At 38.0% G+C, this 144,179-nt stretch overlaps 6 protein-coding genes and 1 long non-coding RNA gene across 13 annotated transcripts in view; 1 reads left to right on the top strand and 6 right to left on the bottom strand.

The window, feature by feature from the left end:
• Nucleotides 1-19,207, bottom strand: part of LOC106169195 (uncharacterized) — a 23,464-nt gene extending 4,257 nt beyond the window's left edge. The window contains exons 1-14 of one of the 2 annotated variants that reach the window (XM_013548582.2): nt 19,017-19,207; nt 17,135-17,197; nt 16,774-16,870; nt 16,156-16,352; nt 15,835-15,885; nt 15,354-15,423; nt 14,846-14,930; nt 6,280-6,475; nt 5,362-5,441; nt 4,805-4,970; nt 2,391-2,676; nt 1,955-2,103; nt 1,405-1,527; nt 448-852 (exon numbers count right to left, since the gene is read on the bottom strand). In XM_013548582.2, the coding sequence (XP_013404036.2) occupies nt 448-852; nt 1,405-1,527; nt 1,955-2,103; nt 2,391-2,676; nt 4,805-4,970; nt 5,362-5,441; nt 6,280-6,475; nt 14,846-14,930; nt 15,354-15,423; nt 15,835-15,885; nt 16,156-16,352; nt 16,774-16,870; nt 17,135-17,197; nt 19,017-19,154 (2,106 nt within the window). In that variant the 5' untranslated portion in view covers nt 19,155-19,207. Of the gene's footprint in view, nt 1-447; nt 853-1,404; nt 1,528-1,954; nt 2,104-2,390; nt 2,677-4,804; nt 4,971-5,361; nt 5,442-6,279; nt 6,476-14,845; nt 14,931-15,353; nt 15,424-15,834; nt 15,886-16,155; nt 16,353-16,773; nt 16,871-17,134; nt 17,198-17,478; nt 17,776-19,016 lie in introns of those variants that run through there. The other variant, XM_013548581.2, reaches the window with a different exon arrangement.
• A 187-nt stretch (nt 19,208-19,394) lies between these two features.
• On the top strand, nt 19,395-30,528 carry LOC106169199 (VPS9 domain-containing protein 1). The gene is made up of 14 exons (XM_013548589.3): nt 19,395-19,591; nt 20,287-20,353; nt 20,688-20,783; nt 21,173-21,389; nt 21,952-22,069; nt 22,305-22,367; nt 24,322-24,374; nt 24,719-24,785; nt 25,091-25,176; nt 25,380-26,147; nt 26,426-26,616; nt 26,891-26,972; nt 27,348-27,452; nt 27,984-30,528. The coding sequence occupies exons 1-14, from the start codon at nt 19,499-19,501 to the stop codon at nt 28,072-28,074; spliced, it is 2,097 nt and encodes a 698-aa protein (XP_013404043.2). The 5' UTR covers nt 19,395-19,498; the 3' UTR covers nt 28,075-30,528.
• LOC106158699 (phosphoenolpyruvate carboxykinase, cytosolic [GTP]) lies at nt 30,065-43,498 on the bottom strand. Of its 2 annotated transcripts, none has more exons than XM_013534773.2 (9): nt 43,312-43,498; nt 35,005-35,289; nt 34,554-34,738; nt 34,148-34,351; nt 33,584-33,771; nt 33,028-33,241; nt 32,381-32,585; nt 31,853-32,052; nt 30,065-31,504 (listed from the first exon to the last, which is right to left on the bottom strand). In XM_013534773.2, exons 1-9 carry the CDS (start codon nt 43,338-43,340, stop codon nt 31,023-31,025), a joined length of 1,992 nt encoding a protein of 663 aa, XP_013390227.2. In that variant the 5' UTR covers nt 43,341-43,498; the 3' UTR covers nt 30,065-31,022. The 2 variants fall into 2 exon arrangements, with proteins under 2 accessions (XP_013390227.2, XP_013390228.2); XM_013534774.2 differs by lacking the exon at nt 43,312-43,498 and adding an exon at nt 36,959-37,150.
• A 3,419-nt stretch (nt 43,499-46,917) lies between these two features.
• LOC106158698 (PH domain leucine-rich repeat-containing protein phosphatase 2) lies at nt 46,918-72,152 on the bottom strand. Of its 2 annotated transcripts, none has more exons than XM_087011017.1 (18): nt 71,904-72,152; nt 63,436-64,101; nt 61,808-61,942; nt 61,434-61,615; nt 61,008-61,183; nt 60,568-60,714; nt 59,054-59,508; nt 58,571-58,631; nt 58,086-58,181; nt 56,020-56,178; nt 53,263-53,460; nt 52,756-52,918; nt 52,301-52,431; nt 51,759-51,902; nt 51,335-51,526; nt 50,785-51,013; nt 50,244-50,514; nt 46,918-49,869 (listed from the first exon to the last, which is right to left on the bottom strand). In XM_087011017.1, the coding sequence occupies exons 2-18, from the start codon at nt 64,097-64,099 to the stop codon at nt 48,143-48,145; spliced, it is 5,130 nt and encodes a 1,709-aa protein (XP_086867143.1). In that variant the 5' UTR covers nt 64,100-64,101; nt 71,904-72,152; the 3' UTR covers nt 46,918-48,142. The 2 variants fall into 2 exon arrangements, with proteins under 2 accessions (XP_086867143.1, XP_086867142.1); XM_087011016.1 differs by lacking the exon at nt 71,904-72,152 and adding an exon at nt 68,823-70,046.
• Nucleotides 72,153-73,566: 1,414 nt separating this feature from the next.
• Nucleotides 73,567-112,901, bottom strand: LOC106176978 (chitin synthase chs-2). Of its 3 annotated transcripts, none has more exons than XM_087010493.1 (30): nt 112,723-112,901; nt 101,571-102,025; nt 98,429-98,494; nt 97,739-97,978; nt 97,347-97,461; nt 97,038-97,185; nt 96,777-96,894; nt 96,033-96,150; nt 95,661-95,732; nt 94,919-95,057; nt 94,402-94,627; nt 90,934-91,098; nt 90,509-90,651; nt 89,978-90,170; nt 89,481-89,536; nt 89,030-89,179; nt 88,526-88,637; nt 85,607-85,732; nt 83,459-84,051; nt 82,363-82,582; nt 81,934-82,080; nt 80,093-81,210; nt 79,266-79,559; nt 78,984-79,063; nt 78,662-78,764; nt 78,169-78,322; nt 77,653-77,850; nt 77,214-77,349; nt 76,801-77,001; nt 73,567-76,382 (listed from the first exon to the last, which is right to left on the bottom strand). In XM_087010493.1, the coding sequence occupies exons 2-30, from the start codon at nt 101,748-101,750 to the stop codon at nt 74,209-74,211; spliced, it is 7,785 nt and encodes a 2,594-aa protein (XP_086866619.1). In that variant the 5' UTR covers nt 101,751-102,025; nt 112,723-112,901; the 3' UTR covers nt 73,567-74,208. The 3 variants fall into 3 exon arrangements, with proteins under 3 accessions (XP_086866619.1, XP_013415033.2, XP_013415035.2); XM_013559579.2 differs by lacking the exon at nt 112,723-112,901 and adding an exon at nt 102,716-102,913; XM_013559581.2 differs by lacking the exon at nt 112,723-112,901 and adding an exon at nt 102,199-102,306.
• A 1,018-nt stretch (nt 112,902-113,919) lies between these two features.
• On the bottom strand, nt 113,920-122,040 carry LOC106176968 (myrosinase 1). The gene is made up of 8 exons (XM_087011824.1): nt 121,625-122,040; nt 121,190-121,320; nt 120,330-120,590; nt 119,695-119,878; nt 115,981-116,220; nt 115,696-115,819; nt 115,247-115,443; nt 113,920-114,628 (listed from the first exon to the last, which is right to left on the bottom strand). Exons 1-8 carry the CDS (start codon nt 121,791-121,793, stop codon nt 114,396-114,398), a joined length of 1,539 nt encoding a protein of 512 aa, XP_086867950.1. The 5' UTR covers nt 121,794-122,040; the 3' UTR covers nt 113,920-114,395.
• Nucleotides 122,041-129,644: 7,604 nt separating this feature from the next.
• LOC106154230 (uncharacterized) lies at nt 129,645-134,291 on the bottom strand. Of its 2 annotated transcripts, XR_015334152.1 has the most exons (5): nt 132,689-134,291; nt 132,027-132,076; nt 130,588-130,669; nt 130,077-130,254; nt 129,645-129,749 (listed from the first exon to the last, which is right to left on the bottom strand). It is a non-coding gene; the product is annotated as an uncharacterized LOC106154230 (long non-coding RNA). The 2 variants fall into 2 exon arrangements; XR_015334151.1 differs by lacking the exon at nt 132,689-134,291 and having other exon boundaries at nt 132,027-132,418.
• Between the last annotated feature and the right edge of the window lie 9,888 nt (nt 134,292-144,179).

The raw sequence follows: 144,179 nt of genomic DNA, 5'->3' as shown, positions 1-144,179 counted from the left end.
GGTGGAGCCAATCACTGGTAAAGGCATCCTGTTATGCGTCTCATTATGTATGCTGTGTTATTGTGAGGTTGTGTCAAATTTTCAAACCCACACATTGTGGATTACTAGATTTATCTTAACGAACTTGACACAGGATGTCAGATTCGTGCTGCAATCAACTATTCTTTCAAATTGCTCCAAGTCATGCACTTGCCTAATAAGGGAGAATTGCTGAGCTAATTGTCTTTGACAGCTACCAGCCTTATTAATCAGCGGATGTCGAATTCTTGATAATACCTTAATAAGCCAATTAAATGCGCTATTTCCGCAGTCACACAAAGGAGGCACTTCTTCAGAAAAAAAAAAAATTAGTGGCACTTCTAACCTAAGTTTTCTTGTCATCTTAAAACAAACATGATGCTGCCAATTTGACAAGAAAACTCCAATTGTTTCTTTCTGAACACTTACAGTGGCAAAGCAGTGGGACTTGATGTTATCTATCCAGAACCCATCCTCCACCAGTGTTCCAGTCTGGCCCAGTAACGTCTTTAACTGTCCCAGCGTATATGGCCGCACCAGGCCTGTCACATGGACGATCTTACTGACAGGGTGGCGCGGCGGTGACGGTGTCCTTCTCGCTGCCTCCGGGGCGTCTGGCGCTGGAGTGGTGACTGAGGTTTGCCGGCTAGCTCGACGGATGACAATTTTTGTGTCTTCCTTGGTTTCCTGTGGCTGGCTATCCCTGCTGTCCTCGCCTTGCTGAGGTTGGGGTTTTCTGTCTTCCTCGGACTCCTCTCCCTTGTTGTCTCTATTACTATCATCTTCCATTTCCACATCACTTTTGTTGTTGTTGTCTCCATCTTCACCAACAACCTGTGAACAGATCACAGCACACAAAGCAATTAATAACTGCATTTTTTTCTGCTGACTTATAAATTGCTGATGATATATAACATACATATTTTCTCCTACTTTTTTAAGGTAACATGCATCCACATAAAAATTTACCTCCAGTAGATATGATTTTGTATTAAGGGAAAAATTAATTTCAGGACACCATATTCAACTGATGAAACACCTTTTCAATTGCCAGTGTATGGTAAATATACCTGAACCATGCCCATGGTTCTCAGTTAGATGAATGATTGCTTTAGTTGTGCTTTAAACAACTCCTCTTTGAGTGAATATCATGCAGGTACAGATTCTATTTAGAATCATTAACACTGGGCAAGGTGGGTGATTTTAGCAATATGGTACTGAAAATGACATACCAGTTAATGCTAAGAGACTTTGGAAAGATAAAAAGATTGTATATTTTCTTTTACTTGACATTCTGAATACCTGACTTCATCTGAAAACTCACTTGCACAACACTTTTATCCGAAAACTCATCTATGTAATAGTTCTCTTAATCTGAACACTCACCTGTGTAATAGTTCTCTTAATCTGGACATCTCTCTTGTCGTCGTCCTGGTCAGAGATCTGTCCAGCGTCCACATCCAGGACATTGTCCACAGGGATGGACTTCACCTCAGCAGGGATTAGGTTCTGGAAGGAAAAGGGGAGGTGCTGGTAAAACAGGACTAAACCAGAAATGAATGACATCAGAAGTGTTATGCATTTAGAATAAAGTAGTAATTTTTTTATCACTAAGAAGTAGAAATGATATTGTTAACCTTGATGAAGCAACTTAGACATGGGAGTCTTGGAGGTAATATATACAATATGAGCCTTATTTAGATAAAGACCAGAGATCCATGTTATTATATTTATTCTATATTATACTAATAATTTATTGTAGTCATTTGGTTAGATTATTTATCAATAACTGAAGCACCTGAAAAGAAACAAAAATTTAAGACAACGAAAAATGATGACGAGACATAATTGTTAATATGTATGCAGATTAGAGTGATGGTAGTAAAATCCATAGTCCATTGAGGTGGAACATTTTAACCCCAGTCGGCAGACTCACCTTTAGGGACTCTGTGGTGAGACTGATGCTCCTCCCAGCTCCCTTCTTGTTGGCCTTAGCAGTGGTCCCCCATCTACGCTTCTTCACTGGTTTTTCCTCTGCCGCTCCCGGCGACTTCTCTGAGCTGTCATGGTTCTCCTTGTTTTTAGCTATGAAGTATTTATTAAATGTTCAACTAAATGCACACATTAAAAATACCTAACTGTACTTAAAGAAATCTGTTGATCTTTTGATTTATTTTTAAGTCCTGAAGTGGTTTAAAACATTGATGATATTAAGACAAAGTGTCACCACAGAAAACTTTTGCCAAAAAACTTTTTTTTAATTTCTCAACAATGCTATTTAATCATCAGTCAATTTATCCAATCATTTCATTCATTATTGCTGTACATCCCAATTTCATTTTTCACTAACTATTTCCCCAAAACTAACTTACAGGTTAAAGATATCTTTCTGGTTTGAATCTTTGCAGGGGGTTGCTTTGCCTCGGCAGGGGTCCCTTCTTTCTCGGCAGGGGTTGCTTCCTTCTCTGCTGGGGGTACTTCCTTCTTCGCAGGGGGTTCTTCCTTTTCACCAGGAGGTACTCCCTTCTCTGCCGGAGGTTCATCCTCCTTGGGGGTCTCTGCTTTTTTAGATTTGGTAGGGGCCGTCTGTTTTTCTGGTGTTTCCTGGGACTTTCTGGTTTGTATTTTTCTAGGTGAGGACCTCTTCACTGGAGCCTCCTAAAACACATGCTCAATGTTGTGAAAGGGTCATATATTGGAAGGTACTGGCCCCTTTGAGTCAACAAGACATCTTTATCTATATCTATCTGTATCTGGTGCTCACTTATTATGAAATGTGTTGGATAAGGAGTTGAATTATTGCAGAGGTCCAAAAATATCAGTACAATCTATGTGTATATTTCTTTTGCAGTATCAAGTTAGCCACAACTGTTTGAAACATTATTTAGTGTGTGCTTTGTTGATTTTTACAGGTCAAAATTAAGACCAATGCATCCTTTTTTACAATAACTTTATCCTATTACTTTCAAAAACAATTTCCAGTCAGTTCTTTACTTTCCCATTTAATAAAACTTTTTTTCATAAAGCTTTTGTGATTATTTGAAAATGTCACTGAAGTGCTGTGGCAACATGTGCAAATTATGATTTCCTCATCAACGTCATATCTACATCTCTGGAATTCTTGGTCAACTGTTCAACTATCTTCGTCACCTAGAAATCAATTCAGTTTTCAGTGAATTATGAGCATGTGAAAGCACAAGGCAGCTCAAACCCAGGAAGCAGCCACCAACCTTGCTCTTTGTTTGCTGATCTGAAAGCTGAAGGAAAATAAAACAACGTTAATCAAAAGCATTGGTACCGGAACTTTCTTCTCAGTGACATCATCATCATCATCATCATCATCATCATCATCGTCTCAACTCCTGCCTCTGCTCTGGTACAGCCCAAATTTATTGTCCATGTGAGTCAGAAAGGGTTGGGGGGAGGGGCAGGAAACATCAGCTCTCTATCGACTTTGTTCTTTCTTTCTTTCGATCTGTAAATTTCGTGTCAGCATTCGATGCTCTTTTTCTGGTAGAATTTTCTCCAAGTCGGTTTTGACTGACAGTCTTGTTACACCCATGTTTGTGTCATGGGTAAGTGAAGATAACAATGTTCACTATATTCCACAGCGGCATGATTGTATGAATGAGTGTTCATGGTCTTCACTTCCTTTAAAAGGAAGACTTGAGTCTTAAGCTTTGTCATGGTTTACCAAAACTCAAAGTAAAACCAGACACATGTATTTAGTCTTTTCTTTTCTTTTCTTCACTTATTTATAAGCAAGACTTTAATATTAGGTTTAACTGTCGTTTCTTCACTCACTTATAAATAAGACTTTCAAAGATGACATAATCTCAATGATATGTGCATCTTAAGTGTCTGCTTAGACATAGTGATTCATGTCCAGCAATATTATGTCAAATCAACAGAGTTCACACTTAAACAGGACTGTCTGTTAGCACTGTCCTATCAGTTCAATAAGTAGCATATTACTGGCTGCTGGCATTCAAGACATGAATAAGAGTCTGTAGCTATCAAAGCTGGCATCCCTAATGTGGACTCTTTCCTCTTATTTGAGACTCTCAGCAGTTTTTTCATCTTCAATATAAAACTTGCAGCATTTCTGTTTGTGGTAGAACTTCAGGTAATTAGCGCAAAGAACTTGATGAATACATCCATAACCAGAAAGTTTTCCAATGTCTGTTTCATTTTTCTCGTACGATACCGTTCCCATTTTTTTTCTCGTTGCAGCATAGATGACGAATAGTTCTCAAGAAAGGAATCCAATGTTCTTGCATTTGGTGGAATAGTCAAAATAGAGCAAACAAAGTCCATTCCATGTCTTCTTAGGTCATATCAAACAGTCTTATTGATGAAGTCTTGACATCTTAAAGATATTAAGAAAGTCTGTTCAGTTTTCTATGATATCAGAGCTGCATTCTTCTCTCAGGTTTTGCTGTTGTTTTCACTGGGCGGGGCACTTTTTGGGGCATGGGATTGGCTAGAGTTAGCCAGAGGGTGGCTCCACCTATTCTTCTGTGATGTCTCCAGGGATCTTCAAGGCAGGGAGGAAGGATCAACTCTTATCTCTATCACAATATTTTAAGATGTAATTTCTTTTTTTCCTTAAAATAACTACCAGAGTAATTTTTACAAATATTCACTGCTGCCTGGGTGACTTTTTAACACTTAATGACTGGAAATTATATACATAATAATATAAATGCAGAGCTGATAAAACCTTTACGAAAAAATCCCAGACATGCACATTGATTGGTGAACAACCATCTCTCTGTAACACTACCTTTTCACTAGTTTCAGTTTCCATGGCAACTTCCTCAGTATTAGTGTCAGTTTTCACTGGTTTGTCACCTTCACTTGGTGTTATCTTGATTTCCTGGTTGCCATGCTTGGCTTCTGTTTCCTTGGTAACAGTTTCTACTTCCTTGGCAACTGCTGCTGGCGGAGGTCTGATAATATAACACAGATTATCAATACTGACTAACTAATGAAGCCGTGACTGAAATAGTAGACTCAGATATTTTTATAGGATAATACTCATAAGTGACAAATTGAATATGGTCTCAGTAGAATTATATTTGAAAGAAAAATAAAATGAAATAAGGTGAGGATCTGATGAACATTCTTAAGTGTTTCCAAGTTAGGAAAGATCAATATATATTCAACACAAAAGACAACTGGAGAAATTGTGAATTTATTTTCTACACTGTGTATTCAGATAAGGTTTAGAGATACCAAAGACTACTGCAAAAATAATACATTTATTTTCTATGGCATGTATTTAAGACTACTAGTAGTTTAAGAGAGATCAATGGCATGTTATTTCAATATAGAACTCACTCTTCCTTATCCTTTGTGTCTTGCACATCCTCAGGGGCTGTGTGGTAGCTCTCGTCAAGACTCTTGGTCTGGACAGCTTCCTGGAGGGAGGAAAACATATAGCAGTCACATATTAAAAGTTCTTATTAAGAACCTCAGTCTGGGCAGTTTCCTCGGGGGTTTAAAAAGGAAATAACAGTATTTCTGTTGAAGGTTAAAGTGACATCAAGTGAGCGGCTGGCTCAATTTGCCATGCTGAAGGGTTGGATCTTATGACACTTTGAGAAACTCCTTTTTTTTTATCGACCAAATGTACTGAGAAGCTTGAAGGTAAAAGGCCGGAAATATCTTCCTTTACCCTTCTGTTCACATTTCAAAGCAAGAACTAGCAGCAACAGCAAATCCCTACCATATAATATCTCTTGTACTAGCAGCAACAGCAAATCCCTGCCATATAATATCTCTTGTACTCACTTGTAATAGTAAGTTTATTTAGCACAAGCTAGAATTTTCTCACAGTCACCTTCAGCCAACCAGGTTGGAGGCCTTCATCAGATTAATTTGAGTAGATGTTGTTATTCACAGACTGCTAGGTGGTATAGTGGCCATAATCCTATTATTAATGTTTGGTCGGTAGATCAAACCCCCCCCCTTCAACATCTAATCATATCAGTCATGACAAAGTCCTCCAACCAGGCTGCTGAACATAAGCTTGCAATGAGATAAATTCCTGTATGTGCTACACACTTTACCATTATAAGATCCAAGTTATAAGCTAATAAGCATTTACTCATTTACTCACTTACTGTATATATATTTCATCATTCCTATTGTACTAATCCACTGATATAATCAACCGTACTCAAAGCATAGGAACTCATTCATACTCATTCTCAATAACATAATATCATATTAAATAGCATTTAGAAGACAACACACCTTTTTCTTTAATTGTGTTGTCCTACTCTGTACTTTACCCCTCCTCTTGGGTTCTGGAGAGCTAGATGAGGAACTGGAGGAGCTTGACCTAGATCTTGATGACCTTGACCCAGATGACGACCTTGACCCAGATGAAGAACTAGACCGTGACCTTACTGGAGCCTTGACTTGTGACCTGGTCTTCCTTTTTCCTCCACTATGAAAGTGAAAAAAACAACAGGTAAAATATGTTGTAGCGGGGTTGACTTTCGGGTTATCTATTTTTAACATCATTTTCATAAGTCTACAAAGAGTAGACTTTTTGAAGACCCCCCCCAATATGAAAGGTAAAAATGATAAATTTTATCCGCACTACCCTGTGGGTGAAGATCATCATTTTTATTATTTTTCCAAATGTGTCCAGAGGGCATTAACCCCCTCCCATCCCTCAGCATACTGTTTGTAGACTTGTGAAAATGATGATAAAAATGGATGACCCCTTATATGATTAGCAAATAATTTTGCGTAACAGAACATTATATGGGAGACGTATGTGCTTTTCTAAGGAAAATATAAAAAAAATTCTGGAATAGAAAGCAATTACTAGTACTGACACATCTATTTTCAGAAATAAATAAACTTTGCTTTCCTGCAATCCCCGTAATATACAATTCTCTCGGTCTCACCCATGCTTTATTTAACAAACCTGACAAAGTATGTCCCCTTCCACTCTCTATACACCCCCTTCTTCTCCACATCACACCTGTGTGCCTTTACCTTATATTACATCCTTCAGAGATACAGCTAATACTTGCATATTTATAGATTACACTCAATACAGAAGAGGTGTCTCTATATATGCTACATAAAACAGAAGCAGCAGGCTGGTGATTGTTTTATAACACTATCAACCACTCCACTTGAGCTGATATTCTATATCTATTAATATGTACCCCCAGTTTCATTCCAGCTGAAGGTAATCTTGTTTTCCTAGATACCCCTATAACCTAAAGCTAAAAAGGCAGACAGCCAAGCAAGAAACGGATAAATAGATGGTTGCCCTAGACAACTAGAAACCATGGTACTATTATCGTAAACTTATTAATTATCTGACTATTGCAACATGATGGAAATCCACTGTATAAGTAAAATGCAAAAGAAAATGTTTGCTGGAGGCATGTTGTTCACACACTTCTCAAGACTGCTACTGAATCGGTCCAAATCCAGGGTCTGACTCAGCACTGAAAGAAAACAATCCTGAAGCTAAACCCAAACTGGTCTAGACCTAAGTGTCATCAGTAGTAAGTCTATTTCTTTCACCAGAAATTTGTGAGTCAAAACCCCCAGTTACATCTCCCTTCGACACTCCCTTAATTAATAAACACCTCTTTATGAAATTAATCCTAGATTGGTACATGGTGAGGATGGTCTAGAGGATGGGCTGAAGCTGCCAAAACACTAGCAAGATACTCTGTCTGATGATGTCATTTAGGCCTAAACCAGTTATGGTTTAACTCTGCTTCTTATCCCTGCACTGCCTTGAAGCATAACATATATCTAGCCAATGCAAAGTGGGTGCTATAACAAGGCTGCCTTATATATGAACACATGTATTTATAGATATTAATATATTTTTATGTATGCTGCTTTGCACAGTTATCAGTTGTCTATATTGATTTAGTATACACTCAGTCAACATGTAACTATATAATATGTACTGTCGTGTTTACAAGGGGTCCAACTTAGACTGGGAATAGCTCTGTTCATACAAGGTCTAACTTAGACTGGGAATAATTCTGATCAAAACAGACAGACCAGTAAGTACTCAGATAATCCATTCTGAATGAAGCCTAACTATGAGAAAAGACCCATTTTAAATATGATCAAAACCTTACCTCCTCCAACTAATCTCATCACCTTTATTTTCTTAAAAAATTATGAGAGATTTTATATGCGTTTCAAACCAAGCAAAGTCAAACAAAATTGGTCCAGTGAAATGTGATGGTTAAATCCTCTTTCTGAGCAGGAAGCTTAGGTTGTGAGAAATAAGAACAGAAACCAAGAAGATCAGGTTCACTTCAGGTTGGTTACTATCAATGTAGACTTTTAAAACCATGCGTAGGAACAGATCTAAGAGGATTGTGTTCATATTGATATTCATCAGCTTATCTAACAACCTGAATATGTTTCATTTTGGTTATTCTACAGTATTTGACCTCCATGATAATTGGTGTATTTCCCAGTGACATCCTTGAGTTAGCATTTTTGTTAAATCAAAATATAAACCCATACAACATCTGAATTGGCCAGGGCCCCGTAACTCGAAAGCATCGTGCATTGGGACCGAGCGCAAGCGTCTCAATTCCATAACTTGCCCATACTCGCCCCATAATATATATAATACACTGTAACCTCTATGTGATATCGCTATTCGCAATACGTGACGCTTTCGAGTCACAGAACCCAAGTTACATGACATCATGCTTTGAGTGCAACATGCCACCTTTTTAATCAGGTACATTTTATCTATTATTGTAAAAAAGCTTTTATATTAAGAATATTTTGGAATGTCATTTGTCACATTCCCTAGCTAAATCATATCAGTAGGAAATATTAAAAGATTTCTGATAATTTTCCACAATAGCAGCACTCAATTAGAAAACTAATCAATATATATACAGGAGCACTGGTCATGTGACAATGACAGCCTTCAGACACAATCAGACCAAATTTGCTCGGATATTGAATTATGTAAGATAAAAAACTAGTCCTTATTGCCTCCTCTGTTACATTTTATTGGTAAGAATTTATTTCTACATAAACAATGTTGTCAAAGACATGATGTAGCAAACACGGCATGCCTTGAGCCAGACACACAGGAACAACACCAACACAAACTTGGAAGTGGACAGACACATAATACTACCACACAGTCAAACTTTTTTAAAATAATTAAAATATATATTATATCACCACCATAGCATATCCTCTTTTTTCCTGCATACAAGTCGATATATATCCATTCCATCACTAATTCTAGACCCCATTATATATAACAGCATAATAAATGGCATGATAAAATCCACTACATGCAACAATCACTGATATGCATGCCCTAAAATACCCAAGATAATACACATGAACATCCATACACATACACAGTGGGAAATATAACAGGGACATAAGTATACCCAAGAAATTACACATAAACATGTACATACATACACAGTGGGGAATATAACAGGTACATAAGTACTAAATTCAGAGGGTAATTATATCAATATGGCCAAGCTACTTCCTTCTCGGGACTTGAAATAATTCACTCAACCATTCATAATTGATGTAGTGTAATATATTTTCCTTGACTGTTGCTTCAGTACTACAGACAATGAGGACATATGAGGTATAGTCTACACAGGGGAGACCACGTGCTCTAGCAGGTCAAACTCAAGGCTGACTGCTTTACTTACAGCTGTCTAGCTACTCTGGCCTTACTTTCTCCGTTGGTGTGAATGTCTGTGTGCTGAGGTTTTCTCTTTTGTAAAGTCTTGGCCTCCATCTTAGATTCACTACCACCACCACACTGAACAAACCCACATGGAAAGAGAGGAAGGGGAGGCTTCACAAGTGGGGGTGACATGTGCTCTGCATTCTATTTGAGGCCTCAGGCAAGGGGATTACGTGCATTCAACCAGAAATTACTGGTAACAATAAAATCTGGAGCATCAGAAAGAGAGATAGAAAAAAAGATAATATAGATATTCTGTTATCTGTGGGTTTGCATGCAGGTCAACAGGTGTTCACTCTATTATCAGTGCAGCTTATTAAAAAAAATCATGTGCTCCACGTGGAAGCTGAGGCCTCAAAAGAGGGAATAACACATAGTCATAATGAGGCACCAAAGGAAGGGGCATCACTGAATGAAACATGAACCTTCAACAGCAAGGATACCACATGAGCATTGTACCCAGTATATAATTTCTGTCAGATAAGATTACAACAGTCATAAAATGGAAAACTGTAACATTTACTGCCTGAGAATAAATTCATGACATGTGAGGCCTCCTAAGGGAGGTGACAACAAATTGCTTTTTTTGCAAAGTGAGGTTAAACAAGCAGGGTGAACATGTACTCAAAGTACAGTTGTCCACATATACTGAACACATGAAGTGAGGCCTCACAGGAAGAGCTATCATTTCATCAATGTACAAACTCTCCATCAGCACTGTGTGGGACACCTGACCTAGTTTAAGGTCAATGCCACTGTGGACATGTGCCTAGGTGATGACTTGAGGTCTCCAGTGCACAAAATACGTAGGGGCTCTCAAGAAGGGGAGGGTGGAGTGAGAATAATTTTAAACAATTTTTCACAGAAGGTTATATCACAGGCTGGCTTGAGGCTACCAAATTTAACTTTTTTTTAAATACTGGACCCCCCCACCCCAAAGTTAACCCAACCTGAGAAATGACATAGAAATTAGAGCCAGTTTATATTCAAAGGAGAGAGAGAGAGAGAGAGAGAGAGAGAGAGAGAGAATGAGAGAGAGATATGCTGAAGACAAAACAAATCCTTGGGATTTCACATCGGACACTATTATCCAGAATCTATACATTTCTGAATGAGACTGAATGTCGGCTATAATTCACTGGATTTATGTACACTAACTGACAATTTTTACCTTGTTCAATACTTATTTTAGACAAACCCATGTGTTGTTTATTCTGTCTTTCAATGTTTGCAAGGGCAAAACCACACAAATGTCAGATATCGAGGCATATTTTGTGTGGGAAAGGCTTCTCTTTGTTGTAGTGGATATTTTTGCTAATGAAAGTTTACCTACTATACTCAGCTACGGGTTTTATTTTTCATTTTTTTATCTGTTTATTCATATTTTTGGTTTTTCTGAAAAAAGTCCAGATATTTTACTAGCTTGTTTCTCTTATGAAAAGAACGACATCAACTTTAACTCATTCAAAATCACACCTTAACATGTGTCAGTTTAAAAATAATGTTATTGTAGACAAATTTTAAGAAAAATACTCAATGGAGACCAAGTTGTTATAGTTAGTCAGTTGTTAATGTGGTCTAAGTTGCACCTGCTGTAAACATGTGTTAAGTCAAGTTGTTAATGTAGTCCAAGTTGGACCTGCTATGAACACGCTATTACAGTTAGTCAGTTGTTAATGAGAATACCACTTATGCCCATGAACTCTGCCTGCTAACATCCACCACATGGCTGTTAATGAAGTAATAGGAGGAGGCTTCTCTTACAGTAATTACAAAACCATTGTTCTCAGATGACTTTGGTCTCAAACAAAGTCCACATTTAATAAGGCTCTCTCATTGCCATAACACACAATGTCAACTATTTCACTGTACGAACCTTAGCATATCAAAGATATGTGGCAATAAAATATCAAATTCAAGTATAAGAGTTTAAAAAACGATTTTATTGATTTCCTCACTTGTCTATTCTTTGCTAGGATATAAGCATCTCTTTCAACTTGGCTATACATAATTACGAGCTAAGGTAATGGAGGGGGCTCTAGGCAGTGCTTATCTAATATAACTTTTCATGGTAATCTCAGGCAAAGAAATATTAAAACTTCTATGATTTTAATCAAATAATGTTACTTTAAACATGAACCAAAAATTGTTGGATGAGACAGTTCTCCCTATCTATGCAATAAAATTTAAAAACCCAAGTATTGCCAAATGGTTACCCCACTGAGAGCACCTCTGTAGCAAGGTTATCAGTTAACTATATCAGCTGATGGGGCCACCACACTGGGGAGATTACACATGACTTATCACATTAGTGATCTGTTTGGTTGTGGTGGGGCAGGGGGAGAGAGGAAGAGGAACTTTTTATCCAAATTTACTCAAAATATCTACACAAGAGAAAAAGGAGTACAAAAAAAGAGGGAGCAGGGTATGTGTGTGTGTTTACCTCGACAATTTTATTTAAAAAATGTAATTTTTTTAATAATAAAAATAAAACAAGGACAATATCTCCAGTTTAGTCCCAGTTCCTACTGACAAAGAATCACATTTTCATGCAGTAAAAGTAAAACAATTAATTCCATGGCATGTTACCACTTCAACAACATTCATATTTCTATTACAGAAGGGACATGTAATATAAGGTAACATAAGATACAAGATTTTCTCATTTGGATGAGAGATAAGTGATCATTTTCTATGTGCAATGATTGCATGACAGGAAATACGAGAAAATGATTGTATCTATTTGCAGGATCTCATTGCTGAGTGTTTCCAAGAAAATGTGGTTAAGAAAGATCGTGTTCAGGTCAAAAGCATTTGGATAATGAAACGTTAGAGAGATATGATCTGTTTTATTGATCCAAAAGAAAATGCTTCCTACCAAACACAGAACATTGCTACGTGACTGTTTTTTTTTTTTTTTTTTTCATTTTTAATATCCAATTATTTTGTAAACATATTCATTTTTGTGTACAGCTGTGTATAAAATTTCCTGTGTGAATGTGAGCAAAAATTTTAACACCCAACTGATATATTGTTTTGCTCAGTGGAAACAATTGCAGTGATAATTATGGTTATTTAAGGACATACTCACCAGTTTATTTACCCATTAAAATCTCTTATTTAAACTGTTGATTATGAACCAACACAATGTTAATTTTGTTCTTCTTTTAAACTTTATCTTTAATTGTATATATGATCTCTTCACCTACCTCATACCGGCCACCATCATGCAAAAATCATCTGTTTTAAATCATTGACAATTTTGCTTTTCAATCTCAATAAGTGTAATCTGTGTCTTATTAATACAGTACTGACCTCATCATCCAACTGGCACAATTGTGTCTACGTATCTCAACCAACACAATGTTAAGCTTGTCTCAACTACTGCAATTAATTACAATTTTCTTATGAAATTGAAAAATACAGAAATGTATGCATGTTCAGCCAAATCTTTATTTTTATGATGCTGTGTATTGGCACAATATGTTGGTAGGCTTGGCATGGCATGACATCTGATTTTGATCCAGAAAACGATCCTGACGCAGTCACGTTTTTCAAGGTCAATCTCTCAGGTAATGACAAATTCAGATGTCCCATTTACGAGTTCAGGAAGTTTCCATTTACATCTGTGCAAAACTGGCAATGTGCCAAAACAACTTCTTTCTGATGACACACAATGAGAATAACACAGTCGTCAAATCCTGTATTTCTAGTTGCTTTAAACGAGGGGTTAAACTTGCTGGGCTGTCATCTAAAAATACTTCATCAGTTCTGAAGGCAACTTCACATTTCTGACATGTTCAAATCACTGCACACAAACACATTTTCTGCCTCAGTTTTAGAATATTAACTTTTTTTTTTCATTAAAATCCATCATGCATTATGATAATTTTATATATTTCAGTGATACAGGCTATATGTTTCAAACAAGGCATTTGTAAATTACCAAGAATTTATTTAATAAAAAATAACTTGCTGTATTTTATCACAAAAAATGCTTACTCTACTACTGTGTTTAATGTGTAAACAGATATATTTGTTATCTGTCAGTTGACAGACTTGGGGTGTTTGACATGTATAGATTACACTGACAAAACTGAAATGAAACACTGGTGTTGCAGGTCCTTCAGTAGTGTGCTGTGCTTTCTCCAAACACTGAAAGTTATCAATTCATTATGGCAAAAAAATCACTTCCCAATATTTAGTGATGAGGAGAGAAAAACACAGCAGGGAAAGGGGAAAAGAAAAGAAAATAGCCTCTACCACCACATACAAGATATAGCTCAAGCATGTCATTCAGAAAGTTCAAAATATGCAAATCACAGCCAGGAAAGACACTTGGTATCACCTAGTTAAATGATATAATCAGTTTAGCCAATCAGCAACCAAATGACATGCATGTCTATAGAACGAGCTTGACTGCTGCTCACCCAAGTTTCTGCCACTCAGTGCAAACCAGCTGCAGCACAATGCTGAAGGACCGTCAATGACTAGCCAATGACAACAGAGCCCAGCAGTAATGTGTAAAAACAGCTTTATTCACGCTTTTTTTTTGCTTTCTTTCAGTTCAATTATCTTTGAGGGATAAACTATTAAATTATTATAAGAATGAATGAATGAATACATCCAACAAAACATCATTTAAGATTTAATATTTAAAAATTTCCAACAGGAATTCATATCACTAATTATCTTAACTTATAAAAATAGTCAATATTTTAATTTTTTTTTCTTTCGTTGTATTTTACAACACCTGGCAGTAGCAGAACTTGCTTGAACAGCAGTCCCAGCTGTCGTTATTCATTAAGAATAAAATGCAACCTTTAACACTAAAAACAAACTAGTAGAGATCTAAGAGCAAAAACAACAAAACATGTCACTGTACAGAATCCACCATAAAAATCCAGCACCTGTTAGAAAGATCTTCAGTGAAATTGACACCGTGTAGGTGGGTCAAAGTTCAACTTCAGGCCACCTAGTGGTGACCTAATTTTGCTGGGTCAAAGTTCAGGTCACACAGAAGTGCCGTGACCTAGTATTTTGGTTCCAGGAAGCACAGTGTATGATAGTGTTGTTTACCTGGGAGCTGCAACCTCTGGCGTCCTCTGTGGAGACGGAGATCTGGACCGAGGTTTCTTAGTGGGAGGCTCGCCTTCTTTGTCTTCTGCAATGACAAAAATATGTTAAGTTAATATAGCTGGTAAATTTACAGACACTGTGATTGGAATAAACATGCAGTGTATATAAAAATGCTGGATAGTCTCTGTTGCTACTGCAGCAGAATTTTAGTTGCGGAATCAGACAAAAATCATTTTATTTTAAAATTCTTTTCAGAAAAAAAAAACAAGGGCAATCAAATGTTTGTGATGACAGAACTATAAAATATCTGAAAGCATATGCAAATGCAAACCAAACTAATTAAACCTAAAAGTACAAAATTAAACTAAACCAAGACGAGCAATGACAGAAGTGAAAAATGCATTATATGACTGAATTGATCATTTTAGCCATTTTATCGTTTTCATTATTTTTCATTCATTCATTGAACATGTGGACTTCAGAACAAAGTCACTGCTGTATGTTTTACCTTTCTTCTCTTCCTGTGGCAGTGGGTGGTCTCCTGATGCTTTCTCCTGGGCTGGTGATATTTCTTTCTCCTAGAACCACACATAACATACTATTAACAAGATCAATATAAATTTGAGACATTATTAATAAATTAATGTATTTAATATCACACTAGTACCTCCAAATCTTGACAACCATGAACAAATATATATGATAATAATCTTTATTAACCTTCTACAAATGAAAATAAATCTCAAAGTACTCAGAGAGTTCTGTCAGGACAGCTCCATTCTTTTTATCTTTATTAATTTATCATTTATGGATAACCACGTAAATATAATTGGTCTTACATTACTGTTTTTCTGGCTGATCCAAACAATTTCTTCAAAACCCATTCAAAATTTTCTGAGTGAGGCTGTTTACCCACAGAGGCACACTATGGCCTCTTAGGTGGTGGTAATTACCCTTTTATTTTCTATACAATTAAAGTAAGCACCTACCTTTGATTGTTCTTGAGAGGGCTTGGCTTCCTCTGCAGCTTTTTCATCTACCTATGAAATTATAGGAAAAAAATTGTAATTAATTTGAAGTACATTTTTTTTTCTTAAATTATGAATCTTGATGGTATAAACACAGGTTATTTACAAATAAATAAATAGAATTGAAAAAAGATCAGGGATGTGATAAGGGAATGCTTAAAAAGAAAGATCCCCCCCCCCCCAATATTTGAATAATTTGCCACTGGACCCTTTTTTACCTAGAAAGACAAAAGGAGGGCATATACTAATAGGAGAAAGAAACTCTTCCTCTTAAACACTAACCTGTTTTTTTGCCTCCCCAGCCGATTCCTGAGCTGGCTTCTCTAGTTTCTCTTCTTCTTTTTTCTCAGATTTCTCGGTTGGTGCTGGGGTTTCTTTTTGTGGAGTCGGTGCCTGTTTCTCCTCTGATGCTGACTGCGATTCCTCTCCTGATGTCACATGACTATCGTCTGCACCTGAACTTGTTAACGCTTGCTCTTCTGGAAGTTGGTTACAGTACAAATGTATTTCTTCATCTTTTTGACAATAAGACCTACGCTCAATAGCCTTTTTAAAGCCATGTTATGGTAAATTTGAGCCAATTTAATAAAATTCTATCTCCAAGATGAATATTTTGGATAATTACTAACAGCTCAGTGCTTTTAATCATGCAGTTATTGAATCATCTGTTGGTGAGGTTTTATATAAGCTGGACTGAGAACTACTGTTGCTTTTTACCTGGCTGGTGGTAACATTTGCTGTATGCCAAATTAGTATTTAGATTTCTATTGAAAATATATCATCTAAAATCATTTGCCTTTTTTTTTTACCAGTAAGTGATAAATAAGCACTTGGACAATAAATCTGCAGGTGTGACCCTGAGAGATCGACATGAATTTTGTAGACAAATCCTATCTTTACCTTCCAGTTTTTTCCTGGCTTCCTTCTGTAAAGAATATGCCTTCTGCTGTTGTTCTAGATACTGTTTTATCAAGTCATTTGGAGCTTCATTTTGTAGCTGGTGAAAAAATTCAAAAGTATCCCTGTGTTAATCTTTGTCTATATAATGACCTATTTAGATGATTAAAAAAATTATATACATATTTCACACTTTACATGTCATTACTTAAAATTCCAAACACTTTGCCTTTTTTCGTAAAAAAAAAAAAAAAAATATGTATTTGGATAACACATAAGGAAAATATAGTCAAACATATAGTGAGTAACTCTGGTAAAAAGACCAGTTCAGTAATCATGAAAAACATAATAATAATCAACTCACATCAAGGTTTGGCACGTGTCCTTCTTCCACTGGCTTATTCCTAGCATTCTCAAGCAACAATTGCTGGAATTAAAAAACGTAATAAGTATATCTAGTATTATTATTATCAATTGAACCGGAAACAAAACCTATCAATTAATAGCTCTGTAAGACAGTAAAACCCTGTTTACACCTACATGTACATCATTTTTGGAATCACTATAGACAATATTTCGAAATACGAGCATCATTACCTAACACACTGACACATAACCTGTAGGCTGGGGTTTAAAATAAAAAGTTTAAAATCAAAATCTGTCAAAATGATGATCCATTCTGTATCACTTGGTCCCTGGTTACTTTACCCTGGGCACACTGGACAAAGTCCCCTGGGGGGTCACTCCCCCTTTTCCAACCATGTGAGCAGGCACATTTTTGGGAGCGGGTCCACCTTTTCCCGCTGTGCTCACACCAGCTGCCATGGCAGGGTTGTGAGGGGGGTTCTGTGGGGGGTACTGGTACACCCCTCTCCTGGCCATGTTCACATTGACTGCAGCTGCACGGACATTCTGTACAGGAATGCCCCTTCCTCCAGGCACTGGCTGCTGCTGCTGACGAATATCTTTTACTTTCTTTCTGGGGTCCATAACATCATATTAGTAGTGTTCATTTCCCTTTATAACTCTTATACAGAAAACCAAGCCCCCCTGCCTCCGGGACAAAGAGTTCCGTTTCACATCTGTTTATCATCACTAATTGCAATCATTGGAAAGATGCGCAGTTGGCACATAGATCAATTCCCCTATGTGTCATGTGAACAAACACTAGGAAAAAAACATATGTAAGGTGTAATGGCTAATTCTACCTCACAATGTTTGGCAATGAAAGCAACATGACCATGTCTATTAGAATACCATGAAAAAAAGACAGCTTTTTTGGGAGGGCTACTGACTTAATAGTTTTACAGCATGGGTAAATTTCACTTAGCACTTTACACTGAACGTAGAATTTTACTGCCTTACATACTGCTTTTACACCACCTTATTTTCTGTAGAATCTTTTAAAATATAAATTTTGAGAGTTTCAATTAAGCTCAACTGCTTATTTCTATCAATTTGTCAATTTTCACAAGCAAATAAACAAGTGGCACAGAATAAACCCAATTCAATATACAACACACCTAACACAATGCCTTGATAAACATGAAGAAATCATTCACAGAGAGCTTATCTCACCTACTGCAATCACGTTCCCAGAGCATAATGCCTTTGTACAAAGACAATCACACACTTAATAACTACTATATCTTTATGTCTAATACTGGACACCAGCACTGTAAATTTAAGGAGTAATTAAATTAATTTTTTTTCATAATATTTGCTTTTTTTAACACTAACATTTCATCATTTTAAATTTCAATGGTTGCAGCAAGCATAAAGTCGACTGATGAATGAAAGGACCCAAACAAAAAGAACAAGGAAGTTATACTTTGAATTCTTGTAAGGAAATAGCAAGCTTGGTATGCTTTGGGTGACATAAATATAAATTCATTTATTTTTCATGCAGTTCCGATATAAAATAACCCCCAGTTTAATTGTGACATCGGGGTTAGCTATGGTCGACCAATCATGCTAAATTGCTAGGCTGACCTGCCCCTAGGCGTTTGGCTAATCTTAATAAATTTACGTCAATATATAGCGTCTATGGGAGTTGATCTGTGACTTTGTAGGAAATCGGAGTTGTCAGATAGTAAAGATCCAAATGGCTTTGCGTGTGGGTTCAGTGGTTGATGTTTAATGGACATTCCCGCCTTTTGAATTTGGGGTTCGTAAATTAGGTCAAGAATCGTCTGAACAGCGTACAGGACCTCGAGACTTAGCAACATACCAGACAGCATACTCACCGCCTTCAACCGTTCTCCTAGCTGATTTTTGCTTCCAGCTTTTGAAAGCCCTCTCTTTTCAAGCTCTTTTTTGAGATCAACCACGCGAAGTTCCTTTAAAAGTTTTCCGCCGACAGTAAGTTCTCCGTCGTCCGCCATGATGCTGTGTACGCTTAATTCGGTTACTTCCGTGTCGATTCGGTAAACTTCGGTTTGTAGGTGGCACTACTATACTGGTACTGGCAAGAATGAATTGGCGTTGCTATTTGTTAATTGTATATTTTTCATTCTATTTCCTGGCATATGATATAAATATATATGTTGTTATGATAATGTTGCAATGGATTAATTGTATACAGTTGCAAGTTTAGAAAACCAAAAAAGAACGTCATACAAAACGCACCATCTAGTGTCGGGGACAGTAACTACTACAGCAACCCTTACGTTTCCAACTACTGAGAGAAAAAGTGTTCCTAATCCTATGTTTTTCCACCGGTAACACAATGGATGGAGGTACTGATTTAGGACGTAATTTACACAGTGCTCTAAGGGCTGTGGCAAATGCCGTCAAACTGGACCAAGATCACCACAATCAGGTGAGGGGAGACCGGAAGAGGCTGTCTCTGCTTTTCCCATCTCGCCCTCCTTCCCCTCTCCCCCCTCACCCCTCCTCCAACATAAAAAACACACCCGGGGTTCATACAGCATTGGGAAGTGCTTGAATTTAGCCCTGTACCATGAATTTTGTTTGTGGCTTTGAAAAATACTCAGAATGGCTATTAGCCTAGAAAAGGACTTGTATTCCACAATTTTGGTCATTGAAAGCACTTGAAATTGATCACTAATAAAGCAATGTGTCAAAAATCATTTCAAACATTGTACCATTGTTTCTCACCTGAGTTAAAACAATGATTCACAGAAGGAGATAATACCTTTTAAAAAATTATTCTCTTCATGTTTTATCATCACTGTTTTAAAAATAAAAAGATTAAAAAAACAAATATATATATATATATATATATATATATATATATATATATATATATATATATATATATATATATATATATATATATATTTTTTTTTTTTCCTTTGGTATATGAACACTTATAAATGACTGCATGTAAATGGTTATCATTGGGTTAAAAATTCTTGAAAAGTACTTCAATTAGAACATTGAAAGTCCTTGAAAGTTATTGAATTTGTTCTGAATGTTGCTATTTGAATTAACACTGACAGCTATTATAGGAGTGACATACGGCTCATTTACTGTCTCTCATTACTTTTGTAGGATGCATATGTGTATTATGTACAGTGTATCATGTATATAGCACAGAACTTACTAGATGAAATCAAAGGTGAGACTTGTAATGTGTGTACGAGTGAAGACATCTCCACTTACTTCCTCTTTATTGTTTCCAACATTCTTGTATAATCCCCAATTTCTCTGTATATTTTACTCAATGCCAGTAGGTGTGTTAATCTGCTTATCTGCTTGTATTCAGTGAGAGTCCCTGCAGAGTTGAATTGATGTACATACAACAATACTTATAGTTTCAATTTGGGAATGAGCTGTAAGTTGAGAATAAATAATTACTACTTACTATAGATTGATGATTGAATTATTTAATATGGGAATGCAAAGGAATTGTTATTGTAAGTTTTTTTAATCATGCTTCACTATCACTTTAGCACCGTCGCAGGAGATGACCCATGTGAGAAAGAAGTTTGTGCAGCTGGGACAGAAATGTATGGAACGTCTGGGAGCACTAGCAGATGATGTTGGAAGTAAGATTTTAAAGACTTCTTCTGTTTCTGAGTGTGTGAACTATGACACATACTTATTTCTAGCATATCTATGCATAATGGTCAAGGTGGCTCTTACTTGGCACAAAATACTTAACTCAAAGATTTTGATTGTGATTTTAATTGATTTTCTCCAGTGATTTTTTTCCTTTTTCATTCTTGAGCAATGATGCATCTTTTTGTGTATCCAGGTTATTTATAATGTGGGTTTGGTTGTAAAGGAACACTTTGTCATCCAATGCTGTAACAAGCCTTTTATATGCATACCAGCATGCATGCATTTTTTATTTTTTATTTTTTTTTTATATCACAGGATATCATCTTTTAAGACTACAGTATTGTTGATAACTGTTTAATTTTTTATCCAACAGAACCTTCTGCAACACAAGGAAGCCATTCGATGGTCCAGTCACCCCAGCCACCCCCAGGTGTTTACCCCCAGCCACCCCCAGGTGTTTACCCCCAGACACCCCCAGGGGTGTCCTCCCAGAGTGGAGTGGGTCCTGTATCCCGCAATGTCATCAACCCTCCACCATCATCAGCTGTAGTCTCTCAGCCCTCAGCTGGACAACAACCAGGGATAGCTAGGTGAGGCATTGTGTTAGGTGAGACATTGTGTTAGGTTTGACATTGTGTTGGGTACTGTGATAGTGTGTTAGATTTGACATTGTGTTAGGTGTGATAAAGTGTTAAGTGTGACAGTGTGTTAGGTTTGACATTGTGTTAGGTGTGACAGTGTGTTGGATAAGATTTTGTGATGTTCTATTGCTATCGGTGAGATATGATTTTATGGCGGCAGTGTGGAAGATATGTGAAGATGTGTGCTGGACAAGACACTGTGTTCTAATTTACCGTACAATCTTTTAAGATTTGATAGTTTTCTTATTGTCCAAGTATTGATAGCTCATTAAGAAGCTGAAGATAATAATATGCAATATGTTTCTAAATACGGTCGGAGTTTTGAATATTTTGTCATGCTCAGGAGTCGGGGAAATGTAATTTTGAAAAATTTATTGGATTTACGCAATTTAAAATATTAATTAATTTTTACGCAATGAAATTTTCAAGTTTTCACCATATGTTGGGATTAATGTGACAGCAGTGCTCAGTTTACCTTGAAGACTTAACATTTAGGCATGCCTTATTACAGCAAGGAGAAAGTGTTAACACCCCTTGAGCAGGCGTACCTGGAGAACCAACAGCTGATGACGGCATACAAGGCAAGGATGGCTAAGATGAAAGTTGATAACAAGAGAGCTGCTCTGATGGTAAGATGGTGAATGAAAACTGGTGCAAAGAAAAAGAATAAAATTTAACATTCTGTATAGTTTCATGTGCTATGTATTCATTATCAATTATTAGATTCTTTTATCAGTAACAATGTGAAATATGTGATAAAAGGACTTAATACTAGTATATTTACCTACTCAAATATTCATTTGTATATCTACCTTAAATTACTATTAATATATTTATCATATTTTTGTATTTCTTTTCTTTCAGAGCATGAACCTTCAAAGAAGACTTGCAGAAAACTTGGCCCTGGCAAAGGCAAGGGAGGCAGCTGTATCCTTACTGGTTCTGTGATAACCTTGTAGTGTTAGGCGTGAATTTTTCTAGTAATGTTCTAGTCTCTCTTTAATTGACAAAGAGAGAACATCATCTGTAGGTACAATGTGTTAGAAACGACAGTTTGAAATGTTACTGAAATGTGCTAGTTTGGCAGTGACCAGGTGTCTAAGAAGTCATAAGTATATAGAAAGCATGATCCTCTAACCTATTTACAACAATTTTATAAAGAGTGAGATGATGGAAGCTCATTTAATATTAAAAATGATGTTGTATTACTGGTGATAACCAAGTATATGTGAAGAAGAGATGCATGGAGAAAGGGGATTTTATGTAAATATGTATTGTGACATATTTATCACCATGTACTGGTGAAAGTGCCCTGTTGGACGAGTACAGTATATACCAGCATATATATATACAATAAGTTGAAACTAAAGTACCATGCAATAACACTAGACCACAATATAACAATACAAGTAATTATATGAAGGAAAATATACTTCCATGTTTGCATAAGATAACTGTATTTGCATACTATTTGCCTTGCAGTGTAGACACCCTGTACATGCATAGCATGGCAATTTATGCTCTAAATATTACTGTTATTAGCATGATTACCCCCTTCCTCTACATCAGCCTCTTCTAGGACAGGTATAGATAAGAAGGCATATCACAGGTAGATAGGAGATGTAGGAGGTTCTGGGGAGTGATAAAGTACTGCATCAAAGAGAACCTCAATCTTAATTACAGTGTGTGAAAGCAAAATTAACCACTGAGGGATAAAGTTGTTAAGATGAGGTTGTATAGTTATTATACACAACATTTTAATGGTAGGTACACTGTACTGTGTGCATAATTTTATATAGGCAGAATGGATTAATTTACATGCACTTGTTGTTGTTTTAAACTCACATTTAATGTGCATACTTATGTAGTAGATAAGTATGTTTGCCAGGGTTCAGAAACCTGTCATTTAATGAGATTACATCACTCAGTATAATTTAACGCCACATACAAGGGCAGTCAAGTGTCTGTTTACTTTTGATTTTCCCTGGGATACTAAGGAGGACCAGTTCACTCTCCTCAGCAACTGTTCTTCATGTATTTAGGCAAAGACGAGATGTGCCAAAAGAACAACTTGAACTAGTACTTTATACCAGTGCTCTGAACATTACCGTATTAATTTTGTTGGAGCATAGTTTTATGGTAGAAGTTAAAGATGACACAGATGGTAGGATGCTATTACAATGTTGACCAGTGAAGGGAAGTGCTAAAGAGAGATCTGAAAACATGTATAGATTAGGTAAGTCTGATTTGTACAAAATGTGAAATCATTTTAAAGTGAAAGCAACAGAAATATGACATCTGAAGTCTTATGCATTGTTATTATTATTTTTTTTACACAGTTAGCAAGTTTAAATTTGTGATAGTGTAACAGCTAAATTTTATGACTTACTGACACACATACACATGCGCGCGCATACAAAATGTGCAGGTTATTCAAAATTCACATTTTAGTTATGAATGAATATGAGTATTAATTTTAATGAAAAAAATGGGTAATGATATTAGAAATACCCTGCAGGTTGACTATGGCTGCTGATTGGGGAGCAGATGGAAACTTGGTGAACATTGAGAGGAATATATCTTACTTTTGGATGTACAATCTATCCGTTCAACCAATTTGTGGTTAGCTTATTAAATGATATATAAACATAATTATGAAATTATTATTATCTGCTATATAATATTTAATACTATGCTTCAGGTTTATGGGTATATGGCTTTAGGAATAGAACATCATTTTTTGGTCTTTAGTGTTAACAGAAGGGAAGTGCTGTTTGATACAAGCGAGAGGTTGTGTTTTGATCCTTGCTTTATTTTTACCGAATTTATCAAAAAATGTCTTGTTTTCCAAGATGGAAAAATTCTCCTTGACTTGAAGCAGCTTGAGAGGAAGATCAGGGAGAGGCAGCAGAGACATCAAGACATTGCTGCAAGGTAGTACCAATTAATGTTCTCAGGATACGGGTTATGTAATATTTTTTATTGTGGATGCTTATTCATGTGATTTTACATGTTTTTCTCTGTCAGATTTACAATCACAAGGACAAGTTATTTTTTACCACAAGATAGATTTGATAACAAAGTCAGAGGACTGTAAAAGGTATTGTCATCATATTTAAGACTTGTGATCTACCAGCAGGAAAATTATGTTGATTTTATATTCTTTTACCCTAGCTCTAATCCATTTCAAAAATGCATTTTTCCTCATGAGATATTCGGGGGGGATATTTTGTAAAATAATGTCTTTAGCTATTGGTTTTGATATAAATGTTTTGTAGGCGCTTTGCTGGAGAAGAAGAAAAACAAGCATTCTTCACTCAAGTGTTGAATTATGAAGAACAAAATGTAAGAATTCTCCCATTTAGGTGGTGGTGGGTTGGGGGGGGGGGGGTTAAGACACCATAGAATATTAGCAAAAAAAAAAATGGAATTTATATATTTTGGGAATCATATTTTTAAAATTATTAATTTTTAAAAAATTTTTGTACTCTCTTACCAACATGTATTCTAGTTCAAAAGTAAATTAATATTACATTCATTTGTTATCAGTAGTCTTCTTTTTAAATGAAATATGAAAAAAAACTGTTTGTGTGCCACAGGAGGTTTCACAGTTTATTTATGTGATTAAGGTCATCATATACAAATTTCAGAAGTGGACTTTGTCATGGAGAGAGAAACTGAAAGAATCTCCTCAAGATGCCACACTTATTCACAGTCTAGTGAGACAAATTCTCAGGTACATGCATCTACTAATATGATGCTGGAAAACTATTTTAATGGGGTTGCCCAAGCTGAATGTAGTTTTTCCACAGTTGTTAACAGAAAAAAGTAAATACTGAATTTTTGCTTTGCGAGTGCATGTGATTGTGTGTGTGTGTGTGTGTGTGTGTGTGTGTGTGTGTGTGTGTTCCAACACTTACACAATTTTTGATGTTTCAGTTCCACAGATCATCCAATCACAGTATTGCTTATAAAATACCAAGGCCAAATAAAACTCAAGATCGAGCCACTGGTTCTAAGACATGGCCAAAGTATGGTGCCTGTTACTGTTCCTTGGCCCCTAGATGATGATGAGGAGGAGGAGGAGGAAGAAGAAGCCCAAACCAGTGACTACGACAGTCTTGCAACCAATGCTTCTGACACTAATACTGAACTGGAGAAATCTGGTGCCTCAGAGAGCACATCCGCTAACCAATCAGAAAACAGCTGTGATAAAGACTTGGGAGGTATTTCCGGTGATGTGAAAGAGAATTTAGAAAGTGCAATAAGGAAAGGTGAAAGGCTTTCCTCAAAGCTCAAAAGCCAATCACTTGAGAACACAAACGTTCCAAAAGTGGTTAAAAAGTGTGAAGACGCTGCGAAGGACAACTTAGATCCGAGTCGAGAAAAATATGATGTGAACGACATGGACGATCTTTTTGAAGATTCAGATGATGGTGATGATGAGATGCCCCCTGGCACAGACACCACAGCAAGCCAAGACCAGGCCACTCCAGTGATGGACAGTCCAGAGCAACTGACCGCTGCTCTAGAGAGGCACCTGCATAACATCACCAAGGATGTCCATGTGTGTCTAGACCAGTTGATGTCTCTGTTCATTGTAGCCTATGAGGAGTTGGACTCTCCTGCTGGAAGAGATCAGTGCAGGGCCTCCATGGAGGAACCCTTCTTCCAGCCTCTCTGGCCACTCTTGCTCTCTTTGTTCAGGTAGGAATGATATCATTCTGTTTTCAGACAAAAGTTCCCAGTCATAGAAATGCATAAACAGGGTTTTCACCATAAATTGAACTCATTAAACTCATAAATTGAACTCATTTTGGACCTCACCTGAGGAACTGAATTCAGAAATATTTTTTGATTATTCATCAGAAAGTTATGAAGAAACTGAACTCTTTAGCTTTCAAAATGATACTAAGTTGTTCAATCTCTTTTATTTATAAAATTTCACATAAGTATTACCACATATTTATCTATCTATCTTACAGGATTGTGCACAGGAAGAAAGAGGTGAAGGTTGCCAAGGCAATGACCCGGTACATCAATGTCAGCCCAGGTCAATTGGGTGTGGCCTCTAGGCTCCAGCTCCCAGAGGAGGAGGTGCCATATGAGGCTGCTATACTGGAAATGAGGGCTTTATTCCAACATGTCTGCCCTCTCAATAAGTTAGAGAGTCTAGGTAGGTTAATCCCAACTTGTATTTCCAGTTTAGATGGGTCAACCGACCTCTCAGTCTGCTTTTTATTGTCGCAACTTCTGATGTAAAATAAAAGTTGATATTCTAAAAATTGCTGTCAAAGCACAAATGTTATCATAAAGATGTACAATTTTCTTAATTTTACTGTACCAGTAGTCACCTGTTGTTCATTGGTTTTGTAGTCCCTTATTTTTGTAACATATTTTGGGGAAATATATAAAAATCCATATTGAATATTGTACATCTTGTCTTATAGTGAAAGTGTCAAAATTGATCTGTCAGTGTGTTGAGGAGTCGTATGCCAAAAAGAATGACCAGGCTTCTCCAGTGCCAAACTTGTGAGTGAATTTCCCTTCTTTAAATGTGGACAAGAGTTTGCTTTTTTTTTTATGAAAGTTTTGGTGCATTTACTAGTACAGCCAAGGTCCTGAAAAGATTAGATTCTCTTATTGTTTAAGTATAAACCTGTTAAACCTGACATTAGGGCTTTGGAAGAATTTCATTACAAACAATAAGGGATATGGGGTAAGGGGGGTTATCTTTCAGTACATAACTTTTCTTGGCATACGTATGCCAGAATGCTGGAAAAACCCGAGGCTGGATTAAGCAGTGTTATTAAACAATGTATTGTGTTATACTTTGAATGAAGTGCATTATTCCGTGATGTTTTAAAGACTATTTAATATTTATGATTATAAACATCATTGTTACAGAGGAGCAGACGATCTGCTGCCAATCTTGAGCTATGTAGTATTGCATGCTGGGATACCCCAGATAGTGTCAGAGGGGTACGCTATGGAGGAATTTATCCATGAAAGGTGAGGTATTGTAGTGAATTTATAGTACAAAGTGTCGTGTAATATGTTTACTAACAGCTGTTCAGAACTAATGCTTGCCAAATATAATTCATTCATTGCCACAGAAAAATATATATCATTCATAAGCAGTGACAGGCCCATAGCCAGGGGGGTTCAGGGGGTTCAAAAGAACCACCATTATGGTCAGGAAAAGGTCCATTCTGGGTATTATTTGATTTAGGTACTTAAAGGTTTCATTGTAAAAGGTTAACTTTAAAAAAAAAAAAAAAAAAAAAGAAAGAAAAAAAAATCTTGAAATTGCTGGCTATGGGTCCGAGTGAGATATTAGAGTGAATTAACAGAAACATCCCCAGGCATCCCTTGGTTGGTTGTGAAAGTCCATTCACAAGAGATGAGGCATTGCATTGGATTGATAGTAATATGTTCAATAGCTGCAACAGAATTGTTGCTTGCCATGGACATCTTATTTGTGAAGGGTAAGATGAGAAATTTCTTGATTGTCGATTTATGAACGTATTTTTTATTTTCCAGCTATTTAATGGGTGAGGAAGGGTACTGTCTGACATCACTTCAGACAGCTCTGGGGTATGTGGCCTCTCTGTCCATGACACCACTGGAATAGACTGTGACCTTCAAGGTCACTTCTGCTCTCTGTCTTGGTACATGGATTGTATCAGAACTGTGCCAACTTAACAATTACAAATGATGTAATTCATGAACAATGGGATGGATTTTACCGAAACTTGTACCAGAAGAATTAGTCTTCATGTTTGGTTTCGAGTAGAGTGCAATAAAAAAGTCTACTTAATGGTATGTACTTTTACAGCTGACATTTAGATTGGTTTCTTTGTTGTTGTGGTATCTCATACTGATAAATGTACAGTAGTCCAGTATGTTCTCGAGTTGGTCAGCATCTCATTTTTGTTTTGTATTCATATGGTACTTCACACTCAAGAGATGTTGCACATAGCATAATGGGAGGAAAGTGCAGTATTTTTAATTTAACTTAATTTATTGATTAGATAGATTGTTAACCTTCTTTCATTTTACTTTATTACTTTTGTAGATATATAATATATGTGTTAGTTGTACATTTTACAAAGTAAAAAATTTGCCAAATGGAATTAAACTTTCATATATATATATATATATATATATATATATATATATATATATATATATATATATATATATTAAAAATGAAAACGTTTTTCCTGTACGAGTAATATTTTATATAATAAAAGAAAAAGAAGAACAGCAACTTTCTTGCCCCGACCGGTTTCTTTCTTTCTTCAGGGGGTTTTGTTTATTTGTTACTAGGTGATGTCATAAAGGCTTAAATGTGACGTCTTTAACAATGAGTGTTTAATTGTTACTTTTACCAATGCTTTTATCTATTCAATGTAGGTTTATACTTATTAATGAATAGATTTTCTTTTATTTCCCTTTCTGTTTGGGTTGTTTCCCTGGTGAATTTATAAAATGGGAATACCGTAAAATCCTTGTTTTTGTTCATAGAGCATTCCCTAATGTGCCCACTCACAGACGTGCACTGATATTTAGGTTGTCTTATTTGTTGTCTGTGAACGGTCATTCTATGTCGGAGAGTGTCTCCAGTTTGTCCTATATAGTTCTCACTGCATCCACTGCAAGTTAATACATAGATTAAATTTGAGCTGGTGCAGGTGAATGGGTGTTTGATTCTGAATGTAAGTCCATTTTTAAATGTTATATGGCTCCCCTCTTTAATTAGTGGACAGGTGCCACACCTGGGTACCTCACATTTCTGTACTCGTATTGTTGAGGTTTCCACATATGTCCTGGAATTGTTTTCAAATTTTGCTTTTGTTTAATGAAACCACATTAAAACAAAGGCTCAAAGAGCTGGAAGGATTCCTATTAAGGAGACAATACCCAAGACAACTGATACAAACTGGGATTAAAAAGGCAAAACAGATACCGAAGAACGACCTGAGGACCACCAAAGACAAAATTAAAATTAAAAAGGAAGCCATACCGTACATATCAACATATAATCCAAAAAATCCGGAAATACATAAGGTCATAACTGGAAACTTACCTTTGGTAAAACAAGATGACAAAATGAATGAGATACTAACCGAAATGCAGATTATAAAGAGTAAGAGACAAAGTCCATCACTAAAGCAAATTTTAACAAAAGCAAAATTTGAAAACAATTCCAGGACATATGTGGAAACCTCAACAATACGAGTACAGAAATTATTATATAAAATATTACTCGTACAGGAAAAACGTTTTCATTTTTAATATATATATATATATATATATATATATATATATATATATATATATATATATATATATATATATATATATGTCATAGGACATCAATTGGAAAATATGCTTTATGTTGCTGGCATCTTTAATTGCAGAATGGTGCAGTTTGATTCTACCAGCAAATCCAAAATTTATATGTATATTTTGATCAATTATAATTGTAGCCATACAAAAAAGGTGCTTTGTAAATAAGAGTTGCAGACTTCGATTGTGAGGTTCCCCATCGAAATGAAAACTGCTAAAATGACACAGTATGATTCTACCAGCTTTGCAGTAAGCCACAACAAATAAAATATTTATGTAAAATATGATTTATTCCTCAGAAACAAACTTTCCCTTGGTGCATGATACTAAACTGAGAAGTAGAAATAAAAAGCTTCAAGGTTACTTTTCCCAGTACCTTCTGAGTCTTAAAGTTGACTTTTACATGATAATATTTGATGTAAGTATCTGCATTGAAATGTTACTGTACACATATATTTATTTAAAAATTATTCAAGCTGCCCTAATTCACTCTCCATCCCCGTATACATATATGCTATATTTTGAAATTTCCAACTTGTAACAAGCAGCTCAAATTGCAATCAATATTCAACGATGTAATGGAGTATTTACAAATATATATATAATGTATCATATAAATTAATATTCATATGTATAAAATGTAAGAATTTATGTGTGAAGTCTATGTGTGTCTATATTCAGAGATATATAAATTTGGAATCTTAATAAAATATTATTGCTCTCAAAACATGAACCCAGTCTGTGTTGAAGATTTCATGATTTGGGGTTAAAATCTAAAAATTTGTTATTATAAGACCACAACTGGATCTGTTTAAAACTGAAAAACAAAATGTTCTGGTGCACAAAATCTTAAACACACACTTTTCTTAAAAGTTAAAACACTTTCAAAATACTAGTATCACATAAAAAGAATCCCAAGTGTCTTTCCACTCTGCTGCAAACTGACTTTTCATGGAAAATTGTAATATATAGCCCTGAAATTTGGTATCCAAAGGATCGACACAAAGAACCTTTCAATCTCCACATACAGTGAAGGGTTTCATCTCTGTGTTCTCTGTGTCAAGTTCTATATTGTGCAATATATAAATCCTCAAAATAAGGACATTAACTCCTTCCATAAAAAATATGCCATGCTCATTTATCTTTATAATGCAAATCCAAGCTGAAATGAGAATGCAAAATAAAATGTCACTTTCCTCTCTATTAGTCTAACCAGATCACTTATGTCTATAGCTGAGAAGCGCTTGCTTCACGCATGGCTGAAACACGATCATGCAGAGCATTCAGCTCTTCTGCAATCTCATCAGGAAGATCATCATTGACTTGCTCATAGTAGTATTTACGAATGGCCTCCACTTCATCTAGCCAAAACTCTCGTGGGATGTTAAACAGGGCATCCAAATCGACTTTATCTTTCAAGCCTTCAAGGTTTAGAGAGTTATCTTTTGGCACCAGACCAATAGGCGTTTCCATGGCGCAGTCCTCTCCATCCAGACGACGGAAGATCCAGTCCAAAACACGGGTATTTTCACCAAATCCTGGCCAGAGGAACTTGCCGTCCTGTCCCTTACGGAACCAGTTAACGTGGTAGATCTTTGGGATATGTACACCAGGTTTCTGCTCCATACTGAGCCAGTGTTTCAGATAATGGCCGAAGTTGTAGCCAAAGAATGGACGCATGGCAAAAGGATCATGCATCAGGACCTTGGCTGGAAGCAAAAATTAAAATTATTAGTTTTAGTATTTTAATAATTTTTTTTTTACTTGAAATATTTAATATGATGTTCAGTTCAATCTGGATGTGCAATCAGGAAAATCAATGCATTTTTTATCTTAACTGTGACTGGAATTCTATTTTATTGGCTGAAAATAATTTTCTCTCTTGCATTCCTAAAACTTAGTTGAATGTTCTACACTACTCTTTAATAGAAAACAAACTTCCACAAAAAACTCAAATGCATCTAATGCTTCCCTACTTGTTTATGGCATATTCAGCTCCACATACAATTAAACCATGACATCCAAAGATGACAAAATTTAATTTAATTTAAATTCACCTTTGTGTTCAGCGGCAGCTGTGGCCTCTGATCTCATGGCGCTGCCCACAAATACTCCATGGCGCCAGCTGAAGGTCTCGTACACAAGGGGAACTCCTTCTGGTCTCCTGCCACCAAAGATTATTGCTTCGATTGGTACGCCTTCTGAAGACTCCCAGTTGGGGTCTATGATGGGACATTGGGAGGCAGGGGTGCAGAACCTGAAAGATATTTTATTGGAATATGTCAGTTTAACAGAAAGATATAAAATTGGAAATATTTGAATTGGAACTGGTTGAATTTCTTCAATATGTTGGAGTTTTACTTGTGTTTGTATTCCTGTAAATCTCAACAACTGTTATTAGTTGATTTAAACTGAACTTATTTAAGATTATCAGTTCCGATACATTTTTTTCATAACTGTCACAAAGAGAGTTGGGTTCCCCGTTTGTTGCAATAAACTGTAAATGGGAAAAATGAAGGTTGTGTTATGTGTGTCAATGAACAATCTCAGCATTGTGTTAGGTGTGCCCATGAACACAATCTTACCTGGAGTTGGGGTGTGCTGCAGGTTTCCCACTGTCCTTTGTCCAGTTCTCCTGGCCTAGCCAGGAGGTGATGGTGACTCCCTCTGCTGGATCCTCGTTGATGTCCTCCCACCAGACACCACCATCACTGGTCTCTGCGACGTTGGTGAAGATTGTGTTCTTCCTGATGGTTGCCATAGCATTGGGGTTGGTTTTATTGGATGTTCCTGAAACAGCCATCCAAAGATTTTTGTCATTAATTTATTACTTCTTAATATAAAAGTTCAAAAAGATGAAAATCAAAACAGAAATGCTACTAAATAACATAAATACTCAAGGTATTTTGATGACAAAATTGAATTGGTAAACCCATTAAGATGAAAAGAAAAGCTCTTTTTCCTTTTTTTTTTTTTTTGGAAAAACTGCATTAATTCCTTCTTGTTTTAAAATATAAAATTAGTGTATGAAACCGTATACAAAAAAAAAAAAAAAAAAAAAAAAAAAAAAGCCCATTTCTACATGGACTACTTGCATAGACATATGATTTTAAACAATTATAGGCTTATAAATCACTATCTTGCAATCACGCCTACCTATACCTTGGATGACACATATCATTTAGGCTTGAAAGACAACTTTACAAAAATAAATCAATCAGCAATATCTTACCGGGCGCCACACCAAAGAAGCCTGCTTCTGGGTTGATAGCACGCAGCTGCCCCTGGTCATCAAATCTCATCCAGGCAATGTCGTCACCCACGCACTCGATCTTGTACCCCGGGAGCGTAGGGTTCATCATGGCCAGGTTGGTTTTACCACATGCACTGGGGAATGCTGCTGCAATGTATTTCTTCTTCCCAGCGGGGTTGGTGATGCCAAGAATCTGATTGGTGATAAAAATGTTGAATGAATGAAATATCATTTAAAATAATCACACACCTTTATGTTATATTGAAATATAAACAAATGATGCTCATAACAAAAAATATTAAGGGAACGTTTTTAATTCCTAACATGTGCATAAGAAAGTGCATTGCTTAGAAAAAACACAAATATGATGGAATACCTGCTAATAAAGCTTCTTTATCAATCGAATACGTTTTGTGTTCACATGTGCTCAAATCTTATACAAAATCTTCTGAATACCCAATGGCATTAAAAAACTTTTGCTTTGTTACATACAAAAACATAGTAAATAAATAAATAGATAAATCTCGCCACTAACCAGCATGTGTTCTGCCAGCCAGCCCTCATCCCGAGCTATAATGCTGCCCAATCTCAAGGCGAAACATTTCTTCCCCAGGAGAGAGTTGCCGCCATAGCCGCTGCCGTAGGAGATGATCTCGTTATTATCTGGGAGATGAGAGACCAGTACCTTCTCAGGGTGGCATGGCCAGTTGTTCTTCAGAGGTCCTGAATATGACAATATGCCAGTTATAGTAATGTATGCACTCTATACAATTTCAAAATGAAATATCAGACAAGGAATGTTCCAATTAGACATAAACTTGAAAGAGTTTATTAATTTGAAATGCGTATGTATTTTTGAATCCAAAAGATCAATTATGAACTATCATTAATCTTTCCACGTACATTTATGTCTGACTTAATAAGTACTTTGCGATGAAATTATTATTGATCACATAACCAACTGGAAGCATTTACACTAAATGGCTTTTGTGATGTTAGAAAATAATTGATATTAAAACAGAAATGATAATCTACTGAAATAGTTACCAAAGTAATATAGAGTTTAATCTAAGAAAATGAGTAAAAATGTTTTCCTTACTGGTAAGAGGCAAAGGAGCACCAATGGAGTGTAAACATTTGACGAAGTCTGCGTTGCCAAGGGTGTCTATCACAGCTGTGCCTATGCGTGTCATGATGCGCATGCTCGCAACAACATACGGTGAGTCTGTCAACTGTATGCCGATCTTAGACAAGGGAGACCCAACTGGGCCCATACTGAATGGAATCACATACATTGTGCGGCCTGAAATATCAAATAAATATATTTATGTATTCATAACTAAGTAACAAAATTAACAAGCTTAATGACAACTGTAAATTTGCATGATGAAAAACATTAATGAAGAGGATAAACTCAAAACACACACACACACACACACACACACACAAAAAAAAAAAAAAAAAAAAATAATAATAATAATTAATGAATAATACACATGTAGTACCTTTCATACAGCCTGGAAATCTCTCCCCTAGCGCCCTCTGTAGGTCATCCGGTGACATCCACTGACCTAGCTGACCCTTGACGCCCTCAGCTGTCGTGGGAATGGTGTCTCTGCGGTTGGTGGTTGAGATCACAGTCTTGCTCTCCACCCTCGCCACATCTGCTGGATCTGTGCACGCCAACCAGCTGGAGAGAAATAACGCTTAATGTCCATATATTTAGGAATGGATTTCAGTAATCATGCATACAAGTTTATAAGTTATATAACTTATGCAACAGAAAGTAAGAAAAAAATAGTATCATTAGTAAAGCTGTCATAACAGAACTGAAAAACTGGTCAACTTTTGCAATTGCTTAACTGAAATGAATTTATTTGATTACGCTGGGATCATTTAAAGAATCTATGCAACACACATTTTGGATGGGGTATAAAACCTTCCATTTCCACTCACCAGTTTTCATATTTCTTCAGGGGTTTGATCATCCCATCTTTTTGTAAAATGTCTAAAAGTTTTTTATTCTCTTCTTCACTTCCATCACAGATATGAATATTTGATGGCTGACAAATCTTTGACTTTTCTGTGATATACTCTGTTACATGCTGGGGCAGTCTACTGAGATCTCCCTGAACAACTGACAAAGTTCTCACTGATTTTAAATTTGTCGTTGCTGTGAAGCCATTGAGAGGTTTTTGTCCAATTCCTGAAGAAATCTGTTTCAAGATCCCTACAGAGGATCTGAAAAAAAGAAATAAGGACACCTTGAATAAAAAATCATTCAAATATAAATGAATTGTAATAAGTTAAACTTTGGTAATTTTTTATCCATTTAACGAAAACAGGTTTTATATTCTGGATCAGTACAAAAGGTTTAAGCGAAATCTGTTTATGCACATGGTGTTGTAGTACAACCAGGGCATCATGCTAAAAAGATCTTAAATATCACCAGTTATTTAACGTACAAATGAGAAATTGGTCAAAATAATTTTATTCACCAAAAGAAATTCTGAAATAAAAATGTAATCTATCAACATCTTAATCCAATATTCCATTATTTTTCTAAGCAGCTATTCACTGTCAAGGCTCTCGATGTCAAAAAGATTAACACCAAATAATAAAAATAAAGTTTTGTTTTTTCATCGCCACTTAGTATTCTTGAATAATAATAACAGTAATAATTTTAAAAAAATCCCAGTAACTAACTCGTTATCTGCACAATCGTCACACATGCTATGTCAACTCCATTTGGACACCGCACAACCGCAGCTGTCTGGAGGTGTTGCGGCCTACAAACGATCTAATTGGCTGAGAGCAGACAATCGTGACAATGACGCCTCTCAAACATGTGACCTTTTCACCTATGACGTCACGCATTGTTTACGCGCATATGCGGTCAGAAGTATACTTAAAATATCGATTTCCTTTGTAAGGTAGAAGTGGCCCTTTCGTCCAGAATTAATATGTTTACAGGTTACTAATATACACAGACCACACGAGTTAACATTTTCCAGTTCAACATGTACTCAATTACCGCCGGATCGTAGGTGCATTTGATTATGATCAGCTGTTTTCAGGATTCGCGTCCGCCGACAACTCACTGTGCAAATCTGCAGGCCAATATATTAAGAAGATCGGTCTCGTCATAGCAAAAACCAAACGCATACATTATAAATAAGTGCTGCGCGTTCATAAAATATTAATTTAATACACATTCATACACGCCAGGCGTTATTGTATAACTCTATTTAGCTCTTACGATTCTAATTAACACAGATGCACGCGGAAGTCAATATTGTCATCTCACTGAAGGTATTTTTTCGCTCGTTGCCTCTCTTCGTGAGGACACTGATAATTGACTGCTACAGAGCATGACAAATAGCTTGTAGAGATGAATGAAAATTAGTACCTGAGGCCCGATGTTTCTATCTCCTGACTTGTATTGTGAATTTATGATAAGGATTTTACGCTATGGATAAAGGCGCTTTTAAAACGCACCGCACCCTTGAGTCGCATATGAAAAGTCGGCGTTTATAGCTTTAAGTCACAGTAATATATAGTCACAACAACAATATATTGAAAGAGTATGGAACATTTCAGCGAGGACTCAATCTCCAAACGGATTTGTGATTGTTCCAGCCTTAAGAAGATCAACTTTCTAATGAAACCGGATTTGAATTCCCCATGTAATTATTCGGTAATTTTAAATTTCTCTATATTTGAGCCGACCTCTGATATTTAAGCTTTGTGCTCGTAAAAGTTAATATGTCAGCTCGACAGATTTGTTCGTTACAAAACGGATCTTTGGCCACATTGTGCCACGCCCTTGATACGACGAGCCGCGCAATATCTGTGCCGGTGACCGAATGAATGAACGTACGAACCAAGAGAATCACTGCAGTTTACTTACATCTTCTCCGGTGGTGCTGGCGGCATTTTGGTCCGGTTGTGTGATTCAAAACGATATCACAACACTCTAAAGGAATAAACGTAAGATTTTTACTGTCTTGATGGTCCCTCCAGGTTTTTTCTCAAGGTTACACAGCGAACGAAGAATATTTGTCGCTGATGCAAGTTCAACAATTTATACAGCCGCGCATGGGCTGTTGGAGGTGTGACGCAAATGGAGGAATTTGATTGGTTTGGGCGGTGGAGGTGTGTGGGTAAGAAGCAATTCTATTGGTCAAGGAGTGACCTTGATGAATAATGTAGCGACCCTCAAGGAGAAACGAATGACACTGCACAACAACAATCCTTGACGTAAAATCTTCAACATACTCAATTCTGGCCCAAATAAACCGGTTAATGCGTAAATCATTTATAGCAACTGGATTTGATAAACATGCACGGAATTCACGTTTCTGGAACAGCTAGCTGAAAATAAACTGTAAACAAACCAAACATCGTCCCCAGCTTACCGGGGTGATTTCATTTTAGCTGGCCAGGTTGGATACCAACAAAACATACAGATCGGTGAAACTGACCTTTGAACCACAGCAATAAACCTGGCCATTGGCAGTGTGTGTCTTTCCCCTAAATGACAAGGTTTATTGTTACACTGTTATGTAACTGGCCTTTGAGCGCACCTGAACTCCAGGGTGAACAATTCATGCTTGGTAATTAACGCGGAACTGGAGGGAGGGGGGGGGGGTTAAGATTAGGATTACAGGTACTTATGTATGGCGAAAGTTAAAACGGTGTTTGCTATAACCTCTACCAGGCTGCAGAGGTATTTAAAATTGTTTACTAGAAATTCACAGGTATTTCCCTGGATTCTTCTGTACACATTTTTGTACTGTCCAGCAAGAAATTTTGAAAATTAATAAGCAAAATTGATGTAATTATCTCCCAAATGGCTCCTGGTAGAAAGTATATGGCATCGATGAAGAGAGAGAGAGAGAGAGAGAGAGAGAGAGAGAGAGAGAGAGAGAGAGAAGGGGGTGAAAGATATTTTATTCAGCATTTGAAGATGATTAGCCTATCAAGCATGCATTGTCCTTATGCAGTTCTAAGTGTTGGTACAAGACAAAACCTGTAAATTTAGCCACCTGTTTATAACAACAGGTTATAACCAAGTACTGTGATACATTTCATTATTTAATATCCTCATTCAAGCCAAAATTCAACTATAATTATAGATTTTATTCATTCTCCTCCCCCTAGCTGCCTCCTTGTAATAATTTTTCATATCTATTTTGATAGAAAGGATACATGATTATATGACTTAATGTCAGCTTCAGCTTGTACTTTCAGTGGACCTCATCGCCACTGTTAATGCCTGTTCACCTAGCAACCTTTACTAACCACGCTGATAACATAAACCATGGCATCCCAAACTGCTGTTGATACTATAGTTAACTTGCATGTTCAAATATCAGAGTACACAGTGTTTTTAAAATAATTGATATGCCTCATGTATTAAAAAATCTGCCAGGTCTAGGCTATTTATTCTTTTTGCATTGTAAATCAAAGCCCTGCCCAAAATTTGTGCATGTACCAACTGACCCCCGTCTCCTAACTCCCCCCCCCCCCTCCGACAAACACCTTTTCAAGTACCCACCAGTAAAATTTACCATTGCAATTTAACCTGAAAACTCTTATATTTTGAAAGTACACAGTGGATAAGTGTTGAAACCATGTTTTTAGTAAATAGATTGATTTTGTAAGGTCAAATTAGCGGCTTTGTAGGACAAGGTTGTCTCTAGGACGTGGACTTTGGACTCTGGAAGAAGAGCAAACAGCTAGTGCATGCATGCTGGTCCAGGTGAATATCATCTGCATAATATAGCCCTGCAGATGATATACATGGGTAGTTTTAACAGGGCTGGGTATTTTTTCGTCTGATTTATATATCATAAAATATATGATATTATTTTAATACATTTTTTATTTATCTATTTTTGTTTCATTTGTATTAATTTCTCATTTTATCAATTATATGACAATTGTTTACATAGTCTCATGTAGAAACATTAGTGTTCAAAATGACATTTAACAGTTTAAACTGGTTATTTAGTGGTAGACAAAAATTGTGAAAAAATATATTAGGACAATATATATTAACAGGCAGGGTAAGCTTTAAGTTTTTGTCTCCAGTTTTTTCACATTTTTCCCCACGTCTGTGACAAGTGCATGAATCTGTGTGTGTGTGTGTGTGTGTGCAATATGCATGTATGTCCACATATGTGAGTGTGTATATGTGTGTGTGTGCAAGCTTGTATGTATGAACATATGTGTATAAATCCCAAAATTTTGCTACAGATCTCAGCTAGAGCCTGAGGCCAGTAATACAGGTGCATGCAAAACACCCACATTAGATTGTATAACACACCAGCAAGAATGAGAATTATTCACTGGAAGTCTTTAATTATATTCAACAGATCCCAGGCAATCGTGTAATATTTCATAATATTACATCTTACATGTTTATTACATATGCCACTATCATCTACCACTGTACTATATATCATAGGCCCTAGGTTATATTTCACATGCCATTTCAGACCCATAGTCCCTTACTTATAATTCACAGGTCGTTAATTAGATCCTGATATCCTATATGTAGATCATATTTCACAAGCCCAGAGAATTTTGAATGTAGCCTTTATGTCAGTTTGGCCTCTTAATCAGTGTCTTAATTATAGTTTCTTCAATATGCCCTTAAGTAAGACAGTATGGGGTTATAATAAATTAAAATGATACATCTTACAAGTTTTATGAATCCCCCACCCACCCACCAAATAATAATGATAAATAAAGAAAAAGATGGAATTTTAATGAAATCATACCTTAACACAATGGGAATTTAAATAGAATTTTACCAGGTGCACAGTTTATTTCAGTTTGGATAAAGTTTGCAAACTTTTACATGTATGCAGAGGTTCTCCACTTTTCTCTCTATTGAGCCTTCGTTCATAAAAATAAATAAACAAAATAAGTGGAGTGCAGCATTTTAGCAATATCAAAAGCTGCATCATAAAAAGAAACTTTTACATTGTAATAATAAATTCCAATCACACTGTCCCATTGGGTCACTGTGTTAAATGACCAGTAACAGCAGGTATATTGTTCCTCAAATGGTATAAAAAAAGGTAAAAATAAAATCAGGAAATGACACATGTTCAGGCAAATTAAGCTATTATAAATTAAAAGTAGTCTACTGATTAAAATACCTTGTGAATTAGTTCAGGAAATGATTTGTTAAGGGCAATTAAGCTGTTAGATTACAAGCAGTCCCCTGTGCATTTGCAAAGACATATTTCATCATCCATTATATCTGCAGGGTGGGTGGTAGGGGAACACAGCATTAACAGCTGTCTGTCTGTCTGGATGGCGGGGGGGGGGGGTTAAAAGCCTGCAAAATTTATCCCAACTGAAATGAACTGTGCACCTGGTAAAATTCTATTATATCTCTGTACATTTTTACCAGCTCAGTCTGGTGCAGAAAGTACGAATAAAGCATATATATCTTTCTATCTGTCCGTCTGTCAATCTGCTCCAAAGAAAATTAGGAAAAATAGCAAAGAAAAAATGTGACTCAATATTTTAAGCTTTAAAATGGTAGTGTATATATATATATATATCACAGACTAACCACATACATGTTTACAAGTGTCGACACCATGAATAATTCAAACTGATATAAATCTCCGTCCCTCTGCTGATCATTGCATCAGACTTTTGCATCAATGTAGGATTCAGAATTATGGCATCAATTGTCCCCTTTCTTTTTAATGGTGTGTTTAAAAAAACAAAACTAAAATGCTGCATACAGAAATTGATGAATGGATGGATCGATAAACAAAAAGAAAAGGAAGAATTAACCAAGAAATTCATATAAATGGATGGGATAAATAAATGGATTGATGGATAAATGAATTACACATCAACCTTACTAGTGAGTGCATGTTCAAAGCAATAAAATCTCTTTTCCTTTCCTGGACATTGCATCAGATTTTTGGGGTTCTTACAATAATAAGCTTCAAACATTTAAAATGTTAATCACTGTTAACATCTTGCACTAAATCTGGGATATATTTTGGTTGCACTCACATCAGTTCTTACTTATGTCTGTGCTGGGTCTACTGAAATGGCAGATGTAGACAGATAAACATTGATAAGGCACTGAGGGTTGTCTTAGGACATTCCACCAACAGTACAAACAAGAGAAAATGATTTCAGAATGTAGCTGTGAGGGTTGGGGGAAGGGGGGGCTGTGAAATATATTAATTGTTGGACTATGCCTACAACAACCTTTGAAAGATTATGCTGCAAAGCTAATATTAAAACTTCAACTTAAATTGTTTGCCATTTGTATTGTATTGTATTGTATTGTATTGTATTGTATTGTATTGTATTGTTCATATAACTAACATTAATTTGCTAATTAATGATCATATCTAAACCCACACTTGATCTAAGTTCAAACTGATGTGATAATTGCTCTTTTAGACAGCATCCCAGTAAATGGCTGATTTTTAGCTATGTTACATTTCTCAATGTACATGTATGTACAGGTAATTTTATATATACCTGGTCCAAGTGAAATCTTATGTGAACTGGATGCTCTTTTTGCCTGCCCTCCAGTATATGCCTGATTTATAGCCAGGTAGCAAAACATGAAGTCTGTGTAAAGGTTGCATTACTTAACAGTGATTACCTGTGGTAACTGAAACATATAGTTCCCAGCCTAGGAAAATTGACATAAGGCATTTTTAAAATACAAAATACTGTCAGTGAAGTTGCATTAAAAAAAAAAACAAACAAACAAACTTGAACCTTTGTGCATACAATGAATACACAATATTTGCCACTCAAAATGTTTACATGTGTTTTCTGTAACATCATTTTGGATGTTGAGTTTAAATTTCACAGTGAGCTATATATAAAGTGCAAATAGCACAGGTTTGCTACATCTATCAACATTTCTGAAAATGGGGTTCTTTACTGGAATAGAAAAAAATATTTAGAAAAATCTGAAAATAGGTTGATATTTAAAAAAAGGCCTATTGAACATAAGTAGTGGTATATCTGAAGGTTAATTGCATCATACTACATTGTACAAATGTGGCCTGAGAAGATAATGAGTTAAAGGTCAGGGAAACTAATGCATGCACTCAACTGTCTGAGTATGCAGCCGAGTATGGCAGGTAGGTCTGAACCATTCTATATCCCGACGTCTCTCCTCCCACCCCCACCCCCCCAACCCCTCACAAGCCTTCCACAGTAGCTATAATAAACTAAATGATTTCAACTGGGTACATGTCCCATTGTCTGCATTCCTTATTTTTTCAACTTTTGATTATTTCAGTTTAAGCCTATTCTACTACTTCCTATCCGCCCCCCCCCCCCCAAATCAGTGCACGTATAGGCCTACTGTACAAAGAATAGCTTCGTGCCCTTGTAAAATAAGTCGTGATCATTTAGTAAAGCCGTTTACCTATATCATGTTATTCTGATCAGTGAATATATCGACCTTACAGAAACGTGGGAAGTATCTCAAGGTTATCTTTTTGGGCCAAGGACTTCCCTTCTTCAGTCGATCACATCGATATCGTCCTCTCCCGCCGCCCACGGAATCTCTAGCTCCCTACCCAACCAACAACTCTCCGCCAAAGGCAATCTGTGAGAATACACAACCAATGACACGAGTACAGTGAAAAATTCTATCTGTGACTGTCCCTACAACTTTCATTCACTTCATATGGAAGCAGAGAGTTGATTGCACATATAACACCAAGTTTTGGTTTATTTCCCCCCCTAATATCAGCCGCTATATCTGAAAGAATTGTTTTGCTTTAATCTACCCCACGCGCACACGACTTCTTAAAAATCATATATGGTTAAAAATACTACAACAGTTTTGGTCGTGCTTTTTGCATTGCTGCGGTCAAGTGCAAGCTATTTAAGAGTTGTATTTTGTGGTTTTTTAGAGTCAGTCGATAATGGTGACAGCCGAATGTAGGTAAACAGCGTACCGGCCGGTGTACGGCATGAATTTTCAACCGGTTAAAAAAGAACCTAAAGTACCAAAATCTGTCGTTCTTATAACAAGTCACTTTTCACAAGAACGTTTGACCGATTCTAATTGTTCTCAAAGTCGTGGCCTTGACATTAAGTTTGGTCTTTTAACAATAGCCAGCACAGCGCTACGGATGCTGGATACAGAATGAAAGCGACCTGCGTTAACAGCATCACGTTTTCCCCCCTGCTGAAATTTAAAGCGTGAAGGTCACAGCACAACAGGTACAGTGTCTACATTACCTTAAGAGGCGAGTACAATTGAACAACATGACGATCACCTGTCTCTATCCGCCGGTACAATACAATGAGACTCGGCGTCTGAGTTTGCTGTCTGGCTCAGGTGTGTTGTGACCCTACCAGTCGTGAATTGACCTCTAGCCAAACCGATCACTCCGCGCAGACGTTCAAATTATCATTTTGCACTCAACTGAAGGCAAGTGTGACTATTAAAGTGCCATAAATTACCCCATGGCAATGCACAGTAACTCAGGGTGATGTGAACGCAGGAATAAATCGCATGACTTAAAGAGAACTTTTCTTGATCGGCGGGTAAAAACACGGGTGAATAGGCCCGATTGGAGGTGTGCCTCGATTGAGCTTTTTGATTGGTTGATCGCGTTTTACACATAAACAACCGTCAGCTGATGGAGATAAACAATAACTTGGTACGACACAGAATTCCTCAGGTGGCGGCACACGCTGTGTGCTTAAGTATACACAAGTGTGTGAAAACGTCTAATGACACCTCTATCTTGTGTGAAGACGAACTTAAATTTACCCCGACGATAATTTTGGTTAATGGACGCGATAATGATCGAAGAACAATTGGCCGTCTTAATGTACTATTATGTCGCTGATTTGTTGTTTATATGTGAATGGTTATGAAACGCGGACCGGTTTTAAAATTGGGGCTTTTGTGAAAGGGCTCTTTACACCTTTAGTCGCCGAAATGGTGAAGCATATAATCAATGTATAATATGCCTTAACCAAAGGTTTTGAGACTCAGTACGTCTATTATTCTCACGCAATAGCTCAACTTGGGGTGTTTATTGCATTAAATACGGTTATCACTTCTATCAGTAAGAGATATCCAACAAGCAGGGCTTCAGCTACGCGAGCCACTGCAGATAGATGTAAATTCGAAATTGAACATAAGCCAAAATAATATCGTTCTATCTAGGCTAGATAAGAATTTATAAGGTACCTGTGTAATTTATACCAATTTTTGCATTTAAACTCGTAGGCCAGTCTCTATATACTCCGATCTTGAATGATATCCTGTTGTTTTTTGCTTTTAACCCCCCCCCCCCCCGAAAAGTGTTTATGTGTGTGAGTGTTTGGTGCGTGACGTGCGTGTGTGCTTTCAGAGATGTGCAGGGGAAACAGGGGCCTAACCTACATCACCTGTTTACATTGTGTCGCGGTCTTTCCCTTATTCCAGTGTACAACAGTCTTCCTAGAAAAGTTCAACTGAATAAATTTTACTGCTGTATTTGTTTGATTATACGGTGTGTTTGATACATGTTCGTTGACTTTCCAGCTTAATCTGGTGGCACGATGGACACTGGCCCCAGCGACTTCCAACCGTTTTATCATTATTTCCACAGGACTACAAAGTGTAGACTTTCTCCATAACCTCTCCCTTCAGAGAGTACTAAACCTCTGACAGAAATATTTAGTTTTCAAAAGCTTACAGATGATTTTAACCCCCAACCGCCGACGTACGGGTTGAAGCTTTATAAAAGTGATGATGAACGTGGATGGCCCTTAAGGACGATGATGAGGATGATGATGATGATGAGCTAACACTGGCTGTTGAGGGCTGGTTAGGGCACCAAGAAGTTGAGATTGATCGGGTATCAATGACTAGCAAACTTGGAAAGCAAATATGTTGCGGAATGAATACGGATAAATCCATTTATCTTTTTTTTTTCTTTGGGAGGCTCTCAACTTTTAGCAGACCTGTCACTCGATCCCGATCTCGACCGGAGTCCCCCGATTTGGGGACAAATCTTCTTATCTCTCGACTCAGACTAAAAATCTCCCAATCTGTCAGATTTTTCTCTTTCCTTTCCTTTCACGTGCGGTGACTTCATTCAAATTTTGATTCAGAGTGGGCCCTTTTCCGTCTCAAAGGGCACTTCGACTCCCTCCCCCCTCCCCCCCCCCCCCCCTCCTCGACATATAGTCAATTTTTAAGACTAATGGCAATTTTATTTTAGTAGAATACAACAAGTTTCACCTGGTTCGACTTTAAAATCAGTTTGTAAAGCTGGACCCTGAGCTTGTAGTTTTTGGTTGGCCTTGACATTGGAGTCTACTTGCCGGGTAGTTGCAGATTATTTAGTTCATAAGCTTTATCTGTTCTGCTTTATTGTCGTATCTCCCAGTCGTGTAGTGATACTGTGTTTTTATCGCAAACATATGTTCTGATAAAAACCTGATCTGCCCTGTCTGGCTGAGATAATGGTTCTATGGGATGATGATAATATTTCCCAGTGCATTCAATCTTTTGAAATTTCTCTAAATAATATCATTTTCTTTCTGGAACAAGTACATTGTAAGACACCAAGGGCATCACTCTTGCCAAATATATCTGATGAGTCATGGGTGACTTTGTATAGATACAATAATACTTCAGTGTGGGATGCAGGCTGATGCGTTCACCACACAACAACATGTTCACCAGAAAAAAAACCCCCAGATCTTCCTATATGTAAAAGTGATGTTGTAGCAGAACCCCCCCCCCCAACACACACACACACAATTCAACTTTTTAAGGCTCGTCATTTTTAACTCCTGAAAATGTTTTATTGTCCTGATGCTGTCGATTTTATTGAATATTATAGGCAGAATTCATCCAAACAGATTGCTTAAATAGACTATGTAAGTTCATAAAATAGTTTTATCACCGTCTCTGCCAAGCGTGCATTGATAAGATGTTTTTATCATGAACAAATAGACTGATAGGAACCCGAGCTACCCTTTTTGGGTGACATAATGCTACTCGTGCCCAACCGGTATTATCAGATTATTTCTTGATAACTAACATGCTCCCGGCACGCGTAACGTTTTTTTTTTTTTTTTTTTTTTTTTTGTCATCACCAAAACCAGAAAGCAGAATAAGCACTGCACTAATTCAACTACTGCAGCGTCAGGATATTATCCTAGTCCGCCTGCTTAGGGTAAGGTTTTATATATATATAGTCGTTCACGCCGAAATACAGTTTGTATGTCTGATGACGTCATTCACATCTGCACCAGTCCAGATATATTTTCGTGTCTGATCACACGGTATCGTGCACAAGCGCTCAACATATTCTTGGAAACGCATTATTCCCGCTTTTTTGCGATTTTGCCCCACAACTGGACCGAGGCTGACAGAAATGGACCATTTCGTACCCTGATTACGGGGCAATGTTATTGCAAGATCACATCCAAGGTGACCGCGTTTCCCGCTTGAGTGACCTTGTACCAAATAACGTTCGTGTTTGTTTACCAAATCTGGAGTGACTTTTGCCGTTTAGGAATTAATATTACTGCGGCATTTATTTCACCGAAATCTGTCAGCAATTTCATAATACCAATGCACGTACATTTCTCATTTTCTGCTTTTCTCGTTCCACCTTCTTTCTCTCTTCCTCAACTCCCATCCTCTCTCATTCGCGCGCGCACACACACAAACACACGCACTGGTGCTCCTTGCTACTACTACACCGATCGAAGAAAAAGCTGTTTTAATTCTAGTTCCCCCTCCCCTCCCCCCACCCCATAAAACTCTGGGTCCTCTGCTCTCAAATACAGGGGACCTTTCTCAAACAAACGCACACACAAAGAGAGAAAGAAAAACGATAAAACGATTTTTTCATAATTTATTATAGTTTATATTATATCGTTTTAATGCGTCTCTCAGAAAATAGGGGCAATGTAGCAATGGTTATCACGTTAAAGCAAGGGAATTATCTGTATAATAATAATAATAATAATAATAATAATAATAATAATAATAATAATAATATTTACAGTGGGTGGCAAAAACGTTTGAACACTACACATTATTAGTTAGTTGTGCACTCTGTGTGAGAAGAAGGAACACTATTTGAACCAACGCTTCAAATAACGCTGTACATCATCTTAGCAGTTATTATAAGTCATACTCTGTAGGCGCGTGGAGTTCGGTACTAACTGTGCTAATACATCTTGTATTTACGACATCCAGATTGCAGCGTCCGAACTTATGTCCTCTTCTCAGCACACTGTTGAAGACTGAGCATTCGAACGCTAACAGCAGGTATGCTGAGTACATGCTGGTACGTACTTCACCTTCAGTGAACCAAGGCTGCGTTCTTACCGAGACTCACTTTAAGTTAATTAAGGCTATAAGTCATCAGGCCACCATCAACTCCATGACACAAGCTAGAAAAAATGACCTTCTATATAGAAATATTATATGTAATGACACAACACAACATTTTGGTTATTTTGGTTGTGGAATAGTAAAGTTTTAACATGGTTTGATCTTGATCTACATGGAAGAGTAACAACAAATATCTCTGTATAGAGCGTGGACAGCAGTACGAATACAGTTAACATCGTACGGTCACGACTAGTTACAAATTAGAAACTGCTTATCAATGATTTTGCTGATAACATGTTACATTTCACTGAAACTTCACTTTGGGTTTACGCTGTTAATATGGGCAGATTAAAAAGGGTTTATATGAAAATCTAATGGCTACACATTTCAGTGCTTCCTTTAACACTAAGAAGCACATTAGCAACTTCTAGACAATATTCATTCCACCAGGGCGCAGCTGTACGTATTGAGCTTTAGCTGAAATGGCAACCGAAATATCATCTGGTTTTGGTACGGTTTAACGGATAAACACGTATTAACCATTTAACTGTGAAAATCCCTACTCTGACTTTATAGGTTAACAGTTTTACTGCAAACTTTACACATAGAATGAATTTTACTAATGTTCTACAATACCGTTTCTTTGTGAATAATATAAATGATAAATCTACTGTAGATGAAACCAGTGATTGAGGGGCATCTCTGCTGTTGATGCTATAGATGAGTGATAATGATACTCTCTATGCTCTCGGAATCTCTTAGAGTGTCGTCCAGGTAAATGGCCGATACCCTGTCGCTGGGGTCTTCCCAGCCCTCTAAGGCCGGCGTCTTGCTCCCCTTGCGCACTTTCGCGTACAACGAATCAATATCCGTCTCCTTTGCCGAGTCACTTAAATTCGATATTGTCACTGTCTCGCTGGAGTACGAGTCGGTCTGGGAATGCTGGTCCACGCTCGAGTAGATGGCTTCAAAACTTCCCGCAGTTGTCATTGACTGAACATCGTCAGAGCCGTCGCTGATTGGTCGATCGTTTGAACCATTTGTTCTCATGCGTGCACGTGCTGCAGCCGCGCGACCGAAACTGCCCATGGGAATATTCCTCCGTCTCAGCCTCACTCTGGGAACTTCTAGTGACTCTGGGTCATCATTATGGACCTCGACTACCACCACCTGAGTCGCAGGGTGGTCCACGACTGATGACGTGTCTACCGGCGACTGAGAGGGCGGTGCGAAGGACGACTCGGAGTCTGACCTTGCGTTCATATCATGGGTCCGATCCAAGTGAATCTCCTCGTACACGAACCTTGAATCGCTTACTCTTCGGTCCCTGTCCGAGGTAGACGCATCTGTGCTGTACACCTCGTTGTCATAACCACTTCCAAGTGTCTCGTTCCACGTGTCGGATTGAGCTCCTTTAAGTTTTGCATCTGAACTTTCGGGGAGTTGAGAATCAGTCTCTGAATGAAAAATTGTTTGGACGTTATCATGAAGTTTGTTCTGCGTTTTGCCACTGTCTCTGGTTTCTTCTGTACTTACACCTTGCGTCTGTTTATCAGGATGGTCTGTCTTCACAAGCTCGCTTAAGATGCTGGCGATTTCCTGACCCTGTCGACGTTTAATGCAGGTGGTGAGGTAAGACGCAGCCTCCGTCTTGTACTTCCCGCCCCGTAAACCGTGGATAGTCTTGGCCTTGTGCTTCCGGGGCGTGGCCTTGATCATCCCCGACAGCTTACTGGAGTGGTCGCTGAGGGCATTGTCATCATTGACCATTCCTTTGCTTCGGGACACAGGCAGCGTGTTGTACTGCCGCCTGCTATCTTTCAACCTGGTCGATTTCTTAATCTGAGATGGTCTCAGCAGTGTGGACTCCGTATCGGTGATACTCTCAGCTTTTTTTTTCTGCTCTCGCCTCACGACTTCCGAAGGCATGACAAGTTGTTGGGAATCTGATCTCTCCCATGGTACAGGTTCTCTTGACGTCAGCCAGTTCTCTACGTCACGAAGAGAGGGTTTCTTCGTCTCCTTTCTCGGCAGTTGCGTTTCCACTTCCTCGATGGCGATTGCGATATCCGCCACCGAATATTTAAGCTCCTTATCCTTGACCTCCTCGGAGAGACGCTGTTGGATTATGCTGGCCCACTCTTCTGCGTCATCCCGCCTGCGGTATCGGTGCCCCGGTAGAGGGCGCACCTGAACATCGGATGCTGCTGGTCGGTTCCGTCTTGGACTTCGCACTCGCCGCCGCCTGTTGTCGACTATTTCGACGTCTTCCGGTTCCGTCTCGGGACCAGTGCACCTTGCGCTGTCCTGACTGCTGACGTCAGACTGGCGATCACTTTCGTTATCGACGTCAATACCCTCCCGGAGGTTCTGAAGCTCCAGGCGGAGTGGGCTGAGGATGTCTCTCTGCAATTCCAGCTCTGGTATGAACAGCTTCAACACTAGAATATATTAAATAAATTAATAATGATATATGATATTTTTTACTAATTCTTTCGAAAGACTGACTTATTCATTGGTTGACTTAAACTGTGCGTTATGCCCAACAGTATTAATAAAAACTGAATAAATAAATCACACAGAAATATTTGTAAGTTAAAATTACTACAAGGCGAAAAGAGCTACAATTTACGTCAAGTATAGGGCTGTCGATATAAATTAAATTTTATAGACAAGTGTTATGCAAGGGTTATTCACGGTTATTCACAGTTTTACTTTTAAGTTTTAAACGTTTCAAAATTCAGTGAAGTGTTTAGATTTTTAAACATTTGTTTTAATTTCATTATTGTCATAAATGTAGAAATGACTTTCTCACCAAGTATACAAATGTTTTCTCTCGACCCATAACTCTGGGCAAGATCCTGCAGCCGTTTTGCCGCCATGACAGGATTGGAAAGGCTCTCCACCTCCCATACCGCCTCTTGGTAAGACACGTACTGCCAGAGCCCTCTATTGGCGATGATGAGGCACTGGTCTTCTGGCTTTAGGGTAATCCTCTCGGTGTGGGGGTCGGGGATTATGTGGGGGAATAGGTAACTGCAGCCCAGCTGTTTCGTACAGTTGCAGACGCCGTTGACTTTGTTGTCCTGAAACGGGGCATTTTCCAAATATGTTATTTATTGGAAAGTCTGAGAATAGAATAGAATAGAATAGAAATATTCAGATCTTGTTGTAATCTGGATATCAAAGAAACAAACATGGCTGGAGAAAACACTGATAAAGTGTGGCTGAAGAGAGTTGTGTACTGTATAATGAAACTCCGGTAAAGTGCATTTGATATTTGTTTGAAATGCGTGTTTAATGTACTGAACATATCAAAATAGATATAGAAGAGGAGGAAAAATGTTAGTTACTACCTCGGTGATGATTCCATCGGATTTACAAATTCTCTGGCACTCATCTGGGCTATCCTCAATGGTGTGCAACTTAGTCAGACACACCGCCTCTCCGCCACGTGACATCACTATGCTGACGTCACCAGCGTTTGCCACCTCCAGTTTGTAGCGGTCCCTGTTCTCAAACAGTCTTCTTATGTGACAAACAGCACCGGAAGCGCCCAGTCTCTGGCCTTTGTGTCTTAACTCTCTGAAAAGTAATAGGCCTATATAAATGGGGGAAAAGATACTGAACGAATAGTTGTCTATTACGTTGAATTTAAAAGGGGTTGAACTTGTTGCTTCTCAATGTACTTGATGCATAATAAATCTATTATTACATACAGTAAATTCTTTTTAAACAAGATTTAGCTAATAAGGCTTCAAATTTCATTCTCAGCGGAATCTGTTACATTAGCTAAATTACCAAAAATCTCGTATGTATTAAATGAGAACGATCTTAAAAAATTCGTGCGCATCTTGCACACATTCATTACGGAATTTGCACCCATCTTGGTAGTTCAGTCTTTACCTGTGGGCGGTTAGGAAGGTGTATTTCATGTACTCATCCCTGTTTTCTTTCTCGTATCGTTCTCTTCTAATTAGATCTGGGATCCGATCTGCCAAGATTTTCGGCACTTCGTTATTCAGTCCGCCATCAAACACCCCGAGCAACGCCTGTCCTTCGTCATACTTTGCCATCTTAATTGACGCCACACACAGCCTAAAATTTTGCATGCATATATTTAAACTACTTTTCCACAGGAACAGAAAGGCACAATTACCTGCGGTATTTCAATATGTTGCTTTTTTACAATTTCTTTTACGTTTAAATAAAATAAATTAAAATTCTAAATATAAAAAGTTCATGGTTTAAGCTTTACTGCGTATTATGCCAACAAACACCAACAAACAACGGTTTCGATTTAAGAAGACGTGATATGTAATAATCTTACTTATTTCGTATCCCAGATGTTTCTGAGAATCCAAGATTCCAAGGACATGGATCGTCTCCACCACTAGTGCGCCCTCTATTGTCCAAACCGGGTAAAGTTCGGTTCTGGCCTGTCATGTCTATCATGTTGATGTCTTTGTATCGCCTGGAGAAGAATTTACGAAAATGTTCTATTAAGACATCTTGGAAGAAATTCTATCCCAATATTAAATGAGATGCTTAAACAAACAAACAAACAAACAAACAAACGCGTATGAAACTGAGGTCACTTTACATTACCAAATCAATCCAAAAAGTCGATTATATATACTACATTTACATTCCAATATGTAAAAAGCAAAATGTTTTATTTGGTATAAAAAGTGATACCTTGTGACATGGTTTGTGCAATAATCATGGTGAAAAACACAAATGTCTCAAGCGCGACTCTATTCCCTCGTGACAGGAACGGTTCTCCTCGTTTGAATATCATATCTTTTACTGCTGATGTACCAGTGATTAATAATTATTATTATGACAATGTGAAACCATGACGACGTGTACCTGACAGACTGTAGTTCCTTCATGTCCACCCTCATCTGAGTGTTACAGGACATGTCCAGCAGGTCAATCTGGGAGGACATGAGATCAGTGACAGAGGTGTCCAGAAGGCGGTTCAAGCCCACGTCCAGCACCTGTGACATACCATACAAAATATGAACTATTTTTTACGTGTCACCCTGCACTTGAAATACCATATAAACTATATAAGCCTATACTGCACGATTTGGTATTCTTCGTTTTGTCAGGGTCTTGTCTTCAAATTTTATTTAATATTTATTGTGTAATTGAGTAGGAACAATTTCTGTAGGATTTCTTATTTCTGAAACCACACTGTTAAAGTCCAGAAAGCATATCTTACTTCCATCACATTAAAAAAATTCTGATTAGCTTTGGAAAATTTACTTTTCTTGTTAACTTCAAACACCATGTCGCATACAGTCGCCCAGGTGGCTCACCTTGAGGTTTGAAGAGCGTCCAAAGTCTGGCAGGTAACGCAGCATGTTGGAGTGAGCTCTCAGGACGCGCAGGTCGGGAAGACGTGTGATGGCGTCCGGTAGAAACTTGAGCTTATTCTCGGAGATGTTCAACTCTTGCAAAGCTTGCAGGCGACTCACATCTCTGGAACCAGATCATAAGGTCGACATTACCTTCTGCTCGGACAAATAAAGACTCTTTCCAACGGATTTTATCTGGTATATGTATTTGACGAAGCTGAAATATTTCAACTTGCAAATGTTTCATAACTTGTCATACGAATCAAACTTATCTTACGAAAATGTTCCGTCCAAAACATTAACATTCAAATGTCTGCAAATATTATGTTTGTTAATGTATTTTTCTTTTACGTTTAAATTTTTTTTCAAAATTGTAATGATGTGCTTTATGGATATGCCTTTTCTTTAAAGAACCACATTCTTAAAAAATTAAATGCCAAGTAGATATTGTTCCTTAAACCATTTTACCGTTCAAAGATCTCGTAGATATCGTTATGCGCTATGTGCAGACACTTCAGTCTCTGGTATCCACACAGGGTGGTGAACGACTCGTCCTGCAGGAAGTTTCCACTCAGATACAGTTCCTGGATCTTGTTCAGGTCCTGGACTGGGCTCAGGTCAGGGAGACTGGTCAACTTGTTGCTGGTCGCATTGAAGACTCGTAATCTAGGGAGATTTACACGTTTTGAGAATTGATTGAGAGAAATGCATCTGTGAAAAACACGAAAAATATCCTCCAATACATCTGCACAAGAAGTTATAATGAGAAGGAGTAGAAACAAGGGGTTTCCTTTCATCCTATCCTCGTAACGGGCTTAATCCTAATAATTACCCAGCTTGTGGTCTTAGGGAGAGCTTGTGCCTAATACATATTCAAAAGACCATTCACGTGGGTTGCTTCAGCCAATTGGGATAAAGCCTCGCGAAGTCTCTAATAATCTCACAGAGAAAACATGGTGGGATTACAGAAAGGTGTAGAGAGAGATTTCAAGCCTGGACGCAACCATTTCGGGAAAAAAAACTCAAATTATGCAAGATACACCTTCATTTGATCTAGAGCCGATCAGTTATACAAAATTTAGTTTCACATCAAGAATGTATGAGAACAATTTCACAAACCCACCTTCAACGCTAAAATTTGCACGTGTAGAAGTCTCATATTTATTTTAAATTATTTTTGTCGTGTAAAGGCGTGTAAAGGAAATTTACCTTCATCTAGGAATGACACATTCAATTCACAGCCGTGTACACAAAACAGTAGTACTTGCAATTTCCGTATGCCAGCCTCGTTTTTCTTTCTTTTTTGGCACATTATTGCTTATATACCAGGTAGAGCTTAAACAGGAAAATTGGGGAAATGTAAATAAGTTATTGCACTTAGTATGATTCTAAATGAAATTTCATCAATACATATTTTTGTTTATATCTTTGTCTATTACATGAGGCCAACTAATAGTAGACTGATAGTTTAAATTCATTAGAAGAAAAAAACAAAGAAATATTTTTATTGATTAATATTGCTTTATTTCAACATTCGAGCAACTTGTATATTATCTAAAACAAAGTACCAGCAATGAAAATATATCAATATTGTTACACCCAACAGTGATTAAAGCAATACAAAAATGGTTAGTTTTTATTTTGATGTGGTGATTATTTTATTTTATACTTTAGACAATTAGCCAGTGAACACTAAATTCCCTTTTAAAACTTGGACCACTAAATTCCCTTTTAAAACTTGCACCTCTTGTGCACTATAGTTTAATATTAGTGGTGGTAAGAAAACAGAGCCTTGTGCCTCATCAAGTTGCTGCTGGAAACAATCATTTTGACTGTTCAATTATGGCTACATGTACATCTGCCAGCAAAACTAAAGATCTTTCACCTGCATTCTCTTCAACCTGAAATGAGTAAGTGCGGAATTCATTACAAAATATAACTCTATATCCTAAACGAAACTCTGCAAACATCATATTGCAATGAAAAATTGAAAAAAATTCCGAGAGTTCCCTGTCATCAAATTTTGGACCCACCATTTTGAAAAAGTCCCATGAAAAGTTGTTTATTTGAAATGATGTTTTTCATCTAAAGGATTGATTCATTTAATATCACAATGTTATATTGTAATGGTGCACGTGCTTAACTAACCAGAAAAACATAAATTATGTGCTTACACCACGTTAAAATTAGCAAAAATTGTCCCAAACTGTCACCCAACTGTCTCTAACCAATTTAGGGACCCGCCATTTTGAAAAAGTCGGATGAAAAGTTGTCTATTTGAAACGATGTTTTTCATCTAAAGGATTGACTCATTTAATATCACTATGATGTATTGTAATGGTGCACGTGCTTAACTAACCAGAAAAACATAAATTATCTGCATACACCACGTTAAAATTACCAAAAATTGTCCCAAACTGTCACCCAACTGTCTCTAACCAATTTAGGGACCCGCCATTTTGAAAAAATAGGATGAAAAGTTGTCTATTTGAAACGATGTTTTTCATCTAAAGGATTGACTCATTTAATACTAAAGGGATGTATTGTAATGATGCACGTGCTTTACTAACCAGAAAAACATAAATTATGTGCATACATCACGCACTTAAGAAGAAAAAAGTCCTAAACATGGAGGTCCCGCTGAATCGGCCTCAGATCTTCGAACTAACGCTGCTCTCTGCACTGACAAATTTGACTGACAGCCACCGTATGAACATAAAACAATGCTCAAAGCAGATTATCAACTCTCACTCACCTTTATATCGCTCGACTTGGCGTTTTTCTAAGTATTACTTCCAAATATTCGCATTAAACATGAATAAATCAAGACGTATACGCACTGGTTCAGCTTCTCCGTCTTGAGTCACGCGGAGGCGAGCGGAGGATTAGACCAGTTACGAGGATCGAATTTCAAAGGACGCCGCTTTGAAAAGAATGCTGCGATCTGATTGGACGAGAGAGATAATTGATGTCCCGTTTCTACTCCTTCTCATTATAACTTCTTGATCTGCAGCTGCCGAGCACTTTCATAATTAATAGGAAGATTTTTCATGTTTTACTTTACTGAATACAGAGCTTATAAATTTAATTACGGGTTTCTCGTTTCCCAAAAGTAATTGAGGCCGAAAATTGGTATTGATATTTTTACCAAAAAGTTATGGATACTCTGAACTATGGAAAATTTCAGTAGACTACAAGAAGGGGTGACTTCGTTTGACAGCTTACTTGTTAGCGTTCCTTAGGAAGTCCGCCGGCAGCAGCCTGATCTTGTTGTTCTCAACGTGAAGTTCCTCCACGTAGAAGGCGTCCACGTCCTGGGGAAGCTGCTCCAGCTCGTTATGGTCCACCCACAAAAACTTGAGCTTCTTGGAGTCTAGGAATATCCTGCAAGAAGACACCCATTAGGATATGACAATAGAGTATTATTCTTATTTAGTTAAGGGAGGTTCAATAACCCCGAACGTGTAAATTGAATGCAGTAGTGCCATTGTGATTGATGCGACGTTCTACAACTGTTCTCAAAGTATAATTAATATACTGTATATACAGACTTGACATTTAATATGGAATATTTCAGTTTTAAAGGTATACCTAGGTAAAAATGCCTTCTTTTTCAAAAAATTCAGATCTTATATAAGACATCTGACTGGAGAAATGTGAAGTCAGGTGTGTCGCTGCCAATTAACTGACTACCAAGTCTGTTGCTCTGTGGCCTTGTGTAATATGCATTAATTTAATTGGGGAGTGCTCCTTTGGCTGGTCAAAGCTTGGCTTTGGCGAAGCATGGTTCTGTCAAAAAAGTATCCATATATTGGCAATTACTGCATAGAAGAAATTGAAATTTTGTATGCAAGCGGTCGGTTTTGCAGTGCGTAAAATGAAATAAGCAGTGTTTTACAAAATTGTTAAGCTGTGCCAGAATGGCGCGAAAAGCACAGACATTGCCAGACAGATTATTGTGTCAAACAGAATGGTCTATACAGTTTTATAGAGTAATGCCCAGACTAATGTAGCTACACAGAGACCACGCCCAATGCATTGACGTCTTACCACCAGGGTACAGGACTCACTGTCCTTCAGGATATGCTGCTGCAATTAAACCAAAACCACCCAGTCCGTTTTGAATGAGGGGTAAATTGTCACCAAAACGCGTTTTTCAAGGCTCTTAGCTAACACCAAACTGGTTTCATCAGGTTAAGATACCAGATGACCTCTGAGGAAGCCACTGTAAACAGCAAAGCAGCGTAGTCTGTTTCTCTAATGAATTGGGGACCATGACCGTTTCTGGGTAGAACACAGAAACCGCGTGGATTTCTTTATTGGGGTCAAACTTCACCTGTACCGCTAAACTGGTCAAAACAGAGTTTACAGACATCCTGAAGAGGCCTACGACGAAACGTGTGCCACTTCCTACGTGACCAGGGTCATTGGCAGTGTCAGTATTTGGAGTGGATACCACATTGGTGCCAAAACACCAATGGTAGTCATCGATGAAAACCTGAACCAGATCAAATAAATGAATAATCTGGGAACCACTTGACTATCATTTGATAGGGGGCAACTTAGGAACAATTTTAGGTTGCACGATGAGATTGCCGGTTCACACAGAGCACTTTTGATAGCAGATAACTTACAGAACCAAGGGAATGAGTAGTTACCTTGGTCATCAAAATCACCATAATTGAACCACATAGACAATATGTCCATAGGTCATTACTCGCCGTATCAACGGCCTGTATGTCCTACAACAAAACTGAACCAAATTGGACAAGTTTTAACCGTTGCCTGGAATTTTATTTCAGATTAAACTCTAAAAACCTATCATAAGGAATACCTTGCGGCTTGAAACCTCTGGTAGCAGCAAGATGAGGTCAAGCGTAACAGCGACTGTTGCTGTGACTAGACACTGACATGGGGGGCCTTTGTGGGACGTGTAACTCTTTTAAAGACAATAATTTGGAAAATATGGAGATCCAAAATATCGCTTTCAATGGTTGTCGTATGACTTAAAATAGGCAATGTATTTTTGTATGCTTCACTGGCGAATTCAGTTAATGAACTGATGTCACACTGACATCGAATAGATTATCAAAAGTTATTAAAACACGATTTTAATCCTTATTTTCATTTATCAGTCAGCAAAATAGGAAAAAAAACTGATGAATTATGATTTGGAAAAAATATTCCATATTAAATGTCAAGTCTGTATATATATATATATATATATATATATATATATATATATATATATATATATATATCGGCTCATGTATTAACCACTCAGTACTAACCTTGGTGGCAGCGTTGTGATCCTGTTGTAGCTGGCCTGCAGCTTTTGAAGGAAGAAACAATCCGGAAGCCACTCTGGAAGAGCTTTTAGTTTGTTGCTGAAGTAATTAGGAGGCACGGTATTACTTTCAAATTTTTTTGGAGATATTTTGGACTAAAATTTCTAAATGTCTTCAAGTGATAATTATTTGGAAACTAGTGCTATAAAACTTCAACATAAAATCAAGTTAGTTTCTTTAAAAAATTCAAAAGTTCAATTCAAAAATTCAATTAAAAAATTCAAAATGTTTTAACAAGCGTTTCCCGATTTAATTCTAAACGTGTCATTTCTTTATCTTTAGACTCAGTTTTATACCATGCACCTGTTTTTATCTATTTCAAATCTCAATATAGTGAAAAATTCCAATTTCATTCTTTTTATTTATGTATCTCAATTGGCTGAATAAAAACTTATTATTATTATTATTATTTTAAAGACTCCACTCACTGTGAGACATCCAAAGTCACCAGCCACTCTGGTTTAGGTGTTATGTACAGGTAGTGGATGTCTGGAGAGGAAAATAGCTGGTTCATTTGATTCTCTCTCTCTCTCTCTCTCTCTCTCTCTCTCTCACACACACACACACACACACACACACACACATTCGAATCTTTTTGTAGTTATGATAAATTGCAGCACGATGTTTTTAAATGCTTAAGTAAATGACCATACTTAAAAGTTGATACAATATTTCTTTGTGGCAGTTGTTGCTTACAAAGAAAAGTATTGTTTCACCGACGTAAAAATAAATTTGTGTGGCATTTAATATAAATTGGCTAACGCTGATTGTTTATATAGTCTATTTAAAAGATGTTTTTTAAAAAAGAAATTCCATTACATTACCAAATAAGGCTTTCAACATTCAATCAGATGTAAAACAATAACTTCAATAAGACGTTTACTCTACTGAATCTAACCATAAAATCTTACCGTTGTGCGCTGCAAAGAGATTCTTCAGTGACGCGCCGTTGACTTGTAGCGTTGTCATCTTGTTTCGTTCACAATTCAGGTACTCCAACGTTCTCACGCTCCGGATATCCAAGTCCGCCACTTTGTTGTCCCTGATATCTAAATGAGTCAATTGCTCCAGGAGATGAAACTTTGTCGTTTCACTCGGAGGAAGAGTCAAACGGTTCATGCGAAGATCCACTTTCTTCACATATTTCAACTTATCTAGTAGTTCGCCCGAAAGTCTCTCTACGTAATTTCCCGCCATAATAAGGTTTTCTACTTCCGTCATGCGCACATTAGTCATCATGGCGACCGTGTTGGGGATGACTGGGAACTTGTTGAAGGCCAGCACCAGAATGAACAGTTTCTTCAGTGTCACCATCTCCTCTGGGAGGCTGGTGAGGTGGTTGTTGTGGATGTGAAGAGCCTGCAAGCTGTTTTCAAATAGAAGAGTTTGATTAATTTGGTTATATGATGTACAATGTAGAACCATTTTTCTACAAGATCCATCGGAATTGACTTAAAGGGACAACAACTGTTCGTATGATATCCATATTTCTCAACAAATGCATTGTAAACAATTCATAGAATTATAATAAACTTTATTTTACCACTAAAACGGCGGTTAACGCAATTATTCTGGAATTTCACATCACATCACGTGACCCCCATAGCTTACTATAGGCCTACTCTATAATAGTCTCTTAAAAAATATTAAACACACACACACAAAAAAAAAAACTTTTTAGAAAAAAAAAACAGGGACTAATTTTGAATGTTGGAATGGATTCATTAACCTTTAGTAAGTATGGGAAAATTGTCGTTTACCCCAGAAAAATTCATTTTTGGCCAAAATGAACAGTTGTAATCCCTTTAAATACTTTATGCTTGGAATCACCACATAAGTTAACATGGTACCTGCAAATTTTGATTTCTTTGGATTGTGATAGGTGATCTGAGGCCAACTTTAATTTGTGAGAAACTAAGTGAAATGTAGGTATTTTTTTCAGTTTTCCAATATATGGAGCTGGCACCCAAAGCAGCCTCTTAAAAAAAGCTTAAAACACCCCAAAAGGGGTATCAGGTATCGCTGGGCTCGAAAAAGGTCTCAATCTCGACAGGGCGAAGGACTTTAAGGGAAACAAATTTTGTGATTTGAATGCGAAAAGGGGTCGAATCCTCGATATGAAGAACGCACTTCGGGACAAATTTCTCGAAACTGAAGACCTCCTTTAAAGTTGTGCACCCGACTTTCCAAAGAAGGTTACCAAAACTGACTTCCCTCCCCGAGATCAGGTCACCATCGCCACATTTGGAATACGCTGAATTCGGTGGTTGACAGCACGAAAAAAAAAACAAATAAAGGGAAAGCTAGGTACTTTATCTCCAGCGTTACGATTGAGCCACGCCCTTAACTACATCTACATTCACAGCAAAGAAAACATCACATTTTTATTATTTCATTATGATGAAAATTGTTGGAGAAAACTTACTTGCATAAATTCGATATTTGCGATGGGATGTCTTCTAGCTTGTTGCTGGCCACGTTGAGCTCCACCAGTGTCTTGATAAGGTAGATAGACGTAGGGATAACACCGAGGTTGTTGTCAGCTAGATTGAGACTCCGCAAATGGCGAAATCTGGAAAATACGACAGCAGAAATAATTCGTACAGACGCTTGTGATAACACCGTTTGCTAATGTGTTAAAATGGCACTGGTTTGCTAAGTCTGTACAAAACTTTCCAAACTTATTTTAAAACTGGTCCAGAAAAGATTGGACAGACAGACAGGCAATAGAAAGGTAATTGGTCATTTAGCCAGGCAGACAGGACAGACAAACAGACAGACAGGCAGACAGACAGACAGAGCAGCATGTCCAGACAGAACTGGCAGTAAAATTTTCAGGCACCCAAACCAGGCCTCAAGTTGTACCTGGGAAGGTCATCGAGCCAACCTATGGTGTAGATGTCGTCCTCTATCGGCCTCTCCTTCAGGACGTTATGGCGCAGGTTCAACATGGTCAGCTCTTCGTTGATGAACAGGTTCTCCGGGAGGAATTCAAGGTGGTTGTTGGAGAGATCGGCGCTTGTTGGAAGCTTTGACGTTGCCTGTTTTTACAATATGTGAATATAGAAATAATATGCAGTATATCACTGTGAAAACATATTTAGAATAAGAATTTCAAGAAATCATAACTAGGGATAAGATAAAAAGGTTATGAGAAAACGAATTGTGAAAATTACCACGGCTGACATTGTTTATCTACAGGTGAGCAAATCGGTCCTACACTTACATATTTCACCAGTTTATTGGTGGCAGCATATTACAAGGAAACTATGGAAAGTCACGTTAGCGTACCTTCTTACACTTCTTCCTCCACTTAGCGTACTGAGACTCACTGCTGAAGGACAGGAACACCGACTTCTCACCCTGTATGGTGGAGGTCAGCTTGAGGCAGCGTTCGTGACCTTTAATACTGACCTCCTCTACAGACCCCTTGGCCAGCTGAACCACCGTGGGAGTATTCCGGCGTTCCTTGTCTGACAAATTATCGAGAAAAAATCAATATGACATTGGATAAATTATGCCTGTAAAAGCAAAAGTCATCACGAATGAAGATCACATCCCTTTTATTACAAAGAATTTCAGAAAATTAATGTTGTATGAATGCAAAACCTGATATACGTAAGTCTTGAAGTAGATATACCAAATGCAAAGTGAAGTGTCTATACCTCTGTATATGTATAACCTGGTGCCTGATATGATACACAGGCGCCGGGCCCACTGGTGTAACACCTTCCCCTTACGGACCTCCACCCAGGCCTGCAGCTGGTTCCTGGAGTACGTGCCGTCATGGAAGGGTTTGCCTGAAACAGGAGAATTCCTTTATTTCAGTTGATATTTTAAATAAAAACGATCATGGTATATGAGAATTTGTTAAATACTCAAACGTAAATAAAAAGCGTTTTCATCACCGAAATAATCCATACAATAGGTGTGTGTGTGTGTGACTGGGATCCGAGGTGTAGGCCTAACCTTTAGAAATAATAAAAATAAATCAAATAAACATGATACTAAATTACTAATAATGAATACAATTGCGTTTCTTCTTTCGTTTTCTATAAACAAAAAGACAACTGTACATTATATGTACTTTAACACACATTCTTCAGTCCACACTCCCCACGTATAACCTGACTATATTAATAAACATATTCTTAACGTTCTTCTGAGAGTGCAAATTAAACATATTTGATGTTCAGGTTCTTTGTCATTCTATCCATCTCACATTAGTTTTACCTTATTGTTTTTTTATTTATTCTACTTAGAATGAGTTTCAGAAAACCTGGGAACTTGCATATCATCCGCTTAATGAGTAAAAAATACATATAAATACAAATAATATTTTAATGCACTTTGTGAAATAATATCACGTGGACACCTTTGTTTAGCTAAAAGACATACCGTTACGGGTCAATTATCCATTATAGTGTAAACCGCAAACATCTTGGGGCGGTTCAGACAGTTCTGTACTGTCTTAACAATGGGAATTCTGTTATTTCTTGTTCTTTCTCGAGTGTCCTTAACTGGGGCATTACTGACTGTAGAAAAACAGCTCTGAATATTGTGTGGTGTCGTGTTTTGCTGACTTAACGGGGAGGTGCTGGGATAAATGTGTTTGCATTAACTGGAGGGTATTACACATAATAAACAGCAAGTGTATGTCATAGGGTTCAGTATGCCTGTTGTCCACATTTTTATAGCTCTGATGTTTGGTATCCACTTTTTAAATGCCTCAGTAAAATCCTTTCAATGCCACTTTTTGTGCAATGTTTTATTGTGAAATGCTTAAGTCGAATACGTACGTGTATGGTATCAAAAGGGAGCAACAGATAAAATGAAATTTAATGTATAATCAATTTAGGATCATTCGAAGTTTGATTTTTTTTTTTGTATTTCAAAGTAAGCCCCCAAATACTTCTAGGAAAAATAATGCCGCATTTTTTTAATGACTTGTTTCGATTTTTACTATTATGATATCTAACAGAATAGCTCCAAATTAATGGGGGTGCTTTCACGAAGGACAACAAAATAGAGACGTATTTAACATTTTAAATATTTCCAAACACCAAATCATTTTTAGATTTAACATGACAGTTTTCCCAAAATTAACAAAAATCACTTCCAAGTAAATTCTTGTAATAATACATTTCAAACGACTGGAAATGCCATGGATATTTAGTCAATTAACGTACCATAACAATGTAGTCTAATTTTTGGCAAATGCTGGGCAACTTTATTTAAATCGTTACATAATATATCAGTGGTATTGTTTGAGTATAGGAATAGATACGCTCACCTGTGTAAAATCTAATCTGGAACCCAATTTCCGGGTTATGCCCCTCCTCCTGGATACGCGTCACATCAGTGTAGCCAATGGTAGCGAGGTACTCGTTCTGAATAACCAATGGGTTTTCGTATGGCTCCAGTCGCTGAATGATGTCACCATTCAACTGCACGTGGAGCGAATTCGGTGGTATTCCTAATATTTGACACACTCTTCCCGCCGGTGTGTTCAGTGTTAAAGGAATCAAATATGATTTGCTTAAATCCGAATCCGGTATGAAGACCCGGATGAATCCGTTGCTTGTGTCCTTTTCCAGCCAAGCTCGGACATCTATGCTTTTATCACCGTTTGTTTTCTTTGTCGGCATGTTCTGCCTCATCTCCCGCATCACTTTATCATACATATCGGCGAGAGAGTCGCTCAGGTCCCACGTGTCGGTGTCCTCGGGCTGACCGATCAGTCCTGCACCCTTCAAGGACAATCCCACGGATTGATGGGTAATCCCAGGGCGCATGTACTCCCCCACGCTCCACCAGGCGTCACTGATTGAGCGATAGGTGCGGTTGTACCGCGGGGTCTGGCCGATGTAAGGGCTCTTGCTGGAGCCGGCGGTACCCTGGCTGCTGGCGTTACTCCGCACCGTGCTCTTGCTCTTGGCACTGCCTACCGTAGACATGGCTGGGTGAGAAAATGAAAGTGAAAGTTAATAAAAGTGAAAGTTAATGGTGAAAACATTATGTGGGCGCCTAGATGTGAGGATTGGCTATTGAGGTTTATATTTTTTCTGGACGAATTAACTTACATAATAATTCATATCGGCAAATGAATTAGAATCATGCATGTTACGGCAACGGTTGGCTTGTGTAAGTGGAGAAAAGGTTAAGACTTTTAAGTAAATGTTTGGGATTCTAAAACTGAAAAAAGTGCATACCATTTATTTGTGGGGGAGGCCAGACTTGCAATATGTCGTGCAAAGGGGGTGGGGAGAATAAAAAACACTAAGTCACCATTCTAGGTAAAATATTTTATTAAATAAAAATATCATGGTTACAGGTCTTACCAACTCTTGCGTTACTCAGGCTCTGTCACACCAACCGTAAAGAGGTACGTATGAGTATCGTATGAGGCATCGATTATACGCGCAACTTCCTAGCGTATGAAAGATGCACATAATGAAATTGTTTTTGAACATGGTCAAAACGTTTCGCTAGATATTCATATATGTAATATGGTTAATATCACGACTGCTGTGCCGAAGAAAAAATGCACATAATTAATTAGCAGACCTGGTAGAGGGTAGTATTTGTCTGCGTAGGGGCAAGTTTTCTCATTTGTTAGTGCTATACGCAATACCTTAACACCGCTGAAATAATAATAAGGTGGTAGTTCCACGTACCTGACTTGTATTTCTCTTGTAAGCACTTCCAAATAAAAATTAAAAAAATACTCTAGTAATTATTTTTTCATTACTCTATGTAGAGCCAGTGAAATGTTAAGATTGGCACAAGGGCGAAAGCTAAACTGTACACGTAACACTGATAGCAGGACGGTCAGAATAGGAACCTCTTAACTACACAGCTTGGTGCTGAACCAACAGGTAAGTTATATAGTTGTATAACAGAGAATTAGCACTCCTCCAGAGTTTTCAAACATGTTGACATTCTAATACTATAGCACAAGGGATGACATAATAATATTGACACAAACCCACCCGTGTCAATGATTCTCGTTTTTATTAATAATTAGTGAAAGAATACAGAAGGCCACGCACGCTTGCACGCACCTGGTCAGGTACACGCACTCACGCGCGCAAGCACGCACATAACCTAGATATACATTGCAGAAATATCATTAAAAACAAAGAAAGAAAGAAAGAATGACGGGTTGAGGATTCCGTCATGTCGGGGTCAAAACTTAGGCAGGATTTGTCACCAGTACACGTGTGCATAAACGACTGAATACCCAGCAAGGAAAAAAAAGAAACAAAGATGGACAGTCTCATAATTATGAAATTATTTGTCATTAGTATATTAAATTCAGATAATATCCCGTGAAATGCTTTCTTGTACCTCTTCAGAACAAGACGTGGTGCTGTGAGAATTAGAATTCACAGTAGGTTATTGTGGTAAAAATGTAATCTTATAAAGTTTCTAATGGCTCAATGGGGTGAGGGGTAGATCCCAAATCAATGATAGTACAATTATAATCGCGGGAGGTGTTATTATAAGTGGCTGGAAGGGGAAAAACTTAAGATTCCTGGTGAATTCAAGGTGTGATCTCGTGCTGATTTCCATGGGAACGCACCTGGCTTTCCCATGTCAACTTTTCTGACCACGTGTTGACCCCCAGCGGAGAGAACGATGCACTGAATGCTGCTCATAGTGATCTTACTGTTTTGTAGCCTTCTTGATCAGATAATAATGCCCCAAACTTCCTGATTGCTGCGTATATAGATATCTGTTTTTACTTTCTAAAATACTCGTGGCAATCCGAAAAAAAGGAAACTCCTTAGACTCTTTTTCTTTCGTCGTAGTTCATCTTTTCCTGACTCAGCATCGCTCAATTTAAGCCGTTGTCATGCCTGTTTGTAAGTCGTAAATCACACTGGAAACAGATACATAATTTTTTCGCATAATGTCCACAATTGATGCGCGATGACGCCGCTTCTTATTCTCTGATTACGCCATCTCCTCCGTCAACAGGCGCCCTGATTTAAGACGGATGACTCTGGCGACAAATGGGCCGCAAAACAACGTCATTGTCCGGTGAAAGTGGTCATTTGAAAGTGGTCAGTTTGATTCGCTACATCTTCGCTATGTCCACTTTTTATTGTACGAACGAACAATTAACATACTTACTTATCCGACCCCGTCCTATCCCTCGCCCTCGCATGACATCTATTTTGTCGAGTCTCCAAGACCGCCATAATTGTGGTTCAGCTGACACTCCAACACGCTATACTGTTATGATAAATGCAGACCTCCGTGGTCGCAATAATACAGTCAACTATTATTTAGAAATTATCTCCATAAATAAACGGAGACTTCGGGAACTGTACCAAAACCTAAGCCGTGTAACGATAATCACGCTTACAAAAGCTGGATGTCACTCGTACTGTCGTCTGCTTTACTTTTGAAGAGGCTTATTTAAATCTGTGTAAAATGTACCACTCTGTCAGATTTAGTGATGAAAAACTTGTCTTCTTGAAACGACTGCACTCCTCTGATGTCACAGTTTGATGTTTGCAAACATAAAATAGGGTTTTGTCGCCAGAAATATCACACTGTCACATATATTTTGCCCCCCAAAAAGCCCAAAGGGCATATATAATACAAGGTGTTCCGAAGGTGCGTTGCCTAATACTGTTATACTAGCCCAGGAGCTGGTCTTGGACAGTTCTTGTGCGTTACACTTACCCTTTGTTGCTCATTAATCTATCAACCAGTTAAAAAAGATAAAACACCCAAAATAATAAAGCAGTGGAAATTTCTGCCCTTTTACTATTATCTTCCTCATATAATTCTGATAAAATGGTTTATTATTTTTTGGTAAGATAATAAAAAGAATGATCTACTCGCATTTTGAACTGTTGGGAACTGTTACTTCGTGGTTATTAAGGGTAGTAATATACTTTTCTCCAACCCTGTCAGTTAACTTATCCGTCCACCTTGTCTAAGTTTTTGTCGTGGGAGACCAGAGAAAAGACGCAGCCTTAGGCCAGGAGACCAAAGATTAACATCATTAACATATTTTCGTTCTTACTCGCTACAGGGACTGAGTTGACTTGTCTTGAACAGTTTATTTTTTTGCGTGGACTTATATTAGTTTTATGATTCATAAATATTGAATTTTGTAATAAAAACAGCTTTATACATACACCTATATACATATATGTCCTTTCCATGACGGGGGGGGGGGGGGGGGGGGGGGGGGGGGGGGGGACACAACAAACCAGTGTCTGTTGAGAAACACATAAGTTTACAGCCCAAGTCTGTGATTACGTCAATAAAGTTTGCTGATCGTCATCACAGTCTTTCCACTAAAGAATGGAATACAAGCAGACGACATTTGACTCTGTACCGTGCCAGCTGGGGTTTGCCCTGATCATCTCTGCGCCTGCTGCTTCCAGGCCAAGTAGCCTACTCCACAGCCTTTACAATTATACGATTATCGTAGGGATGGAATTCCTGGGCTCGTACGATTAGAACAATCAGGGGCGGATCCAGAGATATTTTCTAACAGTCTTCCAAACTATCTTTGTTGATCCATCCTCCATTTTTGACCGTCTTCCGACAGAAAAAATTAGATTCCTGTCAAAGTAAACTTGAAAATCTGAACGTCTTCCGGAAGACCCAGAAGACGGCCTAAATCCGCCCCTGAACAAGTTAGGGTTAGCCTGTGTGACAGGAATTGTATTCCTAGGAATGGAATTCCGGGACCCCATATGATTTGCACAGGTTAGAGTAAGCTGGATGTAGGACCTATCGGGGTTAGTATATGGGATGAATGCCATCTGTGCGTAGTACAGGGAAAATGACTTGCGGACTACTATTTCTGACCAGTCCTTGTTCACTCCACCTGTCAGCGGTCATCTCCTCTGATTCAGACCTCAATCTGATATTCCTATTTCCACTTCATGGCACATTTGATTTCGTAGGCAAATCTACGAACGCTGTCGTCTGACAACTTTTTTTCTAAAATGGAGCACAATATTTCGAACATGTATGTCCATTTGGAAATAATGTTAACGCACATTTAAAAGCGCACACTTGGCACCTGAGGTCTAGTTAAAACTGGTCAGCGATAAATAATTCTTAGTCATCGCTTGACCCCCAGATGGCTTAGATAATACAGAGCCTGGAGAGGAAAAAAATTAAAGAAGGTAGTGACCAGTACCATGTGGACTACATTAATACCATAAAGAAAAATTATTATTCAAATATTACTGTACAGACGCAATTTGTGTAATAGAAAACACGTGATTAATGCAATCAGTCCAACTCATCTGGTACTAGAGAGCTGACGATGGTACGTACATTTTTGTAACAGTTTTGAAAAGGGTCATCATGTTATATTTTGTGGCAGACGACACTTGACAAGATTTCAGTGAGCATTATTTGTTTACCACCAAGCATTATAAGGAAAACCTTCACAGCAAACAAATTTGGCTTTGAGATTGACCCAGGTGAGACAAGGGCCTATCCAGTTTACTTCTGACCAAAAATCGCCCCCCCCTTCTCTCCCCACTCTCTCTCTCTTTCTCTTTCTTAAGTCCGTGTCCCATTTTAAGTACGTCATAAAACAAAACAAAAATATATATGGTACTGATTTTGTAATGGATGTGACCATAGATGTGAGCGTACTTTAATTACCATAAGAATGTGTCATCATTTACTCACCGCCGGCCGCCTTATGTTTCTGTCCTTGTCTTTTAAACATTCCGCCCTTTGGCATGTTTTGTTTCTTTTCAAAGGCGATGTGCAGAATCACCTGAGCATGCTGGTAGTGTCAAATAACGAGACTTCACGTAAAGAAATGGCACAGACTGTGGAGTAGAACGAAATGTGTATGATAAAAACGAATCGGGTAATTCTTCACTGCGGCATCATATCACTAAATGGTGGTCTTAGGTTGTTTACGTCTACAGTGCAGGTACATCTTTCAAATTCTGGCGATGAATCACAACTGGTTATTTTTTTTCTTTCAGTTTAGTAAAGAAAAATGCGCTGACAGTCAGCTCGTCACTCTAGATCTTCATTTTCCCTCATTGCATTTCTTTCAACGGATCTCTTTTTATTTTTTTATGAAAAGAGTCGTGATTTTGGGCAGGCATGCGGCATATCTCTCGGATCTTTTGATTCCTCTTCCTCTTTTGTGAGTGGTAACTCAACAAAAATAGTGTCGCCAAAGTCTGGGTTAACCAACTCTATCATTTACACCTTGTCTTCCCACTCAATGTCTGCTCCGTTTCCGATCTTGATTTTTAGAGTCTAGTCGTATCACTACACTGTAAGATGGCAGGTGTTCTGTCAATACAGCCGTGGTGCACGGAACACTTATTAAAGACCCGGTTATTATGTCTCACTCCAGGAACCATATTACTTAGCAGCTCTCTCCTCTATGTGCAACACTACGAAATTTACGTATGCAAGTAAAATGTTAGTGTTGGACTCTTCATGAATCCAACGTCACAGACTGGCTAACGTCACCGTAAAATGTCACCCAGTTTTGTAATTCTCAGTTTCTTTTTCTAGTTTCTTTTGGAAAAACGTCTTCTATCCATTGTCAGTTTTCTTCACCACCTGCCCTTTGTTCAGCTCTGTCCATATAAGCTGCATGTCACACGCGAGGACGCCGCGGAGAGCCTTAGCACTTGTGGCGGGGTTAACTAAAGGTGAGCTGTTGCAACTCCATCTCTTCACCAACGTTTAGTTAATAAAACATTTGACAGAGAGCGAGCTCTTTTTTCTTCTCAGTCACTGTTTGGCCATCACTGTACTTTACAGCCCGTGGCAGGGTGGCAGTGGTCACTGTAGTCCCCAGCTGATGGTATAGATGTCCCTGTAGTATCAGGCCATGCAGACGTTCACTGCTGCCCTCCCCTGTCTGCCCCGGCCCTCTGTACAGCCATCTGTACGCGCCCTCCTTCCTTAAGAACAGCCTCCTACACGTGTCCCAAGCCTTTTAGTCGCTTGCACAAACGTACTCTCCTGTCACGCGGCAAGCACACGGAATCTATTTTAATATTTTCAGATATATTTTGAAACGTAAAAAGTGGATGCGGTTTAAACCAAGGTGCCAAGGTTTTCATATTGATTGTCACAAAGTTGTTGACAAAAGTGTAATTTTGAAACCAGAAGTGAATTATTGCAGTGGACGAAGTCTGCGAAAGAGAGTGAAGTAAAACAAATCACGCTACGTTACTAAAATCATACCGGATTGTGCGTGAGATAAGCTTCCCTCTTTAAGTTACGTTTATTATCGACGAAGATCTCACTCGACACTATATTTAACGAAACAGGACTTTAGGCGTAAATGTCAGGTATGAATGAAACGCGGTAAACTACTTGATAAAAGATATGCCACTTTATACCTGGCTTTTTGTGATAAAAACTATAGTTATGATAACAATGAAGGGCTTATTATCATTCCATTTGAAAAAAAGTATCGGCTGACCTTTATGAGTGTATTCCGTGAATAAGTTTACCGTAAATACATTAACAGCAGAAATACAGACAGACAGAGAGATAAAGTAAGCTAATATGTTTTCATGCAGTGATGGTGATAGTCCTCATTAAAAAATCTAGTAAATACCAGTAGGAAAGAGGGCCCCATAACCACCATATACCATAACCACTACATACCATCCCCTCTGTGCTGTTACCTTTTATCATGATCAAAGAGTGTATTTCTTTCTTTAGATAGGCCTTTTCACAGATATTTCTCTGGCTTAATCTGTTTAAAAAAATAAAGAAAAAAGAGAAAGAAAAAAACCATGATCCAATTGGCCTCTTACCGAATGTTCAGTGCTGTTATAATGTTTTTACTGTATTACATCGCATCATGGGTCTGGAAGGAGAACACACCGCACAGTGTGCCAACTGACGAAAAATAACGTCAACCAAGTGACACTTAACGTCAACTGACTGTCAGTGACATTGTCAGGCCCTGTCAGGGAGGAGAAGGCTTGGGGTGGAACACATCGCCAATTTGATCTTGATGGATCCGCCCTGAATCAAAAACTGATCTAGGTGCTGTGCCAGTACTGAGGCATATGTAAGTTTTCAGATAAAAAGGCCTCCTTTTTCACAAAATTTCCCCGCCCCCATTTAAAGTTGTTACATGTAGCAACAAGCCTGAATAGGAACTGATTTTCTATACAACATTATATTCGGTTCAATATACGTGTACACTGTCCCTTGTCAATACCATTAAAGATGGAGCAACGAGCAGACATTTTGAAAACAAAAATGTTGGAAACTAAAAATGCAGCTCACACGCCTCCCTGACATATATCCCATACATATATATATATTCCGTTACTTCCCTGTTGAGCTATTCTTTAAAGAATTCAATGGTATTGAGTGAAGTATCTAAGGGCATTTACAAGACCCACGATAAACACGAAAAATCTGGGATAAGGGCACCAAAAACCTAATACAACGCAGTTACGTACAGGTAAAGGCATACATGTACATTGTACGTCTCTTCACTCTTGATGATACCTTATACTTAGCAGATTGACAAGAATAATAAAGAAATAATAGGAACATTTCATTGAAAACCCTACCCCATACTGCCACCCAGGGGTCGTCTTGGTAGCCCCGCCCTGTCCCGACCCCTCTTTCTCTTATATCGGTTGCTGTCGTGAGTAGACACACGAAGTGCCAGTCTCAGTACGGGAAGATTTCGTTATCTTAGAAGTTATCACCCTTCAAAAGCATAACTTTACACCTCAAGACACACATTACGTCTCTTACCTGATTGTTAGGTTGGAACTTATCAGCGTTTTTAATGTCCTCTTGCGTGCTGGCTATTATCGGTAAAAAAAGCCTTCCTGTGACTCTAAAGTTGACACCACCCTCTGTTTTTCCCCCTCCGCCGCCATCTTGATTAATCTGTAGTGTGGGAAATTTTACCTATTTCTTTCAAACCGCGCCCGCTTCAGCAGAGCGTAGCAATGGAGCCATGTATACGGGCTTTATGCCTTCTCTCCCACACAATGGACGGTGTTTTCAAATGAGGGGTTACTTGTGAAACAGTTGACTTAAATGTTTACCTTTGGCGTAAGTTGACTCGTAGAGCTGTATGGTGAACGGGAGCGAAGACGCAGTGTTGAGGGTCGTCACTCAAAACGTAAACAGGCGCAGGTCACGAAAGGTCTATTTAGTTAACGGGAAACTTAAATAAGTTGAATGGTTCAGTGTGTGAGCATTTCAAATTAAGGCTAATTTTGTCGCATTCTTTACAATGGATTTCCGTGTGCAAGGAAAGTTTATAAATTTTTCGGCGTTGACTTGCTCTCGAGCAGCCAGTCGCGTAATATTACGGTTATTTTATAAGTCTTACAACACTGCATAATTATTTATCTAACCTGTGCGCTACAGGTAGAATATTGATCCAATTGATTTGACGATTTCTGCGCCTCATTATGTTAGACGCATACTACGAATGTTCTTAATCTTTTTGCAGTTCAGTAAGTCCATTGGTATTGATCTATACCTTACCCACCCGCCAACCCTCCTGTCTCTTTTAATTAATAACCTATAGAGCGATAATCTCCGTATTTTAAGTCTATTGTCCATTTAAATAACAAGGTGCTTATAAGGAGGAATTGCAGATAATACAGCACGAAAAGGAAAATATGGCTATGCGATTGCTTGCATTGAGTGCATTGCGACAATGACACGTGCTACAGGTGTGTCCGTAACCGGCGCTGTCGCATTTACTGGAAAAATGTCATCTTAGAAAAAAAAATTTTAATGTCTTAAAGACCCATATTTAACAATAACTTTTGCCAAATCAGCGTCTTTAAATTAAATGCCACCCTTTTGCTTCAAAAAGTATCACTTAAAGAAATATTATAGAGTTTTGTTACATTATTTCGTGAAAAATGCATATATACAAAGACACTTTCTGTTTATGCATCTATTCTGTGCCTAACTGTTGGAGGGGAAAATAGTAGGTCAAATTTACGACCAGAAATTTGAGGTTTCAAAGCCTTTTTTTTTTGCTGTCCAAGAAATTTATTTCGGTTGGTTTTTTTTGGCATGGGGCGGGAGGGGGTTACTTAGCTTGTGTTAGGGACTAGTTGTAATATTTTATATACGATGCAGGGAATTTACTCTCGCTACAATCACGTATCTTGAAAGAGTCGACTTAAAAACGTTTAAAATGACACTCCAATATAATGACATCTAAGACGTTGCACTTTTAAAACCGAGGATTTTAACGGCAACCACGAGTTTCAGTTTGTAAATGTTCTTTTTTAACGTACTGCAAAAATTCTTTTAAGAATTTTTGCAGTACGTTGATATAAAAAATATCAGCAAAAGACAAAAGTCTGAGTTCTCTCCAACTCCTTTCTCAGCGCCATCCTTTAAAATATTTGTTAATAGGAAGAAAAAAGTAAACACGATATCATAAAAATTAACTGCTCTTTATTTGAAACAGCCGTCACCCTTAACATCACAAAGCTGAGTAACTAGACTTTTTATTTCTTTTTTAATAAGTTACCCCGTCGTCGTCATTTGGTTGAGACAGGTTCCCTCCCTCAAGTTTCTGGAATACCTCATGACAATGGGGATTGGGACTCTTTGACAGAGACATGTCGCTCCTAATCGGGATCCCTACTCATACATCCGTTAACATTGCTTTTTTTCTGAGATTCTATTTCCTCCACTCCTAACTGTTCCTTTCACACTTAACGCTATAATACAATTCACATAAATATCAAGCACACAATTTAATGAAGCCCTACAAATGTAGCTACATCTTTCCCTTCGGCTTATTATAAATAATTCCCGAATTCCCGAGCGTAAATAAAGTAAAAATGCATCCTAATGTTTGTTTAGTTCACAGACCTTGGCACATGCAGATTCACTGAAAGCAGAAGCATGGCAAAACCAGCTACATTTATAGGACCTCAAAATTCACACAAAGTTAGTTTTGTAAATTATTGCAGATTTAATTGACATTGTCCTGCATTGGCAATGATAAATTGTTCCCAAAAGTTTTTCAAAAAAGATTTTTACCTAATGGTTAGAAAAGAATGTGTTCACAAAATTAATTTTTATCCCAAACGTCGTGGACAGGACGTCGCCTGCGTCTGTCTGCAATTTCTCTCCTCAGAGTACGGAATAATTCATTTCCCTCTTCCTTTTCTCCTGCACCGCCACCATTTTTGTTAAGATATACTGGACCATAATCATGGCCTATATTAATAACATGTGTATTAGGAGCAACGTCTCTCTCATTCAAATGCAAATCTCTTTGAAGCTTGGTTAAGCGCGTCATGAAAGCTTTCTTCAACGTGTCGCCACCTAGTGGGTGCATCCTTGTGGGACGGCGTCCTCCCAATGCGTTGGAAATTTCATGCTTCTTAAGCTGCGTCAGGCGCATGCGTAGATTCTCCTGTAACTGGTTGGGGATCTCCCGTGTCGCATTGGTATCTGCCGTCCTGTCCGTGTTCATGGTGGCGAGAGACTCGTATATGGTATCATTATCAACCGTCTCGTCTGGCACCGCCTCGTGTTTGATGCCCTTGATTTTCTGAAGCTCTTTACTAATCCGTATAGCTTCTTGGACGTCTGTGGTGTAGCTGTCCCTCCCCGTGCCAAACACTCTCACCTCCGTGATGGCGATCAGATGTAGCAAGGTTCCCCATCGATGAACGATCATAGCAACAAACTGGAGAATCAAGATCAAGGCGAAGAGAGCCAAGAAGGCAAGACCCAGGGGCTCAAACTTCTCCACTCCGCCATCAGCTCTAGGCAGTTGGATATAAATCACGTCCTTGAGCTCCTCTTGGAGCACCTGCAACTGGAAGATGATGATGATCCACAAGAAGTTCAGCATGAAGAAAGCAAAGACGACGTTATCACGCAGTGATTTCAAATCCAAAGCCAGTTTCTTCTCGTGTTCTTTATCAGCATTGATGGGGAAGAGGTATTTCTTGATGAACTGCCGCCAGAACTGGACTTCTTTGGACGTGATGTTCGAAATGGGTCCATCTCCAAAGGCGGGGTCATACATCCAACACGTGTCCTCCATAGCGTCTTTGATAACCTCGTGTTCGTGTTCGCTGGATGGACTCAGATGGTCGTGTTTCTGGCTGTGTGGACTGAGATGATTGAGATGGTGACTCTCTGGAATCTGGATACTAATGGCGTCCGTGACCCCTGCTCCTTTTTTCTTAGAGAGCATGCGCTCCAGTGGAAGGTGTGGGTCGGGATCGTACATGTCGTCCAAGGGGTCGGTGTCGCTGTCAAAAGTCGGCAGCCCAGCTTTACGGTCCTGTTCTTTGCGCATTCTCTCCGGGAGCTTCTCCAGTGTCTGGTTAAGTTTTATGAGAAGTTTTTCCATCTGGGTCTGCTGGGCTGGTTGACCGCTTTGCCTTGTGCTTCCTATCATCTGCAGATAGAAGTCTTTGACGTCCTCCATGATCTGAGTCAGTCCCAGCCAGGCGAAAAGACCCGAGTTCTTTTTCTTCTTCTGCTTCTCTTCCTCTTCTCTCTTCTTCCGTTCTTCGTCCGCGATTTTCTGGCGACGCTTACTTAGCACCTCACGTGTTCCCCACGAGATGTTGTTCAGGTTGCACAGGCCGTAAATCGTGAGCACGAGGTAGCCGGCGGGAATACACAGGAAGTACAGGGGACCCGGGATGATGCACGCAAACTCCTGCGGATGGAAGAACGCTGCGAGCAAGAAGAACGCCGCCAACAGTGTTATGAAAACTACGCTGGGCGACGTGAACGACTCCTGTACACCGTTAATTATGGTACCGACAATGACAACCATCATGATGACACTATACAACGCACTAAGGATACTAGCTACCGCTAGCTGGGTCTTGGTGCGCGTGAACAGGCAAATTAGGATAAAGAAGAACGGCGGACCGAGAGAAAGAGCGTAGGACTGCCACAGGTTCGTCTTGAGTACAGCGTTGAAGGCACCAGCGATGGTCATCATAACAGTGGCTGGACCAAGGACAGTGGACACCAGCAAGAAGAACTGGTACAACATGTACAGGTGGCTGATGTTATCGTTGACTATGACGGTGTTCTTGTAATCCTGCAGCAGATCCACGATGTTGGCCATTGTTGAGGGAGCCCACCGTTTTCTTTGCTGGAAGAACTCGTTGAAGGTTTCAGGGCAATGGGTTAAGGCGTCGGCGGCGGCACAATACTCGATACGGTATCCTTGCTGTAGGAGTAACGTACACAGCCAACGATCTTCACCTGGAATTATGATATAAACAGTATTAATATTCATGAATTTAGGGTTCGTTATTCACTTTTTCCCTCTTTCCTTACTTGTTTTGCTTTATTAATAAGATCATAATGCACGTTGTAATTATGAGTTGAACATTTATTCTTTGAAATAAAATCATAATGCATATCTTAAAAAAAGGCTCAACCTCCTATTTGAAACATACATCTCAGGCCAAATATCCCGTCACTCCGGTGTCACAGGAAAGGCAGTTCGCTACGTATGGTAGTCTATTTCCATTTTTTTTACAGTTGATATTTGCCCCATACACTGACCCTGATATTTTTGGATAACCCTAACCTGCACTAAGTCTTTGGTACCCAGCGCTTGAATTTCTGACGCTACCATTCCTGCCACACCGGTCCCCAGTGCTAGAGGGAGACTTACCCTGATCAAACTGCACGAAATGCTGAGCCTCCGAGGCCCGCGTGGCGTACTGTCTCATCACATTGTCGTCCATGATGGCGGAACCACGGAACAGACTGAAACATCCGGGAGCACAGAGGACGCAGCCGTAGATGTGTTCTGCAGCCTTCTGAAGCCAATGACCAATGGCATACTCGAACTGCTGGAACCACACTATGGGGCCTGGGGGAGAAAAAACACGAACAGAGATTAACTTCGCTGATTTGATTCTAGTGCCATAAATGATTATTGCTACTGACCATTTGTTTATGACTCAAAGGAAATTAGTAGATACTTAAACAAGTCCTTGGTTTAATATTTTGATTGATGAGAGGTCGTTATTTAAATGAAAACAGTGTAAGTTGAAAGTTATTTGATTCAGCTCGTGCACACACCTTGTCCGACAGGATGAATACGTCCGCAAGCCGCTCCGACCTTCTTGTTCTTCTTCAGTCTGTCCATCAGTAAGCGGACAGCGTCCGATTTGAAGTCCACGTCTCCGTCCAGGGTCAGCAAGAACGTGTTCTCGGCCTGAATACAAAAAACAGTGTGTTCTGTTGAATATGTCTTCGATAATGAATGTATTTGTCACTTGTGTTGATAATTATTTTTCATTCTCAATGCTGCTGATCTCAGTTAACCGAGCGTCTCAAAATGCGTTTTCAGGTTAAAAAAAAAAAAAAAAAAAAAAAAACAATGTGACAGTCACTCATAAATAGAGCACAGTTTTAGTTACCGTCTCTCACCAACAGGTGGTGCCACTAATCACATATGTTAAAACTGGGCACCCTCTCTTATGGGTAGATTCTACTATCGCTTAAATGCTTTGCTTACAGCAATGTGAAGAGATTCGTCGTAGTCGTCAAAGATGTCCGTCTTCGTGTAGTGCTGGTTCTTGTGAGAGCGTCTCAAAGCTTTACTCTCCCACGTGCCGCGTTTCCCCTTCTTCTTGTTCTTTCCCTTCTGGCTGGTCAAGTACTGCTCACGCTTGGCCATCAGGTTGAAACCCAACAGGTAGTACATGTACATCACCTGAAAAAGTACATAAACATGATAACGAGGAACGGGCTAGTAGGCAGGGGGGTACGGCTTGCGGTAGAGAGAACCGCCCTGTTAGACTAAAAAAGAGTCCACTCTGAATCAAATTTTTTTCCAATTATAATGCGATTTCTCCATTTGGGACAACTAATGGGCCAACCACTTCTACTTTTTCGTAGATAAAATAACACACACTCTGAGGAATCCATGATGTTGTCAAAATACATAAACGGAAATAAAGAAACTAATATTTCAGACATTTCACCGAACAGTTTGCCTTAATGTATTTTACTTGTGGAGGAGTTTCCTAACCTGAGACCATCTCTTCCTGTGCCTGATTCTGTTCTTATCCTTCATGTGGACGTTCAGCTTGGTTCCTCCAGGCAGCGACCAGACCAGTTTACCGCCGTACGGTGTTGGCATCTTCTCTGGAGGGTGGAGACTGATCACGGACTCGTGCACAGAGCTGGAAGAGAACAACATATGGATTGACGGTTTTCTATCTTATTGACCGAAAAAACACATTATTCGGTTTGTTACTGTTGTTCTGAATGGGTTTTAAGGCATATTTTATCTTAAGACGAAGCAAACGATGAAAAGATGATATAGAGTCAGACCTACGCCTTGCTAGGTCTGTAGCTCAGTCGACAGCTCACCGACTGCACTGTGTATAGTGATGTAACAGTGAGTACACCAAGTCACCACGTGACACCCATGGTACTACGATAAGGCGTTTAAGTCACTTGGTAGGCATGCGTCACCAAATAGGTGTGTCAGTTGCAGTTACAGAATCCCCTCTGCTTACCTGGCAGCTTGGTCAATGACCTCGATAAATGCGCGCACGAAGTCGTTGGGCACAGTGTCATCATTGTCGTTCATTTCCATGGAGTCGTCGAACAGAATGTGAGCTATAAACAGAAATCACACGCCATATTGAAATTATCTTAAATCTAACTTGTTTATTTAGGTTGAAAAATAATGTTGAGCAAGCTTAAACTACCTTCATGTTCCATACATAAATGAAGGGATTTGAGCCCTATAACTTTTGGTAAAAGATTAAGAAAAAACAAAGCCAAATTAATGCAGTTTCGGTGCATTAATTTGGCCATGTCGTCGGCCATGCTTACTTTCAAACTCGTAGAAGTCAGGGTCTCTCACTCCGAAATATTCCTGAGCATTCTTACGGGCACACTGGTCAAAGTCCATTCTATAATAATAATAATAATAATAATAATAATAATAATAATAATAGTCAAAGAAATGAAAGAATTTAAGTAAAACAGTGTAAATTTAGAGATTAAGAGAAAAGAAAATTTAACAAAAAAGCTTTTTTCACTTTTTTACTCCTTTCGTCTTTCGTTAAGTTAACAACCTAATCCAATGTATATGTCTGTACTGCTCTATAGTACCTAAAAACGGATTTCAGCAACTGCGTCATCTCATTTCGGGTTTCGTGCCACATTGTCGCGCATGCGTAGATCTTAGGAACGACGCCGTCATCGGTGATCTTGTACTTGTCTTCCAAGTCCTCGGTGCTCGTACCACGAGAGGTCAAAGTTGAAGTTCCATCCATGGTTGTTCCAGTTTCGATATACTCAAAATGGCCGTCACCAACCGAGATCATGTCTTTATCTCGCCGACGTCTGTTCAGCATCAGGGACTGTTCTATCAAGGCGCCACAGTAGAATGGTAAAACGAAAAGCCTGGAAAAGAGTAAATTTGGTTAATAACGTGGGTTGTTTTAGGGTATTTACAACAATACCATTTGAACAATCCGGACAGTACCTTGGGAGGAGTGACAGCTGCCCATCCCCAGAGATTTTTTGAAAAACATTTGTTGGATCTTTATGAAGTGTTCATCTTTTCCTATTTTTACAGTCCACCAGAAGCCTGTTGATTTTCCTGCAGTATGTGTCATGACGTGTACCAGAGATGGTACAAATAACCTGCTTATACAGTGTATGTACTGTAGGCGTTTAGTGGTTTAGATTTTATCATAGCCTACGGCCCGAGATGTTCTGTGTAAGAACGCGGTTCACCTAGATACAAGAAGTGCATTTTCATAAGGAATTATCTTGTTATGATAATTTATATAAATTTAAAGAAAGCAACCGGCTTTGTCAAACCAAGATTATTCAGGACACGAAACTAATGCAGAAGTAAAACAGAATTGGGAGTGCGAGAAACCTGCGTTTACAAAAAGTTATCACCAATGTAAAAGGTGCAGAACAAATACCTTTCCGACTTGGCCAGACGCTCGGACTGTGGGAACCAGATGTGGCAGGCAATCATCAGCTCCGACACCCACCAGAGGAAGAAGCAGCCAAAGTGGAGATAGAGCATCTGTCCTCCAGCCTCGGGGCAGGACCACGTGTACAGGCCGTCGGTCAGGTAGTTGGAGATGAACTCCAGTTTACACTGCAGGTACAGGATCACAAAGGTGACTGGCGTGGACAGCATCAGTGGAGCGGAAAAGCTGACTCTCTGCATGCACAACTTGCAGGCCAGACGAGCAAAGTAGTAGCAGATGAACGTACCCACGGCCTGAGCGATGAAGGGGGCGAGCGTCTCAAGGGCGTGGCGCGAGGAACCGGCGAAATAGGCCGTCAGGACAGTTTGATCCGTGACGTTGGCGGTGTCACCGGGGACGACCCTCTGGCCGTCTTCTTCCTGGAATTGTTCGATCTCCCACTCTGCATAAGGCTTGTAGAAAGACACGACATCGTCCCTGATGTGAACCTCCAGCTTAAAGCCGCCGTTGTTAATGGCGAGGAGAAGGTAGGCGAACGCAATGGTCAAACAGGACTTCCACACGGAAATGATCACGGTAGACTTTTCTCTCACGCCATGAAGAGAAGCGCGGAATTTCCTCAACGGGATTGACAGCCTGCCAATCTTCCTATCACGGTCAGCGAAATTCTCCCACCAGGAGATAGACACCAAGATAAGAGCAACTGGCACCTCCCATCCACAATACGTGAAGGCGAACTTGTCTTCATCCGGCTTGTCGCGGCTGAACACATTGGTTTCACTGTTATTACCATTCACAATATTATGTAGTTCAAGTCCGATGTCTGACGGGTCGCGGTAGGAGAAGCCGGTCAGGATGATAATGGCGATTGCGGCGAGCTGCAGCAACGGGGCTATAATCATCAGCACACGCATGCAGATAGACTGCACTTTGCTGGTATCCTTCCGTCTGTTGGTCGGCTTGCCAAAACATAGGCCAAGGAGTCCAGGCATTGTGCATACTGCTGCCATTATCATCAGTCCACGGATCATGTCCATTGTAGGAAGAACTCTGAACAGGAGAAGGCAAAGTCCGAAGGAATGGAGTGCCTCAATGGTGAGAATCTGGAATTAAAAAAGAATAATAGATTAAAGATATTGATAATAATGTTGTTTAATTCTTTTATTTTTGTTCTCTTTCTTTCCCTCTTTCTTCATTTGTGGTGTATAAATTCCCACTGTTGTCGACAGTGTCGTCGGCAATTTTTTGTTTCGTTTGTTTGTGTTGTTTGTCATGTTTACTTTGTGTTGTCTCGTCTTGGTGTGAGTGGCGCCCTCATATGTTGGATGATTGGTGTTCTGTTGAGTGGAAATAAAACGTCACCATGTATTGTCATGGTTGGAACACGCCTAGTACTGTACGCGAATGAGTGGAGGCAGCATTGTTATGTATGTATTTAGTTATTTTATATATGTGTTTTATTGTAATTTCTTTATTGTGATATTTGTATTAAGTTGAAATTTATATTTGTTTATTCTGTTACTTTCATTTGTTTTATTTGTTTCAATTATTTCAGTTCACCGTCATCAGTTTGTGTCAAGACGTGTGTAAATAAATGTTTATACCTCCACCGGAAAATTATGTTTTTGTATTCGCAACACCCACGGAAACGCCGAATGATATGTGCACATTTCTAAAAGATAATGTAGGAAAGGACAATTCCGACATAAATACAACCAATACTAGGAGAGCGGAAGGCATTATGTTTAAAATAAAAGAAAGAAATGGAAACAATCGTAGTGGGCAGTTAATTTCGTTAGTTAATTGGGTTGCTGAATACAACTTACCACGATAAGTGTTTTCGGTTTTGGCCAAGGTTGGCTTCCAAACATTGCTTTGAAGATGAACGTGACAAATGACAGGATATATGGTATACACACGCAGACGATCAGCAGCGTTATCCTTGTGTTCCGGTCATCTAATTCGTCGTATGTCTAAAAAAGAATGCAAAATTTAACAGCAACTGGAAAAAGAAGTTACAACTTTCACTGAGAAAAAACAAAACAAGCAGAAACATTTCAGTCGCTAAATCAAAATATACAAAATGCCTATTCTAAAAATAGAACATACAAAATGTCACCAAAAGATATTAAAAAGAACCAAACATATCAATTCAAATGTCCAGCAAAGGCATAGGTTCTGTACACTAACGCCATCTATATGGCATTGTGCAGTGCTGCCCTCTACAGGTGACACTTTTATAATACACCACTTACAATGCCGCCGTCCCACATGTGGGAGTCACCAAGATTCGTCGTCAATAAAGTCCCCGATGTGAGCAAGAGAATGGTGAGCTTGCTGACCACGGCCGTCCCCAGCACCACCAAGAAGATAAAGATGTACATGAACACTTTGATGACCTTCAATACGATCTCAAAGTTCTCGCTGGCGCTCTGGCGTTCTCTTGGAATGCTTTGGAACACGTCCCACTGGTCTCTGTAAGATGTAATGTAATCCACATGATAATGGTCATAGAAATTAAATCATTTTAACTGGATTTCATTTACCTTTTTTTTTCATAACAAGTTCTCAGTTACTCAATTAGCAAATTTAGCCCGTCTCCTGGCGGTTAGTTTCGGCTTTAGTGACAAAAATCGATTGTATATATAAGGTCCGTAAGATGTTTACATTTAGGATGTGTTTAATATGCTACCGATAATACGACTTTTTACCGAAAAGCTGAGAACATTCTACGCAAAATGGGATACACTTTTATCATATTACTACCTATAGTTACACCCATTTGAAAAGGAAATTTGCTGTGAAATATTTATGGTTAATATTGTTATTGCTTACTTATAGAGAAAATTTACTTAAATCAGTGTTGTGAATTTCTGTCATACTCTCTGCATGGCTTACCATAGTTTTAATTTGTACTCGGGTGCTTTTCTGTGTTTGTAATACAAAGTACAACAAGTCCGAACATCAAAATTTTGTCAATTATGAGTATGTCAAGTGAAAGTGGGTTTGTTCATCACATGAAGGCCTGATTTAAACAGTTATGACGGAAATTTGCAACAGCGCATACCTGCGGTGAAGTCAAGGGCGTACATTACCTTAATATCTACATAAAAACAAACGCGCCGTTGAGCGCCATTTCAGGATTTTCAATAGCATAATATCATTCATCTATTCACGAAGAGAATGTAAAGATAGAAAGGCGTATCACACGAAATGCTAATTAGGAACTCAAAAGATAGATAATGTTACACAATGCCCTACCTTCTGGATCAGGTGATAATTAAGATAGAAATATAGATATGGGGTAATAACTAAATCACGTGTAAATTCGTGTGTGCTACATTGACTTACTCATTAAGATCTTCATCCTCGTAAAACGTTGCTGTTTCTTCAAAAATACTGTCAATTTCTCCCCTCTCAGATTTAGGATCTAGCCGGACTTTAGACGGCTGGTTAGGGAGAGTGTCACCGAGCCCACTGTCAAGAGTCGAGCTCCTCTTGTTAGCGTTTTCAAGGGAGCGACTTTTGCGATCTAAACTTTTCCCTGTCGCCGTGGACCCGATGCTCCTCACCTCTCCGTCCAAAATGGCGCGCTTCATGCTGTCAGCCGAGTAACCCTTTTCAAGAGTCGTCGAGCGTCGTCTGTTGTCTTCCAGCGATGTACTGCGCGACGGGTGGTTGAGGTTTCCCGTCGTGTTACTTCGAGGAAGTTTTGCATTGGAGTTCTTTGAATTGACAGAAATATTATCCAAAATGGAAGCTCTGGATATTTTATCAGCACTGGAGGAGCGAGAGGGTTTCTCGAGGGATGACGAGGGCCGTGACGTCCTCTCACCAGGCGGCGTGGGCGCCGCGCGCTTTTTGGCGGCCTCCTCACGTTGCATTCTTTCTCGTTCTTGTCTTTCTTTTTCTAGTCGTTCCTTTTCTTTCCTTGCATCCTCCGCCTGGAAAAAAGGAGTGAAATATAGAACAGATCCGTCACCCCTGACTTTCTGAGTGGTATCTGATGGTTCTGCGCCCGATTCACTGTAAGCTTTAAAGCTGATAATTTCTACTTTCCATAATTAACAATACATCCACTTTGCATCTGATGAGATAACCAGATTATCTATGTACAGCATAATTAAATAAACTGCCACGCTTTTGTACCTTACTGAAGAGTTAACAGCCAGGCTCTGTGTCATCACATATGCCTCCCCTGTTAAAAAGTCATTAATATGCCTTAGCTGGGGTAAAGACCGCTGTTAATACCTCATTAGTATGCGAACGTCACTTAAGGGTTTCTCTGTCATATTGATCACGTGACAGATGTGTGGGACACACTGGGGTCTCTGTCTTAAACACAGTCTACTTGTTTCGCAATGACCATGACTGGCCAATTTATTATTGTACACAATAAAATGTGTATAGATTTACTTCCTCAACACCCTTGGTTAACATTGTGGACGTGGTAGCGTCGGGCTAATGACACGCAGTGTCACGTACATAACGCGTTTTCGTTTATGTAACAAATTCTCACATTCATCAGAAAACCAATTTTCACCGACTCACCTCAGAAATCTACAGCATAAAACACTGCTATGTGACGCTAATGGAAGAGGGTCACTCAAAAAAACGGTGACGCTTAGTTTGACTAAATAGCCTTGATCAGACGCAAGTCATAAGTATGAACAAAATGAAACAACATGGTGCCTTACCGATACCGCATCCATGGTAACCTTACACACTGAGACGAATTTCGTTTTATGATGTTAAACTGCGTCGTGATATGTTTTGTTATTATAATAAATACATCTGTGGGATAACCTTAAAGCTGGGTTAAATCCCATTGCAATCATTACACCTATTAAGGTGACTTTTTCAAGCTAATCACGTGTGGTCGCACGCCTATATCAGATGGAAAATGCCGATATATGATGAAATTCCAGGCCTGTCGACTAACATGGAGATTTCATTTACATACAGGAGTTACATAAATTATAACAAGCGACATATTTTTTTCTAAAAGTAATATCGTAGGAGAAGGGAAAATGGTATTTTTCGAAACTGCCCTTGAACTGTCTACTTTTAAGGTGACAAATATATGTAAATCACACGCATAGGGGTTGTTTTTGATTTTTCCAAACATCCTCTGAACTATAAACTTGCATAATTTTCAGAGTAGTATACCCGTTTCTTTGAGCTAGAATTGGTAAACTAGGTTTATGTGTAACTGAAACATATCCTTTTCAGAGAAAATAGAATACATTTTTACCTGATATTATAATACTGAATATCAGTACAGTATAACATATAATCCAGTTTTATATACAGTATTCAACATCGAGATCAAGGCATCAACACGGCGTATTAAATATATTAAAAACAAAAAACCTAAATATTAAAATAATGCAGAACACACATGTCAACAATCATCTACCCTTTATATGTCTAAGGTAACGCAAAATATATTAAGTATAGAGCAGTAAAAGTGGCCATATTGTGCCATGTTTCCCTTACCTTCTTGAGACGTTCCTTCTCCTTGCGCGCCAGGTAGCCTCTGATGTGTTTCTGTACTTCGATCGTCATCTTGACCTTTTTTAGTGACTCGTCCAATTTCTCAACAAGCCAGTCTTTCATGAATACCTACAGTGAAACAATAGACGCCATTATTATTGTTGTCCTATTCCGTCAGTAATGTCAGAAGACACGCGCCCTAATGAAACCCAGCACGAACGCAGAAGACGTTTCTTCTGCAGTTTGGTCTTCGTCAGTATCATCCACGGTCGGGGCCTTTGTGCGTATAGACAAAGCCAAATCATGGGTTTGCGAGTACTTATGTTATATATCCATGTTCCTTTACCCGCACGCCAAAATTTGGGCCAGACGAGGGAATAGTGGCGGTTTGCACAGCGCCATAACATGCATGGAGCAGATGCTTCCGATTGGTACGCTGTGCACTGCAGACACGAAGCCAACATTGCTAAATACATTCATCCTCAAAACAGACGACTGAAAATTTGGAAGAAACTACATGTACTGTGAATGTATTTATGTTTTACTTTAAAGCGATATGTTTTGTGTTTGGAGATCACTGCAGAGGAAATACAGATTCATGAATGAACCATGATGTCACCAGTCATCGAACAGTTCTCCCTTTCTTAGTCTTGCCTTTATCTGTTATAGGCACCGCCTTAATGATAGACTCAGTCACCGTGTGACTGGCGACCAGTGTGAGTTGGTATACTTTCCCCTCGTTCTCTGCGTCACAGGGCATACTTATTGCCATACTTACATGGTTATTGTCCGATCTCGGGATTATATGATAATCTTAAGAGAAATTAAAGTTATAAAATTATGGCACAGAGGTGTCGGGGAACCAGATTGGTATAAAGACGAGATGGCAGAAGCAGGGCCCGTGTCACTCATGCTAAATAGCTATTAGCAGTTTTTTATTTAACTTCTGACTTGCAAAAACTTATATCAGTGAATAAATGAACATTGAAATAAATACGTTAACAGACACATTTTGCAGGCTCTCTACACTACTATTCTTACATATATGCATATACAAAATACACCAATATTAGGTGGAAAATTGAAAGACAAGCAAATGTCGAACTGCTTATATCCAGGAGGTCATTGTGCACAGTTTCCAATCTAGCTATTTAGCTGAATGGTGATAATTTAATTAACTCGTTGGACTTGTACTCGCGTTATTATAATTGGCACTAATAACGTCAGCAGGGACCGGACCAGATAGGGGTAGTGGAATAACCTGTGCGAGCGCCCTGTGAGAACTATTTTCTGTGCCATGGTAAAATTTGCAGAATCTGCGCCATTAAATTCCTGGGTTTGTGACTATTGTGACGGTCTATGAGTTGACACAGTGCTTCCATTGTGGTACCGTAACTATTTATTTTCCTGACCTTATTTGTCAGATGCCTGGTAGGAAAGTACTAAACCAAAATACCACTAGTTCTACTGATAACATCAAGAATGCTAAGATACAACTTGGACGATGCCTGCGCTTTACCACTTCAAAATGTTTTAATATTTATTATTTATCATTAATTGTTATCAAAAGTTATCAAAATAACAGTGACAAATAGATATGGCACAACAATGGATGTTTCTCTTTGAATGGTCTGCAAAAAAAAAACAAAAAAACAAAAAAAACAACAATATATGACGAAACGTTTTTAGAACAATTTCATGAAATCCAGACATTTTTTTATATATTTAATTATCAAGTTCGCTAGAAAGATTATAAAAAGTCACCCCGAGTGCGCATATAGCATTTTGACCGAAGCTGTACGCCGTGGGGAGCATCAAAAAAGAACGCGAAGGAGCTGATAAAAATAGTTTCTTGTTTGGTTTGAAAGGGACACTGAAAAAATCCACTGCTTATCAACTCTCAAACTCTTCCTCAAGAAAACAATAAAGGGTTATTTTGCGTTTCCGTGCTTGAGGACATTAGTGGGACTCATATCATTACACTCCAATTATAAGAAAACAATAACATTGTCAAAGTAGCAATTCTCAAAGATAAGTTGCATATATATTCAATGTATTTTGAGATAGGTCGAATATTAGTTTTCTATCATGAATAATATTACATAAAAAGCCACGCAGTCTACATATGATGATTCTGAATTTCAAGTTATTGTGGACGGTCTATTCATAGTGCTGAGTTGGTGTTAACTAAAGTGTTGTTTTTATCCACATGCATGCGGATAATTACATACCATGCTTTATTTCATAACTAACGTAATCTAATAGATAGTATATTACTGTGATTGTCTTTTTGTTTTTATTAAAAGAAAGAGAAAGTGACCAAACATTAATAAAACTCATCAGCAGAGCCTACGCTTCTCTCTAAACCATGTCTAAGAAGCATAACAGAAGTCTAGCTGTAATTATCTACATGTCTATGAAGCATAACAGAAGTCTAGCTGTAACTATTCACATGAATGAGAACTAGAACAGTAGTATAACTGTAATTATCTACATGTCTAAGAAGTATAACAATTGTCTAGTTGTAACTATCTACATGTCTAAGATGTATAACAGTAGTCTAGCTGTAATTATCTACATGTCTGAAAGGTATAATGGAAGTATAGCTGTAAATTTCTACAGGTCTAGGAAGTATAACAGTAGTCTAGCTGGAAGTATCTACATGTCTGAGAGGTATAATGGAAGTGTAGCTGTAAATTTCTACAGGTCTAAGAAGTATAACAGTAAAGCTGGAAGTATCCACATGCCCGAGAGCTATAACATTAGCTTAGCTGTAACTATCCAAATTGTCTAAGAAGTATAACAGTAGCTGTAACTTTCCACATGTCTAAGAAGTGTAACAGTAGCTGTAACTATCCACATGTCTAAGAAATATAGTAGTCTATAACAGTTTAGCTGTATCTATATTTGTCTGTGTCTTACCTTAGACTTTCCCAGTATATAGCCGTCTGTGCTCACGGCGTCCAGGATGGTCTTGCAGTGGCGAGGGCGTGGCTCCACGGGGGTCTTGCCCTCGAAAGCTATGGCCTTATACCTGAGAGGGAGAATGAAAATTGGATAGGGTTATTTTTAATTAAATAGAAAACGTTACAAGACAGTCTTTATAAATTCGTATCGGTCTGACACCTCTGTCAGTGACAGATTTGTTAGCAAATGCATATGTTGTTTTCAAAATATCAAAACAATGTTACCTGGTTTCACGTTTAAGAAAAAAAAATAAACACGATAAATACATTAATATCAATTCGTCAATGTGTATCACGTTCTGTTTGCAAATCAATGAGCTGGCAGTCTATTATTTATTTTTCAATCGTATTGTATATAATTCTTTATTAGTAAAAAATGATGAAATTAGTTTTCGCATCCTTATGTGGTTAGTATTTTTTTAAAAAGAAATCTCAGTTTAAGCACTCAAACAAAACTTACTTTTCCAGGAAATCTGCGAAGATTATTCGCACTGGGTAGCCGTTCTTCCTAATCCTGGCGATCTCGACCAGGCCGTTATAGCGCAGCTGGTTAATCACCATGTCGCTCTGAAACTTGTCTGGTTGGCGCTGGTTGTTGGATTTGATACATCTGAAGGAGAAATTCAATTTTTATTGAGTTTTTTTTTGTAAGTGTTATTTATACTTCAGGACTCATTAAGATTCTGTTTTTTAAATTCACCGATACAAAAACAGAAGTAAAGAAAAACACTTATGGACTTCGATTTTGTGTTGATGTTACATTTACATTTTCCAGTATCGATGAGGTCATGTTTTCCTGTAATCTTAATGTTTTTATCCAGTTCTATTTACCATTTCATCATAGAAGGGCTTTGCTATTTTATATGCTAACAGAAGCCTACAAATATGTAAACGAAAAGAAAATTGTGTACCTCACGAACCACGGGTTGGCAGCGGAAACTTTTTTCATCAGCTCTCCAAGAGACATCTAAAAGATGTGAAAATACAATTACAGAACGCGATTTCAAAGTATGTCAAGGTCAAATCATGAATTTATTAACCATTCCAAGACATAATGTGTAGAAACTTCAACGCACTAATTTTTGAACGTTTATTTTCCCTTTTTACGCTAAACGCAATGTACACACACTTTTTGTATATACAGTATATGACTGACGAGTCACGTCTTTATTCACAGCGATATTTCTAGGAAACTGATACTTGATATTTATCATACAGTGGATAAAATCTGAACTATACAGAAAGCTATCAAAAGGAGAATTAGTCAACAAATATTTTGGGGAAATAGTTTGAATTTGTAGATTTCTTTACACAACAGTTTGTTATCATCAAACGCTTTCTCGAAAGCTCTGCTAAAATCTCTGTCATTGTTATTCATTTAGTTCAACAGTTAAGTAGTTTGGATTACCTTAAACTGCGCGGCCACCGTCTGCGTCTTTCGTAGAGTGTCGTACTTGGGATTTCCCTTCTCCACGATAGATCTGAACGACTGGTAGTGCGTGATTTCCTGGGCAGTTTTCTTGGAAAGGTTCTCAGATCGACGTTTCTGGGACAGTATGGGGCTGTTTGGGGAACGCACCAGGTGCTTTGTGCTCAAAGACCTGAGGTACAGAACGAACGACAGGTGAAAAAGATTTTCAAATTATTGCTTCAAATTTGAAATTTCATCTGAATTCTTTAATTTTAAATGTAATATTTCTCCTTATGTTCATTGAGCGTGTCGATCTTATCTTAATGTTAGAATTCCTGTGTGGCACAAGTTATTCTTCAATGTGTTCAAATTGTCATTACAATAACATAAAGCCAAAAAATTAAACTTCCAGTCACAAAACTATTTCTTTCATATGCTGTTTTTTTGTGAAATGTCACTTGTTTAACCAAAACATACGATGTGTGAGTTAATCATCCTCAATGACTTTTCTTGATTTAAAAGACATACCTTGAAACGCCATCTGGCGAATTGAGATCCACGCTAAAGAGCTCTCTGATCAGTTCGATCTCGCTGTCTTGAAGGCATTTCACCAGCACGGCACCAAGTCGATCTCGGTTTTTCTCCATGAATTGTTTGGCGTTGTATATCACCTAAAATGACCCAGTTAACATTTTTTACACTTTCACCTTTGTTGACGAAACCAAAATTTCTAAAATATTTTAATCTAAACTCTTTTGGAAACTACCGATGATATACTTTCAACATATTAATCTTTTTAACAACAAATATAGAATTAACAATTTTAAGCCCCTTTTAAACACGATATTTGCGAAACAAGACACTAAAGCTATCAAATTAAAAACAGGAACTTTCCAAAATGCACACCTATTCGAAGTTTTATTGAAATTGACGCCATATGGCAGACGACTTACATCTGCGGCGTAATGCGTGATGGCGAAGGCGGTGTCACTGCCCGGAGCGCTGACGTAGGCCTTGTTGTCCTTCAGGTTACTGTTCAGCTTCTGGACCAGGCTCATGTCAGTGGACTGCGGGAACTTTGTCTCCTCGTCCAGCAAGTCGAAAAAGCCGCGGTATTTCTTAAAGGAGAAAAGGGAATGATATTAACTTTTATGTGAGGTACATGACAAAATGGATTAAATACATTTGTTTTTTATTTTCAGCCTTGTTTGTGGTTCTTTTCTTTCATAATCATGCAAACATTAAGTTGGCTCCACACACTTTGGGGCGAAATAAGTGAGTGAAGGATAACCACAAAACTGGACATATCATAACTACTGCCATTACGTACTTGCATTATCAACGAGTCAAAAATTTCTACGACTTCACCCTACAAGTAAATGTCAAAGAAAGTCGAAAAATCTGAGAGTACAAGTATAGAAACAGTACAGAGAGGCGAGTGACGGCACGGTCAGTCGAGAAAGTCACCAGTACGAATTAACGTGTGGATAATGGGTGCAAGCAATATGTTATATTATGTTAGGATAATATGACGCTCTTGATGGCGCGGGGCACGCACGCGCTGTTTTCTTCAGTGTATTAAAGACAGTCTTCGTTAGTTCTTCCTCGAATGAGAATATTGCATTTCACATGGAAGCAATATATGAAAAATAAATCATTGTCGAAAGTGAATTGAGTCATGGGCAGGCGTTGCTCTTAAAGGGCATGATGTGCTACAGTGTACTAATTTCTGCGCATTGTTTTATATTTAACACATCTAAAACAATCAACATACTCAGTAATGAGGACACGGCATACAATTCTATTTAAAATATCTCATCCTAGCCTTTTATTTAGAGTTTTTATTTACTTATATAAAGATTTCTAGTATAGCCTGGAAGTATGCAAGTAAATGTTCATTCATATTCTTTTTTGTTCGGACTTTGCAATAAAGCTTCCTTTTCTGTTCATGCGCAGTGATGCTTCAGTCACTGGCGAATAAATCACATGGCAAATAACTTAATAACTGACAAGCTTCGTTAATCTTTTACTCTTTTCTTAAGCATTCAGCCTGAAATATCCAATCACAGTCAAAACTTTTAACACCAAGACTAAAACCACATCGTCTAAAAATAATTACAAAAACACGTAGGCCTATATTTTATAACTTTGATAATCAAATTGGCTTCTTTAGCAAATATTTCAAGAAACTCTGTACAAAAGTAAATCTGTTGGTTACGGTGTTTATTATGGGGGTGCTATTGTAACAACTAAGAACTTTATCATAAATCTTCTAGCTGGTTATGACGGAGATTCTTCGATGAACTTTTCTCAAGAGTGCAAGAGGGCGCCATGCATTAGCAGAGACAATGGATATTTTAACCCGTTCACTTTATTCAACACACTTAAAGAGTGTTTTTATTCTTTACAGTTGTAAGCAGGGTAGTATAGGTAGAGCACATCTGTTTCCATTATCGAATACAAGACCAGATTTATGGACGCTCGCCGCGTTATGGTGTCAAACTCAACATGAACGCCTTTTATATGTATACTTTGATATTTTGTGGCTTGTTTTAAGTCCGTCAACACCTGACATTCAGGTGACAAACAGCGCAAAGCCCTGTTTTTGCCCCGAGATGGCATGACTTGATAAAAAAGACCCAACCGCAACCGTCTGAGATGAGAAAGTAATGGCATTTTATATGTCTTAAAGTTTACATCGTGTGGGTGCTGTGACTGGTTAGACATCTTTTTGATAGCTTTGCTAAAAATGCACATTGATAACGATTTCGTGAAATGAAAAGTTCCTTTCTTTATAAATTTTGAGCGCACTTTTCCTGGAAAATCTAGCATTTGTCTTTGCCCAGCATTTGTCCAGTTCGGTCAGGAATTCCAGTTAAAACCTATATTTGAAGTGTGCAAAATACTGCCTAATCACAGGACTACGGAAGAGATGCTTCGGCTTTTGTGTTATTCTTTATTTTATTCACGTTTCCATTAGACAGATTTCTATTTAGTTCCGGATTTTTCTGTAGGGTACACACATATTCATATAATACGGCCTTAAAATGCAATAATTTAAACATTTAAATGTTCAGTCAAATCGTGATGGTTGAGGACATGGTTTATTTGTCTGTGCGTCAAATAAATTTATTACTTTTCAATGGCTCTCATGTATGAGTATTCTGTCCCGTCGGCCCTTTTGAAATCAGGTCCTATTCTCTTGTTATGAACATTAATGAAAACACATGCATAATTAAAGCAGTATAATGTTGTAAACCGTTTACGATACTGTTACATCACAAGCGCCCCCTCTGTGTTTCATTTTTTTGTATATATATTTATTTGCAACATTCGCCATAACCCCCCCCCCCCCCCCCCCTCCGCGTCCCTGTTGCCGTGGCTGTGTTGCAAGAGTGCACAAGTATGTATATTTCATTGCTACTTTAACATACGTGTTGTGGTCTCGGATGACTTATGTTGACCATAAAGTAAAGTGTTTCCGTTTGATATCAAAGAACATATAGGGACGTCGCCATGATACTAGTCACAGAGCCTTAACACTTCAATCGAGTCCCAACACGCGTCACAAGCTGACTGAAGAGAAAAAAAGTTGCACCGTGTCATGACCCATATTATTTCCGTCTAGATAAACACCAAAGTTGTGAGAGACGACAAAACGTATTTTAAGATTGCATTTTAAAGAAAAAAACACAGTTTCAGCTCAAACTGTCACAAATACCCTAAATGCCAAAGGCTAAAGACTTTCACAAATTCATACGAATAGAGTAATAGTATAATTACAATTATTAGTAAGACGCCATCACCGTCGAAGTACATGTCGTACTATTACAATGCCTATTGTGATGTTGTTGTGAAGCCGATGCCATATATCCTGTCCAATGTCAGTTTAGTCATTTAGATACAATATCCCGTCTGTGGAAGCTTATTAGTAAGCATGACGCAACTTCAAACAGATTTACTGGCTGCGCCTAGCCTGTGGAACGACACTATTAACATTGGTTTATTTGTTGAAAAAAAATTACAGAGGGAAAAGTAGTGTGTTACGGTACACTTCGCCAGACAGACCTGTTTGAGCAAAGTTTCCATTATATGTGGTTTATTAAGTTGGAATATACCAAAATAACATATAATCGCGTGACAAATCGGTATGATGGTTGTAAGCCAATTCTTGTATTATATATCAAAAACCGTCATTGGCGATTATAAAATTGTGTGTTACTTTTCACTTAGAAGATCGGAATTTTAAATGAGTATTTCTGAAAGAAAACAAGCAAAAAAGAAAAGAGTGAGTAAAATCAGCTAAAAACCTGGATCTACATGTACATGGACATTTGATATATGCAAAACGTAAACTCGAAGACCTATAATAATATCTACGTCATGTGTTTTGAGTACGTCACGTATGACGTCACACTTACCTCCATAAAGAGGTTAAGTACATTCTCGTTGTTCTTAAATTCAATAGTAGTCCAGTCTACGCCGTCGTCTTCGTAGTCTTTCTGTTCTTGGACAAAGATGTAGTTGTTGAAGTGGAACTGTAGCTGCTCGTTCGCCACGTTGATGCAGAGTTGTTCGAAACTGTTAGTTTTAAAGTTTTCAAAACCAGATATATCTAGTATACCCATGGTGGGGCCTTTGTCGTTTCTGAAAAAGAAAAATGAAATTGACAGATATTAAAAAATGAGTCTTGGTGACAGATGCTGTTAATTACGACAAACCAATTGCAGTAAAATGTGGCAAGGTAAACGTATGCTGAAAAGCAAAAACTGTAAAACAGACTTATTGTGAATGTGCTTTTGCAACTTTTCTTTTAGAGTTCGTTGCAATCTTTGCATAATCAATCCATTCACAAATCTGAGTTCGACTGTGTGTTTCTCATTTGAATAAGAATCTTCAAAAACAGCCAATTACTTCTGAGGTCTATAATTGCCTCACCTTTGTTCTTTGGCTGGCTGCAATTGATGGTTGATCTGTGCGACAATCCACCCGAACAGACGCTCGTACAGCGCCTTGGCCAAAGCGTCTCGTCCGTCATTGGCCTGATGTTTGTTCTTCAAACTTACGACATCCTCTCCTGTATGGACAAAACAGCAAGTGATAAACACCAGTTTTGTATGATTATAATTAATATGAAAGGAAAATCTACTGCCACCCCAAATTTGTAGTCGTCTATGCTATTAGTGATGCACTTGGAGATATAGACCTTGTGTTATTATATTTTATTTTAGGCTTCGTTCACATGAAAAATCTTTTTTTTTTAAATCTGTTTTCTATGCGCGGTATCTTGTGATCACGGTCTATGCCCTGAATACCCCGCGGCGTAATTACTGGCAGCGCGAGCCAGTTACTTCCAAAGCTGTAATTAATTCTCGGCTGCGCTCGGAGTGATCGCAAGATACCGCGAATAGAAAATAGATTTTTAGAGAATAGTTTTTCATGTGAACAGTCTTATTTTATCTAAGGCATTTAATCAAGCAATAGTAAAATATATTTGAAAAGATAACCTCCTTTTTTAACCTAAGTAAAGTTTTGGAAAAATTAACATTATGTCTTAACGTGATAGTAATGCTCTCAATTTTACGAGTCTTTCAATAATGTACTTTTTGACTTTAGCCCGAGCAAATAAAGAACTTGGAGGGCACGCGTTCAAAACGGTTCAATCACACGACCAGAATACCTGATATGCGGGAAATGTTGGAAATCAAAGCTTTCGTCAGTTCTCTCTCGTTCACACCCAACAGATCAGCGGCTGAAAAATAGTATAATACAGAATGTTATCAATGCGATTAAGTAGAATGGCAGTTCATTGATGACATGTATTTTCTACGTGTGGGTCTGCAGTAGGTCTGCACTGTACAGTTATTTCTAATAATTTCATACTTAATTTTCTGATGATACAGTCTAAAACTATTCAGGTATTAATTATAAAGCAGTGCGCCTAAATCGCAAAATGTGGCTTATGCTAGCTAGAAAACTTGTTAAAACCAGAATAAAAGATAATTTTTAGCATAAAAAAGATTTACACGTGAAGATAAGTATGGATATTTACCTATGTCCAGAGGAGCCTCATCTTCAATGTAAACGCCGTCCGTGTCCTCATCATCCACGAACTCAATATTGGAGATGTGCAACACTGTGGACAGCAAGGTGAAGATTGTCGCGATGTCCTGAACAGAAAACCATACATGTTACTTGAAGTGCCACGTTTAGCTTCCATATTTTGTGAAGAGAATTGAATGGAAAGCTATTGACCCTCTGAAATGCACAGCTGGTGGTGTGCGATGCAATTGAGAATAGACAATAAATAAACAGATTGATTGAAGACTGTGTTAGAACAGGAAGGACACATCTAGAGCTGCGTGCTTTTTCATGTTATTTTCAATTTTAATAAATGTGTCGTCATATTACTGTTAAAATATTTAAGATGGCAACTCGTGCTTGATTTTATGTTTTTTATTTTATATCTTATTTTGTAAAAAAACGAACTTTTCTCGTTAGGAAGTCCTCTTTAACCACACTTACTGTTTCATAATTTAAATCATTCCAACATTAGTGTACATTAGTGTCATTATTCCTACATATCATTATATAAATGTAACCAGATGATAAGTTATAAGTTATCACATATTTCCCGCCTGTGGTTATCACGTCTTTCATGTATGCGTGGCACCAAAATGCTTGTGAAGTGTATATGATATTAGAACAATGAGCTTCTAAAGCATAATCGGAGATTGTTACTCTCGTTAACAATGTACAGCATCATAGCTAATGACCCACTGTTTGAACAACCTACCTCCGCGATAAAACCAACTAACTTCATGATGTCATTGAGATGAACGAACATATCTTTGCACACGGACATGTGTTGTTGGCTCTCGAATATCGGTGTACCGTCCGTATTTCGAAGGATTCTGAAACAGAGAGTAAACGATGTTGGCACTAAGTTTGAAATAAATGCAATGGACTGAAAATACTACACTGGCAAAAGTCAATGAAGGGGTTTGAGAGAGAGAGAGAGAAAGAGAGAAAGAGAGACAGAGAGAGATCATATTACCTGTATTTTTCTGGTTTCTCTAAGGAGTAGTACTCCAACATATCTTTTGGCATTCCAGCAAATAAGTAGTAGAATATATGAAAATTTCTGTCTTGTGGACTTTTCTGCACTATTCTGGACTTCTCTAGCAGGAAGTCGCTGATACGTGCTGCAATTCACAGAAAAAAAGTTTTAATATCCGTAACTTTATATATTATTTCATTATTACATGCCTCATCTTCGAGCAAAATTATAAAGTTAAAAATATCCTTAAATAATAAAATCCTTTGCAGTGATTATGCTTCCTTCTTATCTTATCATGATATTTACCTCCAGTGAGTTTCCCATATTTCGTGAAGTACATGTCAACAAATTTTCCAAATCGACTGGAATTATTGTTCATTGCAGTGCGGGCATTACCGAAAGCTTCAAGAAGTGGGTTTACCTGAAATGTTCATGTAGCGTTAGACAGTACTTAATGAAAACAGCGCCATTTAAAATTTAATTTAAAATTTAAAAAGCGTTCTCTTCACTTTTTTTTTTACAGTTTCCAAAACAAAACCACCCATTTGTTTGCCAGAACATTAGGTAAAACAAAATTAAAAACATTTTGCTATTTCAAATCAGCCAAGACATTTTCAGCAAAACGATTAGAAGTACAATAATAATTTTTGAAATGGTTGAGTTCCTTTAATAAACTAAAATATAATTATTTAACCCACCTCGACAATCTTTTTATGCAAATTTGAAATATTTTTATCCGAGTTGCCAGAACACAGGTAGGCCACGTGCTGGATCACAAATTTGGAGTTCTCAGTTTTCCCGCTCCCTGACTCTCCGCTCACAAGTATCACCTGGTTCTTGTTGTCTTTGCGCATGCGCTGATATGTCGAGTCTGCCGTCCAGAAAATGTGTGGTTTGAGATCGGCACGACTGTCGGCATTAGTGTAAAGCTCATGATCCTGGAAAGAGAAAACGATTTAGTACCTACTGTCTTACTACATGTTCGGTGTAACCGTGCATTTGGTGTAACAGTGTGTTAGGTGTGGTACTATTAGTGTGACAGAGTGTTAGGTGTGGTACAATTAGTGGGACAGTGTGTTAGGTGTGACTCTTCAAGTGCTGGGAGATTTTTGGACAAAATGATAACGAATAAAGAACCCAGACTATTGCGTGTCTCATATACATGATAAGTTTAAATGTCATTCAGGTATCTCTTAATTCAGGTGTATAAAACATCGACATTAACATAAAAATAATCTAATTCAGTCTGTTAAACAGCAATTCTTTTTTCCCATTCCAAAGACTTTAGCTCTATGACGATTGGAATATCATCCAAGTAATGGAAATTTCAACTACAGATTTAAATAATAAAAGTTTAAGTGGTAGAAGGTCATAGGCTTATATCCTACCTGCTCTTTATATATGTGCAGCGTCTTAAATGGATTGACAACCACCAAGACATCTCCAATGTATGTCTGAAAGTAAATTAAAGAGAAATTAGATTTCATAAACTAAGCGTAAACTCAAAGAGAAGGCAATCGTGGTTGCTTAAGGCGTGCGGATATATTTTTGTATTGTAACTTTAATTTAGGATTAACATTCTCTTGTGCAAAAATGGTTTTAGATACCTGCTATGATTTATACATGAATCGATTGTTTTATAAACAAAATATTTATTTGTTTTTTATTTAACTTTCGACTTAATTAAATATTTTCATGATATCGACCACTTTCATTCATTGCTATCTACACAGAAAAAAATTGTGAATATCCCATTGTTTCTACCTCAGAAAATTTCCTCAACAAATATCAAAGTTAGTCAACATATTCCACACAGGTGTCGTGAAAGCATTTAGCTGCTGATTAACATGGGTGATACACGACTTGGAGGGCGAAAGGGGGAGGATTTTTGTCGCTTAGGTCCTTAATCTCATTTATAATCAAGATGTTAGTAGATTAATCCGCCTCAACGGCACTCTTTGCTCTTGTCAACGAGAAACTTCATGTAAATTGCAGTATGTACTGACACAGCCCTGAAAACTAGGGAGGCATAAATTGGTAGATTTTATATCTCTGGATTGAATAGATTAAGACAAGAAGAACGGTAAAAAAACTGTGTTGGTTGGGGATAGGGGACGAGTGCCAGGACATAAGAAATTCTTTGATATCTTGGAAATTATTTTGGTCGAATTCTCATGCGGCCAAGCGGTTGGGGTTCGGGTATAACAAATTATACGAAATAGTAGAGCATATAAGGCTAATAAATTGATGCAGTTTTAAGAATTAAGTCCTGCCTTTTCATTTTAGTTAAGTGTGCGAATAGAACAGCCTCTTTTATAGGTACCGAAGTGGACCTCTTTTGAGTTTCCCACCCCATCCATCCAGCCAATAAAACAACGTTTTTCTGATTCTTATTTTGGGATGTCAAATCAAAAGTATTGGCCAAAACAGGCAAAGACGTAGTTTTTTAAGATAAGGAAACCCCGATCGAATGAATTTGATAGACTGGATATAATTCACAGTATGCACCTATTCAATTCAGTATACATTTTCTAGACAAAACTCAATTATACAACAGCTGATACATATTAATAAAACTATATCAGCGGATCTAATATTGTGTCACACATTGTGTTGTCATTAACATCAAGATGGAATACAAATGTCATACTACTCATCCATCCTGAATTTTAATTTTCAATTAACATTAATTAATTTAAGAGGCTGTGTTCTACATTGTAGATAATGCATTGTGACGCACCAAGGAGATATGTCAGGTAAAATGACATCTACCTGTCACCCCATGCACTGGGTACAGGTGACAGTCAATAGGACAGGCCAAGAGCGGACACCTCTGTCGTCAAAAGGGATGGTCAAATCTTACAGGTGTTAATCCTAAAATGTTGGATCATTACATGTCCCTTTTGGTGGGGCTTGAAAAAGACAAGTGTTTATTATTTATTTAATTTTCCTCTTTAACTCCAAAGACAGGCAGTTGATAGAAAGATTGATACAAAACCCAAAGCAGTCATCCAGACAATAAAAGTATAAAAATGACAATATAGTTTATAATCACACCAAGGCTTATCTCACTGCTTAGATAGAATATTTTATGAGTAAATTTACTAGTACATATGTTCATTATATAAAGATTATTTTTTCATTCACAAACGGCTAGGCAACATAATTACCAAATAGAGAAATGGTAATGCACCAATTGTATTGTATCGTCATTAATATATTATATTGTACAAGGTTATGACAATCTATGTACCAGTACAGAAATAAATTGAATTAAATTGAAATGACAAAAAGAATAAAAATAGGGAAAACTTTCCAGCCAAAACACAAATGTTTTGGTTTCTGAACATGTTAATTCAACCGGCAGCCTTATGACTTAATTATACGGTGGCCAAATATAGAGCTCCCTATTAAGACAGAATTAATGCAGCTAATGTCCATCTTGTTGCTACACAAGTGTGCTACCAGCCAATCGTGGAAAGTTCCCCTCCCCGGGTCACTGACTGCCTCTTTATGGTCTTCGGCACAAACTATCGGGATTTCCAAACAAGCGTTACAGGGGCTTTAATATTATACGCTGTGTCACCGCAAAACCACCGATGTGTCTCGTAACGCGTTTTTCATGCCAAGCAGTTCGGGCGAGATCTGCCATGAAGCTCATTGGTGAGATCTTTATGACGTCTCCGTCTTGGTAAATCGGAAGCATTCGGCCATTTCCGTACCGAGCAAGGATAGCAGCCCAAACCCTAACCAATAATGTAATTTCTAGAAATCCATAAAGATTGGTTTATGAAAAAAATCTTTGTTATTTCAAGATATGAATGATATTTTCAAACTGGGAATGTTTTCTTCAAGAAGGCCACTAAATTCAGCAATGTAAGTAGAATTTAGTAAAAATTTAGTAAAAATTCAATTTAATGTACTTGAATTATTTTCTTTTTTTGTGGGGGAAGGGGGTGAATGTGGCCTTTAAGAAATAAAACACATCTTAGCACATTGCATTACTTGAACGTACATCACAAAATCAACAAAAAATATTTCCAGGCATCCAGACTCCTAGCCATGTCTCCCATATGACATCATAGGTCGTGACGGCGTAGGAGGGAGGTCTGGCCTAATGACAAGGTATATGTATTAATCCACGAGGTTCGTGACATTCTGCCACTTAGTTACAACTTGTAGGCCTATTCCTATCGTCTGCTATATCTTCTTCCTCCGAGTGAGTAACAGGGAAAACAAGCGCAGGGCAAGGAAGTCGTGCGCTAATAGCAGTTATTTCAGACAAATGCGGTTTTTCTAGTACTTCTCCAGATATGAACTGGTAAACGTGGTCCTTCAGATGATGAAAGTAAGATTTTAACAAAATTATTTTAGTTAATTCCAGGGTCGGATTCATACATGAATAAAATGTAGAAAAAAGGGCGGTTCAAAACATTTAAAACGAGGTAACTCACACCCTATTGTATCAGCGGTTTTCAGGAGTAACTTCTAGTGAATGCGAGAAAAAGAATTATTTAAAGATAAACTTACATAATACTGTCCATTGACGTATCTGACATGTAAATTTTCAAGTATAACCCTTTCATCCAGAACTTCTAGTGTTGCCAGATCATCGCCTTTATTCTGGTCCTTGGTGCTGTCGCGGTTATGAGCGCCACCTTTAATCACTTTGGTTGGCGGCCCGGGGGCTGGCCCCTTGCCTGCAGACATGTCGAAAAGTTCGTACCCTTCAAACGGGTCTGGGTCTAACGAATCCGGGTTCGGTTCCTCAAATACCGAATCCTTGTCTGAAAGGCCTTCGTCGTTGCCCGCCTGCGCTGGAAATAAGTAAACGTCGGAGTCGTCCTGATAAGGGTCTGAGTCGGAATATGGCGACCCCGCAGCGCCGTACCCTGGGTTATCCCCGGGGTAGGGATCTCGGAGTGAAGGGTCGGGAAGAGGCTCCGGGTAGTCCTCTTCTTCTTTCTGTGGAAGGCGGCGACAAGCTGGAATAGAGAATTTCACAGATTGCATCATCGTAATCTGTCGACATTGCTTGTTTTGTTTTTTTCCCCTTTCATATTGAATTAATTATTTATGGCACCCGTTGTGCGCGCGTGCAGGCACACACACACACACACACACACGCTCTTGGTCAACTGTATCACTTGTCACTTACCCATTTCTTTCTGTCACTAAACTAAAGACAAAAGCGCATACGTTACAGATCTTTATAGAAGCAGATTTTGTAATGTTACTGGAGATGCCTCAATTTGCATCCTCGTAGATCGGAATGACAAGGGGTTATCCGACAGGCTGAAGATAAAGTTGATTAAAATGGCATTATTAATGATGACCCTTATATTATTATGCTGGGTTATGCACACCTGTACAAGTGGTTCTAGTACTATCTTCTTTCAACCCATACTTGTACTACACATGATTTGTTACTGACTACACTTCGAAAGCTTAGTTGTACGACTTCGCGGGACTTCACTGAAATCCACAAGATCTCAGCGAGTTCCTCATTACGAGTTCTGACCATAGCGAGTTGCTTTTCATGTCTTACGTAATTATAAGTCGTTCAATTTGAATAAGGTTCTAAGCAAAAACTGTCTGATGACATTAGTTGTAATTTAAACGTACAGTCGTGGTATTTAACTTACTTCACCGTCACGCTTTTTAAAATGACCTACCATCATGAAGATTCGCCAGACGCGTTTTCAAGGGTTTCTTAGATCTTCTCTTCCCAGTTTTGAGAATTCCTTTAGGAGTGACACCCACGATTTTCTTGGGCGGTTTCTTTCCTTTTCCACTCATTTTCTCCCCTTTTTTTAACCATTTACTAGCACATAATCCCTACTCTCCTCGCCCGGGGTGGCTGCAGTCCCCCACACAATGTTATGGTATGCTAGACACTTTTCATTCACGCCGTTATTCATTTTATTTTATCAAATTATTTCATCAAACTCAGCTAATCGTGACTTAATTATAATATCATCGACCGCAATTAAGCGGAGAAAATTGTCTTGTTGCTATGTCAACGGCCCGAGTGAAATTATCGGGAAGGCCTGCGTCAGGCGTTATCTGGAGATCAGTAGCACCTTGGACTTTTTGGGCCCTGCGTTCTTTGATAAGACGCCTCTATCGAGGCGGCCATCTTAACATCCGCTCAGTGACTGGATGGTTCGTAATAGAATATTCCACTGAACTTGATCCGACATCTTAATTTGATGCTGTTCACTGGCTTTTACGTGAACTATACTAACCCCTTAGATTTTTAAGAGAGAGAGAGAAAGAGAGAGAGAGAGAGGGGGAGGGGGGGCGATGTTGTTGTGACTAATGGTCACATGAGTAAGGGTATAACTGATGACTTTCACTTAATGTGGCAAATCAGAAGAAAATCATTGACCTTTACTTTTAATAACAGGTACTTTAAACAAATGACAAAATGCATCGTCCGTCGTCACGAAAACCGAAACTTGGATGGATTCAAGTTCACGCCTGAATATAGCTTTAATAGGAAGGTCAAGTTTTCTTAACTAAAATACTTCTTTTTTCAAAACATTTTACATTAATCTTTTTATTTGGAAAGTAGTGTATGACACAGAGTGGAACAATGCTCTGTCATGTTCACCTTGAAGAAAGCCTTGAATAAGGTGAACTTTCATTAGCTTGCCTATAGCGTCCTCCCGTACGGCGAAAGTCAAATGGGTAATGAACTTCAAGTTCCATTCTAGTATTAACTGTTAGTATTACGTCAAGCAATGTGTTTACTTTTTATATCAGCCTGTATACAAACACAGCATTTTTCGTTCTATAAAAACACTGATCACTAACTGAAAGCAGTATCGGACCCACATTATATATTCCTTGTTATCTAAGATCTCTGCCGGATTCTTTATTTGATTTACTGTAGATACATGCATTTTAACGATGTGACGCTGATTAAGCTCTGTCTGAAGGCCGTCCTACACAGACATATCATACCAGTATACAGTATATGAACTGCCCTCTATCAGGGGTCAGGAAGGTGAGATCTTTTTTTTTTCAAATTTATTAAAAATCTTGTGAAACAATCTCTCTCTGGCCCTCTGTGTGGTAGAGGGTATATACGGTTTGTACTGTCTCCAAGGACAGACACACCCTCTGTCCTCCCGCCCCTGATAACACGATGTCATGGCATCTTCCCTTAACTCAAAGTAGCAAATTACTAATAATATTGATGATGTTAATCACGTGATGTATAAGACCTCCCCCCCCCGAAACGTGTACAATATATAATATACCTTAACCTCTACTGGTATTAAATATAAACATGAACAGTATATGCAAATAGAGATTAATTCCTTGCATAGTTGATGAAAATTATTCTCAAAATATATCTTTTTCCTTATTCGGTAGATATATTATCTTACATTATTATCTTATATATTAGTTGAGAACCTCTCTCTCTCTCTCTCAATACATGTATAGGTTTTGTTTGGAAAGAATACTTATCCAAGATCGGAACGTGGTATAATCCAGGTTGTACCTTTGCAAGTATATAATTACCAATTAATTAAACTTAAGGGGTTTTTTTACAATGTTGCAAACAAAATTGCACCGTCATCCTTAAGCTCTATGTTCACTGCTTGGGTGCCCTTCTGCTATCAAGACCGCGTAATGCATGTGCATACCCCGGTAAATATATGTTAAAATGAGCCTGGATAAAATGAACTGAACAAGTTCAATTGTTCTTTTTCAATTTTAGGTAAAGATGATGCATTGGATTTAAGCTTTTGTCGCTGCATGACTCGCCCGATGAGGTTTTCCTGGCACCATTACAAGGTATTAGCCTGGCCTGGACATACAGCCGCGGATCTAGACACTGACTAGAAAGCGTTTCCTTAATGAAGGAACCGCAGTCAATCGTAATAAAGTCTCGTCTGCTACATGTCCTATAAAGGCACATTAGATGATATTACCTTAGCATCATTTTGCCATTTGGAGTATTCTGATTTGAAATTTTAAGTGGTAGGACATTGCGCGCTCAATGCTCCTCCCTATTTGGTGTACGTAAGGGCCCATTGACAACATTACCGAGGACCTTAATGTTGGTGATATCTGTGCTTTGACACCGCAACGGCTATATATATATTTAAAAACGATATCATTCGAAACTTTTCATTACGTATTTTAAAAGCTTATTCACCACTGAAATTCCTAACACTCTACAAGAGGTTCTCCTAGCTGTTACAAAATTGCTCGAAGGACGTCAGCCGGTTTTGTAACAATTAGAAAGATCCTTCAGTGTGGAGAGTGGAAATTCCCCACCTTCCCAGAACCTTCCATGACATCCTGCTCCCGCACACGTGCACGCGTCACCTTGAGCATACAAACGGTAAAGTCCAGAAAGGCGAAATGATTTCAACCATTTAAAATCGTACCCCTTCCTATTTCAGTGCCATTTTTTCTCCGAAGGAAAATCACTCGTTCCTCTAAAGTGGAATTTGAACAATTTAAAAACCAAAACCCACCTCTTTTGACGCGTAACACTTGCTTGTACAATACGTAGAAAATATATACAGTAACCAACGACTTTATGGGAAGGTGATGACACAGAATGGACTAAGGGTTTACTTCTAATTTAATTGAGGAAATGCGTAGTGAGATCTGCGAAAATGTCAGAATGGTGGTTTAATAGTAATTATACAATATATGGACAAGTAATGGTGCACAGTCATTTGGGGGGTGTATTTTTTCTTTCGGGGCGAATGCCTTTTGTATTTGTTATTTGATTTGACAGGAAAGTATTAACCAGGGTAATAAAGTGTACACTTAAACTGAGAAGAGTTAATATCATGAATCTGAAATTCAGTAAGACCACCGCTATGACAAAATAAAATATGATTTTCGAACTGCACATTTCGAACTTTTTGACACCTCATTTATTCCATAATGCCCTTTTAAGATTCAGTAAAAGTCATACTTTCAAGTTCATGTTTTTATATTAATCACGTATTTGACCTAAAAATGATCATTTTGTAAAATTTTATAAAAATCCATTTTTAACGCTACAATTGGAAAATTTTCAACCTTTTGGTCGTAAGGTTAATGAACTTATTATCACCATGATTATTGTTACGATAACAATCTTTCTCTTCACTGTATCTCTGCCTATGTTTCTTCACTTTCTTTGTATGTACATACGTTATGGTTGAATGATAAACGTTTGATACACGAGTGCCATGAGGGCATAAGTGATGTGTATAAGTAGTCCTATACATTAAAAAACATGAATTTTATGTTAAACGGAATCAAGTAAAATTTCCAATTCATAGATAATATAATGGTTAGCGGGAGCATAGAACAACACGATGACGTATTAATGCATTAAGTTGAGGTCTCAATTATGATTGAGTCATTAGGAGAACGTTGCCTTAAGTTAACTTAGCGTGGTACTATACAATTAAGTTAAATGTCCTTGATGATGCAATGATTGGATACTCAAACAGATTTTAAATTAGTCTAACTAAAGAAAGATGTGTTTGTCGAAATAAAAGTAGACAAAGATAGCGGTAAAAACGGCCTTATTACTCATCGTCGTGGTGTGTGTGTTTGGATATGGTGAGAACACGCGACATTTGTCATGACGCCACGGATCAAAACAATGCCTACGATGATACCCGTCACATCAGTATGCCGCTGGTGACGGCCGTAACAAAGCGGGACTTCAGCTCAGTGGCCATTTATAAAAAAACTTTCTGGCACCGCAAGGCGACACAAGTCAGCATTGAAACCGTGTGTCCTCGCTCTTGAGGTGGCATGGCGCATTACCACGGGCTTAATCACGACTGAAATACGACCCGTTAAGAGGTATCCTAGGGCTAAAGTGGTCAATTTGGCGTGATGGCCATTTCCCTGGTACATTACCCTCGCATTAACTATTTGGCATGAGTGAGATGTTCTAAAAATAGACACAGAGAAGTTCTCTATTTTTGCCAATGAGGTTTTTCCCAAACAATTTGGATTTTTTTCTGGGTTTAACGATAATAGAAGTGCCCATTGATTCTAGAGTCGCGACACCTACTCATTAGTAATAGCTGAGTGCCATACGATCCACAAGATGCCTAACATAATTTTGATGAAAAAAAGAAACGGAACTAGAGGATCAGAGAGGCGATACCGCCTCCAAATATTGTACCACCAGCTGGAGCAAGCGCATTCGTATAGACCCCCACATACACAAAATAAGTGACACAGCCACCAGTTTTGTGCTTGACAAGCTGTAAAAATGCAATCAACAAGAATTTTTAAACTATTGCAAAAAAAAATATAGGGTACAATCAAATTTAAGTTCTTCGTAAGGTAGGTCAAGGGTCAATTTCAAGGTCACAGTAAATTTCCAGTATATGACTTCCTATTCAAGTTCAAGAGTAACTATGGACCTATCTCTGTCAAGTTTGAAGTTAAAAGAGAAAGAAATTAGCAGAGTTCAGTTCATGATAAAAAGTAGGTCAAAGGTCAATTTCAAGGTCACACTTAGATTGCCAGTATAGGACTTCCTATTCAACTTTTATAGTAACTATGGACCTATCTCAGCCAGTTTTGGAGATAAAAGGTAAGCAAATTTTGCAAAATTCAGTTCATGGTGAGAAGTAGGTCAAAGGTCAATTTCAAGGTCACATTTAGATTGCCAGTATATGACTTTCTATTCAAGTTCAAGAGTAACTATGGACCTATCTCTGCCAGTTTTGGAGATAAAAGGGAAGCAAAATTTGCAAAGTTCAGTTTATGGTGAAAAGTAGGACAAAGGTCAATTTTAATGTCACATTTATAATGCCAGTATATGACTTCCTATTCAAGTTCAATAGTAACTACGGACCTATCTCAGCCAGTTTTGGAGATAAAAGGGAAGCAAAATTTGCAAAATTCAGTTCATGGTGTAAAGTAGGTCAAAGGTCAATTTTAAGGTCACATTTAGATTGCCAGTATATGACTTCCTTTTCAAGTTCAATAGTAACTATGGACCTATCTCTGCCAGTTTTGGAGATAAAAGGGAAGAAAAGTTTGCAAAGTTCAGTTCATGGTGAAAAGTAGGTCAAAGGTCAATTTCAAGGTCACATTTAGATTGCCAGTATGTGACTTCCTATTCAAGTTCAATAGTAACTATGGACCTATCTCTGCCAGTTTTGGAGATAAAAGGGAAGCAAAATTTGCAAAGTTCAGTTTATGGTGAAAAGTAGGTCAAAGGTCAATTTTAAGGTCACATTTAGATTGCCAGTATATGACTTCCTATTCAAGTTCAATAGTAACTACGGACCTATCTCAGCCAGTTTTGGAGATAAAAGGAAAACAAAATTTGCAAAATTCAGTTCATGGTGTAAAGTAGGTCAAAGGTCAATTTTAAGGTCACATTTAGATTGCCAGTATATGACTTCCTATTCAAGTTCAAGAGTAACTATGGACCTATCTCTGCCAGTTTTGGAGATAAAAGGGAAGCAAATTTTGCAAAGTTCAGTTTATGGTGAAAAGTAGGTCAAAGGTCAATTTTAAGGTCACATTTAGATTGCCAGTATATGACTTCCTATTCAAGTTCAATAGTAACTACGGACCTATCTCTGCCAGTTTTGGAGATAAAAGGAAAGCAAAATTTGCAAAATTTGCAAAATTCAGTTCATGGTGAAAAGTAGGTCAAAGGTCAATTTTAATGTCACATATAGATTGCCAGCATATGACTTCCTAGTCAAGTTCAATAGTAACTACGGACCTACCTCTGCCAGTTTTGGAGATAAAAGGAAAGCAAAATTTGCAAAATTCAGTTCATGGTGTAAAGTAGGTCAAAGGTCAATTTCAAGGTCACATTTAGATTGCCAGTATATGACTTCCTATTCAAGTTCAAGAGTAACTATGGACCTATCTCTGCCAGTTTTGGAGATAAAAGGGAAGCAAATTTTGCAAAGTTCAGTTTATGGTGAAAAGTAGGTCAAAGGTCAATTTTAAGGTCACATTTAGATTGCCAGTATATGACTTCCTATTCAAGTTCAATAGTAACTACGGACCTATCTCTGCCAGTTTTGGAGATAAAAGGAAAGCAAAATTTGCAAAATTTGCAAAATTCAGTTCATGGTGAAAAGTAGGTCAAAGGTCAATTTTAATGTCACATATAGATTGCCAGCATATGACTTCCTAGTCAAGTTCAATAGAAACTACGGACCTACCTCTGCCAGTTTTGGAGATAAAAGGAAAGCAAAATTTGCAAAATTCAGTTCATGGTGTAAAGTAGGTCAAAGGTCAATTTCAAGGTCACATTTAGATTGCCAGTATATGACTTCCTATTCAAGTTCAATAGTAACTATGGACCTATCTCTGCCAGTTTTGGAGATAAAAGGGAAGAAAAATTTGCAAAGTTCAGTTCATGGTGAAAAGTAGGTCAAAAGTCAATTTCAAGGTCATAGTAAGATTGCCAGTATATGACTTCCTATTCAACTTCAATAGTAACTACGGACCTATCTCTGCCAGTTTTGGAGATAAAAGGAAAGCAAAATTTGCAAAATTCAGTTCATGGTGTAAAGTAGGTCAAAGGTCAATTTTAAGGTCACATTTAGATTGCCAGTATATGACTTCCTATTCAAGTTCAATAGTAACTATGGACCTATCTCTGCCAGTTTTGGAGATAAAAGGGAAGAAAAATTTGCAAAGTTCAGTTCATGGTGAAAAGTAGGTCAAAGGTAAATTTCAAGGTCACATTTAGATTGCCAGTATATGACTTCCTATTCAAGTTCAATAGTAACTATGGACCTATCTCTGCCAGTTTTGGAGATATAAGGGACTAGATGTTATAATTTTGGAGTTACCATAATGTGCCTTAAATTTCGTACAGAAAAAATTAATTAAAATAAAGAAAATGTCATTTTGGTCAAAATTCTTGAAATAGGAGGTGTTCTGAAGTTTCAGAAGTTCAAATTTGATGAAATAATGTCATTTTTGAACACAAGTTGTCTGCTTTGCCAAGCCTTATGTTTTATTTTTCCAGAGTTCAAAATTTATTATCCATTACCGTACTGCACATTTTGCTTTTACCACCAATATGTACTTTTTGATACAGCGTAACTCGAAAACCGTATGGAATACAAAAAAACCGAGACCACCTCCAGTGTTGGGCTTTACATGCTCTACAAAATGCAAAAAAGAATGGGTCTCTAGCATTAACGGTTCCCGAATTAGAGACAGTTTTCAGTTTCGGTATCTTATGGCTGCTACTCCCGTGAAAATGCACCGATTGACCCCAAATTCATGGAGATGAAAGATGACCTGAAGGGTAACACTTTCCAATAATATTATTGGTTAAGTCTGTGTGGTGTCTTAATAACAGGGCAAAAAAAATTTTTTTCGTAAAAATTTCATTTTTTTGAAAATTTTGGCCCATTTGACCTTGAAGTAGAGGTCAAAGGTCAAATCCAAGGATATATTTGAAATCTACACATATGACTTTTGGAAAGCCGTCTATAGAAATTTTTCCCATAACTCCTTCCGTAGGGTAGATAATTAGCATTTAATTTTGCCATTTTTAGACAAGGGTGCATTGCAATGAGTGCCACACCCAGACCCCAATACCGACAAAGCCCAAATTTTACGTGGAACGAGTTGAGATTATAGGTGACCTAAATCCATGAGATGGGTACGGGGGCCCTTACCGTCTAGGAGGAGAAGCGGTAACGGTAGCCGTCCGGCGGAGCCGGCGGAGCCAACGGAGCCGGCGGAGCCGGCGGAGCCGGCGGAACGATCCGGACGGGACCGAAACCATGTGTACCGCCAGCGCTAACGCTGGTGGTACAATAAACTGATTTCCATGGAAGAATATTACTATGATCCATCTCGAAAATGACGTTGAATTAGTTGATAAATTCAAAAATAAATAAGGAAATAAAATAAAATAAACATCTCAAAATGCACATATGATGTCCACGCGAACTAAGTCCTTTTGTTTAAAAAAATGGGGAAATTCCAAAAATAGAAAAAGAAAAGCTAAAATCATTTCTAGTGACCCTGCAAAATATTTTAAACTTATAAATATAACTGATAATAAAGGGTAACAATGTAATGCCACCAAACACCTCGGTAATCTGCATACGCATCACGGCCCACTGTCTGTATGAGGAAAACCTGTTAGAATTAATCTGTAATGTGCTTAATGTTAACCGCCGCCCAGTCGTGTTATGAGTCAGAGCAGTGAAGATGTTTTACCAGTTCACCTGGCATGGTTTATGTGACCACACGGTATGGCATATTAACAATATACACTAGATAGGTTTAATTATTCTGTTACCCCGGTGTTGAAGACCTCGCTGAGGATAATCTGTAACCCTCCCTTGTATACCATTTAGCACACACTGTTTGTGCCATCATATAATATTAAGTATAAAGAATATTTTGAAGATATATCATACTGTATGATAAGGATGTCTTCATCATAACATGGTACTGGAGATAAATGATATTCTGTATTAATGAGTGATAAATCTGTCAGCGTTGTTTCCCCTCACTTCATTATAAACACAAAGTTCCTATGAACAAAGAGAAAACACTCAATTAAGAATAAAGAGTGTACTGGGAAGCTACTGAATCATTCATACTCATATACGCAGTCGGTATACAAACAAACACCCCACCGTTTGCACGTAAACTCTCTCTCTCTCTCTCTCCTGGTCCTGGTCAAGAAAATGCATTTACTGAGAAACAGGCATGCATGCCAAAACCTCAGAAGCAATTGGCACCTTTTTGGAAAGTATAAAGACGGTATTACATTCTTAAAAGTTCGTCTATATTGCTCAGGGTCCTTCTGCCTTATTTATGGTACCATTAACAAGGCGACAAGTCGTGTCGCACGCGTTCTTATCTCCAATTTAATTCGGTCAGTAAATTTCATGAAAAACGAGCTGCAGGTAAAAAGTGGCTGTGGAGGAAAACATCTCGCCCATCTGATTACTGTAAAAAAACTTATTTTTACTGCGCTTATGTATTCCAATGAGTATTCCAATAAAGACAGTAAAGAATGGACACTGAAGTCACGTAAAGATTATTCAGTATCCATTTCACGCTGATGTCCCCGTCGTAAAATTCCAGTCGTTTCGTCCACTTTTCTTCTTTCAGATGAGATCAACTCACTGGCTCCCTGTTAAAACTGTTAGTAACAATACGTAACTTGATAAATGGTTTTCTTCAAATTGCTACTTCCTGGCGCAATTTTTCCAGAGAAGAGTTGACAATTTTCTGAAAGCAGCGCTCTTTAACTGTCCATTTGACGATCACACTAGGCTACTGTATAAAGTTCCATTTGAGCTATCACACTCGACTTCACTGTCTTTTAACTAGCGACCAAAATCAGTTAAAACCATTCCTAATTGAGATAAAATCTGGGTAATTGAGCGATAGGATTCATACTGTTTTTCTAAAAGTGCGGCATGTCATTTTGAATCTGTCATTGTAGACGGCATAGATTCGTCGGTAATCGATTTAGGGTACAGAATTGGTACACAAAATATTACATAAATTTCAAGTTAAAATTCTTTAGTAGGTTTTGTCTTTTTCTTGGCACCTTTAAAACACATTTTCACTAATGTCAAAGGTGACAATAAAATCATATCAAAGAAATGATAATAATAATCGATGACAGTTCAAAATACAGAATCAAAAAATTACATAAAATGGCTTCACTTACTTCTGTGCCGCTCAGCGCAGTCTGTCTTCGCCAACTGCGACACCCAAAAAGATAGAACTTTTCTTCTGATATTTTAATTGCTCACAAGCACGAAGAGAATTGACGAAATATTCAAATCAAGCTTGTTTTAAATGCCAATTTATCCCGCGGTGTGCCTCCAGCCGTGTGCTCTCAGCAGACGACAGTTCAGAGCAGACGACACTTGCACCCCTGTGTTCATAGTAACGCATAATACTGTAGGAAATATTTACCTGGGCATAAATTTGGTCGCTTGTCGTGAGTCAGGAAGACAAAATGCCATACAGCATGTAAATTACCATTCAACAGAGAAACGTATTCATTCCAATTTCAATTGGATGGGGGGGATAAACATTAGGCATTTACCAAATTATTAGAATAAAACAAAAACAAACAAAAAAAACACGACATCAAGACAGCCGTATTGAAGTATGATGTAAATATACATAAATAAACACATACATGAAATTCTTCCCTCCCAATGTTGAGAATTTGTCTTTGAGAAAAATTTGAATTTATACCATCCCTCCCCCTCGAAAAAGAAATAATGGGTTTTCTGAAGCTGCGGTTCATTCAGCATAATTTGTAATGATTTTAAAAGATATTATGTGGTGGGATCCGGAAGGATTTTAGTGATGGTAGATAATGACAGAGTTTTGAAGAACAATAGTATGCCGGAACAGTTAAAAATTTTGGTTTTTTTCTATGAAGTCAACAACTTTCGTACAGTTATGAAATTGGTGTTTTTCTATGAAGTCAACAACAATCACTTAATTTCATGTCAGAAATCCTTGTTTAAGAAAAATAGAAAAATTTAAGACGTCCTTATCTCATGTGAGCGAAACCCATTTTCCCCATACACACTTAAAGGAAGATTTCGTAACAAAAAAGGTGCCACAGTCAGTGTAGGGTTTTGATTATGGTTTCCGTGTCGTCTGCAATATAGAAAGAGGAATTGACTTAAAGTAGCCTGGTAATAGAGTTGCAAGACCATAAAATACTGTAGAAATAGCGTATCTTGGTGAATATTTACAGTCCATACAACGACCACCTTAACTTTGCTCTGTTTGGAGATGCCGTTTATTATTCGAAAATAGCCAGTATCATATATATCAATGTCGCATATTAGGATAATCAACAAACTAATATTAACAAAATTAACTAATATCAACAAAATTAATACACCGGTACCTTCATTTTAAGCATGACAATATCAGCAACAGCAATTGTTTTTGCATGTTAATACAAGCTATACAACATCATATGCAATATGTCTCCTTTACTGTAGATGAGTAGATGACTTGCAAACATGCGATAACAGCATTTGGATATCGATTCCACGTCACCTGTGGACGATAACGGGTGCAATGACGGGGAACAATACGACCACATCGTCGACCATTGACAGGCACTGGTCTCTTCAAGCCTTTGTGGGTTGCACCACCGTGGATGGCAATACGTCTTTTTTTACTGATAACATAACCATAAGCGTGTTGTTGCTAAAAATTAATTTAATGTAGCCCAATGTGAATTGTCCTATTCTGATTACACCTTGGTTGGTAAACGATTCATATTAAATTTAAAACCGCAAAATGTGTTCCTTAAAGATGGGTGAAAAAAACGCCCATTTCTAGGTGGTTTTTATCAAACTGAAATTAATTTTCATCTACCACATGAAAAGATCGTGGAGTATATTTCGGGATGCCGTTAGCCTTGATGATCATTGAGTAATAAACGGACGACTCCTTGGGCGTTCTCGGACGCTGAGGATCACTGAAATTCACGTGGTACATGCCGAACTTTTCCGAGTATCCTCGAGACCACTCGAAGTTGTCCATCACCGACCAGGCAGTGTATCCTATCACGTTGCATTTATCCTGAACTACCGCTGGAATGAAAATGTGTTAGTTGAGATAGTGAAACTGTGTTAGTTGTGACAGAGGATTTGCAACAGATGTAACACTGTCAACTGATGATGTTCGATAAGAAATACTATAGTAAGCCTAGACCTAAAAAAAGTAAGGCACCACTGTCTCAACACAGATTTCACTCACAATTAAGCGTATTCACTTAGGCCTAGATAATCGCCGATAAAGGTACCGTCCATGTGATAAGGAAATCACACTTGCTGAATTACATAATATTACTTTAGGGCGTGACCCTCAGCCCTCAAACACTCTACTATCTTAGGGTGCGTTTAGAATGAAACTATTGCACTAGGTAGTCCGAACCAACTCCGCAGGGCCTGTTTTTCAACGCACTCATATAGTCACTAACTTTTCTGTATTCTACTCAACGCCAGGGAAGGCGTGTTAACATGTTAATCTGCTTGTATTAAATACAGGTCCCCGCGGAGTTATTTCGAAATACATTATACAATAGATTTACTGGGAACGCACTCTTTTTGTTATAGGTGGGAAAAAAAAGCCAAAGCCTTAAACTGTTTACATAGAGACACGCCTAACTTTTTTACATTGTCATTTAGTCGTCTGATATCTGTCCTTACCGTCAATCATGTTACTAATGTATCCGCGGTAGTAACCTATCCTCCAGTAATCCCGGTATATTCCAGGGATGGTGGTGTTCCTGTCCGAGATGCCGTTCTCCGTGATGATCACGGGCGGGTTGGCGTACTGCTTCTTGATCCAGTTCAAAATCCGCCGCATGCCCCACGGCACCACCGTCAGCCAAGACGAGCCAGATCTGAAGATAAGCCAAGAAAATGTCATTCAGATATATGACGGTTTTGACCTAAGACTTTTAAAGCGATTGCTATTGCCACTGACGTCCGTTTGATAATTACTGAAAATAAAGATTATAGCACTGTTTTCACAAAAAAAGTGATATTACTTATAAAACTGATGGTACTAGTTCTGCTAAAATCAACAGCCACAAAATCCTTACAAAATCCTCATCATACTAAAGAACACTACGGCCACAGTTTTCCATACGCACGTTTTCCATTTCGGGTCTTTAGAAGAGGCCACTCCGATGTCTTGGAAGTAGCCGGCGCCGGTGGTTTTGGCCCCCGTGATCAGGTTGGTACTGTAGGTATTTAGGCCGAAAAAGTCAAAGGTGCCTAAAGGGACAATGAATAATTTTGCATTTGATAATAATTTGAACAAACTTTTTTACATGTACGTGCTTGCCTCTTTATCATCATAGCGATCAATTAGAATGCTTGTGAAGTTTTTTGATAATAAACATGACAATATGCCATAACTGCGAATATTTTCAAACCTTTTATCCTTGCTTTCTCGTCGTCAGTGAACTCGGGTAACCTGGACTGGTTAAGGTTTTCTGCCTTACTCCTATTTCCCACGGTCCATTTCATGACATCCGGGTAATCACCGTTGGCGTAGACGGGGTGTGCGAACCAGCCAAGGGAGAACTGCTGGCTCCTCTCTGCGGCCTCGGCGTCCTCAGCCTTCTTCGTCTTTGGCTCAGACCAGTCCGAGTTTAACGTGATCGAGATTTTACCTAGAGAGTATTTAAAGTGTAATTTAAAAATGCATTTATTACCAATGAATTTACTTTTAAAGGTTTGGAACAACAGATGATGTTCACATATTTTCAGTAAAGTCGCAAGTCTTCACCCTGAGCTTCAGAGCTAACTTGACACTAACCTTTTCACTGTAGCCTATCTCCATCGTGTCAAGTAACCTCTGACGAAAATAGTTTGACCTCGTTTATATAAGCCAATCAAATCCATGTTTCAAAATTTTTCACCAAAGTTTGGTGAAAACGCTGATTGGTTGACCGTCAATCGGCAATCCTCGGCTGATTCCGCAAGCTCCATACTAACAGATCAGAAGTTTATTGACAATCGCCCTACATCCGGGCATGATCAAATACAAATACAAGAAGTAATCCGCAGAGTGATTACCATATACAGTTTGATATACATTATATAATGTCTATACTAAAGCAGGGAAAGTACATGTACTACTCAATAAAGATCAATATAGGGATAATTAAAAAAAAAAAAAAACTGATTCAACTAGAATAGGCTACACTAAACCTTATATTAAACTAACTATTATTTAGGGGGATATGAAAACTGCATCGTCAGTTAATCTAGGTTTTATTCAGCATGGATGCAATTTTCATATCCCTAGCTTTAAAACAATCATAAAGAAAATTAGTTGTGCATTTTGCAATATCAAAATCATTACATTGCAGTACGGTAATAAAAAGGTCACTGATGGACTCAGGGGCTGCACTGCCCAGTATATCTTTAACCTGGTTAAGGAATATGGCTCTTAGTGGAGCATAAGAGGGGCATATCATCATAAAATGGAACTCATCTTCAACTGACCCCATGTTGCACACCGTGCATAGCCTTTTCTCTATGGGTATTTTAGGATTCATGTGTCTCCCCTTTTCAATTGCCAAATTGTGGGCACTTATCCTGAATTTGCAAAGGAATGTAGATTTGGGTTTGTGGATTAACTGTGTGTATATTTCTCTTTTAAAATCTTTTTTGAAGGTACTGTAGGTACGTAATTTTTTACCCTCCGTGTTCAGGGATGCTAGGTGAGCTTTAAAGGCCGAACTATAAGAGATTTGGATAAGCGGTTTTATTATGGAAGAGAGTGCGGTCATGGATATTTTAAAAGGGTCCTCCCAAATGTCAGGGCGTCCAATAAGCGCCAGTGTATTTTTAACAACATAGTTATTGTCGAGTGCGGAGACATCCGAGTAGTTCCGAGTGTATTACCGTACACAAAGAAAGCAAGGCGAGTGACTACGAAAAAGAATGTGTTAAGTTATCTCTTGATTCTTTGCAAAATATGAGTAAATCGGAATTGAAACCATAGGGTCTAGCAGTTTGAGGCCCTGCATCATTATCTACTGAGAGACGATGTTATTTGCGTGCTGCCCACAGGTTACGGCAAGTCCCTGATATTCAGCCTTATCTTTGATTGGTCCGGATTTGAACAAAGCGCGCTTTGACTCGTTCGCGTTCATCTGCTAGATCGTTTAATGAGTCATTGAGTGCGGGCTTTTAAATTTGATTGGCGGGCGGCGGAGGCAATCAAATCTGGTCAGAGGTTACTTGACACGATGGAGATAGGCTACAGTGAAAAGGTTAGCGTCAAGTTAGCTCTGAAGCTCAGGGTGCAAGTCTTAGATTTGATTCATGAGCAACATTATGTCATCTGAAAAATAAGGTGCTCTACAAAAATCTTAATCCATTCTTCTTCTAAAGTCCTTTCTTGTGCCTCTATACATCACATAAAACAAGATCATATACAGACTTGACATTTAATATGGAATATTTTTTTCGAAATAATTTTTTATCAGTTTTTTCCTATTTTGCTGACTGATAAATGAAAATAAGGATAAAAATCGTGTTTTAATAACTTTAAATTATCTATTTGATGTCATTGTGACATCAGTTCATTAATGGAATTCGCCAGAGAAACAAACAAAAACACATTGCCTTTTCTATGTCATACGACTCACATTAAAAGAGATATTTTGGATCTCCATAGTCTCCAAATTATCGTCTGTAAAAGGGTAATACGCTTCACAAAAGACCCTCATGTCAGTTGCTAGTCACAGTAATGGTCGTTGTTACGCCTGGCCTCTTCGTGGCTGTTGCCAGCGCTCTCAAGCGGCAAGGCATTTCTTGAGGGTAGGTTTTAAGAGTTCAATCTGGAATAGCATTCTAGGCATCGGTCTGAAATTGTCCAATCTGGTCCAGTTTTGTTGTAGGACATGTAGGCAGTTGATTGGTGAGTAATGGTCTACCGAAATATTGTCTATGTGGTTCAAATGAGGCGATTTTGATGACCAGGGTAGCTGCTCATTCCCTTGGTTCTGTAAGTTATCTGCTATTAAAAGTGTTCTGTGTGAACCTGCAACCTCATCGTGCAACCTAGAATTGTTCCTAAGGTGCCCCCTATCAAATGATAGTCAAGTGGTTCCGAGATTATCCCTTTATTTGATCTGGTTCAGGTTTTCGTCGATGACTACCATTGGTGTTTTGGCACCAATGTGGAATCTACTCCAAATACTGACGCTGTCAATCACCCTTGTCACTTTAGACCCGGCATATGCTTCGTCGTAGGCCTCTTCTGGATATCTGTAAACTCTGTTTTGACTAATTGGGCGGTACAGGTGAAATCTGACCTCAATAAAGAAAGCCACGCAGTTTCAGTGTTCTAACCAGAATCGTTCATGGCCCCCAATTCATTAGAGAAACAGACGACGATGTTTTGCTGTATACAGTGGGTACCTCGGAGGTCATTTGGTGTTCTTACCTGCTAAAACCAGTTTGGTGTTCGCTAAGGGCATTGAAAAACGCATTTTAGTGGCAATTTACCCCTCGTTCTGAACGGACTAAGTGTTTTTTGTTTAGTTGCAGCTGCGTATCCCGAAAGACAGTGGGTCCTGTACCCTGTAGGTAAAATTTTGATACATTGGGGGTGACCTCTGTGTAGGTACATCAGTCTGGGCATTACTCTATAAAACTGTGGGGACCGTTCCGTTTGGCGCTATGATCTGTCTGGTGATGTCTGTCTTTTTCGCGCCATTCTGCCTTAGATTAACAAATTTGTAGTGCACTTCTTGACTCATCTTACGCACTGCAAAACTGACCGCTTGCATGCAAAATTTCAAATTTTTCTATGCAGTAGTTGCCGAATGGATACTTTTTTGACAGAACCAACCTTTGCCTAAGCCAAGCTTTGATCAGCCCAAAGGAACACTACCCAATTAAATCACTGCAAATTACATAGTGTAGCAGCGCAACATGCATGAAAGTCAGTTAATTGGTAGTGACACACATGACTGCATACTTTTACATTCACAAATCTTATATGAAATCGGAGTTTTTTGAAAAAAGAACGTATTTTTACCTAGGTATACCTTCGTAACTGAAATATTCCATATTAAATGTCAAGTCTGTACAAGACCTAAACGAAGTTTTTTTTTATCAACTGGTACCTGATTTGTCTGTATTGTATTTCTCATGGTACATGTGGTACACCTCGGCATGTGCTTTTAGAATGGTGTGAGCGGCCCTGTAGGCCCCGGTTCCCGCCAGTTTAATACCCGGCGCCATTTGTCCCACCTCATAACCCAGCACAGATACACACCACGGCTCGTTAAATGTCAGCCAGTGTTTGACCTGTAAAAATGAAACAAAATGTCACATTTCTCTTACTAGCAATCCAGTGGCATATTTAGGGGGGGGGGGATTGGGGGGTCAGGGGATTCCTGACCCACCACCCTCGATTTCTGGTCCTCTCTTGAAATGAGAATTTTGACTAGCTGAATCATAAACCGTACAAAATGGCAACGTTCGCCCTCTAAAATACAAAAATTATTCGATGCCCGGCGGACCCCACTCCAAGTGTTGGGAGGAGGGGGGAGGGAGGGTCGGCTTCGCATCCATGGACCCCCTCTTCAAATAATCCTAGATCCGCCCCTGCAATCCTATTAAGGTTACGATAAAATGCATTTATTCGACGGCCATTTTGATACTGAGATTTATTAGATTTAAACCTTAGTGTGGATCAAATTGACCAGAAGTATGTGACTTAGCCAACCTCAAACAATATTTCTAATAATTTTTATACCTGGTCGCCAAAGGTTTTAAAGCAAACTTCGGCGTAGTCCTTGAACAGCGGAATAATGGACTCGTTGAGCCAGCCGCCATACTTGTCCTGTAGTGTTTTGGGCAAGTCCCAGTGGTAGAGTGTTATCAGTGGGATAATACCATTGTCCTTCAGGGCTTTGATGATGTTCATGTAGTAAGCAACGGCCTTGGTGTTCAACGAACCCTTGGTCCCGTCCGGCAGAAGTCTTGGCCAAGACAAGGAGAAGCGGTAGTGCTTGACCTAAAGTTAAGAAAACGCGTAGTAAAACATGTTCGATCGCCCTGAGTTTCCTGTTACTGGAGACGGCAGAGGCATGTTGATAATGTATGGAGGTTTATTTCCAGTTATCTCTGAAATTCGGGGTGTATCCAGTGCAGGGAGGGGGCAAAAATAGCTTTAGATTACAAAAATAAAATTAGTAGGTTTGTTCACAAAATGACCTTGTAACTCAATAAAATCGCTCATCAAACGAACCGAATTCAACGATATTAGGATTTTTCCTAAAATTTGAATGTGACATGACGTGCTATTGCTACAAGTTAATATCAACCAGTTTTAGTTCATTGCGGATCATGGAATGAATCATATCGTTGCAATAAGCGTGCATTATCGAAGAATGACGTAGATACGCTATAAATGTAGCTTTTTATCGAAATCGTAGCTGGATACATATATCTGTACAGATAATAAAGCTAAATGTCATCACTAATCATATCAAAACAGGCAATGTCATTTACATTATTACTAATTCTAGCCATTTGATCCCATTGTTTTTAAATTGCATTCTACTGACTCTCACAAAAATATGAATGTGGGATATAAGAATTTTACGTCATTACCCGCATAAGTTTCAATATTTCCATATCTTCTTGCCATTTGTGGTAGCTGTCACAAGCAACATCGCCATTGGAACCGTCGTCAATATTACCGGGCTTATGAGAGTACTCATCCCAAATACTGGGGCCCTTACCTAGAAGACAAGGTGAAATCGACCGACCAATTATTCAAATGACTAATAAACCATGAACCGTCACCACCAACCAAATAGATAAATAAATAGATAAATAAGTGAATAAATACAAACAAATATGTGAATAAATGTAAAAATTAACAAATAGATGAACACCATCTAACAAAAAGTTCATGATACGTGCCAATAAATAGATGCATACATACAAATAAAATTAACTGAATACAAAGTTAATTAATCGCATAAAAAATCTTCTGATGTTTTGCAATTATTAAAACTGATGACGGTAGGGTAACGAACTCACCGTCTTCCTTCCAAGCGCCCTCTATCTGGTAGGCGGCAGTGGCCACGCCCCACAAGAAATCTGAAGGGAGTCCGCTGGCTGACGGCCCCTCCCCCCGAGGCTGGGGCAAACACACCGTCAAGGTAGAACACAGTGCCACACTAAGCAGAAGACTCGGTATTACGTCCATGGTGTTACGCTTGCTGTACTCTGTTAGGCAAGGTGACACTCCTTTAAATACATTGTCCTAGGCCAAGGTGAATGACATCAGGTTTTACGGACCCGCTGACATTACTATAGTTATACAATAAAATACATGCTGTCTACGCCCATATTAATGCTGGTGAACTGTCCATTTGAAGCAAAGAAAAATACATCCTCAATGACAATTAAAAAATATTGGTTATGCATCAGAAGAATTACATGATCGATTAAGATTTCTTTTGTTCAAATATTGCTGGCGCTTGCGCTTTATAAAATAGCTCAAGCACACACGCACACACACTCGCACCCTTCCGCATACAAAACACATGCACACACTGGATAGACGAAAAAGCAAAAAAAAAAAAAAAAAAAAATTACTAAAAAATGAAAATCATTGACTTCGCTTTTTGCTAGAAAAAAAAAATGGGTTTAAGTAGGATGCATTGTTCTCATTGCAGATTTCGTTAAATAATGTTTAAAACGAACGAGTAAATCTAGCGAACGAAACTAAAACGTCATCTGTCAGATAAGGTTCTGTCACACCTAGTCTCGCAAACCCCTTGCGTTTGTGTGCGTATGGACAATTCTTCCCATACGCCATATATTGATGTCATGACAACGGTTCATATGTGACAGGAATGGTAGCTCGCTAGGGACCGTTGTCCGTTCCCCGTTACTTTGTACAGGTGACATCCCTCCCATATACTAACCCCAATACTCCGACTAACCATAACCTGCACTAATCATATGGGACCCAGGACTTAATTCTTAGAACTACCATTCATGTCTTACTGGGTCCAGTAATCAAAAGTTTAAAAACAGCTGGCCTTAACAATCATCAGATGGAGCTAGCTTGGTGTTTTGTTGTAAGTATTTAGGGCGCTCGTGGGATCTAGCAAATTACCTTTTGCATAATAATACGGTATACTTTAGAAAGTTTGCATCTCCGTCGGCGATTGTATTTTCTTTCTCTTCAGTTAAAAGTCCTTATATTGGTGCCACAGATCTGGAACTTAGATTGAGCTATAACTAACTCCGTACGGCTTGCATTTCATCAAAATGTGCAACATGTATATCTTTTTGGTGGGATTATCAGAGAGAAAACTTGATTTTTTACAAAAGTCGCGTCACCTCTACTCCTTTTATCAGGCACACGTTTTGTCTTTTTATGCCCCTCCTTTCCTATATTGGGGCCTTGCTTCTCAAGACTGTTCATATGTTCATAAAGTACTCGGGGCAGGTCCGCAGTCGACATTGGAAAGTGTAAAGACTACTCAAAACTAAAACCGCCGAGGTGTGAACAGCTGTGGACGTCATCGCGCTCTACAACGTCAAAGGTGAAACCGAACGTTATCTCAGTGCAAAACCAAAAGAAAATAAAAACATCCAAATTCATCTTACAAGGAACGTAAAAAGCATCACTAGCAATGAACACGACCCAACTTGTTTTGATTCTGTAGCTTTTCCGGCATAACAGCACGTCATACCACCTGTTAACCGTGTTCGGTAGAAAAACGATATCTCCTCGGCGGAAGTATTTGCCAAATGTGTTTTATTCAAAATTCCCTTGACTGCAATCGCACCAGTAATTGAACACTTGGATGTGTTTTTTTTTTTTTTTTAATTTATTCTCTCCTCTTATGGTCTCGCTAAAAGTAAACCCCGCCTTTTGTGAACCGCCTCTGATCCCACTGTACTCTTGAATATCATGGGTAAAGCCAAAATCAATCTTAGTATAAAACCAAGTTCGAGCTCCGAGTCGGGTTGTCAAACACGACTTCGTGTACACCATGAACTTTACCGTTCATGTCGGGGACTGGGGTTGAGTGGTCTGAAATGCGGCACCCAGATTATGGATTGGGACAGCAGGTCTACACATGTACTTCCAATCTGGCGCTCTCCGTGACGAGGTTGAAAGTTTCCATCTGATCACTGGGTATCAACGGAGCTGTCGTGGCTGCGTGGTAACTCTGCTGTCTTGCAAACAGCTCCCACCCGGACGCTGGTTCGAGTCACAGCAGCTGCTGTGTCATTTTTTTCGCCAGAGTTAATTTTTAGAAATTGCGATTGATTACTATAAGAGGAAACTCGCACGTACGGTGGGTGGACGGGTCAGTCACGGAGCAGTCGGTAGCGTGCAGGGATGCAAATGAGACATCCAAAGCGTCTTCAACCTTGGTAACGCAAAGTCACGGGTTCGAGTCCCGGATGAGGCACGTCAGTCCATCACTATAACGACCTGGCCCCTGAATCGGGATGTCACGAGACGAGAACGAATGAGGGCGCTCGTGGGACTTAGCAAATTACCTTTTGCATAATAATACGGTATACTTTAGAAAGTTTGCATCTGCGTCGGCAATTGTATTTTCTTTCTCTTCAGTTAAAAGTCCTTCCATTGGAGCCACAGATCTGGAACTTAAAGGATTTGCGTCATACCGTCAGAATGGCCTCAACGGAACATATTCTTCAGAAAACATGCCCCACTAACGATATCTTTATCCAATTAATCAAATTAATAGCTCATTTTGTAAATTTTTGGCTTTAAAAAACGTCCCTACGCCTGGGAGTTAATGAGCTACGTGGTCACGTGGTCCGATGACGACAATCGTGCCACCGGAGAACAGAGCGTGCTTAGCTGTCAAACTGAGCTGCATTGTCTACCTGTAAGATGACTTCTCTGGCTTCTGATAAAAGTTTATACTCATTCAGATCTCTTTCCCGAGAGGTCTAAATCCTCGTGAAGCTGTGTAAAACCATTTCCCGTCTAGTGAATTCTTTAACAAGCATTTAATTATGGTTATCCCAAGTTGTATAAAACACTGCATTTGAATGAGTTAAGGGTACTGTTGATTATTGCATATGAGGTTCATGTTATTTGTGAAATTCAATTAATTTTATTAAACCGCAGACATTCCGTCTTGCATACTTTTATTAAACTGAGGTAAACAATGCCCATTACCTTTACAAGTCCTATCTTAATCATCCATCTAACTGGAACTTCCTTTACCTCTTAATTAGAGGGTTAAATGGCATTCAATTCTCCTGTAGCGAGTATCGAACGCACTCTCACAGGCGATATTTATCTCAGGTAAAAATCTACCTGTGCGTTAGTTTCAAAGAGCAGCTTCCGCAGACCTGGGGGTACTAGATAAAATCTGAACACCAGGTTTATGGAGGAGCTAGAGAAACAAAGGAAGAATTTTTCCTGCACAGCTTCATAGGAATATTAACATGGACTTGATCCAGCTTAGACCTCCAAACTAACAGGGTGACATGAGCAATTTTCACAAACAAATTATAAAACTATATTTACATTAGCCTCCTTTTAAATAAATATACCGTTCTGGGTAAATTAGAATATTTGTTAAATCGCGAGAATATTTTTGACTTAAATGATGATTTTATTATCAATGGGAATTAAGCTACTATATGAGGTACATTTGCTGTGATTACGCAGTCCTTTATGTTTTGCGTTAGTCTACATTTTGCTGTACGTGCTTGTAATTTTTTTTAAATCTGTGCGTACAAATTTTGCAGGTCTGGTTACGCCCCTGTTTATCACCTGTCAAACTGTATCGGTATAGCTTATTTGGGTAAAGCATACCGCTTGATATGTAAAGGATCCAACGTAACCTGAATTTTCCCCAGTTAAACTTTATTATGCAGTACAGAAAAAAATGACCAAGGCAAAAAGACTTAGATCTGACACACTTTCTTATGTCACAACTGGAAAATAAGTCTGATTCTGGACTTATGAGATAGTAATGCAACGATCCGGAGTTGCACTTGATTTATTTTCTCCCCCATGATGTCATTATATGGATGAAGCAGAACATTCACTCTCTCAATTTAATTTTTTTCAAATGCATTGCTTAGATAAATGAATATAATCATATGTCGTGTTTCTTTCATTGCAGTGGGTTGTCCACTCATTATAAAACCAGATCATATATTAGCCTTTGTTAACATAACCAAAGGTCCGGGAAATGGTCATTTTCTATGAAGGATATCTATCTGATTCAATATAGAAAAAAGACTGAGGCATAAAGAGTTTGCTCTCAAAGACTTTCAAAATGTCCTTTTATCGTAGAATGCATCGTTTCTGTCAGCGGATATTATCTTCTACTGAGTTTCTCAATTTGTGCTGGGTCGTTTTCTAGCTTTAACGTCGTAGATTTGATGTTATAAGCACGCATTGCATAAGAGCATTTAATAAGACATAATTACTTAAATACTGGCAGCTGAAATATTAGAAATACAATTTTGATACAAAAGATCCAGATAAGGGATTCATTTATTCCATAATATTTCATGATAGATGCTCACTTACTTGAGGAACATTAAGTTTGAAATTTTTGAACAATTTACTGTAGAACTTTTGTAAAAGCACCCTTCTGAATAAATAATAATATAAAATATCGGCGTTTATATTTTTTCGTTGGATTGTACAAGCATAGGCAACTCAAAAATTTAATCGTCTGTTTAACACCTTTCTATTTTGAGGCGAGATAAGAAATCGGTATGGAGTCTAACTTCATCCCTGAACAAGATTTTATCACAAAAATTGCCATGGTGGACTGCAAGAGTATGAGCTACAATCCCGTGCCAGCGTTTTGGTTAGAATGCTTTTGTTATGAGTTATGAGCCCGTAATTATAGATTTTCATTAAACAAAGGTATTATTTGCTTTATCAACGATAACATGTAAGACTTTTAAGAAAAATCGCTGCAGGGTTTTGGAGTAATAAATGGTGTCAATAAATCGGCGTTGAAATGGTGATCTTGGGTGCTTAGGTAAAAGAGAATTTTGAGAAACCGATTTTTCAGTTTTTAACCCAAAATCGCAATTATGACGTCACCCGTAAGATGACATATGTGTAAAAGTTACTTAATTTAGTCACTGATCACTAAAGATATATTTCTTACCCAAAAGAATGCATGTAAGGCAGTAAATAAGGAGTTTTGGGTGAAGGGTGACAATAGCCTTAACACTCATGTTAGTCCACGCTTTAAATTATAAGAAAAACCATATGCTATACTAAGCAGCTTTGAAACAAAAGTTAAGACCTTACAAAACAACCTCTAAATAAGAAGAATATTATTCACATTTTTCATTAATTGTTTACAGATTTTATACAATTGTTCTCTCAAAGCATAAGGCAGTTGCACTTACCAAAGGTGCTCAGCAATCAAGCAAGTTTTCCTATATGTTGTGATATTATAGATCGGCTACCTTAAACAAATGCATCTTTTTTCAGGAAGCGGTTGTCTGTACGAGTGTTAATGATGTCGGACGTGAGTCCTTTTCAGCATAACCGTATGCAGGCTCAAAAAAGAAAGAGCAAATGAAATGTTTCGACCCACTATAATCATTATCTGACTTTCATCTACTGGTACAATAGTTTTTTTAGTTTGCATTAAGCTTTTAGTTAACAAAACTGTAACAAGAACACTATGTGGCTACGATGGATACATCTACATGTACCTTCAAAATGACTGTACGCAATACCAGTTGTGATATATTTGAAAATGTAATAGGCCTAATTCAGAATAGGGGACAAATAGTCCGAGGGGCCACCTCTACCCCCTTATCACAGTTCTCGGACAAGTTGCACGTATTCACGTCTTAAAGGTTTAAACTTTCGGCCAATCAGTGTAAAGGTGGTGGTCACGTGTCTGGGGTAATAACTAAGCGCAGAATGATAACCTGGGTTCATTTCCTCAAATTTTGTGTAGGTAAAATGTATTTGCAGCCATTGTACTTGCATACCAAAAAAAAAAAAAAAAAAAAAACAATAAAAATATATAAAATACTGATCGGTAACTTTGCGCCAATTTGTGCATAAACGTGTGCTGAAAATACGAAAAAATAGCATAACCTCTGGAAAGTGGTGATTCGCTGTTTTGAAAATTCGACCTGTATTTTATAAATATTCATCGGTTCTGTGGGTTTAGAGACATTATGTCAAACGGTTTGTACTTATCGTGTTATCTTCGAGAGTGACGACGACAGGCACAGGTGATATCATAAAAGATATCATAAAAAGGAAACCAGAAAAAAAAACTGCCGTCGGGTATTATTGATTGGTTAGCCTATCGTTATATTTGATACCAACGTCTTCAAATCTCAAGAAATTCACACACGTTAACAATCCCGATCTCGTCGGGGGTCCCCCGATTTTGGACTATATTTCCGACCTCCCGATTCAGACTAAGAATCTCCTGATTTATCAGACTTTTCTCCCGTTCCTTTTCCATCTTTTTATGACACTAAAAACATGTTCTACACTTGTTGACTCTTGATGAAACTTAACTTACACTCAGTAACTCCCTATCCTTTTACTCGTTTGATTCCGTTTTAATTATTATCTGTAATTAGTGGAAGTGTAAGTCATTTGCTTTACAACAAAATGTGTCGCTCTATCCCCAACTTTAAACGCTCAGGTAAATGCACCTGGAAACTTTATTAATAAAAATGTGCCGTCATTTTATTGTTTTCTCATTTTAATTGATAGTAGTAATTGCAATGAGGAGTAAATGGCAAAGATAAAACTGCCACGAGTATTTTGTGAATATCACCTAAAACACTTTTTCGTTAGAGCCACCGTAGAAAAGAACCGAGATACCGATAATTTAAACCGCTGCTGCGGGGTTGGTTGCCTGGCATTGTTTTAAATGCTTTTACATGTACACGTAGACTTCCTCAGTGAACATTTGAATGGACCCCTCTCTAGCTGACACAACTTGAGATATGTCATCGTAATTTTCGTTCAGATTTTGAAATGTTTGAAGGACAATATTATAATCTGACATTTTTAAATTTAAGAAAAATTTGAATTATTGATTAAAACAGGCTGTTATTATTATTAACTTGTAAAACTGCTGATGATATTCTAAGAGACTATTACTCAGAGACCAGTTATTACACTGAAGTTCTGTTATACATTCGTGCACCATATCAAGACTAGTTTTCATTTTAAAAAAATCAGCTGTCAATTCACCATTTTCGAGTTAACATATTGTAAACTTGTGAATAAAAGCTGGCATAAATGTGAGCCAAAACCACGTGGCTAATATCCAATTTTACAAAGCCCCATAACAATCTGATTTGTATGTCAAAAACATGTCGTAACAATGAAAACAACATAGCCTCCATCGCGCTTGTAATACTTGGGTTTAATGGAAAAAAAAGCCAAGACTAACATGTTTTCGACGTAGAAAATAAACTCAAAAATCATGTGTAAAATTCGTGTACTGTCAGCAAACTCGTTCTCACAGCACGCCAGCACGCGAAAATCTTATAAAATCTCTCTGTATACCTATTTCATGTGTTATGGGCAGGTATTTTGTGATTGGCTCGTTTCTGTTAAGTCATGTTGTTTTAACATAATTAGGGTTCTTTTGTTTTTAGCTCTCTACTGATAAGGACCAATGATATTGCTGGAAATCGTCACGCCCCCACACGTTTCATTTCCATCGCAGTTGTACCGCCATAAATATGGTGTAAGAAAGGCTTGAACACACCGACTCGCAAATACGTAGACTCCATTTGAAAAGGGAGGGGGTGTTAACTAAGACAAAATGCTTTATGCCTTAGTCAAAATATCGGCAACATGTCGATCTGACCGCTAGAGATTGATAGGAAGCTTGGAAACTTGTCACGCACTTTAATTTTTTTTATGTCCGTATACCAATCAATGGTTTTGTGCTTTTCGAGGGACATCCAATCAACCTGTTGAAAACGCTGAATTGTCTTTTAATTAAGATAACATGCTATATCAGAAAATATAAAATAATCACTGAGGGGCTGAATAGTCTTAATCAAATATCTCAAAACGTTATATGCAACGGCAACATTTTATTCATTCAATTTCAAATACATGCGATATAATCCGTTATTTTGCCGCAGAGCTGCATTCTCTTCGAATGGATATCTTCTTCAGCTGAAAAAAACATAGATTGGAATTTATCATATCAAAAATAATGAGGACAACAAAATTAACTGGGAGACTTTATTATCTTTGTTAACAAAGAATACCTAGATATAAATTCAACTGAAGATATCATTCATTACATGATATAAGATTTTTTCACGAAAACAAACCTTATTTCGAAACCGTAAGCAAAACGTACTCCTTTATGAGGTCTGCGTAATATATGCTCTACTTTTTGTGCTTAGAGAACTTTGCAAGGTATAATAAAGATACTAAGCCCAAGAAACCCTTAGGTCCATTTATCATCAGCTCGTAAGATAAGAAAATGTAACCTACATTTAATTAGTGCAAATGCAAGTACTCCTTTCACAATAGCCAGTCCTTTTGCCATGGCCCTTGCAGTGGATCGCACAAGCAACGGTAGCAGCTCCACTTCCAAAGTACGCTATAAAGTCGCAGGTGAAACGTTTAACACGACTAACGTCATCCGACACAGGCAATGCACAGACAGCATCTAGAATAAAATAATATGTCTCGTTTGCGCAGCGATATTTGCATGGACGTTGAACATTTCAAGCTTATTGCTTACATCTACAAATTACTCTTCCTTTACGAATAGTGAGTGTTGTGCAAAGCAATCTTCAACTACCGGTAGTTTAGAAAGTATATTAAAACCTACTAGCATGAAGGGTACTCCATTTAGAAATGGAAACTGGCTTTGGGTATACGATGGTCTTGAAAATACTGCCTTTTAAAACGATATGATATATAAATGTAGAATAATCTAAATTGACAAGCGTAAAATAAAAAAAATAAACATTTTAAAACCACAGAAACCATGTGTTACCCATTGTAAAAATCACCAGGCACACCAGCAGGAAAAGGTATTGGCGTTTCATTGTAAATTGTCGCACGTGGGTATACAGCAACTGTAACGTAATACGTGTATATGCAATTAACGCCCTAAACTGATTTTACCTTTAATAAATCCATTCATTTCTTCCTTACATTTCCGTAAATCATTTCAATGTGTGAAAGTTTCCAGCTTTGCATGCAATTTGGGATACCATGGTGCCAAGCTTTAGGAACTGAGGGCGTTAATTGGTCATTGTCAGCAACTGCTCCACTCACAGTGCATCCAACAAAGAAATACATGTAGTTTCTATAATATGACTGGTGGCGCTTTGATTGAACAAAACATTAATGATTTACTCTCTCCTTTCTCCTGCATGTCAAAATTACATGCAATCCCATTATACAGTATGCAAAGTGTCCGTCTTACGTGTTAGATGAGGGGAGACCGGGGCTAGTTGGACCCCGGGGTAAGTTGGCCCCCCGTCAATTTATGAAAAAGTAACTACGAGGTAAAAAAAAATTGACCACATGCTCTTGCAAAGTGACCGTAGCCTTAAATGCTAAGGAAGTGTTGGACGGCCAACTTGCCCCGTTTCGGGGCAAGTTGGCCCCCCTGACGTCAACTGCGATTTTTGTCAAATTGTGAGCCAACTGGCAGCATATTTGAAAAATAATGACGTTGCATACGTAGCTTAGTTCATGGGGCTTACTTTGAAACCGGTTTTGTTACTCTTACTCATTCCTAGTTGGTTCTACAAGGCCAAAAGTGTCTAACTGGGCCAACTAACCCCGGTCTCCCCTATAGTGGAATTGGGGGCTCCTACGTTTCCCTGGTAAAGGTAAAAGCTAAGATTCAGAACTCGAAGACGGGTTAATAGAACGCAATTTTCCCAGCATCTTGATTAGGATATAAACTGTACTTATAATACTTAAAATTACAAAAATTACATTTAAGCCGTACAAAGACATTCTTTACAGTATAACAAATTATTCTCATAAAATAAATAAAGCTAAACTTGTAATCTGAATTGGATATGTCACGCTTAAAACCTTTTTTATTACCAATCGGGTAAACATTTTTCTAGATCGCATTATACCGGTGAGATAAAGTGTTTTAAATAAATGTCTAAGAATGAGTTGATAGTGAACATTAAAGGAAAAACAGTCTAACGTTATCAAAATTAAATTTAACGACAAAATTCGACGCCAAAGTTTCAGAAACATTTCATCAGCGCTTCATTCAGCTACTGAAAGTGGAGTCACGTAATATTTGTGACAACAACTGAGACGAATTTGTCACTGACGGCTTTAACGTGTAACGTATTAATTCTGGAGTGCATGCAAACCCTTGTATATATGAACAACTACATGTGTAAAGTTTTAAACGCCCGATAAAAGTATTACGATACGAACACGAAGAAAATCTCTCACCTTCGAGGAACGTCCGGCGCTATAGTAGCTGAAGGTGGGAATCTCTATCGCTGAACAATAGTGATGGAAAACAAGCAAACTTATCTGTCTTATATAGCACTTGTGTCGTGACTGTTTGAAAAGTTTCTGATTATACTATCTGATTGTATAAACAAGGTGCATCACGATTTCTTTGTTGCGGCTCTGGGAAAATTCTTACTGCCCATGTTTCTTAGAAAAAGATTAAAATTTAAACAACAGCCAAGAGGTCACTTGAGTGATGATGTCCTTAATTTATCAACGATTCTGGTCGAACAGCTCAGAAATATCTAGTGAACAAATACTCTCCGTGGCCCTGGTAGAGGATGCATTCTGGTGCATACTTTTTAGATAATAATTTATTTAATAGATATATAATAATTTATTAAACCAATAAAATACAAATGTTAAAAATTGGGAATTTTCTGCCCTGTAACAGCGCCATTGTTGAATAAAACTATTTAAATGTATTAAAATAAAATTAGGTATTGGTGTTAAAAAGAGTTACTGCTGAAGGATAAAAGCTAGATAAAAGTCGCTTTCAACACTTAAAAACTAAAAAACTTGAGTTACTGGATGAAAATTTTTAAAAAATCTATCGATAAATGGAATAAATAGGGATAAGATCCGTTTCAATTACGTACCTGCCGTTTAAATAATCCATGTAATCTTTTCCAGTTGGTTTTTCTCCTCTACAGTTGCACGCCCATACCAAACAGTTACTGCATAAGTTAAAATACTTTCTAAAACACACCTATACAAGTTCGTAAAAAAAGACACATTCTTGGTAAAAGCTTTCAATTTCCTTAAAAAGTAAATTCGATGTTTTGCCTTTTTCAATAATTTCATGGTGTTTTCACTCCAGGTTAGTCGATCTATTGTTCAGTTGGACACCCAGTGATTAATATTCACAGACCTGTTTGACAGTTTTGCCGTTAATTTCTATTGGACTTATATAGTCTACAATCGTTTCTTTTGTTTTTCTCACATTCAGTATCAAGTCATTGTCTGTACACCAATTAATTGAGTTGTCACCGACTGCCTATACGAAGTCTCAACATTGTTATGTATCAGACCAAGAAGTTGTCTCTCTACAACTTCTTGATCAGACCGACTTAGGTTGTGTCATCGGCGAACTTCATTAGAACTTCATTAGAAATGCGAAGTTGTCACTAAGTAAAACAAATCCAACAGCGTTAACAACCTCACATTTGAAATAGCCTGAAATCTGTTCCATCGTATTTCCGAGAAATCGAGACTAGATGAAATGTGAGAGTAGCCGTACATCTGCCTCACCTGCTTGGTGTGAGTTAGGTTATGAGGTCAGGTTGATGACCGACATGTTTACTGGTGTGTCCTTCTCAGTTTATAATTAGTTACCGAGGAATGCGTAGGTTGTCATTTTTGTTACGTTTAAAGGCCCTCAACTTTCATACAACGTTACTAGTAGGCCTATAAGATCTGTGCTCATTGAATATTACAATACAAATAGATGTAAATGAATGTAAATGTAAATGATTCTCCCATTAATCTATAATCATAAACAGAAATGGCATAAAATGCCGTGAAAGGAACCAAATCCTTCAGAATTCATTTTTTTCTTCATTTTAGTGGTTTTAACCATAAAAAAGCATAAAGTTTGCAATTTTTCGTAAGAATGGAATTTCTTTTGCGCCCATTAGTATTTAACAAATAGGCCTTTATCCCGATATAGATTATAACGATATTCATGGAATAAATATCATCATCGGTAACTTTTCACATCACCCTTGTGGGGCATAAAAATTTCAAAGGACAGGTGTAGCGCCATACTTCGAGTAAAAAAGTAAAGGGCACCCTGTCATAACATTTCAATATACAGAGTACGGCTAATACATTTTGCACATGAGCATTTATCTCAGGCAAAGCCATTGTTTGTTTATAACGGTGAGCAATGAGTGCTATGAAAGTCTCATAGAAGCCTCACATAGTAGGCCTACACACCCCTGACACCCATGGTCTTGGTCACTCTCCTCTCAAATAATATAAGGGGTATTTGGTAATGCACAAAACTGTATTAATTTTTGTCCATTCCCTCATAAAACTTCTCTCCCTTTCATTCATATTACATTTAGTTGCACTGAGGCTCCAAAAGGGGAAGGATGATCTACACAAAGAAGAAAACAGTACACGAAAATACGACTCACTTTCAATGATATATCATGAAATCACGTACAAGTAGGTTTTGTATATCTCAACTTCATCAAGGTGAATTTTAACTGAATGGCAGATCGGCTGGTTTTGAAAGTGAGACACAAGGGGTAAACTCCTATTCCCCCCTCCTCCCCCCCCCCCCCCCAAAAAAGAAATTATTCAAAGTGCAAGGAAACAAATGCAAGCCATCACCTTCTACTTTCTGTCTAATTCGTCGAGCAAAGCGTAGATATATTTTCTTTTCTTTCGCACCACACCCCTCCTGAAACATTTAGAATAATTTCCTTTTATGATATTTATTATTTAATTTACTTGTACAAAAAGTCTGGCAAAACATAGATTTTATATATAATTGTATACATCAGAAACCCCGTGGTAAAATCACTCACAAATGAGTCAAATTCAAATGTTATTTTTCCAGGAATATAGAATTCCCAGTAATCTTCCATCTCATCATTCATCAAATCCTAGGACAGACAGGTCAGGTCAGGTCAGGTCAGGACAGGTCAGGTCAGGCTGGGCATATTTTATATATAATTGTATACATCAGAAACCCCGTGGTAAAATCCCTCACAAATAAGTCAAATTCAAATGTTATTTTTCCAGGAATATAGAATTCCCAGTAATCTTCCATCTCATCACTCATCAAATCCTAGGACAGACAGGTCAGGTCAGGCTGGGCATATTTTATATAATTGTATACATCGGAAAAACCGTGGTAAAATCACTCACAAACGAGTCAAATTAAAATGTTATTTTTCCAGGAATATAGAATTCCCAGTAATCTCATCACTCACCAAATCCTAGGACAGACAGGTCAGGCCGGGCATCTATTTTCAATTTTTAAACTGAACTTGTTTTAATTCCCATGATTACGGTTATAAAGCGTTCGTGGTCAACTGTATCATTTCCTGTTTTTCCGTTGAAACCCTATGGTTCTTTGCACATCTAACGGTAAACTAAACTGGCCGGTCCTCTTAAGCAGCCTCTGACATGCTATTACGGAGATTTTATTCTATTTATGCTATTAAGGAGATTTTATTCTCTTCCACATTTTCTACACAAGTCCACCCCCTTTTGTTTAGTTCAGTTAATCAGTTCTGCAATTGGCCGCGTCGAACGCTGGGGCTCCCTATAATATAAATGACTATTAAGAGTGAACTAACCACTTAAATGTACCGCTTGCTGAGCCAAGGGTCTTATGCTCCTGCTCCAAGGGACTGTACTTTTTTGTAACAGCACAAACCTCTCACCACGGGCACTACCCATCACTTAAATTGTCCGTCGATGGTCATTCAACTTTCCTGGGACTCTAAGGAACATTTTCCAGTTATTTTTAGTGTTAACTTTTAGGTCATGCTAGCCGGATTTCCACCCCATATAAATCAGGGTCTGCCGGCCACACCCTACCACTCAATTTCTCTGTCAGTATCTATTTAATATACCTGAGACCATGCTGAAAGACCCCCCCCCATAGGTTGCTAAGGGTTCCCCTAAAAAGTCCTGCTAGTTTGATTTGAGGGGCCTATGTTTTGGACCCCCCCTGACCACACCCACCACTGGAAATACGACAGACTGCCATTTTCATACATAGGTAAAAAACTAGGTCATTGCAAAGTACAAGAAAATTGGTGTTCTTTTCGGGAATGCTGAACCCTCTGGGATCCTGCTCTGTCACCCTAAACACTTTGTCGTTAGAAGGAAAGGAACCGAGATACCGATAATTTTAACCGCTGCTGCGGGGTTGGTTACCTGGCATTGTTTTAAATGCTTTTACATGTACAGGTAGACTTCCTCAGTTAACATTTGAATGGACCCCTCTAGCGGTCACAACTTGAGAAATGTCATCGTAACTGGCACCTAGATCAAATTTTTGTTCAGATTTTGAAATGTTTGAAGGACTATATAATAATCAGACATTTTTAAATTCAAGAAAAATTTGAATTTTTATGATGCTAAATAATTGAGATTTTGAAAAGAAATCTCAACAATATTGAAATAACATCCCAGTAACAGAGAAAGATAGGCTAACAATGTGAGTGGAACATCTACCTGAGGTGTGCAATCAGCTGAGTTATCCTCAACGAGGGCGACACGATGGACACTTAAATATCGGAGTGCAAAAATTAATATAATATACGATATCGAAGTTCAAATTAACTTATTTTAACTATTGATTAAAACAGGCTGTTACTATTCAGGCCCGTAGCCAGCAATTTCAAAAGGGGGGTTCGTTTTCTGAAAAAGTGGACATTTTTCCATAAAACATCACGTACCAAGATCAAATTTTACCCAGAGTGGACCTTTTCCCAGGAAAAGGGGCGGTTCTTTCGAACCCCCCGGTCCCCCCCTGGCTACGGGCCTGCTATTATTAACTTGTAAAACTGCTGATAATATTCTTTACTAAGAGACCAGTTATTACACTGAAGTTCTTTTATACATTTGTGCGCCATATCAAGACTAGTTTTTATTTTAAAAAATCGGTTGTCAATTCATCATTTTCGAGTTAAAATATTGTAAACTTGCGAGTTAAAGTTGGGATAAATGTGAGCCAAAACCACGTGGCTAATATCCGATTTTACAAAGCCATAACAATCTGATTTGTATGTCAAAACTAAGACGTAACAATCAAAACAACATAACCCCCATCGCGCTTGTAATACTTGGCTTTAATAAAAAAAAAAGCAAACATTAACACGTTTTCGTCGTAGAAAGAAAATTCAAAAAGCATGTGTAAAAATCGTGTACTGACAGCAAACTCGGTCTCACGGCACGCCAGAACGCGAAAATCTTATAAAATTTCTCTGTATACCTTTTTCATGTGTTATGGGCAGGTATTTTGTGATTGGCTCGTTTCTGTTAAGTCACGTTGTTTTAACATAATTAGGGTTCTTTTCTTTTTAGCTCTCTACTGATAAAGACCAATGATATTGCTGGAAATCGTCATGCCCCACACGTTTCATTTCCATCCCAGTTATACCGCCATAAATATGGTGTAAGAAAGGCTTGAACATACCGACTCGCAAACACGTAGACTCCATTTTGGAAGGGAGGGGGTGTTACCTAAGACAAAATTGCTTTTTGTCTTAGTCAAAATACAAATAACATGTCAATTTGACTAAGAAAATTGATAGGAAGCTTGGACACTTGTCGCTCATTTAAAAAATTCTATGCCCTTTTATTGATAAATGGTTTTGTGCTTTTCGAGGGACCTCAGTCAACCTGTTCAAAACGCTTAAATATTTTTCAAATTAGATAACATGTAATATCGCAAAATGGAATATAATCACCGAGGGGCTCAATATTTTAATCAAAAGTCTCAAAACGTTATATGAAACGGCAACATTTTATTCATTCATTTTCAAATAAACGCGATATAATCCGTTATTTTACTGCAAAGCTGCATTCTCTTCAGGTGGACATCTTCATCAGCTGAAACAAAAAATATAGATTGGAAATTATCATATCATATCATATCTTTATTAGCCTATCTTTGTTAACAAACAATACCTAGATACAAATTCAACTGATGATAGCATTCATTACATAATAAATTTTTTTTTTCACAAATATAAACCTTATTTCGAAGTCGTAAGCAAAAGGCACGCCTTTATGAGTTTTTGCATATGTTCTACTTTTTGTGCTTAGAGAACTTTTCAAGGTATAATAAAAATACTAATCCCAAAAAACCTTTAGGTCCATTTATCATCAGCTCGTAAGTTAAAAATTGTAACCTACATTTAATGTGTGCATTTGCAAGTACTCTTTTCACAATAGCCAGTTCTATAGCCATGGCCCTTGCAGTGGAGGGCACAAGCTGCAGTAGCAGCTCCACTTCCAAAGATCGACAAAATATCGCAGGTGTAACGTCGGTCACGACTAACATTATCCAAAATAGGCGATGCACAGACAGCATCTAAAATAATAAAATAATCTCTCTTTTTATGCAGCACAATTTGCAAGGATTTTTGAATGAGGAATATTTCTAGCCTATTGCTAACATGTATTAATTATTTTTCTTTTATGTACATTGGGTGTTGTGCAAAGCTATCTACACTTACCGGTAGTTAAGAAAGTATATTAAAACCTACTAGCATGATGGGTGCACTGAGAATAAAATCGGAGTCCAGCAATGGTGCCTAAAATAACGTCCAATTGGAGTCAAGTTGGCTCCGATGGAGTAACGCCATCCCAGACCCCACAGGAGGGTCACAGTTGACTCCATTCACACATCCCTTCATCCCTTGATTTTTCTCTACCAAAGAGTCACCATGACCCCATATTACGGTATTTTTTGACCCCTTGGCACATTATGAAAAAGAAAAAAAACAACATTAACATTAGCGGGGAGACAGGGGGTGCCCTTTCATTAAAGACTGGAATGTCCTCGGACAGGCTTGAACTCCAGTCCTCTTGCTCCGGAGGCGGACTCTCTAACCACAAGGCCATCCGGTCGCACATGTTGTTGAATGACCAATAACAAACACTTTGTAAATCTGTTAATAAACAGCATGCCATATATAAACCACAAATTTACCAATGAGTGAGCATACCTCCCCAGTGACATGCATTGGCGGGTCAAACCTTCAACCTGGAAACCAAACCTGCTGACCTGTATACCAACATATCACATAAAGGGTGTGGGCAACTGAAAGCCTGGGCCAGTAATAGTTCTGCATGCAGAAACACACAGAAACCACTTGTTCATGTATAAAATCAACTTTGGCCAACAAAGCGAAAAGAGTCGGTGAAAGAGTCACCCAGACACTGGCCCCCGGTAATTTGACTCTGATTTTAGAGTCAGATTGACTCCATGAGAGCCAGGGGTTGATTGACTCTGATAAGAGAGTCTAAAGACTCTGGTAGTGGGGTAATTTGACCCTTATATTGGAGTCAAATTAACTCCATGAGGGTCAAGGGGTGCTGGACTCTGACTAGAGAGTCAAATGACTCCAATTTTATTCTCAGTGTGATCCATTTAGAAAGGGACACTGTACTGGCTGTGGGTGTATGATTGCCTTGAAAATACTGCATTTTGATACGATATAATACATAAATGTAGAATAATTTAAATTGAAAATCGTAAAGATTAAAAAATTAACACTTTTAAACCACAGAATTCATGTGTTACCCATTGTAAAAATCACCAGGCACACCAGCAGGAAAAGGTATTGGCGTTTCATTGTAGATTGTCGTACGTGGGTATACAGCAACTGAAACGTAAAACGTGTATATACAATTAACGCCATAAACTGTGTTTTGCCTTTAATTAATCCATTCACTTATTTGTTAAATTTTGGTAAACCATTTCAGTTAATAAGTTTCCATCTTTGAATGCCTTTGGGAAACCGTACTTTCAAGCTTTAAGAACTGATGGAATTAATTGGTCATTTTAATCCACATCCACTAAAGAAAATTGTTACCATATAATCACTGGTAGCTCTTTATCTAATAATAATAATAATAATAATAATAATAATAATAATAATAATAATAATAATTATTATTATTATTATTAAAATTATAAAAACGGTTTAATCTTTCCTTGCACATCTATGTGAAGAAGTAGTTTCAGCCAAATTACGTGCAAAATGTCGATGTGAAAGAAACATGTTAAGCTTTGATTACTGGTATATTTGACACGCGCACCGTCAGATTAAATCGTACACAATTTCCCGTGCAATTTTGACATCGCAAATGCTTACATTACGTGCAGGTGCAGTGCCGTTTCTCAAACATTACCTTGAGGTTAGGTGAGAAAAATCGTTTAGTCGGTTGAAAAGTGATCGTATGAAACCTGGTACTTACATGTATTCAGCAAGCAAAACTTTTCGTTTCAAATCTGACTGTCCTTTCTGAAAAGAACCTCGTCAATGCATGCGTGGTAGAGGGTATATATACTTTTAGAGCTGGGGTGTGTGTGCGTGCGTGGCTGAGTCGTGACACTCTTATCTTCCTATAAAAATATAACAGATGTGGTGTCTGTTCGGGGACCGGTTCCTTCCTTAATTTATTGTACTTTAAAAACATGGCATCATTTGTGAAGTAATAACAGGTAATATGGGTTAATATGTATGCATTTGGTCGAACCAAAGCAAAATTTGGAGGGTTATTTTAGTTAACTCAGATCTTATGTGAAGTATTCAATTCAGTCTTAAACGCATTTTGAGCTGTCCCTCCTCATTTCCGTGGATATTAGCTGGGGTCTCACTTAAGAAACCAATGAGAAAAGAGGGTGATAAAACGAAAATAAATTGGTCTGTATACCGGTAACGCAAATTTGTCCTTGAACAGATTATTTCACCCACGAACGTAAACACTGCGTAGAACCGTAACCTTGCCTTTGGTGTTGTTTGTACTTTGAAAAATAGACGACTTCATCTGGGTTCACGGCAGCGACACGAGGTGTTAACACTGATGTAATTCTTATTGGGGTAGCGTTACCTTTGTGTGTAGATGTTGGATGTGTCATTCCCGGTCCTATTTTTTCTGTATTCAAAATATCTATGTATTTTCGAAATTTTCTACAAAAACCTAAATTAATCGATGATACCTTCCCCCTTTTTGTCACTGTACACGTTGCACGTATTCATGTCTTAAGTTTAAACTTTCAGCCAATCAGTGTAAAGGTGAAGGTCACGTGTCTGGGGTAATAACTGGGTCCATTTCCTCAAATTTTGTGTAGGCAGAATCTATTTGTAGCAATTGCACTTGCAAACGATACCAAAGATACACAACATATATATTACTGATCAGTAACGTTTGCCCCAATTTAACTCATTTTTGTCTTTATTGCATAAGCATGTGTGCTGAAAAGACGTAAAATAGTATAACCTCTGGAAAATGGTGATTTGCTGTTTTGAAAATTCGACCTATATTTTGTAAATATTCGTCGGTTCTGTGGGTTTTTAATTATCTCACATCATAAAAATTCAAATTCAGGATCATTCGGTGCCGAGTCTGGTAGTTGGGTAGGCCTGAATACTTTTGTCACCCCCCTCCCCCCTGAAATATATGCAATAAAGATAACACATTAAGCGAAAAATCAATTGATCTTTTGTCTTCAAAACGTTAGAACTGCTGAATGTAACTAAAATACAGGTCGAGCTCGAAAAGCAGCTTGAAGAGATCATTTTGTGCATAGGCTGTGGTACTTGTATTTTGTTGTTTTTAGCATATCTTATAATATGTGCAATACAGATAGCAAATTTCCAGGAATATCGATAAGCCTATTGTCTTCAAGCTTGCAGGACTGATGTTAAAGTCACAGCCTTATCGCAATGAATGTTTTGAAGTTATGCTGGTTCTTTTTTGTGTGTCAATTTTTACTTTTTTGCATATTGACATTTTCAAGGTGTAACTTTGAACTCCCAGGGGTATGAAGCTAATGCTAACTACATTGCTGAATGTCCATGATATATATACTATATATACTATTATATATACTATTTTGGTATAATTTGGTGATAATTATGCATTTAAGCATCACGTAAAATTACATCATGTGTGACAAAATAACCTATTTTGCACACTATTAATAAACACCGAAAGAAAGGTAAATCATGTTATTTTTCATTCTTTTTATAGCTATTATATTACATGATTATCCATGTTACTTGTGATTCATAGGACAAAAATACGGCCTGGGTGTGCGGTAGCCTGATCGACTTCTTGTCCTTGAATTGCAGTTTTTGTTGAAATTTGTTCCCATATTGGAAATTTCAATGCGTTAATTCACTGTCAATGTTAACAAAAAGGAAATCAGGAAATCGGTTGATGCACATGTAACTTGTTTGGTTTTAAGGCTGATTGAATACTGTGTGTGTGTGTGTGTGTGTGTCATTTTTCACACATTGACATTTTAATAGCGTGACTTTGAACTACCATTGGCAAAGCCCTAATTTTGTTTCTATTCCCCTCTATTCTCATACGTTGACATTGATATTAGTTGAAGCAAGTGTGACCGATCAGTTAAATATATGTTGTGTAACTTAAGTATCGTTTGCACGTGCTACTGCTACAAATAGACTCTGCCTACACATAGTTTGAGGAAATGGACCCAGGTTGTCATAATGCGCTTAGTTATTACCTCAGAGATGTGTCCTTCACCTTTTTGCGTCGGTACACTGATTGGGTGAAAATTAAAGCTAAAGCGGAGAATAAACTCCCGTGAAGAGTGTGTGTGTGTGTGTGTGTGTGTGGGGTGGGGGGGGGGGGTATCATCAATTGGATCATGTTTTGAATTAGGAAATTGAATGCATTATAAAGAAATTTTGAATAAAGAAAAAAACACTAGTACATGTATGTGTGGAGATTACACATCCAATATCTACACTCTTGGTAAATAATTATTCAACTTTTATTCAACCAGCTCATTATTGCTTTATCATAATTTCACGATATATCTTCAAATAAAGATATATTTGAGATTTGTTACCGTTTGGGTTCCTTCTGCAAAACAATTATAAATTTTGTAATTTATTGTCTTTTTTAGGAAAATTCCCTCTGCAAATGTTTAGATATCTTGCAAACTGTTGCCGCAAACGTGCATGAATTTAATTGCGGTCAACTTTTCATTTTGCTATGTGAAAGGATATATTCTGCTCAAGGAAGCATGGATTGGAGATGAATGCCAGAGTCTTCCAAAGGTAATGCTCTCCCATTAAGTTTTTCATTACAGAGCTAACATTTCACTGAAGCTGCAACAAATCCAGATTGCGTTTATTTTTCAAGGCACTAATTCCACAAAAGGAAAGATGACGGTTCTACGAACGTGGGTGAAATAATCTGTTCAAGGACATCATATCTGGGTTATCGAATACGGACCAACCTATTTTGTTTCTATTTCCCTCTATTCTCATTGGTTTAAATTTCAAAGGTGGGACCCCAGCTTATATCCACGTAAATAAGAAGGGAGTGTGCAAACATGCGTTTAAGACTGAAATGAATGTTTCACATAAAATCCGAGCTACTGCAACTACCATAACCCTCTATGTATTGGTCAAATGTGTAATTCAACATATTTTCCTATCCACATACAAAATTGTTATTACTTCACAATTGGTGCCAGATTGCTCTTTTTCAAACAAAAAAAATGTAATGGTTACATTAATAAGGAGCTGGTCCCTGAACCGACAACACATCTGTTGTTTTTACTGAAAGATAAGAATGTCACGACTTTACACACACCTCCCAGCTCTAAATGTATATATACCCTTTACCATACATGCATTAGCTGAGTTCTTTTAAGGAAGGACAGGCAAATTGAAAGCGGAAACTTTTGCTTGCTGAATATATGTAAGTACCAGGTTTCAACCGACAAACCGACTTTTCCTTACCTGATCTCGAGGTCATGTTGGTAATGTAAGCATACTAGCCGTAACCAGTAGACACTCTCGATGTAAAAAAAAAAACAAAAAAAAAACAAAAAACAAAAAGGTAAATAGCGCACGATTTCACCGCACGGCGCTCGAAAACTAACACGTACGACGGACACTTTACGCATAATGTGGTTGCATGTAGTGACAATGTGTTGACATGGTGGTGCAAGGAGAGAGTAAACCATTAATGTTTTGTTCATTCAAAGCGCCACCAGCCATATAATAGAAACTATTTCTTTGTTGGATGCGCTGTGAGTGGAGCAGTTGCTGAAAATATCCAGTTAATTCCCTCAGTTCCTAAAGTTTGAAAGTACGGTATCCCAAAAGCATTCAAAGATGGAAACTTAAAAACTGATATGATTTAGCACAATTTAATGAGTAAATGAATGGATTAATCAAAGATAAAATATACTTTATGGTATTTATTGTATATACGTATTACGTTTCAGTTGCAGTATACCCACGTACGACAATCTACAATGAAACGCCAATACTTTTTCCTGCTGGTCTGCCTGGTGGCTTTTACGATGGGTAACACATGATTTCTGTGGTTTTAAAATGT

The sequence above is a fragment of the Lingula anatina genome, chromosome 4 (assembly GCF_051362555.1).
Source record: "Lingula anatina isolate TDL-2025a chromosome 4, LinAna3.0, whole genome shotgun sequence".
Taxonomy (NCBI): domain Eukaryota; kingdom Metazoa; phylum Brachiopoda; class Lingulata; order Lingulida; family Lingulidae; genus Lingula; species Lingula anatina.
This window is presented reverse-complemented; position numbering and strand designations above follow the sequence as displayed.

Excerpts from the sequence above, each read along its gene's own strand:
- LOC106169199 (XM_013548589.3), top strand. The coding sequence starts at position 19,499 with ATGGATGGAGGTACTGATTTAGGACGTAATTTACACAGTGCTCTAAGG. Across the intron at positions 24,375-24,718 it reads CATCAAGACATTGCTGCAAG|GCGCTTTGCTGGAGAAGAAG; the intron begins GTAGTACCAATT and ends AATGTTTTGTAG. Across the intron at positions 24,786-25,090 it reads TGAATTATGAAGAACAAAAT|AAGTGGACTTTGTCATGGAG; the intron begins GTAAGAATTCTC and ends TACAAATTTCAG.
- LOC106158699 (XM_013534773.2), bottom strand. The coding sequence starts at position 43,340 with ATGTTGTTCAATTGTACTCGCCTCTTAAG. Across the intron at positions 33,242-33,583 it reads GGCTGGCAGAACACATGCTG|ATTCTTGGCATCACCAACCC; the intron begins GTTAGTGGCGAG and ends ATCACCAATCAG. Across the intron at positions 31,505-31,852 it reads AGCTGCCGCTGAACACAAAG|CCAAGGTCCTGATGCATGAT; the intron begins GTGAATTTAAAT and ends TTTTGCTTCCAG.
- LOC106158698 (XM_087011016.1), bottom strand. The coding sequence starts at position 68,877 with ATGCCAAAGGGCGGAATGTTTAAAAGACAAGGACAGAAACATAAGGCG. Across the intron at positions 61,943-63,435 it reads CCAGATTAGATTTTACACAG|GCAAACCCTTCCATGACGGC; the intron begins GTGAGCGTATCT and ends CTCCTGTTTCAG. Across the intron at positions 51,014-51,334 it reads ACCTTCCTAACCGCCCACAG|AGAGTTAAGACACAAAGGCC; the intron begins GTAAAGACTGAA and ends ATTACTTTTCAG.
- LOC106176978 (XM_013559579.2), bottom strand. The coding sequence starts at position 102,839 with ATGAGTGGAAAAGGAAAGAAACCGCCCAAGAAAATCGTGGGTGTCACT. Across the intron at positions 102,026-102,715 it reads TCTGGCGAATCTTCATGATG|CTTGTCGCCGCCTTCCACAG; the intron begins GTAGGTCATTTT and ends TCTCTATTCCAG. Across the intron at positions 97,462-97,738 it reads TGCATAAAAAGATTGTCGAG|GTAAACCCACTTCTTGAAGC; the intron begins GTGGGTTAAATA and ends TGAACATTTCAG.
- LOC106176968 (XM_087011824.1), bottom strand. The coding sequence starts at position 121,793 with ATGGACGTAATACCGAGTCTTCTGCTTAGTGTGGCACTGTGTTCTACC. Across the intron at positions 120,591-121,189 it reads AAATATTGAAACTTATGCGG|GTCAAGCACTACCGCTTCTC; the intron begins GTAATGACGTAA and ends TCTTAACTTTAG. Across the intron at positions 119,879-120,329 it reads TTAAAACCTTTGGCGACCAG|GTCAAACACTGGCTGACATT; the intron begins GTATAAAAATTA and ends TCATTTTTACAG.